General features: G+C 39.9%; 5 protein-coding genes and 1 long non-coding RNA gene across 8 annotated transcripts; 3 read left to right on the forward strand and 3 right to left on the reverse strand.

Moving 5' to 3' along the window:
• Nucleotides 1-1417: 1417 nt before the first annotated feature.
• On the reverse strand, nt 1418-30007 carry LOC137265678 (protein mono-ADP-ribosyltransferase PARP15-like). The gene is made up of 16 exons (XM_067801108.1): nt 29947-30007; nt 29022-29090; nt 24786-25010; nt 20783-21004; nt 19925-20039; nt 19321-19364; nt 18203-18439; nt 16849-17058; nt 15440-15518; nt 14440-14495; nt 12655-12888; nt 11495-11716; nt 8175-8235; nt 7232-7374; nt 5670-5844; nt 1418-4484 (listed from the first exon to the last, which is right to left on the reverse strand). The coding sequence occupies exons 2-16, from the start codon at nt 29061-29063 to the stop codon at nt 4198-4200; spliced, it is 2352 nt and encodes a 783-aa protein (XP_067657209.1). The 5' UTR covers nt 29064-29090; nt 29947-30007; the 3' UTR covers nt 1418-4197.
• A 6292-nt stretch (nt 30008-36299) lies between these two features.
• On the forward strand, nt 36300-46628 carry LOC137265679 (uncharacterized). The gene is made up of 3 exons (XM_067801109.1): nt 36300-36323; nt 39049-39533; nt 44371-46628. Exons 1-3 carry the CDS (start codon nt 36310-36312, stop codon nt 46590-46592), a joined length of 2721 nt encoding a protein of 906 aa, XP_067657210.1. The 5' UTR covers nt 36300-36309; the 3' UTR covers nt 46593-46628.
• On the reverse strand, nt 40664-42129 carry LOC137265433 (uncharacterized). The gene has a single exon (XM_067800831.1). It carries the CDS (start codon nt 42111-42113, stop codon nt 40911-40913), a length of 1203 nt encoding a protein of 400 aa, XP_067656932.1. The 5' UTR covers nt 42114-42129; the 3' UTR covers nt 40664-40910.
• Nucleotides 46629-52836: 6208 nt separating the features above from the next.
• Nucleotides 52837-89644, forward strand: LOC137265410 (adipose-secreted signaling protein-like). The gene is made up of 4 exons (XM_067800807.1): nt 52837-53208; nt 73345-73572; nt 86498-86626; nt 88130-89644. Exons 1-4 carry the CDS (start codon nt 53172-53174, stop codon nt 88222-88224), a joined length of 489 nt encoding a protein of 162 aa, XP_067656908.1. The 5' UTR covers nt 52837-53171; the 3' UTR covers nt 88225-89644.
• Nucleotides 89645-105845: 16201 nt separating this feature from the next.
• LOC137265411 (vitelline envelope sperm lysin receptor-like) lies at nt 105846-116243 on the forward strand. Its single transcript, XM_067800808.1, has 10 exons — nt 105846-106521; nt 107062-107105; nt 108583-108622; nt 110379-110560; nt 111410-111564; nt 112495-112643; nt 113553-113643; nt 114311-114464; nt 115033-115078; nt 115782-116243. Exons 2-10 carry the CDS (start codon nt 107064-107066, stop codon nt 116210-116212), a joined length of 1290 nt encoding a protein of 429 aa, XP_067656909.1. The 5' UTR covers nt 105846-106521; nt 107062-107063; the 3' UTR covers nt 116213-116243.
• Nucleotides 116244-127051: 10808 nt separating this feature from the next.
• On the reverse strand, nt 127052-136168 carry LOC137265865 (uncharacterized). 3 transcript variants are annotated; one of them, XR_010954947.1, is made up of 8 exons: nt 136004-136141; nt 132578-132617; nt 131708-131889; nt 130701-130845; nt 129937-130062; nt 129362-129452; nt 128221-128266; nt 127052-127517 (listed from the first exon to the last, which is right to left on the reverse strand). It is a non-coding gene; the product is annotated as an uncharacterized lncRNA (long non-coding RNA). The 3 variants fall into 3 exon arrangements; XR_010954948.1 differs by having other exon boundaries at nt 129937-130144; nt 136004-136086; XR_010954946.1 differs by lacking the exon at nt 129937-130062 and having other exon boundaries at nt 136004-136168.
• Nucleotides 136169-144179: the final 8011 nt, after the last annotated feature.

Genomic DNA, 144179 nt, shown 5'->3' on the forward strand with positions numbered 1-144179 from the left:
GACAGATGGATGATCTAATCTGCGCACGCTTGGATGGACTGCTGTTGTAGCCTCCACAATCGTTCTCGGTGCGTCACTTTCAATTCCACACGACAGTCGGGTATTTGCCTTTGATCAATGTCTTTGAAGTACTCTCGGAATTCCCCACATTTGAATACAGCTGGGGTCATTGATGCCACTAGTTTCAAATCCCATCAGAACATGTGACACTGGTAGAAAAGTCCGGTGAACATACGGAACCACTACTGTCATCATTGGTGGTAAAACGGTCTTGGGCAAATTTTGAATGTTCCATCCATTTGTAGAGTTGAGCTGACACACAGTATCTTGAGGATTTCTACAATTTCGAACACAACGGTGCAACAGGGGGCAAAATCGGTAGGCGAACAGAAGAGATTAACACGTACAATGCCATCAATGAATGAATTAACTGATTATAACCCGTTAGGTCCAGATTCATTGGGGCTCCTTTTCAATTTCAATGGAGCCACTGGTTTTGGAAAACGGAATTCGAACTCGCAATGATTTTTGCAAATTAGTGCACAAGGGAGACAACTCTGCACAGCCGTACGCCTGACATACCGTGATACACTGACGTGGTATATATGACATGTTCATGTTTCATCTTACAGAACATTAAAACAAATGAATACAAAGGTGAATCGGGTGATCCTCTGAAGGAGTGACAACACTACAGCCTTCTCTAATACCCATAATGTCATGAATGGCACGGTTGTGTCTTGTCAATCACACAAGTGTCAAAAGGGGCAAGTGAATGTATTGATAAAATTGCTTCCATGAGACTATGAAAAAAGGTCTGGTTTGTTGGCTTGAAGTGATTGAGTGAGTTTAGTACACTCCACTTTTAGCGATATTCCAGCAACATCAGGTAGGGGAGCACCAGAAATGGGCTTGCAGGGAATCCAACTGGAGTCTTCCGTGTGACAAGCAAAGGCTTTATCGACTAGGCTTCCCCATAAGCCTGTGTAAGCGTGGATATGCCCGAGGTTGTTACATACAGGCAGATTTCAAAGAATTTCACAAAGATTATATTGCATGATGTCCTATACACATTCTAGGTCGTACCACACTGGACATCTGAGTCCATCTCACGGGCATGGGGAAAGAGGTAAAAATAGCATCTTTAATACAAGTCTCGAACCACGACACCAGGTTGACAAAATTTCAGATGCAGTACATTCTTTGATATCTTTCTAAGTGCACACTTACGTATACATCAGACTGAACCCTACTCAAATCCAATCAAACATTGTTGGTTCCTATGATTACTGTACCCAATTCGTCCTTGTGAAATAGCGGTTAAACAGAATGTTTTGTTCAATATCCCATAGATGACATGAACATGTTTTTATGAGCTGAGCAATTGATGCAAGAAATGAGACAGGATTCCATAACCTTTAAAAATAACAATATTTATTATGACTTCTGTATCCAGGGAGGCATGTCTTTAACATTTACAGCACTAACAAGACCCACAAGGCATTCATAAGGCACCACTTGCTCCTCTGTAACCTGTGTAACCTGTTGGGCTTAATCATTCACACAAGGTAAATACTGAGAAGGAAAACAGAAAGATCATGTCGACATAGTGCTGATGCCTTGGTGGCCTTTCTTATGTTATAATTGAAAACTGTCATTGGTGTGTGTGCATGTGCCTGCCAAAGTGATAAACGTTTCCCATTTTGCTTAAACCCTTACGCTAACTTTCTAACTACGCTAACTTCTGGGCAATGTGGTGATTCAAATCTGTTACAGGTAAATGCTACATAGGAAAACACCTTGGACCTCATTTGTGTATTTGAAGGAATTACCTCATCTGTAAACGGAATGCGCTTTGATGGGCATAGCTTAACTTTTCAGGCACAATGGGAAGTTAGTGGAATAACATGTGATGAGTGCAGACAATCAGGTAGTGCAGACAATCAGGTAGTGCAGACAGTCAGAAAGTGCAGACAATCAGGAAGTGCAGACAATCAGAAAGTGCAGACAATCAGAAAGCGCAGACAATAAGGTAGTGCAGACAATCAGATAGTGCAGACAATCAGGTAGTGCAGACAATCAGATAGTGCAGACAATCAGAAAGCACAGACAATCAGAAAGCGCAGACAATCAGGTAGTGCAGACAATCAGGTAGTACAGACAATCAGGTAGTGCAGACAATCAGAAAGTGCACACAATCAGGAAGCTGGAATGTCCCAAACTAAAAGAAGTTGATATCCCAAAGAAATCTGTCAGTATTGCACTTGATAACTTAAAAAGTGTCACTCAAAGACACACACAATAATTATAAAAGGTTACAGCTATATCAAAGTATATTCAATCAACCAGGACTAAACAGTGTCTGTGTCACAAATATAGATGATTTTTCTAATAGAAAAGAACGGAAATATATTTTAAATGCTGGACCGCTTGCCTATCCTCCATGCTCCACGCACAAAATGCAAACATTATATAAACTAACTGTCTCCTACAGAAGGGTCTTGTTTCCAGTAACAGGTAGAGAAAAGCTACACATATTCCATTTCACAAGCAAAAAAGAGCAACCCCAAATTAATTTCAACAAACATTTTCTTTAAAAACCCAAAACGCTTCAATATATTAACAACTGTGTTTTCACACTGACAAAAGAAGAGAGCAAACTAGAATTATCTTCCCCTCATCATCAATTTAAGAGATGATACTGGCTCTGTGACACACTGCACACATATAACAGGGCAAGTATTTACACCATCAATACTCACCAAATATTGTATAATCAAACAGGAAAGTTTATATATAAGTAATAATATCAAATCTGTATGGTTTTTTTCTCACATCACCCTGAAGGCAGCCATGGTATCCGCAGTTATGATGTTCAGTGCATATGGCTCTGAGACTAGAGGACGATAACAGGAAATCTTGTTTCCAAAAATGCACAAGCAGGTAACATGTTATATTTGTGATTACACTTAGTAAAGTACTGATGCCAGTACTTTCATTGGGTCAAGTCCCATCCAGGATTCAAACCCACACCCCCCCGAGTCAGGCACCTAATTGCTAGCACACAAATTGAGCTACCTAACCTGTTCAGCCACCGTGACTTCCACAAGAATGAAAGTCGGACAACTAGTAGTCTAGACTGTGGATTATGTGTGTAAAAATGTTTAAAATTTTGCTTTCTTCCACATTGTTTTATTGAACAAGTTCACATCGCTTCTGATGAAGGTACCTAATAATCCAAAATCTTTATACAAACTCATAAACACAAAATCTGAAAGTGGTGATTTGGTAACATAAAAGTACCTTGTCTAAACCAAGATGTCTCCTTTTCTCTTTTTTGTGTCTAGTTTTCTAAAATTTAGATTTACTCATGTTACTTAAAAAAATATTTGGTATTTTTGATTATTTTGTTAATAAACATTCATCATGTTTTCCACTCGGGACAAACAAATCTGTTCTACAGTGGATGATGGGCCCATAATATGGAGACAGGAAAATAATAGGACTGTACACAAGTATGAATTTGTTCTTGTGCTATTTACAGTTTGAATAACGCCTGTGTGTTGTGCAACAAAAACATGCATATGCTTGTAGACTAGGATACCTGTGTTTTTCTATTCAATGGAATATAAGTATTCCATGATAGTTTAGGGTGGTTTCATGAACACAAATTATATAATCATTGTAATATATTGTGATTGTAAATTGGATGTCAACAATTTTTTAGCAAAGATGACCAAAAAACTGATACACATTGACCTGGTTAAATAATTGTTTATGAATGCATTGTATATTTATCGTTCACACTAAAAATATAAACTGAATAACATAAAATAAGTTGCATAATGAGATAAAATTGATACACATCTGTTATCTAAACACACTTACCTGGTTCCTGGTTGTTATTATTGTATATTTATAGTTTACACTGAAAATATAAACTGGATAATACAAAATTAGTTGTATGTTGAGTTACCATGGTGACCACTGCAAGCTGCTCTAAACTGGATAAAGTGATGAATATTGCACTTATTAAGGAATAATTGATGTACAGAGGTCCATAACCAGGTTGGAAAAAGAATAGAAAAAGGGCAACTGCTTACACCTTTTTTTCAAAAGCCATTGCCAATTTTTGTTCTTTTGTAAGACTTTGACAATTCAAACACAGGCCAATGACCGCCCTGCAAAAATCCCACCTCAGTTAGTAAATGTGACCAGGTACGCTGGATACGCTTGTGCATCATGGAATGTCACAAATATTTCTGGATTCTTGACATTGTCGACCAAACAGTCGAAGGTATCATGAGGAGTGCTGGGAACCCTTGGGGGAGGGTGCCTCATCCCTGACTTCCCTGTCGTGAACTCCCCCGTGAGCACCCGAGCCTGGTACATCCGCTTGTGTCCCTGCTGATCTTTCTTCGAGTAGTTGTCTTGGGCCGAGTAACTGGAGTTGAGAGCGAAGTATACACCCTCACCATACATCACTGCAGAAAGAACAAAGCAGACCGTAGCAAGGGCTTCATGTGTATAAGAATCCGAAAGACAAGTCTGACATCACATGTTAGTTCCATACAAGAGATATTTCAGGATTTGTGGATCCATTGCCAGCCTCACTGAAATAAATGGCCGACCTGTCACTGTAACTCAAAAATATACTTTATGACTGTTTTGGCAACATAGGATCTAGAAGTTGTGCAATGAATTATACATTAACACGACAAAGCTGACTTGATATGTTTTGATTAATATTCAAAATGGCATCCTAAATTGTATATGAAGGTCAAGTAAAAGCAAATGTCAAAACACATCAAAATGTAACAAATATTTATTTCATGATCTATTTAATGCTTATCAAATTTCAAAATGTTGAAATAAAGGCTGAAGAAGACAGATGACATTTGTAAATATGGATAACAAGGTAGCCATGCTTAAAATCAGGTCAAAGTGCTTAGAGTGAATTCCAATTAGGTGACTGCTTGCATTATTTCAGTGAGTGAGTGAGTGAGTTTTAGTTTAACGCCGCACTCAGCAATATTCCAGCTATATGGCGGCGGTCTGTAAATAATCGAGTCTGGACCAGACAATCCAGTGATCAACAACATGAGCATCGATCTGCGTAATTGGGAACCGATGACATGTGTCAACCAAGTCAGCGAGTCTGACCACCCGATCCCGTTAGTCGCCTCTTACGACAAGCTGAGTCGCCTGTTATGGCAAGCATGGGTTGCTGAAGGCCTATTCTACCCCGGGACCTTCACGGGTTGCATTATTTCAAAGCTTTTGATTTTCACTGTGGAGGAGAAAAATCAGTGCTGAGTAACTGGCATAAAAATACAGAAATATTTACAACTTGTGATGACTTGTCATGGCAGCTGAAAATTGGATGTTCGTAAGTTCCTTTTGAAGTTTTTTTGTCACAGGTCTTTTTGTTCATGGAGGAGAAGGCATAAATGTAGAATTTTTATGGCTATGTCAAAAATATGAATAAGTGAATTTTCAGTTAATGAAAACTAAAAAGACAACTGTGTGAACCATTTGTGGCTCCCGTGATAGTGTTGAGTGATTGGGTCATACTGATATTAGCATCGGTGTCAACATCACAGAATGGCTTGATCGTCATTGATCGTCACTGACAATGGCAGTCAAACTGACCAGGTGCCTAGACTTACCGTTCTTTTTGCAGAAATTGCGGTTGAATCCATGAATGTTGATGCTGATGGTGGCATCCTCACTGGTGCCATGCCACAATGTCCTTTCACTCTTCTGACCAGGTCTCCGTGCCTCCACGACCTGTTTCTGCAGCATGTACTGTTTGTGTAGCGCCTGGTTCTGGATTCGCTCAATCTGAAACACAACATAACCTGTTAAACTCATCTTCCACTTTGCTAAAATACCCTTTTCACATCTGCTGAAAAGATAACAAATCTAAAACAGTTTAGTTTAGGATTTGTTTATTTGAACGTTCTTAACCACAATACAAGGCAATGTTGTACCAGTCTGTGAAAATCTGGAGAATACAAGCCAGTTGGTTATATTCAGGGCAGAGCATTACACTGCCGAGGTATGATGAAGCTTGACTGTTATAATCAGAATAATTAGTGCGTTAACAAAGGCCTTTATTGTCATATACTTCCAATAAAAATTTTAGACTCCCCAAAAACATGTCACACACATGTGTGCATGTGAACGGCTGCCTTTTGAAGTAAAGTTTTGTAAAGAATTTGCCAATTTTCACTGATTATTATCATTTACTGGACTCATGACACTAATTTTTTCGTTACAATTTTTTTTTACAAAATATAACATCAGTTCATGTGTAAACAGTACCTTTAAACAGTATGGGATATTAAACAAAATCTAGTTTAGAATAGTTGACTGAAGTAAGTAACAATATTTACACAAGTGAGTCTAAATGTTTGATGGGCAGTATACATGACCTACAACTTCCAGACAAAAACTGGTAATCCAGTGATCAACTTCACATGTAGTCTCTCTCACAGTCCCTCAACCACATTATTTTCCCATCTTCCAAGCCCTCTCTGCAGTGCTAAGTTAAGCAAGTCTAGATTTCCTCAGGTTCTGTCTCCCTGGGGCTCCTTATCAATTAAAATGGGTTTGTTTGTTACTATCAGAATTATATATATTCAGAGACTAAGCCTTCGTCTACATCACATCTACACAGCTGGGATATGATAACACAGTCAACGAGTCTGACCACAGCGAACCTGGCCACTGCAATAATGATACTTGCCTTTTACAATACACAGGGATTCTTGAAGACCTGAATCTTCACGGGTAAGGGAAGGAAGTATACAGCCTGTATGAAGGTTGGTGGGTTGTCTTTAGTGATGAAAGCATCTGCTCTTTATGCTATAGGCCGACCCGGGAAGGTTCCGGGTAGAGCAGGCCTTCAGCAACCCATGCTTGCCTTAAAAGGCAACTATGCTTGTCGTAAGACTCGACTAGTGGGATCGGGTGGTCAGACTCACTGATTTGGCTGACACATGTCATCGGTTCCCAATTGTGCAGATCGATGCTCATGTTGTTGATCACTGGATTGTCTGGTCCAGACTTGATTATTTACAGACCGCTGCCATATGGCTGGAATATTGCTGAGTGCGGCGTAAAACTAAACTCACTCACTCATTCACTCATTCAATATTTGAAGTCTTTTATTGCAGTCCCTTGCCAAGATATGCTTCATAATTCACTTGCATTATTTTGTACTCACAGACACAATCGTATGCGACCCCATCGATTGACCGAAGTGAGTCGCCACATCGTCATATTCCTGGCTCCCTGGATTGACCGGGACCACTTCGCAGAAGCTGTCTGGTGCCATGGAAGTCCACTCAGGCGGGGGCAGCTGGTTATCTGAAGTCACACCTAACATGGGGCATTTCTTACATCATATCACAATATTTGTCTTTTTCAGAGGCTTCCAGATTTGACTTGTGTTCCATCGAGGCTGGACCAGACTGACTGATATGAGCATCAATCCTCACATGTGTAGCTACCAATTATCTTAAAAACCCTCGCTTACACATGATTGTTGCTAAAAAGGTTGGGCAAGCCCTACTATCTGAATATATAGCTTTGCAACCTATTGAGCATACACAAATAATTCTCTTGCTACAGGCCTGATCCTAGTCAACAGGTCACGATGTCCGCCATCCACAAAGTCACAAGTATGGCCACCAGAGTTTGCAAGGGACCAATTTCAAGTGAGTGAGGATGGAGGGATGGAGGGATGGAGGGACAAATTTTATTTTAATGAAATGCAATAATTAGACTTAACTTTCACAATGGCCAAAAACCTACACAGTACACCTGATATGACTGGATGGGTTTTCATTGAAAACCCACATGTTGAAAGGATTTTTTTTTCAAAATGAATAGTTCTCTCTCCATTGCATTTTGTCTCAGCATTTTATCTATACCATTAAAAATAAGTAGGGGATATTGGATTTACAATTACAAGATTTACAAGATTGATAAAGTGCAAATGATAAGGCCAAGGAGGAAACATGATGAAGAGAAAATGTGACAATTTATTCCATTCCTTTGGATATGTCTTATCTGTATGGATATGTATTATTGTTTCTCCTATGCACTGGCATTGGCGAGTGGTATGCTCAAATTGGAATATCCCCTACTTTTTGAATGTAACAAACCTGTAATTGAGGGTGTGGCTCTGACAGGCTGAGAAACAGCGCTGCTGGCTCTCTCCAGTGCCTGGAACATCGCAAGCACCATCTTACACATTATACACACATGCTGTCAAAGGCATCAGAACTCTTTTTTAAAGAATAAGCACCGACCATTTTTCAAGTGGGTATTTTATATATACTAAACCATGTTTATAACAAAACTGCTCATAAAACAAGAGTCATCAGAAGATGACATATCACCCCTGGCCCCCACACATGTGAAAGGACAAATCATCTGTAGGTTACTTGATACTTTTTCAGACTAAGTTTGAATTGTTTCCATGGAAATCATGAAAAACATAAATGCTATATATCTGTAAACAGCAAAAGGCACCACTTCAAGATCTGTTTCATATATCTACCAAGATCTGTTGAAAGATATCAAATGGTTTTCGAGTTGTGCTCGAAACGAAGCCCAACCCTCCCTTTTGAGACTAAGTCGGAATTGTTTCCATGGAAACCGGGAAAGATAGAAATGCCAAAACTTTGTAAAGAGCAAAAGGCACCACTTTGTAGTCTGCCTCACATATCCGCCAAGTTTTGTTGAAAGTTTTTGAGTTGTGCTCCAGAAACGAAGCCCATCCCTCCATTTTGAGATTAAGTCAGAATCACAAAAACCTGTAAATAGCAAAAGGCACCACTTTGGGGTCTGTCACACATATCTTCTAAGTTTTACTGACAGATATTAAGAAGTTTTTGAGTTCTTCTCCAGAAACGAAACACACCTTTCACTTTTGAGACTAAGACAAAAACATTTCCATGGAAACTGAGAAAAAAAATCATACAAACCTGTACATGGAAAAAGGCACCACTTCTGGTTCTGATTGATATATCTACCAAGTTTTGCAGAAAAATATTAACGTTTTTTTAGCTCTGCTCTGGAACGAAGCCCACCCCAGGGATGCCTTCTTTACAGTGGGTACCAATTGTATCTATTCTTCTTTGTAAATGATTGCCATATTTGGCCTGCGTAACAAATCATCAGAGGTAGTTGCCTTGCATTTTAGGTTGCTTAACAACAGCAGTGGGCAGTCATCATGTCACGTGGGTCTTTCAGCATTATACCCTCATATTCAACAAGCATACTAGTATTTGTGGCAAAAGTATTCGTCACTTCCGAGTTGATGTGTCAATTTGAATGATGGCTTCAATGAAAAGTGTTAACTACTACTTACACATCATCAGGTACTCATCTTTATCTTGGGTGGGGCAGTTAGTGTGATAGTTCCACCTAGTTGGCAATAGAATTGCTTTGATGTAATACACTATTTATAACACATCTGCTTCTAGTATTAAAAGATGTTAGTAATGCTAAAATAAATCTTCGTGTCACCTATGATCTTGTATTATATTTGTGATTTTAGTCGATCCCTTTCCTGATGTACTTCAAAACACATTTTGCAATTACAATACAGCGTATCCCACTTATAATCATAACTCAACATAGTGTAGCCCACCTGTAATTACAACCCAACATCGTGTAGCCCACCTGTAATCATAATTCAACATCGTGTAGCTCACCTTTAATTATAACTCAACATCATGCAACCCACCTTTAATTACAACTGAAACATTGTGTAGCCCACCTTTAATTACAACCCAACATCATGTAGCCCACCTGTAATCATAACTCAACATCATGTAGCCCACCTTTAATTACAACCCAACATCATGTAGCCCACCTGTAATCATAATTCAACATCGTGTAGCTCACCTTTAATTACAACCCAACATCGTGTAGCTCACCTGTAATCATAATTCAACATCGTGTAGCTCACCTTTAATTACAACCCAACATCGTGTAGCCCACCTGTAATCATAATTCAACATCGTGTAGCTCACCTTTAATTACAACCCAACATTGTGCAGCCCACCTGTAATCATAATTCAACATCGTGTAGCCCACCTTGAATTACAACCCAGCATCGTGTAGCCCACCTTTGATTATAACTCAACATCATGTAGCCCACCTGTGATTACAACCCAACATCGTGTAGCCCACCTGTAATCATAATTCAACATCGTGTAGCTCACCTTTAATTACAACCCAACATCGTGTAGCCCACCTGTAATCATAATTCAACATCGTGTAGCTCACCTTTAATTACAACCCAACATCGTGTAGCCCACCTGTAATCATAATTCAACATCGTGTAGCTCGCCTTTAATTACAACCCAGCATCGTGTAGCTCACCTTTGATTATAACTCAACATCATGTAGCCCACCTGTGATTACAACCCAACATCGTGTAGCTCACCTGTAATCATAATTCAACATCGTGTAGCTCACCTTTAATTACAACCCAACATCATGTAGCCCACCTGTAATCATAATTCAACATTGTGTAGCTCACCTTTAATTACAACCCAACATCGTGTAGCCCACCTGTAATCATAATTCAACATCGTGTAGCCCACCTTGAATTACAACCCAGCATCGTGTAGCCCACCTTTGATTATAACTCAACATCGTGTAGCCCACCTGTGATTACAACCCAACATCGTGTAGCCCACCTGTGATTACAACCCAACATCGTGTAGCCCACCTGTGATTACAACTCAACATCGTGTAGCCCACCTGTGATTACAACCCAACATCATGTAGCCCACCTGTGATTACAACCCAACATCGTGTAGCCCACCTGTGATTACAACTCAACATCGTGTAGCCCACCTGTGATTACAACCCAACATCATGTAGCCCACCTGTGATTACAACTCAACATCATGTAGCCCACCTGTGATTACAACCCAACATCGTGTAGCCCACCTGTGATTACAACTCAACATCGTGTAGCCCACCTGTGATTACAACCCAACATCGTGTAGCCCACCTGTGATTACAACCCAACATCGTGTAGCCCACCTGTGATTACAACTCAACATCGTGTAGCCCACCTGTGATTACAACTCAACATCGTGTAGCCCACCTGTGATTACAACTCAACATCGTGTAGCCCACCTGTGATTACAACCCAACATCGTGTAGCCCACCTGTGATTACAACTCAACATCGTGTAGCCCACCTGTGATTACAACTCAACATCGTGTAGTCCACCTGTGATTACAACCCAACATCGTGTAGCCCACCTGTGATTACAACTCAACATCGTGTAGCCCACCTGTGATTACAACCCAACATCGTGTAGCCCACCTGTGATTACAACCCAACATCGTGTAGCCCACCTGTGATTACAACTCAACATCGTGTAGCCCACCTGTGATTACAACCCAACATCGTGTAGCCACCTTTTATTATAACTCAACATAGTATAATGCCTTACCTGTATATTTTGCATATCTCTTGGATGGACAACAATCCTTGTTTCAGCCAATGAACATGCTGGGTTGCGGGTACCAAAGTTCCGTATAGTCTCAAAAACCCACTGTGTCACAGCTGCTGGGGGATATTTCAAACCTCCGGTGCCAAGGATCGGGATGGCAATACTTGAGTGAATTCCCTGACAGGCTGTCTTCAGACATAAGTGGATTACATTCCTGAATGCCTGAATCAGGGGAAAGATGAATTATAGTGTTGTTTTCAATCTTTCAACCTAATATCATAAGTATTACAGACTTCACCAGGTGTATTTCCCAACACAATTCATATTTCTTGCTTCACTTTTCTCTGCTCATTTACGAGCACTTCTTCTCTCACTCTGGTTGTAAATGGCTCACTCCCATTATGACTACTCCAGATTTACAAATATTGCCAATCAGCCTACAACCTGTATCCCTATAATATACAGTTCATTCTCACTGATCAGTGTAAGCAGCTATGGTGACGCTCTGCTTCTGGCTCATCAAAATGTAATTACCTTGTAACGTATAAACTTTTAGTGAGTGTGAGTGATGTTGGCTTTCTTTAATTTGCTCATAATAATCTATCTACTTTGTATAAAGTGCAATAATATGTATAATACTGCAAACAGCATATTTTATATATTTGCAAATTTGTGCCATGGTAAATTTCTGCAATTGTAAAATTTGCCACTTAATGTCTGAGTTTAGTTGTTTACACCCCTTGGCCATACATCATCTTCTACTAATGTCTGTATATTCAACAGCATCAACAGCTTTTGTATGTCTATGGCTCAGTCCACTGAAAAATGTAAATAGATATAAAACTTTAAGTAAAAGGGGGAACTCCCTGCTTAGACATTGGCTAAATAATGATATACACCCACAACATGTTCTGTCCAGTAAAAGAGAAGGTATCTACTTTAAGACAATATGTACAGGGACTGTTGTTTTCTAGAGATATCCTCACCTCTGCATTGACTACAAGTAGATAATAACCTCTGTTGCAGGAAAAATGGAATTTGAGAGCTGCAAAAGAATTCCATGTGCTTCACACATGGTGGTGACGTTGCAATGCTTGTATTGTGTAACCAAATGAGGCAATGATGTGCAGTTTTGAGAAACACACACTCAAACATCCTACCTTTTCAACTTCTGCATCATCAGGTTTCCAGGTGGTCAGGGTTATGTGAAAAATCTGCTTACAGGTCATCCTGCCTCCACTTGTCACGGCAACCTCTCCTGGTTTGATCCCGTTGGGATACTTTTGTTTGCACTCATCCTGGATTGTCTCCCCTGCTACCCTCAATATAGCCTTCGTCAGTGGGCCATTGGACAGGTTCAGCTGTGGAGTGCAGGAGTTCACAATCACATCTACCTGAAATTGGAGAACAAATATATGTGCATGTTCTTTATAAAAAGTATTGGTGTGAGTTATTTCCGTCTATTCCGTTATTTCCCTGTGATCGTTTCAAAAATGCCATATATATATATCACTGTCTCAGTGCACCATCAATGCAAGTAAATCTCATGGTTAAAATAAGCTGAAGGTTGAAATAGATTCCTGGTGCTTATCACCTTTCTTTTTTGTCAGAGGTACATTCATATTGTCATTTACATGTTGAGGTATGGAAGCAGCATACATGGCACATTGGTAGGTGAGTGAACGTGTTCGAATGCCACCATGAACAGCATTCTGGTTATAACACAACCTGTAAGCTGACTGGTGAACGGAAGCCTGAAGTCATGCAAACCTCTGAAATACTCATTCAGTCACTCAACCAGCCAGGGAGTGGTTCCCAACATGCTAATCCTATGTTCACTATCAGGATATTGGAGCAATTTTGCTAAAAGTCATCTCGCTCACTAACTCTTAGGTGAAAACAAGGTACTTGAAACAAACTGGACAGTAAAATGCACAGAAAGTTAAAAGTGGTCTTCAGACAACTGTGCTTATCAAAAGAAGAGATATAACAAACCAACTCATTGATGGATGTCATTGTATCCTAGTGCTTAGACTCTTTCTTATGAAGTCTGTCACTGGATTATCTGGTTCAAATGTAATATTTAAGTCATATTTACAGTATTCAGTCATATGGCACACATGAAAATTTTAGCACGTACACGAAGCAACACCATTTCTACTTCAACTGTACCTGTATATATCATATTGTCTAACCTTCCTGTGAAATACTTCAATTTTATTGGTCAATGACGCTTTAACAAGTTTCTGTGTCGCCCCTCCTAGAAGGATGACAACTCGGCAAAATATTACCTGCTGCCACGGTAACTACCAAACCCTCTGCTGAGAAGCTTTATCACTAACAATGGTATGACATCATGCAGTGTTTGAAAACCTTTCAATCAGTTTGTTTTTGAGATTGCTTTATACAGATTTATTTTACCAACTTTCACTGCTGTACTTAAACTATCTTATGCATTGACTTGTTTCCACACCTAATTAACCATTTTTACAGAAGTTTTAAGCTTCTCGGAATAGGTTTCCGTGATTTTATAATTCAAGTTGAGAGGCAGACGCCATTTTGTTTATATGTCATATAGTTGGCAATGATCTTTAACATAAAATAAAATGATATGTTGTACATTTAACAATGTGGTAACATAAACACGTTGTGTGCTTTTCCATCGGGCAATAAGGACTGATGTATACCCTTTTGTAGCAGTGGCGATAGGCCGGTAGGTGAGGGATGACATTATGCCAAAAAAGGTGCACATCACACTTTATTACCCTTGAGACAAGCATGTAACTTATCAGGTAACACAGACATGTCCATTTCAAGATACTGAGAATATGAATGACGAGAAGTCAACAAATGTGGTAATCATTTTTAAAATATGCTTGTGAGAAATATCTGCAAAATACCAAATAATTAACATGTGACAAGCAAGATGAGTTCACAGGACAAACCTTTTGATCAACAATGCTGCCTTTCACTAGAGTGATCTTCACAGATGAAACTTGCCCTGGGAAATAGACAAGTACAAACTGTATTCATAAATGTAGCACTATCACATTCTGTTTTCTTTCATGAAGATAAACACTGCATCCTTATACCTGCCTAAAGTTTCCTCCAACAAGGAAGATAAACACTGCTTCCCTTACACCTTCCTACAGTTTCCTCCAACATAGAAGATAAACACTGTTTCCCTTACACCTACCTACAGTTTCCTCCAACATAGAAGATAAACACTGTTTCCCTTAAACCTTCCTACAATATCTCCTCCAACATAGAAGATAAACACTGCTTCCCTTACACCTACCTACACCTTCCTCCAACACAGAAGATAAGCACTGCTTCCCTTAAACCTTCCTACAGTTTCCTCCAACATAGAAGATAAACACTGCTTCCCTTACACCTACCTACAGTTTCCTCCAACACAGAGGATAAACACTGCTTCCCTTAAACCTTCCTACAGTCTCCTCGAACATAGAAGATAAACACTGTTTCCCTTACACCTACCTACAGTTTTCTCAAACATAGAAGATAAACACTGTTTCCCTTACACCTACCTACAGTTTTCTCCAACATGGAAGATAAACGCTGCTTCCCTTACACCTACCTACAGTTTCCTGCAACAATGAAGATAACACTGCTTCCCTTACACCTACCTGCAGTTTCCTGCAACAATGAAGATAACACTGCTTCCCTTACACCTACCTGCAGTTCCCTGCAACAATGAAGATAACACTGCTTCCCTTACACCTACCTATGGTTTCCTCCAACAATGAAGAAAAACACTACTTCACTTACACTTACCAACCTACATTTTGCTACAGCAATGAAAATATACACTCCTTCATTCCTCCCACCTACGACATACATATTTTCTTGGAAACGGAACAAGAAATATACTGTGTCCCTCACATTTGCCTATTGTTGTGGCAACGCTACTATCCTGACACCTACCTACTGTCTTGGCTAGTGAAGGAGACATAGATGGTCTGGCTGACTTGGCATTTTTTTTTGCCAACTCATTTTCGAAAGCCTGGAAAATAGGACAAAACAAGATGTCTGATGGTAATAATATTATGGAATAATTTATATCAAAGGTTCAGGTTTCAACTTCAGATATGAAATCACTTTTGTGCTACTTTAACTTTTAATCATCAAAACTGAAATCCCCCCAAATGTAAGTAAGGACATGCATTCCACTGATTACACTCTACTGTCTTCAAAAAGTATTGATTCTAGAACTTTTGGGAGGTTGAGTCCCATTTGTGATTTGAAATCACACTGTCATAGTCTGGTTAGAGACCAATTTTACCTACTCTGCCTCTGTGACTTCCACAAATGGGATTTCCACTAAATGGAAAGCCACAGTGGAGCTCACACTGAAACTAAAACTGCCAATTTGTGATTAAATTTTGACTATTTTAACAAGATAATCTATTTTTATAGTTACCATTTTTGCAGTGATAAGCACTTTGCACCGCTATTCACTCACCAACTCAAAAACCAGTGTGGATGTCATCTTTGTACATACATACCATCACTGTACACAGGCCATTAACTTGCCTGTCAGTTGACCAAAATATTCTGGATGGCCGAAAGTAAAAAATACACAGTGTCTTTTAAAAGTAGTCAACCATACCACATGTTCTGTGTCTGAATCCTGATGAGACTTAAAGTATCACCATGAGTATGCTAGTGAACAAGTGTTTGATTTGACTGTTTCCAAGTTGATGGTGGTCTGTAAATATTTGTGTCTGGACCAGACAATCCAGTGGTTGGCAACATCATGCTCTTCAACTGGAATATGACCTGTGAAGGTCTGATGTCGAATAGGCCTTCAGCAAACGCATGCTTGCCACAAAAAGTGACTTATAATGCTTGTTGTAAGAGGCGACTAAACGGATCGGGTGGTTAAGCCCACTGACTTGGTTGATACATGTCATCAGTTCCCAATTACACCAATCGATACTCATGCTGTTGATCACTAGATTGTCTGGTCTAGACTTGATTATTTACAGAATGCCGGCATATAGCTGCAATATTGCTGAGTGTGGCATACAACAAAACTGACTCAGTCACTCAGCTGGAATACAATCACGTGCAGCAACCAAATCAGTAAGTCTTACCACCAAATCATTGTGCCCAGCTATTACAATCATGGGTTGCTGAAGACAATTTCTGACACAGATTATATAGACAGACTCATTGGTTCACTAATTGCTGGATTTTCTGGTCCTGACTCGGTTATTAACAGTCTGACGCCATATAACCAAAATACTGCTGCACTCCCTCACTCACTCAACTCATTCACTTATCTCACTCACTTACTCACAGATCACTAAGTGGACAATGTGTGATTGTACCTGCCTGACTCCAGGGGAACCAGCATGCATCACCAGGATGATCTTATTGAGTCTTTCGGACCTAAAGCTGTGGCAGACGCGGAACATCAGTTTGGCTACACGGGCTGGGTCATACTTCAGCGCCCCTGTTCCCAGGGCCGGAAAACTGAGACTGGTCAGTCCAGCATCGTCGGCCGTCTTCAGGCACTTCAATATTGTGGACTTTAGTAACTGGAACATGACCATGACATGAGACAGGTGTTCTGTGGTGCACACTGGGTGGTTGATAATGTACAGGGTGAGACTTAATAAGCCTGGGTTCCGTTTCACAAAACGATTGTAGCTTAAAGTCTACTTAAACATAGACTGACAACAGTCGTAGCACTACGATTGATTTGCAGAAAGGGGCCCTGGTCTTTGAGTTCACAATCATACATGATATATCTAATGGTATAATACTAATATGTATCCAATCTTTCCATTGCTATTGGAATGATAATTCAGCTCTACTAGGGACTGTGATTGCCATCATAAACACTGAGCCTGACCACCAGATACTGATAATTGCCTCTTATGACAAGCATGGTTTGCTGGGGTCTGTTTCTAAATTTCTAACCTTCACAGGTCTAAAACTTAAACAATCAAAAAGTTATTTCAATTCACATATACAGTGGAAGCCCTCTAAACCATCATTTGTTGGGGCCAGCTAAAAATGCTGGTATGGAGGACATGCTGGTTTAGAGAACTTTTCACTTTCAACCTGAGAATGATCTTCCATGTGCACTGAAATATGACTGAAGAAAGTGTTGATAGTCATATCTTTTTGAGTAGGCTGAGGAAATGCATCAAAATCTTTTATCAGCTGAATTTTCTGCTAAAGGATTATTCCAATCTAGCCTGCTTGACTGACCTAGCCATCTTGACATGGTGAGCGACTGAGAAATTGTGACATGACAACTGATTTATAATACCAGTGACACATGTCACTCACCAATTTGCCATATCCTTATCCATGCTCATTTTAACTAGTAACATCAATGAGCATAGTGCCAATGGTAATTGACTGTGTTGTGAATATATGTTTGGCCTAACAGCCAATCAACAGGAGAGCTGAGATACAGGATGCCGGTTTAAAGAGCACTGAGTACTGTACAGTCAGTTGGGCAGTCCTTGTTGTGTTGAAATATGGAACAGACTGATGTTAGATCAGCTGCCATGTAAATGCTAAAAATTAACGAGGTTCTGCCAGGACCAAATTCTAATGCTGATATTGAGAGCATGCCGGATTGGAGGACTGTCGCTTAAGAGGGCTTCCACTGTATTTTTAAAACAGGAACACTGCAGACATGCCATTGCTTCTGTAATAACCGCTTACCTCTTCAGTCCCTGGCTGATCACTTCTCCACTTATCTGTCAGTGTTATATGATACACCTGCTTGCAGGACAAATTACCTCCCCCTGTCACTGCTACTTCACCAGCCTTGATCCCAGAGGGATACTTTGTTTTACATTCATCCTGAAGGTCATCACCAGCTGCTTCCAGCATGACCTTGGACACGACTCCGTCTGCCAGTTTCAGAGCTGGGTTGGTTGTGTTGACAATCACGTCAGTCTGAACACATGAAATCATAAATACTATTTTAGTTTTCAATATATATATATTTACAAATATATTATTATGAATTTATTACTTTTCAATGTACAAAAATGTCATCAGCAACACCATACCATTTCCTCAACACTTCCTGTTTCACAAAGCTCTCGTAAGCTTAAGATCTCGTAAGTTTCCTCGGAGCATACCTAGCTCCTATACTGTAACATAGGAGGTACCAATGTTACGAGAAAATTTACAAGGTCTTAGGCTCACGAGAGCTTTGTGAAACAGGCCCCAGGAAAACATCTACCAATAAAGTTTTGAACTTGGAGCTACCATCATGACAAAGTAACTTCCAGACGAAGGAAGTCATTTCTGGTTTGGGGAAAACACAGGTATAAAGCAAGAAAACTGTAAGCCAAAACATGTAAGGCATCAAACTCCCCTTTATGAGTGAGTATGGTTTTACATTGCTCCATTTTTACATGCTCCAGCAATATCCTGGCTCGGGACACCAGAAATGGGCTTTCACATTGCACCCATGAGGGGAATCAAAAGTGGATTTCATGACAAGCAGTGTAATGAGTGAATGCTTTAACCACTAGGCCACCCAAACTGTCCCATGCTTCCTCCTAAGTGACATCCCTTTGGCTGCAGCCTAGAATTTGCACCTACAAATCTCAACAACAAATGAACCTTAAAGTTCAATCCTTTAGTTCAATCCTTTCATACATCACAATCTCTGACAACAGGTATCAAAAGATTGTCATCACTTGTCATAGACTGACTTAGAGTAGAAACCTGACTGGTCTACAGGCAGTACTACAGTCAGTCTGAGACTCTATATCGGTGTAGGCTCTCTCATTCAGTGAAATGGCACTGGAGAGAAAACATCTTACTGTTTGCTTTGCAATGTCCCCAGTCAGCAGAGAAACGGCCACCACTGAAAAGACACCAACAAAGTCAACAATTACCAGGTGCACATTTTACTGCAAAGATCATCCTCACTTATCCAGGGTCTAATTTAGGGGCCAGGCATCTTAATCTCCATTCTGTTTTGTGAACCTTTTCACCAATACATCCAAAAGATGTTACTTTGTCCCATTCTTTTCTACTACATGTATATCAAACTCCCAGACCATCTATTTTAAAGTGATTCTCTCTCAGGACTTTTCATATGTGTTTCACAAATCAACATTCCGAATCACTGTCTTATCCAAACCATCAATATATTAAAAAGAATCAGAACACTGTTTTAAAAAACAAACAAAAATGGTTTGAAAAGATGTCTTATGCTGTATGTATGTGAAGTAAACAAAGAGTATTGGTGATGACAGCAATCATGAAAGAACAGTTTAGTTTGATGGTCTAGTTTGAGTGTCAAGTCATGTAATCAGGCACGATACATGATATCTAGGAGGCTGTGGACAACCCAAATCAAACTACACTGTCCTCAACACATCAGTATTCTAACAGCCTGGGTTGATGTTACATGAAACTCACCTTCACTGGTGGCTTCAGGTTGTTTTTGTGGTTTAACTTGAAGTGCTGGAACTTTGTCAAGAGAGCTGGCAATGGTAAGTTCCTGAGCAAAGTCAGTCTTCACTGTGTCAAATGCCTTCATTATCAACAAAGAAATGAATATGTAAAGTCTTGTTAATACAAAGAGAAGTGGAAGAACCAGCCATAGTGCTTGAATTCATGTGTTTGTTTGTTTCATTAACACGATGCAATGACGTAGGTATTGTCATCTGCGGGTGATATCAGTTAAATACCCCTAATTTCCTCTAATAAGCGCAGTAGCAGCATAAGCAGGCACAGGGCCTCTATCTAGAACTGAGTCACTAATTGATAAGCACTGAGTACGTTTTTATAAACATATTCCAGCATCAATATTTAGTTTTTCAAGAAACCATAAGTATATCAGAATTCATTTTCAATCAAGTAAAATTTACTGCTAATAATGAAATCATACATGTATTGATACAATTGTATACTGCTCGCAGTCACTGACTTTAAAGTAACTCTCACTAGCAATTAATTACTCTCAGTAAAGCCCAAAAAGCGCTAGTTCTGCAATAAGCATTGGACCTCTAACAAGTGCTGGGTCTGGAAATCTGTTGAAAAAGCATGTGCCCAGGCACTTATTAGAGGAAACATGGTATTTAAGATGCAATAACATAAGTATTTTTATCTCCAGTTCATATCAGATGAATATAAGATGCAATGAATTAAGTGAGACCCCGGATATCCTGGACCCAGATATAAAATATCTCGCTTTCCAGTCAATTTTCATAAAACCCCAACATCTATGAAATAAAAATGACTGACTATAACAGATATGCATTTTTGCAGACTCACCTGTATAACCGAATCATTCGAGGGGTGAATGACTACTATGACTAGAGTCAGGCTAACATTCGATGTGTCATTGACAAACGCAAGAATCGTCTCAAGAAATGCCTTTGCGACCGTCTGTGGGGGGTACTTCAAATTGCCTGTTCCAACTGCAGGGAAGGCTATACTGGCATAGTCACAACTATCTGCTTGTATGAGACATGTCATAATGAGATTCTTCAGAATCTGTGAAGACAATTATTTATCGACATTACAACTCATTCTGACTATTATTTGTTCAGCATTCATGTAACTCCTGCTTTAAATGAAACTATATTCATCACAATTTCTTTAATTTCTTCGGTACTTATCCAACATATGCTTCAACAGTATTATCCGGCACTTATCCCTAATCAGTTTAAACATCTACCAAAACTCCCCTTTATCAACATCCCCTTGCACTTATCCCTAATCAGTTTAAACATCTACCAAAACTCCCCTTTATCAACATCCCCTTGCACTTATCCCTAATCAGTTTAAACATTTACCAAAACTCCCCTTTATCAACATCTCCTTGCACTTATCCCTAATCAGTTTAAACATCTACCAAAACTCCCCTTTATCAACATCCCCTTGCACTTATCCCTAATCAGTTTAAACATCTACCAAACTCCCCTTTATCAACATCCCCTTGCACTTATCCCTAATCAGTTTAAACATCTACAAAACTCCCCTTTATCAACATCCCCTTGCACTTATCCCTAATCAGTTTAAACATCTACCAAAACTCCCCTTTATCAACATCCCCTTGCACTTATCCCTAATCAGTTTAAACATCTACCAAAACTCCCCTTTATCAACATCCCCTTGCACTTATCCCTAATCAGTTTAAACATCTACCAAAACTCCCCTTTATCAACATCCCCTTGCACTTATCCCTAATCAGTTTAAACATCTACCAAAACTCCCCTTTATCAACATCCCCTTGCACTTATCCCTAATCAGTTTAAACATCTACCAAAACTCCCCTTTATCAACATCCCCTTGCACTTATCCCTAATCAGTTTAAACATCTACCAAAACTCCCCTTTATCAACATCCCCTTGCACTTATCCCTAATCAGTTTAAACATCTACCAAACTCCCCTTTATCAACATCCCCTTGCACTTATCCCTAATCAGTTTAAACATCTACCAAAACTCCCCTTTATCAACATCCCTTTGCACTTATCCCTTATCAGTTTAAACATTTACCAAAACTCCCCTTTATCAACATCCCCTTGCACTTATCCCTAATCAGTTTAAACATCTACCAAAACTCCCCTTTATCAACATCCCCTTGCACTTATCCCTAATCAGTTTAAACATCTACCAAAACTCCCCTTTATCAACATCCCCTTGCACTTATCCCTAATCAGTTTAAACATCTACCAAACTCCCCTTTATCAACATCCCCTTGCACTTATCCCTAATCAGTTTAAACATCTACCAAAACTCCCCTTTATCAACATCCCCTTGCACTTATCCCTAATCAGTTTAAACATCTACCAAAACTCCCCTTTATCAACATCCCCTTGCACTTATCCCTAATCAGTTTAAACATCTACCAAAACTTCAGTTTAAACATCTACCAGAACTCCCCTTTATCAACATCCCCTTGCACTTATCCCTAATCAGTTTAAACATCTACCAAAACTCCCCTTTATCAACATCCCCTTGCACTTATCCCTAATCAGTTTAAACATCTACCAAACTCCCCTTTATCAACATCCCCTTGCACTTATCCCTAATCAGTTTAAACATCTACCAAAACTCCCCTTTATCAACATCCCCTTGCACTTATCCCTAATCAGTTTAAACATCTACCAAAACTCCCCTTTATCAACATCCCCTTGCACTTATCCCTAATCAGTTTAAACATCTACCAAAACTCCCCTTTATCAACATCCCCTTGCACTTATCCCTAATCAGTTTAAACATCTACCAAAACTCCCCTTTATCAACATCCCCTTGCACTTATCCCTAATCAGTTTAAACATCTACCAAAACTCCCCTTTATCAACATCCCTTTGCACTTATCCCTAATCAGTTTAAACATCTACCAAACTCCCCTTTATCAACATCCCCTTGCACTTATCCCCCTCTACCCTCAACAATAACCTAAATCAATCAGTCAGCACTAATCTCCCAATTGTCTCAGTAAATATCAATATTCCTATTCACTTATTCAAAACTACCCTCAACAACAATCAAATTAATCAGCACTTATCTCCACTTGCTTCATGAAATACACTGGCCCAAAAAAGAAACGCATAGGTGAAAATCCAATGTTATGAGAGATGATATATTAACTTCAATTGCACAAAAAGTAATGGAACTTGAGCAATGATAATTCACACGGGTATTAACAAATGTGTGTCAAGACATATACAATCATTCAGAGTGGTATTAAGCGTCTCTATTTTCCATGGCATAGTGAGAAAGTCAGTATCTGGTGTGACCACCACGGGCATCAATCACTGCTCTGCATCGCCTGGGCATTGACTGTATAAGACGTCGTATCCGCCTTTGTGGGATTCTTCTCCACTCATCTCGCAACGCATTCACCAACTGTAGACGTGTCTGTGGCTGCGGCTGTCGACGTCGTAACCGTTTACCCAATTGGTCCCATAAATGTTCAATTGGGTTCAAATCCGGCGATTTTGAGGGCCATGGAAGAACTGTAATGTTGTTGTTGGCAAGGAAATCCGTGGTAATGCGTGCTGTGTGCGGTCTTGCATTGTCGTGCTGGAAAATTTCCCTTCTAGCGTCAATTGTAGGAACAACATGACGGTTCAGAATTTCATCCCGGTAGCGTACAGCATTGAGATTCCCTTGCACATGCACCAACTGTGTCCTGTCGTTCATAGATATGCCTCCCCACATCATTACACCCCCACCACCGTGTCTGTTGACCTCACGAACGCACTGTCGAGCATATCTCTCATTTTGACGTCAGTAAACACGCATCCTTCCATCATGTCTGTACAGCAGAAAACGTGACTCATCGCTGAACCAGATCCTCCTCCAATTCAAGAGGTTCCATGCCCGAACGTTCCTGCACCACTGAAGACGTGCACGACGGTGATGGGGATGCAGAACAGGTCCTGCATGAGGTCGCATAGGTCGAATTCCATGCTCTCTTAGGCGATTCCTGATGGTTTGTGGAGAGACTCTACGCAGCCCAGGAACGTGATCAGCGGTATACGTAGCAGTGACGGCCCGATTGCGCAGATGAAGCACCCGGATGTAGCGGTCTTGTGCTGGAGTTGTCACCCTTGGTCTCCCACTCCTTGGACGGTCTCTGGTCGAGTTGTGTTGCGTGTATCGTTGCCAGAGACGGGAAATCGTGCTCTGCCTCACATTCAGACGTCTGGCAACTGATGACTGACTTTCCCCAGCTTCCAGATGTCCAATGGCTCTATTTCTGTTTTCTTCATTTAACCTTGGCATTTTTCGCGTCGCATAGAAAGAAATTCGAAGAATGAATCGCAACAGGACCTGTCCCCTTTTATAGCCATCATAATCAAGATTGAGATCCTGCATTTGCACGTGCATAATGCTTTCAGATTTTCCCACGTACAGATTATACAAAGCGTTTTCAAGGTGCTGTGGTGTGGCGAATAATCACCAGAGGTTGTGTTTGTTTGTCTGTTTTGGTTGTATTGACTATAAAAAACACTTAATATTTACATTAATTGTCATTCCATTCCATATTTTCCGAAAAAATCTACTTTAAAAATGAGATTTCAGCTATGCGTTTCTTTTTTGGGTCAGTGTACCAATATCACCTTGCACTTATCCTACTCTACCCCATCAACAATCAAATTCTCAAATACTTATCCCCCACTTGCTTCCACACTTCAGGTTCTGAATCTCCCATCTAATTGGGACTCCTTTTCAGTTTTAATGGAGTTTCTAAGTTCTGTAAGTGATATATTTTTTGAGATAAAGCATGCTGGTTCCACATCCTCATGCCCATGTATTACCTGCTCAGCATCAGCGCCCCAATTAGGCATACAGGTGTGGTAGATCTGCTTGCAGGTGAGACTGCCACTATCTGTCTCACAGATCTCCCCGAAGCTAATTCCCTGAGGGCAGTTAACTCGACACTGCTGCTGGATGCCTTGCCCTGCCCTGTTTAGGATCGCCTTTGACACTGGCCCTGATGACAGGTTCAGGTCCTTTGTTGTAGTGTTCACCAGGACATCGACCTTTGTTGAAGGAAAGATGTGACAGTCTTAAGTGAGTGAGTGAGTGAGTTTAGGTTTACGCCGTACTCAGCAATATTCCAGATATATGGCGGCAGTCTGTAAATAATCAAGTCTGGACCAGACAATCCGGTGATCAGCAGCATGAGCACTGATCTGCGCAATTGTGAAACCGATGACACATGTCAACCATGTCAGAAAGCCTGACAATCTGATCCCGTCTCCTGATATTCGTCTCTTACAACAAGCATAGTTGCCTGTTATGGCAAGCATGGGTTGCTGAAGGCGTATTCTACACCAAACCTTCACAGTCTTAAGACCAGATGTAACTGTCATAAGGGTATATGTAACAGTCTTAAAGGCAGATATAACAGTCATAAAGGTAGATGTAACAATCATATGGGTAAATGTAACAGCCATAAGGGTCGATGTAACAGTTTTAAGGAATGATGTAACAGTCATAAGGGTAGATGCAGATGTAACAGTCATAAAGGTAGATGTAACAATCATATGGGTAGATGTAACATTCATAAGGGTAGATGTAACAGTTTTAAGGAATGATGTAACAGTCATGAGGGTAGATGTAGATGTAACAGTCATATGGGTAGATGTAACATTCATAGGGGTAGATGTAACAGTTTTAACGAATGATGTAACAGTCATGAGGGTAGATGTAGATGTAACAGTCACATGGGTAGATGTAACATTCATAAGGGTAGATGTAACAGTTCTAAGGAATGATGTAACAGTCATGAGGGTAGATGTAGATGTAACAGTCATATGGGTAGATGTAACATTCATAACGGTAGATGTAACAGTTTTAAGGAATGATGTAACAGTCATGAGGGTAGATGTAGATGTAACAGTCATATGGGTAGATGTAACATTCATAACGGTAGATGTAACAGTTTTAAGGAATGATGTAACAGTCATGAGGGTAGATGTAGATGTAACAGTCATATGGGTAGATGTAACATTCATAAGGGTAGATGTAACAGTTTTAAGGAATGATGTAACATTCACAAGGGTAGATGTAACAGTTTTAAGGAATGATGTAACATTCATAAGGGTAGATGTAACAGTTTTAAGGAATGATGTAATAGTCATGAGGGTAGATGTAGATGTAACAGTCATATGGGTAGATGTAACATTCATAAGGGTAGATGTAACAGTTTTAAGGAATGATGTAACAGTCTTAAGTGAGTGAGTGAGTGAGTTTAGGTTTACGCCGTACTCAGCAATATTCCAGATATATGGCGGCAGTCTGTAAATAATCAAGTCTGGACCAGACAATCCGGTGATCAGCAGCATGAGCACTGATCTGCGCAATTGTGAAACCGATGACACATGTCAACCATGTCAGAGAGCCTGACAATCTGATCCCGTCTCCTGATATTCGTCTCTTACAACAAGCATAGTTGCCTGTTATGGCAAGCATGGGTTGCTGAAGGCGTATTCTACACCAAACCTTCACAGTCTTAAGACCAGATGTAACTGTCATAAGGGTATATGTAACAGTCTTAAAGGCAGATATAACAGTCATAAAGGTAGATGTAACAATCATATGGGTAAATGTAACAGCCATAAGGGTCGATGTAACAGTTTTAAGGAATGATGTAACAGTCATAAGGGTAGATGCAGATGTAACAGTCATAAAGGTAGATGTAACAATCATATGGGTAGATGTAACATTCATAAGGGTAGATGTAACAGTTTTAAGGAATGATGTAACAGTCATGAGGGTAGATGTAGATGTAACAGTCATATGGGTAGATGTAACATTCATAACGGTAGATGTAACAGTTTTAAGGAATGATGTAACAGTCATGAGGGTAGATGTAGATGTAACAGTCATATGGGTAGATGTAACATTCATAACGGTAGATGTAACAGTTTTAAGGAATGATGTAACAGTCATGAGGGTAGATGTAGATGTAACAGTCATATGGGTAGATGTAACATTCATAACGGTAGATGTAACAGTTTTAAGGAATGATGTAACAGTCATGAGGGTAGATGTAGATGTAACAGTCATATGGGTAGATGTAACATTCATAACGGTAGATGTAACAGTTTTAAGGAATGATGTAACAGTCATGAGGGTAGATGTAGATGTAACAGTCATATGGGTAGATGTAACATTCATAAAGGTAGATGTAACAGTTTTAAGGAATGATGTAATAGTCATAAGGGTAGATGTAGATGTAACAGTCATATGGGTAGATGTAACATTCATAAGGGTAGATGTAACAGTTTTAAGGAATGATGTAACAGTCATGAGGGTAGATGTAGATGTAACAGTCATATGGGTAGATGTAACATTCATAAGGGTAGATGTAACAGTCATGAGGGTAGATGTAACAGTAGTAAGGGTAGATGTAACAGTCCAAAGGAGTGATGTAACAGTCTGAAGGGTAGATGTAACAGTCCAAAGGAGTGATGTAACAGTCTTAAGGGTAGATGTAACAGTCATAAAGGTAGATGTAACAGTCTCAAGGGTAGATGTAACAGTCTCAAGGGTAGATGCCATTGTGTCCTAATGGTAGACGTAACAGTCATGATGGTAGGACAACTGTGTATTTAGGGTAGATGTAACAATCATAAGGGTAGACGTAACAGTGTCTTAGGGAAGATGTAACTGTCTCAAGGGTAGATGTAACATTGTCACAGGGAAGATGTAACACATCTTAATGGTAGATGTAATTGTTTCTTAGGAAAGATTAACTGTCTCAAGGGTAGATGTAACAGTGTCTTAGGGAAGATGTACTTGTCTCAAGGGTAGATGTAACTGTGTCAGAGGGAAGATGTAACTGTCTCAAGGGTAGATGTAACTGTGTCAGAGGGAAGAGGTAACTGTCTCAAGGGTAGATGTAACTGTGTCCCTCTCAAGGGTAGATGTAACATTGTGTCAGAGGGAAGATGTAACAAGTCTTAATTGTAGATGTAATTGTGTCTTAGGAAAGATGTAACTGTCTCAAGGGTAGATGTAATTGTGTCTGAGGGAAGATGTACCTGTCTCAAGGGTAGATGTAACTGTGTCCCTCTCAAAGGTAGATGTAGCATTATGTCAGAGGGAAGATGTAAGAAGTCTTAATGGTAGATGTAATTGTGTCTTAGGAAAGATGTAACTGTCTCAAGGGTAGATGTAACTGTGTCAGAGGGAAGATGTAACTGTCTCAAGGGTAGATGTAACTATGTCAGAGGGGAGAGGTAACTGTCTCAAGGGTAGATGTAATTGTGTCTGAGGGAAGATGTAACTGTCTCAAGGGTAGATGTAACTGTGTCCCTCTCAAAGGTAGATGTAACATTGTGCCAGAGGGAAGATGTAACAAGTCTTAATGGTAGATGTAATTGTGTCTTAGGAAAGATGTAACTGTCTCAAGGGTAGATGTAACAGCGTCTGAGGGAAGATGTAACTGTCTCAAGGGTAGATGTAACTGTGTCAGAGGGAAAATGTAACTGTCTCAAGGGTAGATGTAATTGTGTCCGAGGGAAGATGTAACGGTCTCAAGGGTAGATGTAACAGTGTCCCTCTCAAGGGTAGATGTAACACTGTGTCAGAGGAAAGATGTAACAAGTCTTAATGGTAGATGTAATTGTGTCTTAGGAAAGATGTAACTGTCTGTCTCAAGGGTAGATGTAACAGTGTCTTAGGGAAGATGTAACTGTCTCAAGGGTAGATGTAACAGTGCCAGAGGGCAGATGAAACGGTCTCAAGGGTAGATGTTACTGTGTCTGAGGGAGAGAGAGAGAGTGTGTGTGTGTGTGTGTGTGTGCGTATGTGTGTGTCTATGTGTGTGTGTGAAGCTTAGATGTGTCTGTATATGAAGATACTTGTAAATGTGTGCTATGGGTGTGTGCATTATTTTTATTCCCTGTAGATATAAATAGGTCTGGGGAGAAAACACAACTGTGCCATAAGGGAAGATGTAAGTAGATTGTAAGGGAAGAGTGAGTGAGTGAGTGAGTGAGTGATGTTAAACTATGTGTACATATGAAGAATAATATGCTTACCTTCTGGTCAGCAATACTACCTGTCACCAGTTCCACCTTCATGGCTGCCCAATTACCTTGTCACATGAACTGAAATATATAGGACAGCCAACTGGAGGCTTCTTCTACACAGTACCTCATTCTTCAAAGTGATATCCATTAATATTGGTGGAACAATGAAGGCTCTACAGCACTGACACATTCAGATTTGGTTCAGGCTGGGACTAAGGAGAAGTCAGTATTAAGGGGAGGGCGGGGTGGGTAGGGTAGAGGTAGAGACCGAAAATGGACAGGAGCATGAGGTATTTGAGCAGGGCAGGGATACCTTTTCTTGGGGTGGGGCTGAGGATGGGGGAAGTATTATTGGGGGAAGATGAGGAAATATATTCGCGTGCTGATGTCTGCATTCTAAATATGGATATTGAGACCTTCTTCCTTGTGGTTGTTGTTTGAGCTAGAGGAGGAAATAAACAAACTGTATTTTTCTTCCCACGCCCTACTGTGTTTTATGACTGCTAAGCCCGTGACAAACCATGACTTCGTTAATCAATCATTATTCAGTTATTGTTTCAGTTATGTAAAAAAAAATCACCAGACGATGTCCAATGTTTCTTTTCTTTTCCTTTTTTATATGAAATCGTACAAGGCCCACCCTTGACCGAATGGTTAACGACCATGCTGAGTTCAAACATAATCGCTGAAGCCTTATTCAACCCCACATTTGTGACCGCCTAACCACAGAAGCAAATTTCTATTTCATCAGAAGCTTCCGGGTAGGCGCTGTCGCTGACTTGGCTGTGATACCATGTATACATGTAATGAGCCTACCTATTCAACATAAAGACACACATATATTGGAAATTATGACTTTCGTAATAGCATTCAAGAAATATTTGAAACGGAGAGTTTGCTGACAGTCTCAACACAAGAGAAAATTAATACGTACGCGTCTTGTCATTTGTCACGGCGTAGTTCCCTTGTATGCCGTCAGCTACTTTCGGTTTGGGAGCGACCTTGTCACGTGGACATAAAAGGATATCACTGATAAAATTAAACGTAGGGTACATCCCACTCTCTGATGTTTTTATTGTTGTTCTTTTAAATGTGGGTATTCCATTTTAGATACGAGGGGGTGTCAAAAAGTAGCAAGCCTAACAATATTCCCGATGTCCAATGTATGTAAAGTTTCCATTTTATTTCGAAGGAATCATTAGCAAAACCATTTCACAGATGTGGGTAAGGTGGGTCCCGAAATATGAGTCATCACAACACACTGGGGTATAATATTTGTTTACCAATTGCAGAAAATGAAAACGATATCTCATTTGGTACCTCATGGATAATGGCATGTCCTCAGATAATATCATATAAAATATGTCCAGAACTGTATTGAACTGTATCCCGTCAGCATTAACAGCCAAAGATTTGGATTGCTTGTTTAAGACAGGGACTGTTTTTCACAACCCCATTTTGATCTTTCAAAAATATTGTGTCCAGATATTTAAGCTGGCACAGTTTACAATATATCAGGAGTTGACTAGTGTGGCCATGCATTATCTAGTTTGAACTCGGCAGCATGTATAGATACTGAAAACATTAGGATCAGTTCTGTCCTCGTGATTGCGTCATCCTGAAAGGGGTGGAAGTGTCTCTAAAACTAGCTCTTTCAGTAAACATGAAGAGGGGAATCACTTTAACAAGAGACTGTAGTTTCAAATGCACTTTAATATCTAGGTTTATGCACTTTAATATCTACTTTGGTTCTAGCGGACTTCTGCCTATCTCAAATTCTCAAATACACAAAATGTCTTGCCTATTTCCACCAAAGACAATACAATTATATTGTCTGTTTCCATGTAGTCAAGCTCTAACTGCCCCACCCCCACCCCTCGCTAGCCCTCGAACATGTAGTCAAGCTATAGGCAACTTGAACCGTCGCTACCCCTCGACCTCGTAGTCAGTCTCTAAGCACTTGAACCCTCCCTACCCCCTCAGTCATGAAGACACTCTCTAACCACTTGACCCTCGCTACCCCTCCGTCATGTAGACACTCTCTAACCACGTGACCCTCGCTACCCCTCAGTCATGTAGACACTCTCTAACCACTTGAACACCTCGCTACCCTCCGGTCATATAGACAATCTCTAACCACTTGACCCTCGCTACCCCTCCGTCATGAAGACAATCTCTAACCACTTGAAGACCTCCCTACCCCTCAGTCATGTAGACACTCTCTAACCACTTGACCCTCGCTACCCCTCCTTCATGTAGACAATCTCTAACCACCTGACCACCTCGCTACCCTCCGGTCATGTAGACAATCTCTAACCACTTGACCCTCGCTACCCCTCCGTCATGTAGACACTCTCTAACCACTTGACCCTCCCTACCCCTCCGTCATGTAGACAATCTCTAACCACTTGACCCTCGCTACCTCACGGCCATGTAGACAATCTCTCAACACTTGAACACCTCGCTACCCCTCGGCCATGTAAACAGTCTCTAACTACTTGAACCCTCGCTACCGTCAGCCATGTAGACAATCTGTAACCAATTACTAATAATCGAGTCACGACCAGAGAATCCAATGGCGGACCCGGCGATCAGTCACATGAGCATGTATGATTGCCACTGGGATACGGTGACTTGTCAACAAAGTAAACGAGCCTGACCTCCCGATACCGTTAGTTACCTCTTACTACAAGCATGGGTTGCTGAAGGCCAGTTCTAACCGGATCTTCATGGATCCCTTTTGACTAACTTCCAGTCCCAGAAATGAACATATTTTACAGAAACGGTTAGAGTATTTTAATAAATTATTGTGAAAAGAGGTCAAGGGACTTTCTGGGTTTTTTTCAGAGGTAGGTGAGCCTTCCCCTACACAAATACTACACACTTGTGATTAATTGATAATTACAAGGTATATCCTCGCTTGTGAATACAGCAGATTTCTTCAGACCCAGACACTGTTGTAATCCAGACATGCCGCATATCATACTCTACAAGTCTGTTTGGATCAAACTGATACTGATGAATCACTATCCAGCTCCAAATCGGTTCATGATCAAACATTCATTTCAAGGCTGAATGTATTGAGAACATCAGATCAACTCTAAAAAAGTAAAGTTACTTAACCAAACTGTCATCATATTGTTTGATTTTCCGTTTGAAGCTTACGAGGATAAACCAACAGAAGCACTGTTGCGGGCACAGACGGAAAAAGCACGTGCAATTTTGACGTCACATGAGGCATAGTCAGTCGATATACATTCAGGCCACATGAGAAACTGAAACTCACCTATAACACCAAGTCCATTATTTTCAAAGTTTATGATCTTTTAAACGTGAACGTGAAAGGGGTCGCCTTAAATACCCGTATGCATTTGACTAAATTTGTTAAACGCGCCGAATGTGCAGTTAGTTTGTCTAATTGACAACTGAAAAATATTTTTGGAGACGTGCAACTGAGTGAGGCCAACTGAGGGGTGTGTGTTAAAACCTCGACTACAGAAGATGACAAACTTGACTGTTTTCAGAAAGCGTTAGTAAGAAATGCTATTGGAGGATTCTGTAGTAAAACTAAATTACTTCCTTTTTGCAAAACTTACGAAGACAGAACATTCGATGACTTATACAAATAACAGTTATGGAAGCGTTTGCATAAAATCGGATTTCGTTTAACAAAGTGTTAGCATGCCAAACTTTATCAAATTTTGCATGCTAACAAAAGGTAAGTGAGTAAAACAGATTGGTGCTAAATGAAAGAACTGACATCGTGCAATTACCCAACACATACTTACACACAGTCAGACAAAAACGTCAAGAAGGATTCGAGAATGTGTTTGGATGAAACATGGATGAACGCCAGCCACGCCTCAAGTTGGCTAGACAGCTCCTCTACAGAACCACGTAACAAGAACAAAGATAAGCGACTTATTCTGTGTTATCACGCAGGTGGTAAAAGTGTCGGCATTTCTGCCTGATCGTTAACTCATGGTCAAGTGAAATCCAAAGACAACAGAGATTACCACACTCAAACGAATGTGGTAATTTCCTAAATTGAGTGAAAAAAACCCAACTGGTACAGGGACTCCTCGAGAAGGTTTAATTGTTCTGGACACCGGACCATATCATGTCGTGCCGGATCCAGATGCAGAAGATCCAACATCCGTCAGCAGGAAAAGTGATAACACATTCAAACTTTCGGACGTTTATAACGAACAATACTCGTGAACTTGTTTGAGAGGCATATTTTAGAAGTTGGAAGTAAATAGAATAAGTGTATATGGATGACAACTTCTTTAATACTGGAACACGACGTTTCGATACAGGTTCTTGTATCGTTTTCAAAGTGTAAATGATACAGGGAGAGAACAGGCGATATATGTACACAAACTAATTAACAAGTGATGATAAACTGATAACGTGATGATATACTGATAACGTGATGATAAACTGATAACGAGATGATAAACTGATAAAGTGATGATAAACTGATAACGTGATGATAAACTGATAAAGTGATGATATACTGATAACGTGATGATAAACTGATAAAGTGATGATAAACTGATAACGTGATGATAAACTGATAAAGTGATGATAAACTGATAACGTGATGATAAACTGATAAAGTGATGATAAACTGATAACGTGATGATAAACTGATAAAGTGATGATATACTGATAACATGATGATAAACTGATAAAGTGATGATATACTGATAACGTGATGATAAAGTGATGATATACTGATAACGTGATGATATACTCGTGAGGATTGGGTTGGTGTTGACCTACAGAACGCATGCTTGTCATAAGAGGTAGTAACGTTATTTGTGCATCCGGTCTCTCGTCTTGTTTGTTGGATAATGCCGCTTGCCTTGATCCATTCTTCTACATGACATTTTATGACGTAAATGAGTGAGTTCATTTCTATAGTCACATGGGCAATATCTGAGCCATATCGTCACGAGAAGAGTTCATCATCATATTAAGGATCAATAAAGTGAGAAATTAAAAGCCTTTGGACGATGAACAGTAAAACGATTATTTCATGATAGATATCAAAGTAAAACTAGTATCCTAAAACACGTACATTACTTTTGCTACCTGCGTGGACCCTAGCTGAGTTTACACCATCTCTTCAGTTATTGGCGATTGTACTCCAGTTTGGCCAAAGATGTTTTTAAAAACAACAACACATATTCTACGATTAAAACACGTACTATGAAAAACATGAACAAAATTGGACTACATACCTTCTCAGGGGGGCAATATTTCCGCTTCTTCGACCCCCTTTGAAAGTATTGCCTGTAACCCTCAAGGTTATTTAATCATTCTAACCAAATAAAATGCATTTGTTACTTACAATACACAATAACAATTTATCGCATAAAACGATGGTATCAACTGTTATACACCGCACATGCAGCATTTGCTCAGGTCAAACGTGTTGCTCAGCATTTTTCCAGACTATTCAGTGATCGACAGCATGAGCACTGATCTACACAGTAGGACTACAACGATGTGTTAAACAAGTCAGTGAGCCAGTGACCACCGACTCCGTTAGTCGTATCGTACGACAAGTATGGTTTAATTGAATTACTGAAGATCTGTTGTAACCCGGATGTTCATGGATTTCTTCGGAGAGTGCCAGTCTCGATTACCATCAGATTCCACTTTTTCGGGAGTAAAAGGCAAAATAATGAAGAAGATAATGCGGATAGTTGAAAATAATTGACGACATGTCACATTCGCATCCTTGGCAACATGTAACAATTATACTGGACAAAAATAGTTAGGGACATGTGCAAATTCTGAAATTTTGAATAATGATCTATTTATTCATTGACACACTGACAAAATGTCAGTCATAAAGATACCAATATTCCTATCTTATTTTGAACAATATATTAAAACAAGACTTACACCTCACCTATATTCATTTCAAGATGGGTACAATGTGTGAAGCCCATTTTCTGGTGTCCCCTGCCGCAATATTGCTGGAATATTGCTAAAAGCGGCGGAAAACTAAACTCACTCACTAACTTATTTCAAGGAATGGTTATTGAACATTTTTTCCCAGAAAAGAGTGCTGCTAGTAAGTTTACGTTTATGCCATAATTAACCAGGGATAATCCACAACAGGGATAACTGGGATAATCCACAACAGGGATAATCCACAACAGGGATAATCCACAACAGGGATAATCTACAACAGGGATAATCTACAACAGGGATAATCCACAACAGGGATAATCTACAACAGGGATAATCTACAACAGGAATACTCTAACTAACAGTGCTTTATGGTTCAACTTCTTTATTATACAAGGTCACAACGTTTCAAGACAGATTCTAGTCTCTTCTTCTAGTCTCTTCTTCACCTCACCTGAAGAAGAGACTAGAATCTGTCTTGAAACGTTGTGACCTTGTATAATAAAGAAGTTGAACCATAAAGCACTGTTAGTTTGATTCCCCCAACTTCTAAATGCCTTTGAAACAACTTAAGGAATACTTAAGAAACACTTAAGAAAACTTAAGAACACTCAGTTTATATGTTATGCATATATACATGGTTGCATCGAAGACCGATTTCTCCACTAACTTGAGCGAACGAACTGCACACTTTATGTAGATGAATTGCACGAGGATCACGTATCAAACTGCTGAAAAACATAAGCATACATATGCATCATTGATATGAACAATTGCGCTTTGGAGTAAAGTTTGTGAAGAATTCGCCAATTTTACTGATTTGAATCAATATTAAACTCATGACAACAAACATTTCAACGTGACGATTTTGTTGTACATCACATTAATTCATGTGTAAACAGTGCCTTTAAACAGAATGGAATATTTTGCAAAATCTAGTTTAGAATAGTTGGGTACATAAATTTACACTAGTCAGCTTAAAAGTTTGAGAGGAAGTATATAAACATTTTTAAACTGTACTGTTGTAATTTTGACTGGATAACACGATCTAATTCAGTTTAAAGCAGCATGGACAACCTTTACATAATTTTCTTTGAACTTACCAGCTGATGTTAAAAAATATGAGAACTCGGTCAGTACATAATTTCGAAATATTTCAGTATTGAATATCAAGGTCTTTATAGTAGAAAACAAAATGTTTAACATAGTCAAAGATTAATCCATTGAGTAGAGGAGGTAGATTCGAACCATATACTCGAAGAACATAAACATGTGTCTTGGTAAAATTGTTAAAAACCACGAAGCGTTTTTATGAGTCGGTATTGAAACTAGGCCACACCAAAGTGCCCGCTCGTAGCGCCCTCTCACAATGGCTTCAAATAGGTGAGTTGGAACCGCCAAACTCCAAGAAATGCCGTTAATTGCCGTTCTTTCCTTCTTCATACTTCTTTGTTTATGAATCTGACATTTGTAATGTAAGTCGTGTCCGATCTTTGACGCATATGGAAGGTGTGTTTGGTAGATTATTATGAAAAGCGACTATGTGTGTTTGCGTGGCCTAGCAAAATCATCCTTCATACTGTTTGGAGTATTGTGTTGTTGTAAACAAATTACTCGTCAGTATGACGCACGTGTCTGCAAGACTGATGTGTCAGATACATGTCAGCTTTCAGATCTGTACACAGGTTCCACTAAAAGCCCCGAACAGTCTGTCGCCCCCCCGACAAAACATCGCCTTTGTTAGTTAAAGGGAGGTAACTTTTGACAACCCTTACTCAGTGACACGGAAATGTGTATTTGCAACGAAATGTAGCACAGCTGAAATAAATTGAATATGTATTTAATCGCGTTTCAGGTGACATATATATCAATGAAGATAAATAATAATATAGTGTATTAGTGTATGAATATTGGTTGGAAGTGTAATTAGAAGATAATAACAATAAACCAGCCTTGCCTTTGGGAACAAGTCTGCTCACAACAACATAAATTATTTTTCCTTATTGTGACATATAATTATTTCTTGAGATAATAATCATGTGTAGATATAGCATTGACCCAGAAGTATTGTCACAATTACAACTGTTATTTTGTAACTAAGTAATGTTTGTTTTTTAAGATGTCATCCACATGAGATAAATTATATACGTTTCGATGTCAGTTGGACGGTCCAGTCTTTTTTTTATTCAATAACATGAACTAGAATATAGTTTACATGAAAGACTTGCAGATGATTCTAATTGTCCCAGTGAGTGCTTGTTATTGATGTCACCATTAGTTACATTATAATGATAATAATAATAATAATAAATGCACATTTATATATGCCTATTCAACATGAGCATGCTCATAATAATGCTCTACAGAATATTTACACTGTAATATTTACAGCTGAAATTATAAGTTATGTACTAGGAAAAGGTGGGTTTTATGTCTGGACTGAAAATGTCAATTGTGTCAGAGCTTTTAATGGCACAAGGGAGAGAGTTCCAAAGCACAGGTGCTGGGTGAGCGGATGATTGGTATCCAAAGGAATTCAGTTTGTAGGATGGGATGACCAGTAGTTTTGGGAGTTCAAGAGCAAGCTGCGAGTGGGGACATAAGGATCTATGAGTTGACACAAGTAGGAGGGAGCCAAACCATGGAGGCACCTATTTGTGAGACAGAGGATCTTAAAGTAGATTCTGGCCATAACTGGTAGCCCATGCATATGGTATATGATTCTAGCTTAATGTTGGAGCAAAGTCTAAATAATACAGGTCTTAACATAAAACTTGTTACTCAAATAATTAGATACATGAAGTGTGTACAAATATTTCACAATCTTACCAACCACGCAGGACTTTAACCTCAAATATTACTGGCTAACATGTAACATGTTGGAAATTTATGTTTCACTGATATATAACACTAATGGTAATAATGGCGAAGATCTGAAGATCAACCCATGCTGTTCAGGCTTAATCATTGTATTGTCTGGCCCAGACTTGACTGGCATATGGCTTGAATGTTGCTGAGTGCAGTGTAGAACAGCAAACAAACAAAACAAATTTCATGTATTCTAACAAAGATTATTCTTATTGCTAGTTGATAAAACATGTTCAAAAGACAGACAAGAAGCTAGTTTTCAAAGTGTTCCAGTGTAGTTATTATAAAAACTATTTATTTAATCTTAGTTTGTTACCAAAATGTTGGGCTAAAATTCAATGTTGGTGGACAAATGAAAGAGATATTTTGTAACTTCTAGATTATTACTGCTACTAATGAAAGGAAGTCACTTGCATTACAGAAGAACAAAACTGAGAGATAACTGATTTTGTTTCTGTGAGAGTAGAGATTAGTATACATGTATTACTCACCATTAGATATCAATAAGTAGAGAGAGAGAGAGAGAGAGAGAGAGAGAGAGAGAGAGAGAGAGAGAGAGAGAGAGAGAGAGAGAGAGAGAGAGAGAGAGAGAGAGAGAGAGAGAGAGAGAGAGAGAGAGAGAGAGAGAGAGAGAGAGAGAGAGAGAGAGAGAGAGAGAGAGAGGTCATCGGGTCTGTACCCATTTATAAGGGGAAGAAGGGGCCAGCAAATTTGTAAATTGTATTATGAAACGAATCATGCTTCAAAATATGGGAAAGGGGAAGTGGGTAATTGATTTTGTACATGATTTGCAGGGGGGCGGTTACTTTGATTCAGTCACCTTGTACATGCTTCTCCATAAAAATCATCATCACCCCCTGTAGCCATAAATTATGAATGGTCACTAATGGTGATAAAATCTTTTTTCATTGCTCTCAATTCACAACAGAGCTGTCCTAAGTTATAGGTATAAAAACTGTTAATATTTTCATGAGGTCTGTTTGTCAGTTGGCTTTGTACACCAGCTAAAAATGTAAGACTGAATAAAATAATGAGGGACATAAGTGTAATGATCGTTATAAATCTATAATTTATAAACTATTTGGGCCAGACCAATTTTATTTTTTGTTTTACTGTTCCGCCTGCCATATGTTTTCAAGAATAAGACAAAAATCCATAAAACAAGAAATAAAACTGGTCTGGCCTTATATATATTTAAGAACTACTGCAAGTAAGCCAACCTTCTCTACATACATTTTAGGCCACCACCAGATGTTTCAACATATTCCCCAGTACCGGCCAGTACTTACAGTCTGAAGGAAAAGATCAAACTAATATTCTTGGAAGAGGCACAGTATCTGTACCAAACATTTCTCACGGTCAACTCTGTGTCCCTCAATGGCACCCTGTCCATCAGTATTAATGGAAACGAAGAAATAGGTGTAATTGAAGTCTCTGAGACAACAGAAAGAAATTCCTTTGGAGAGGCATACCCTGATCAACAATATGGAAGCAGCACTGCGACATCTTATTCCAGCCATAGTGTTCCAATACAGAAAGACGGCAGCCAGGTCAGTGGTATGTCAAAGTTGGCAAAACCTTTCTCTGCGCTGCCCACGAAGCAGAAGGCTTTTGACAAAAACTGGTTTGATAAAGTTACCTCCCTTGGGAGACTGGAACTGATGAGGAAGTATGACAGCGCAGATGAGCATGCCCTCCCCTCTGAACCAAAGAATCAGACAGTTGGTAGGTACATTGGGTCTGAAGATGGATGTGCAGTGTGCAGTCATTCAAACATTTGTGAAATATATTCATCTTTTAAATACTCAGAAATTGTATATTGAATGTGAATGCAATTCATACTTCTTCAGTAGGCAATTTTGAAGATTTTGTTCAAAACTACATGATTACTAACTTCACATAATTGCCAGATCACAAAATGCAAGTCTGTAGATTCATCTGTATGTTTGTTTATGTTTGAAACTGGGATGGTGCTCTGTTTAGCTGGTAAAATTCTTGACAGTTTATCAGGAACTCAAGGAAAACCGATAAAACCGTCTGTAGAAAAATGTCAGTTGCTTGCGGAATGAACCCACTAAACAGTCGAGTCACAAACAATCACATGATCCTCAGATTTTCCAGTAAGATTTGGAATCTTATGATTTGTTTGATGTCCCCATGCAAAATAGGTCTTTTGAGATTCCTTGGAAAATTTGGAAAAAGAAATATGTGTCAATAAATTACTAGCTAGGCACTGAGAATTCAAATGATATGACCTTTTGCTTTTTTCAGCGCCATGCATGGTGAAGTTTGTGTTATCATCATGATCATGGCCATTTTGCAGTTGACTCTGGTCATGCATGTTCAGTAGAAAATCACCACAGGTGACTGAAACAAAGGTTTCATGGAGATAATCTGTTTTCCTGATTTTTTTTTCAATGTGTTCAACCTTAAGATTTGAAATCTTAATTTTCAAATTAATACTAAAGAGTTTCAATATTAGGATTATAAATAAATGTTTCATCCTCCATAGTAATCTCCAATAAGGCAGGCTGTCATACCAAAGGTTTCTTGTGAGATTACAAGCAGTGTGTGTAAACAGAAGCATTCATTTATCCTTATGAACATGTATCTGAACATTGCTTCAGTATAAGTGGGTGAACTTAGTTTTACACCAACTTTAGCACTATTTCAGCAATGTCATGGTGCAGGACATAAGAAATGAGCTTTACTCATAGTAACAATGTGGGGACTGAAAGACGTGTGTTTTGGTGTATCAAACGAACACATTCATCAGAAGGCTACCCAACCACCTGTTCAGGGAGAGGCCATACTGTGAACATACATAATTGATAAATAATAACAAAAACAAATGTGCATATGCATTTATTTCATATTTCCTCTTAAGTTGTATCATCAACATTATTAGTACTATTTTAACACTGATAGTAATTCTTGATGCATTTACCAAAGACATTGATTCTTCTCAATATGAGTACATAGTAATGTGCACAACAGTATTTGCACAAAGGAATGCCCCTGTAGTAATTTGTATGTGTCTTAGTGTCAACGTTAGTGACAACCTGTCCATCACATTTAACTTATGTTCTAACTTTACTTGAACTATTTCTGTGGAGAGGCAATAATCTGTGTGATCTCGATTCTCCTAACAATCCCCTCCTCCCTGTGAGTGTTCAGCTCAGCATCATGAACAGCACTCTCTTCTTCATTTGATTCAGTATCTTTGAACAACTCAACGTCACCTTTCTCATGGCAATAATTATGAAGGGCACAGCAGACTAAAATCACTTTCACTATGTCTTCCATGTCCATCATGTCTATGTAATATAGTCTGGGAAACCTTGCCTTCAAATGTGCAAATGCCCTCTGTATCACTTCCCCAGTCTCTTTGTGGGTTTGATTGAATTTCACTTGGGATTCATTTAAATTTTCACTTTCATCAAATGGAGTCAGCAGCCAGTCTTGAAGAGGATAAGCTGAATCTGCAACCAGGTAGTGCCCAGGTGGAAAGAATTTTGACTGGTTGTTCATGACATCCATATATAAATCAGAATCATGGAACACACTTGCATCATCCACAGATCCAGGCCAACCCGTGCAGCAGTGTAGAAACTTCATCTTATGATCACAGACTGCCTGGAGTATGATTGAAAGTTTCCCTCTCAGATTTGTGTAGTAGTCTTTTTGGGCAACAGGTGCCCTTACATGAATATGTGACACATCTATGACGCCAACCACTCGGGGCATTCCTGTTAGATGGTTGAAGCTTTCAGCTATGTTTGCCAGTCTTGAAGGTTCAGGCCACTTTATAAACGTTTGCATAATTTGATAGATTGTAGAAACAACTCTCCTCACAGAGATCAAAATTGAACTTTCACTAACCTGGTAAATCTTTGCCAGCTGTCTCATACTTTTTCGACTACCCAAGTAATTCAAGGTGATGTACAGTCTCATTTCTGTTGATAATTCTGGCCGCCCGCCCGCATGTGCTGACTGCTGATTTGTCTGACTCTCAAGTGTTTTAAGTAACTCTTCAAACATCACCTTGCTCATTCTAAAGTGCTTTCTGTAGGCTTCTTCGCTGCAGATTCTGAAGATTGGCTCTACTCTCGCCTGTCTGTTTGTCTTGGTATAAAGCTGTGTTCCATTTTCTGACTCTCTCCGATTCATTGCATGAATAATTACAGCCGTTATGTCATCATCATAGGAACTGTCACTCAAAATGCCTGATTGTAGGATGTCTGTATTGTCAATGTCAAGAAAATCGAGGACAAATGGAACAGCCTTCAGCAGCATGTCAGCCATCTTGCTTTTCTAGAGTTCTCTCCCCTAACGCATCAAGGGAGACAATTGGAAAATTTTCACTGTTTCTTGTCTGTTTATCATCTGAGAATGGTCGTTTGTAATTTGGCATGATTCTTCAAGTTTCTTTTTTTGTCACTGCTAATTTTATGTTTTAGTTCTAGAATATAATATATTTCATGTTCTAAATACTTTGTGTACTCTCAACATTGTTGCTAATTTAATACACTTAAGTATATAAAATTGTGAATTTCGAAATATAATTTTGAAAATTGTAGCTTGCTGAAAGGTATTATGTAAGAGGAGAAATTCTGTAAATATTATAGTTAAAATGTTAGCAAAGTATAGAAATATATCACCAAGAATAAAGCTTGTTAACTGATCCTTCGATAAGCACAATGTTTTTTTTATTTATTTTTGTGTGAATGGTTTTACTCTTTTGAGTTAGAACAGAGATCTCGGACCCATAGAAATAGCCTTGTGACAGTATTCCATCTAGATAAATAGTTAACTGATACATATAACAAGATTTTTGGTATCCAGCTGGGATCAGCTTCTACCTGCTCAAATCCGGGTGCCAGTCAAATCGCCCCAGCGACGAAACGCCCCAGCAAATTTGGTCAAATCGCCCCAGATATTTGGTCAAATCGCCCCAGGTTTGGTCAAATCGCCCCAGGGGGGTAGTCAAAACGCCCCAGTTTATTCAAAATGGTCTGATATATGCCACAAATGCTTGGTTTTGTCAACTTCCATACTATATTCTTCACATAATATTATGTGTTATATTATTAGTAATATCCCATGCCTAGGTAACACCGTAATACCAGTTATTTGGTAAAGAATTACAATCTGTATAAAACTTCCATGTTACAGCCTTCACATAATACTATGTAGTAATGTTTCTGATAAATATTTAACTAGTAAACTGAGAAGAGCAAAAGTAATATTCATGTATAGACAACACTTATAACACCAATTATTTGCATGTTGTCTATGCTTTTTTAAATTACAAGAAGTAAATGAAAGGCTTGTATAAAATGTTCTTTGGCTGTAAATGCACAGTTTTTGTCAGCAAGTATGGGACTTAATACATATCAAAAGCAATCTACAACTGCTGTTGTCAAAAAGTTCGGTCGTAAATGCATAGGTTTCCTTAACAAGTATAGTATAATACTTATGAAAACAATTTGATGGGGTTTTTTAATTACACTTGTCAAAAAGTGAGGCCATAAATGCATTGGTTTTCTTAACAAGTATAGTATAATACTTATGAAGACAATTTGCTGGGTTTTTTTTAATTACTCTTGTCAAAAAGTGAGGCCATAAATTCATAGGTTTGGTCAACAAGTATGGTATGATACTTATCAAAATAATTTAGAGCTTTTGTAAATAAGTCTTGTCAAATAGTGTGGATATAAACAGGCTATCAAAACATGTTAACTAAGTGATGCAAGATCACCGGATATGAACCCCATTGAACACCTCTGGGATTACCTCGATGGTCGGATCCAGTTACGTCAGCAACAGCCACATACACGTCAAGAACTTAGTGCTGCTCTGATGGATGAATGGAGACAGATTCCAGCTGCTTTCATCCGACGTTTGACATATTCTGTGAGACGGCGAGTTCAGGCATGTTTGAATGCCAATGGAGGACACACCAGATACTAATCTAAGATAATTTCATTAAATTTGGCCTTTTTCAATGTCTCTTTTGTTTTCTGTGATTGATTGCAAACTGAACGATTGATACCACTCTTAAACACATGGGTTTAACACTGTCCACGAGCGTCATACAAAAAACAGTATTACTTACTCTTCTTCTGAAATGAACAGTCTATATAGCACACACAAATCGGTTCTTCAACTTGACATGGTAGGGACATTATTTACATATGAAGAGATGTAACATTTCTTTTGGCTTTCTGTTTAGTATGGAAGTTGATAAAACCATGCATTTATAGCATATATCAGACCATTTGAATAAACTGGGGCGCTTTGACTACCCCCCTGGGGCGATTTGACCAAATATCTGGGGCGATTTGACTAAATTTGCTGGGGCGTTTCGTCGCTGGGGCGATTTGACTGGCACCCCTCAAATCCTAGGGCTGATATTTTTGTAATGGTCATGTTTTGGAGTCTAAACAGTCACATTACTAAATGGACTTTAGTGATGGATATATATTCATTAGTACAGAATGAGTGTGAACGGTTTATTTCATGTTCAAAATGTTCAAGACTATATTTTGTATGATTTCAGGCAGTCCAACCATAGATGCAGGATGGACAGGATCTGTCACCAGTGGGTCTGCAGGCACAAACCAAGATCATCCAATCCGACTGAACACAGAGACACCCATAAATGACCGAACAGTATCAGAGGACATGAAACTGGAACATGAACCAGATCCAGATGAGGACTGGATGATGGATGAGGACAATGCTGAGGAGGACAATGAAGACAAGAAGGACAAAGACTACCTGCCAGAAATAGGAGATGAGTCTGCAGTAGCTGATGATGCCGAAGAGGAAGATGGCAATGATGAAGAGGCTGACAATGATGAAGAGGCTGACAATGATGAAGAGGCAGATAATGATGAGGACTGGTTGGAGTCCAAACGGAGAAGTAAGAGGAAGCCTGCTGTCAAGAGGAAGGTGCCAACAAGAGCTGTTGTTCCCAAGAAGAGAGGAAGAAAAACTGCTGCCAAACTATCACTGAAAATTAAGTTGAAACAGCTGACATCTGTGAAGCCCAAGACGAAAGTGAAGAAAGATTCTAAAAAGGAGCCACAACAACCAATACCTGCTGACCTTACATGCACTCTGTGCCAAAAGAAGTTTGATACTAAACGAGCATACAAGAGACACTCCGATCGGCACTGGAAAAGCTTTCAGTGTGATGAGTGTGGCAAACCATTCTCCTCCATGGATTCATTGACACATCATAAACGAGGCCTCCATAGCTCCACCAAGCCATATTCTTGTGAAGAGTGTGGAACTACATTTAACTTCCACCACAGCTACAAGCTCCACATGAGGAAGCATCGTGGCGAACGTCCTTACCAGTGTGACCAGTGTCAAAAGTCGTACCTGACTGCAACACACTTGAAGGCACACAAGGAGGCCATCCATGAAACAGGGACTATGAGTCAGTTTGTGTGTGATACCTGTGGGAAGACCTTCACTTACAGGAACAGTCTCAAGACGCACCAGATGATCCATACAGGCGATCGGCCATACAAGTGCAGCATCTGTGAGAAAGGTTTTGTTACAAGGCAAGCTCTAAAGACTCATGAAGAGTCGTACCATGTTCAAGAGAGAAACTTCCAGTGTGATATTTGCTTGAAATTTTATAAGTCTGAGCATCTGCGAAACGTCCACCGGAGACGTCACACAAGTGATGTGAACAGGTTCATGTGTGACATCTGTGGCCGTCAGTTCATGTTCAAGAGTAACCTAGAAGCTCACTCATTTGTTCATCAGGATGAGCGTCCATTTGTTTGTAATATCTGTCAAAAGTCATTCAAGTGCATGTCCTCCCTCTATACCCACCAGTACACCCACAAGACAACCACACCATTCAAATGTAGCATTTGTACAAAGACTTTTAAGACCAAGAACTGCTGCAAGGCTCATGAGAAACGCCACAATGCCAAGAAGAACTTTATGTGTTCAACTTGTGGGGCTTGCTTCCCGGATAAGGGTGGACTCACCAAACACATCAGGACCATCCACTCTCCCCAGAAGCAGTTTATTTGTAAACTTTGTCGGAAGGTCGGAACTAGAGCAGACAACATGAGGACCCACATAAAGAGTCATGGCAAAGAACTTGGTGGATTGGATGCATCCGAATTCATTATAGAAGTCCATACATCCGGTGATAATCAAGATATTCAGGAAATAGCTGAGAAGTCATTAGAGTTGTCTCGACAGATGCTGTCCAAAGCTGAGACTGATGTTCAGCTTCAGAAGTCATCAACACAGACTCAGGATGCATCACTGTACCCACAGACAAGTCACAATCCAGCCTCAATCCACCACAATCCTCGGGGCGTTAACATGCAGCTGCCAATCAACTTCCACCCACCTCCTGTCTCCCCACCCCTCCCTGTGTACCAAGCGCCCGTGTCTCCCAGCACCCAGGTGTACCAGGCACCCATGTCACCATCAGCAGGGATGTATCAGCCTCCCCTCTCACCCAGGAACTACCCCTGCCCACCCTCACCCCACAGGGAGAGCCCCTCCCACCACATGGTGGTGAACCCAGGACACCCACATCAGCCTGACCCGGTGCACACAGCTCTAGGTCAGCCCCACTCCTTGCAGTCGCTGGGGACAGTCTCGTCTCAACTACATCAACTCCATCCTCCCAATCCCATGCCTGCTCATCTTCGCAATCATGACCATGGTCCACCGGTGTTCCCACCTCAGCACCCACATGGACAACTTGGGGGTGAAGGTCACCACTCAGCAGACATGTAAATGTCAAGGTCATTGAGTAGATGATTTGGGAAACAAGTTGAAACCATGATGTGAAACGGAGTAGTAGACTTGTGAAACAAGTTGAAATTAGATTGATGTGAAACAGACTTTTAAGTGTAGCATGATGTCCATAGGCGGATCCAGAGGAGGGGGTGATGCGGTGTGCACAAAACGTTTGTCCTGAAGTTTGGTTATATGACCATTGAAACTGGAGTGAAAATGAGGTGTGCACCCGCCCCCACCTTTCTCTTTATCTGCCCCTGATATGTAGTAGACTTGTGAAACAAGGTCAAGGTTCATGTGTAGCAAACTTGTAAAACAAGGACAAGGTTGACATGAAGCAGACATGTAAAACAAGGTCAGTCAGCTGTACACTAGTAAATCAGATGCGGGTTGATATGAAGCGAACATGAAAAAACTAGGTAATGGTGTAGCAGACGTTTTGAAAGGTCAAGGCTCAAGTTAACCTAATTCATATTCAAGAAACAAACTTCTCACATTGTACCAATGTTGGGAACTGAACCCAGACTTTTGGTGAGACAAACTAATACTTTAACCACAAGGCTACAGATTGCCCCCTGAATCAAAAGAAATGTTTAAGACATAAAGCTAAATGTGACAGAAGAATATCCTTGCAATCAAACCTTCTGCTCTTTGCAGGTATTTACACCACTTCCAGAGGACACCTTACAAAGGTGTCACTCAACTCTGAGGCTTCTAAGTAAGTGTGAACAAAATATCAAGAACAGTGTATTTCCGTTGATCAAAAACAAATTTTAAGTCCCCATTTCCGTTTGTCTCCAGGCCCTGATTTCTCGAAACAAACTTAAGTCTGAGTTTTAACTTAAGTCTGAGATTTTACTCAAAATTGAGAAAATGCATTTCTCAGAATGAACTGAAATTGTCACAAAACTCAAACTATAGGAAACAGTTTGAGTTTCGTCAATAGATTACTTAATTTGTTTGGGTTTTCTATGTCAAAAATGCAGTTGAGTTAAAAATTCAGCTGTTTCAAATTGTGAAACTTGAGTTTAAGATTTGAGTAAAAACTTAAATTTGTTTCGCAAAATTGGGACGTGATCTTATTGTCTCAAGAACCCTTCATTTTGATTGGGTGATCAATGGGTCAGCCATACAGGGTTAACCCTCCACCCATATATTGAGATGTTTTGAGATCTTTATACTGATATATGAGATAAATTATGTGATTTGTATGAGGTATCTGGTTTGGGCAAACAAAAATGAGTACAGACGGAATGTGACATCAGTTTTAATTCATAAGGTCAAGGTCGTGAGGACATTCTACCCCTCAGAATAAATACATTGTTTTAATGCTGATGATCAAATCCATTGTCAAGGTGTGCTTCTTGGTACCTGGCATTTTGTGCCAGGAGTGTGAGGAAAAGGCGGTTTAATTTATTTCAGTTTATTGAAATTTAATTTAATATATTTCAGACAAAGACTGATCACTGTGTTTTAAACTTACAGTTCAATGTTTTTATTATGAAATGTTTCCTTGAAAAATAATTCTGCATGTTTTCTGATACCACCTGTCACTGTTCCTTTGGATTACAGTATTTCCTGAACATTACGCATATTTGATGCTAGAAAATAGTGTGTGTGTGCTCGTTTTAGGTGAAGGGGGTTGGATGTTTATACAAGTCATACACAGTGAGTTAAAAGTGTTTCAGGGCTTGAGCAGAGGCAAAATAAAAGATTAATTCAATCTTACACCGTTACTTGGCACAAACTTCTGTGTAACTTTTTAAAAAAAAATAAATTGTAAAGTACACAAGACAATGTTTAATATCGTATGAACATTCCATATTTTTACTCATGCAAACGAACAAGGGAACACATGAAAGTACAAGTGTTCCTGTATTCTTTTCCAGGTTTCTTCACAAGATTTGTGTTGGATAAGATAAATATACTCTTGCACTTTCATGTGTTCCCTTTGTCATTTCCATGAGTATACATAAGTATACATACAATTGGGGAATATATATACTTACTCTCTGATCTAAAAGTTAAACCGTGGTGCTTATTAGTGAATAACATGGAGAATATGGTATATGCTCATGTTATTCCATGAGAAATGTGTTACTTATTATGTTTGTTTATCCATGTTTGTGATTAACAATGAAAATGTGCAGCACCACATACTGCTGTCTGCCTGCAGTCATTAGCATTCTCCCAATATGCTTTTATAAATTTGACTTTTGTGAATTTCTTAAAGAAATTCATAAATCATCAATACAAATGATGTAAAATGTGTTTTTTTTTAATTAATGCTTATGTATTGTCTGCTAAGCAGCATGTTATGGTGTTATGATGTTGAACCTGTTATATGTTTATGTATATTTTATAATTAACAGGGCAGTTTTGTTTTGTACAGCCGCCATGTAGCTGGAATGTTGCCGAGAGCTGCGTTAAAGTAAACTCACTATGTTATTTTGTACAAACATTAAATTATTTGATTTGGATTGGAAATGAACTGGTTACAGTGAAATCTGTATAAAGATTCCTGTTGTGATTGTATTTTTGAGGTATATTGTAAACAGAATTATTCTGCTAAACATACAATGTTTGTCAATGAAGAACGAAGACATCTCAACCAACCTTAAACCACTTAGGAATACATTATAATTCTACCAGAACCTAACCCTAACTTTCTTCTTTCATGAAAGTATGCTGAATTTATTAGAGATTTTCAATACACTACTTAAGCATGTTGACAAAATCAAAGCTTTAATCTGTAGATACAGAATATTGTCACACATACTGACTGTTGTCGCCATACATATGTTCTGACATGCACATGACTGATATGGCCTCCTTGTTTTTCCTGGGTACCGTTATCTATATACTTATGCTGCAGAGATAATCAGTGATATCTAGTGAATCATTTTCCTCAGGAAACTGTTGTTAGTTTCAGAGATATTTCAGTTCAACATCTCACAGTCCATTATGCAAGTTCTGAAGGTAGGTAACTCTTCTCACCTTGCCATAGTATGCATCAAGAGATATTACAGGTAGACTGGGGTATGACATATTGCTCACATGAAAATGTTTACAAACTGCTGTCAAAAGTAAAGTTAAAATTTGTTATTCCACATCTACAAACAGGAAGTAAAACTGTAACACTATGAATCATTTGTTCTTGTTGGTTAAAGTGATAGTCATAGTGTATTGAAAGATTTGCCTAACAAGATGTTATTGCCATATGTATATCAGAAGTCTATGTAAGTTCGGGTGTTACAACACATAAAGTGAAAAAAAGTATATGTCATATCTGATTTATCCATCCTAGTCAGGAGTTGGATTAACTGTCTTAGATAGTGTAGTAATGTACTGAAAGTGAGTGAGTGAGTGAGTTTAGTTTTATGTCTCTTTTGTAACTAATAAGTAATATCATAGTTGGGGATACCAGAAATGAGCTTCACATATTGTACTCATGTGGGGAGTTGATACTAGGCCTTCAGTGTGACGAGTGAATGAGGCTGCCTCATTGCTCCAATGTACTGAAGGACAAGTGACTGCACTTGTCTGAGAGGGAGGGAGGAAAATGAAATAGACATAGAGGTGAAATAGACATAAAGGCGAAATAGACATAAAGGTGAAATAGACATAGAGGTGAAATAGACATAGAGGTGAAATAGACATAGAGGTGAAATAGACATGCAGGTGAAATAGATATACAGGTGAAATAGACATACAGGTGAAATAGACATAAAGGCGAAATAGATGTAAAGGTGAAATAGACATACAGGTGAAATAGACATAGAGGTGAAATAGACATGCAGGTGAAATAGATATACAGGTGAAACAGACATACAGGTGAAATAGACACAGAGGTGAAATAGACATACAGGTGAAATAGACATGCAGACGAAATAGACATAAAGGTGAAGTAGACATACAGGTGAAATAGATATACAGGTGAAACAGACATACAGGTGAAATCGACATAAAGGTGAAATAGACATGCAGGTGAAAAAAAATGTAAAGGTGAAATAGACAGAGCTGAAACAGACATAAAGGTGAAATAGACATAAAGGTGAAATAGACATGAAGGTGAAATAGACATACAGGTGAAATAGACATACAGGTGAAGTAGACATACAGGTGAAATAGACATACAGCTGAAATAAACATAAAGGTGAAATAGACGTAAAGGTGAAATAGACATAAAGGTGCAACAGACATGAACATTCAATTATAAATATACCCAATATAGTAGGTATGTTACTGGATTAATTTTACAGCAGTACTTTTCATGCAATCTGTTATTAGTTTGTTTGCTCTGCTATTAAGTATATTTTTTCGGAAATGATTTAAATAATGCATTAACATAAATTGCATGTTGAAGTGGTATTCCTTACAATCTGCGCTTTTTGTCGTTCCTGTAAATGCCATAATATAAATCTGTTCAAGGTGTGACTTCACAACATTACATAGGTGACACTGAAGTTGGAAATGAAAGATTCATGTCTTAAATTAGCCTTCCTGTGACCCTTATTTCGTTTGCAGACTAAACTCAGACATGTGAAAACTACAACATGCACAGCTATGCATTTCCACTATTCATGGAAGAACATGGTTTGTACAGTCCTGGAAGTTTAAACAATGACGTGGCTGGTTTTTGTTTCTCAAAATGAGCAAATAGAGTTAATCAAAGTTCTAACTCTCTGTTATGTCCCAGTTTAATTGTGACACAACAGTGACCAGTTGAACCTCTATATCAGAGCATCTGTGTGTCTGTAAACCAGGTTACATGTCGTTCATACCCTGGATTGCATGGCCATGGAAACAATTACACAGATTTCTCTGAGACCACATCATTCATAATATTTCAGTGTACATTAAAATTCTTCAGCCACAATTTCTGGAAGGTAGGCGGCAACCATATTTTAAAGAAACGGTGGTGATAACTGTTTGTAGGGTTTTATGATTGTTTAATTTGTAAATCAGTGGCTGCATGAAACAACATATACTTGCTTTGTTTAAAGACTTCCAGTATTTAAAAATTAACACGATCAAATCAGGACATATTTGGGATAACACTTTCTCAGAACAGACTCTAGTACTTTTGTTGGGTTGTCTTATCCAGGTTTCGAACCCAAACCCACAGAATCGGGCATCTAATTGCCAGCACACAAAGTCAGACTTCTAATTAAGTAAGTCTGCTACCATGGCTTCCACAAAAATAGAAGTCTGACAACTTCCAGTTGTACAGGGAAAGGGTATTCCCATATGTAGCCTGTTAATTTGTCCGCTTTCCAGATGACATTGTGTGATCAGATAAGCCGTAGTGCTGATAATATTGAAGGTCAAGGACACTCTGAAAGTCAAAGCAGAAACTTGTGTTTAAAGTGTTCAGTGTTAACAACTTGATCTTCAGCAAAAATATCTCATGACTACAAATTTTTGTGAATAACTATTGTCTCTTTTTTACTGTGATAATCATTCAGTAACTGCATTTGTTTTTTATGTTGGTGTGATGTCATTTCTACTTGTGAATCAGTTCAAAATATGTCTCAAAATGAGTTTTGATGTGCTTTCATTCTACAAAACAGAAAACAAACTTAGACAATGTGTGACTGCTTTGTATGCAAGAACACACACTGCTTGTCTTGCCTTATACACCCACAGAGCTTTGCTTTTGTCAATAGCAACAATAAATAATCATAAACTCTCTTCATTTTGTTCTTTCCAATAATTCAAGATGTGCCTCTGGTCAAATCATAATAGACAGAAACAAAAAACTAACTTTCACCAAATGAGTGAACTGGAGGAGTGGCTTGTTTCAGTCAAAGGGTCAAAGGTGCTGTAATTTGGTTGTGCAAAGTTATTTCCCCTAGCAGTGCAAGGATCTGCTGATGGGTGAATGTGTAAGTAAGTAAGTTATACTTATAGCAACTGTTAGCAATTTTCCAGCAATATCTCTGTGAGGGACACGAGAAATGGGCCCTTATCCATAACCCAAGCCTTTGGCGTGACAAGCGAACACTTTGCTACTATCCCACCACCCCTGGAGGAGCAGAAGTTAAAAAACAAAGAATGTAATCATGCATTGTTTTGCTTGAGCAAAATTCTTTTTTTGATCAGGCCTTAACAGATACCACAAAGACCAATTTGTTGAGTTGAGGAGTTCTGATAATAAAAATACTTTGTTTCCAATCATAAGGTTAGAACCCACATTTACGGAATTTCCTACCGAAGCGAATGCCCCATCAGTAATGTCGGCAAGAGTTGCTTCCCCTGACATCTATACTGGCAGACAGCTTGTAATACTAGGAACCTATCCGTTTGGGATGGATGAACAGTGAGGTTCGGCGTTGCGTTTCCTAGTCGCTGTTGTCACGGCCAAAGTTAGGCATTGGCCTCACGTCTGCAGGAAATGTTGGTAGAAATAGCGCAAAGGAGACGCTAAATCGTGGACTGTCACAGAAAGATACGGAAACTTGGATTTTGTTGAACAGGTGGTGTAGCCAGGGAAAGATTGAGTGTAAACAACTTGTGGTTGTAAGTTGATATTCTCAGATCGGCGGGAACATTACAAGAGGGTCCACCAGTGAAATGGCTGACCAGGTAACAGCGGGACATCACCATGCAGGTAAGACACCAAAAATAATCTTGCTGGTGTTGTCTTGAACTATTCGTTAGCTTGTTCCAACGAATCCTAGTCTAAGCCCGCTCGAAACTGCGATCACAAGAGTTGATCACAACTCAATTTGTGAATGGTTTGCTGCTATCGGTTATACGTGAGTGCCATTTAGTTGAATAAATATTTTTGTCTATCTTTCTTCACGTTGCTGACAATCCCAGATGCAATACAATTTGAAATTTCCAGATACTCTTTGAAAATTCATTACAGTCACTTTATTAGACCATGAAATGATAGCAATCATCATTAATATTAAAAATGATTTTTCCATACTTTCTGCAGAAAAATTCATTCTGTGTTGAAAATATATGACTTTCTGATGAAATTTAAATATGTAATATATATAGATCTGACAATCTCCTCTCCAAAAAAGGTCACATCTGTAACTTTCTAATCAGTAAGGATCAGTGTTGAGGTTTCTCGAGTCTGAAGCATCCGACTTCTTGAGCATGAAAGTTCAGAGTGGAAATTGTAGTTTTCAAAATAACACCCTGTTATATTTCTGTGAAGCCAGTACATCATTGATCTACACCCTGAAGAATTCTTTGTTATGTGTTCACTTGCGTTTGTTCAGACTGAAATTTCATGAAAAAAGTATAGGGAATCTGATTTTGACAAAAGACTGTCCATGGTATTAAGAATATTTAGAGAATTAGTGAGGTAGAAGTAGGGCTACAAAACATACATTTTATTTTGATTTGTCAATGAATATTGCATCTTGTGGAAGGTTTGGAAGATCTTCACACTGATTGACATTCTGTCTGAATGTCTGTTAAGGTCTGATTTTTTCCAAATTGAGACTGTATTATTTTGAATCCACTAATTATGTTGGTATTTATTGTTTGTGCCACATGCAGCAATAGTTTTTTATTGTTTAAGAAAAAAAAGTTTTCTGTAGGCTATGGCAATCTGCAATAATCAAATCTGGAACACGCTGTGTACAAATTAGTTAATGTGTACCATAATTATCCTGCAGGGTGTGACAGCCAGATGTAGATTGAAAATAGAAACTTGTTATTATCAATTGTTTAACTCTTTGCTCAGATATTCTGAGACACATGCCTTAAGTCATCCTCTAACCTGATACTGTCACACCAGCAAAGTGTCCGGTATCTCTGATGTTTCTCAAATTGCTTAAGCATCATTAACAAATCTGAATTGAAAACTGGATGCATCGTAGAAAGGGTTTTGGAGCTTTGAGGAAGAAACTTTCTGTTGATGCTTATTTCTGGCCAATGCTTCCATCAACTGTCAAAGTACCAGACTATATTGATGTAGGGGTCCCCCCAAAATGTAAAACTTAATTAATGGAGTGGCACTCAAAACACAGACATGCAAAGGATGCATTTCACCAGAACTTTCCTTAAATTAAGTAATGTGTTACATGTGAAGACCTAGGTAAGAATTGTCTCCATTGTCCATGATTGAAGAAAGATTCACCACTGATCGTCAATCATTTGATCGTCTGGTCCAGACTTAAGTAAGTCCACACTCCTGTTATATGTCAGGAATGTTATTGACTGCACCTTTGAAAAACAAAAGAGAACAAAACACAAAGTTGTGTACTATTGTTACAATGTGACTGTTGTTAATTATCTAAAAATGTTATCATATTTATCATATTCCTAAGCCTTGTGTAATTGATAGCAAGATATCTACAGATGGTCGCTGTGCCCCCTTGAAATACCTTGTTTATATCTTGTCATGGAATGGGGGCAGGGTGTGTGACAGTGGAAGACAAAGAACTTGCTTGTGTGTGAACCTGTTTGGACTATATTGCCACTGAAGCAATCTACCACTGCAAGGTAGATTAACACAATATCTCTGAAAGTACATGCTGGCAATTCTGGTACAACCATGCTTATACTTTAAAATTGACAAGGAGTCCCAGTGAGATGAAAGATTGAGAGATTTAAAACATCTGTAATGGGGCCTACACGGATCATAGTCAATTAGAAATCATGCTTTACTTTCATCAGATAAAGGTTTTCAACCCATGAATATTTATTGTCTCTCATTCCAAGCTCTGCCTTCTCTGCAAATAGTGCAATGGGCCTAACGTGAGTCTTAAATCTAGACTTGCTTCATCAGGGCAGAGGCAATTAGGTGGCCTAGTGGGGAAAGTGTGGTTACACTGAAAACCCGAGTTTGATTCCCCACATGGGTACAAAGTGTGGACCCCATTTCTGGTGTCCACACCATCATAGTGCTGGAATATTGCTAAAAGCAGCATAAAACTAAATTCACTCACTCATTTAGTGCCAAAGCATTAAACGATTTTTACAGTAAGGGCTAGACAGACGAGGAAATGATTTGATTCAGGGATTGCAACATGGACCATGATACATAAGGCTCTGATGCATAGTGTCAAAAGAAAATTTCCTGTTTATGTGACTTAAGCTGAGCGCATATAGAGGGCACCTGTTAACATCCTCTTAGTGTAAACAAGTCATAGATAAATTGGTTGATTAAAAATAGTACTATACCACATGGCTGACCCATCTTATCATGAGTGATGGAGGCCATTGGAGGGACATAGTGAATGCTAGTCTGGATGGAGTTAGTGATGATTGATCATCTTCTGACGATCTGGTTTCAGTCAAGTAGTACTGCTTGCAGTGCTTGGTCGATGTCTGTTTGATGATCACCTGGTTAATTCAGGTTCACCTTTTGAACATGTTGATGGTTGTTTAATGCCTCCCTCAGCTGCAGAGCAGCTAGTCTATGGCAGTCCCTGAACCACATTATTTTCCAGTTTGCTCAGCTTTTTCTGTAGTGCTAAAGTTTTGATGAAGTAAGTTTACATTTCTTTATGCTTTGAATGTCGCATCTCACTTGTGCTTCTTGTCAATATAACTGGAATATTTGTCAGTATCCAAATTAAGTATCAGAGTTATGTGACCATGTAGAGACTGAACTTTATTCTATAGACCGGCTTCATTAGTCTCACAGTCCCCAAACCAAATTTCTTTTCTATTCTGCCCTACCCATTCTGCAGTGTTGAAGTCAACACAGTGCCGGTCTAGATTTACTTCAGGCTCTCATGAAGGCTCTTTTTGATTTTAACCCAAATAATTTGGTGTTATGAAAACTATGTCTTTTCAGAGGCTAAGAAAATACATTTTGAATAAATGTACTTGAACTGATTAGTGAACACAACTACAGCCAAGGATTTGGTAATTGGTTCCTGGATGGAATATATTGCATGGTTTAGAAGCAAGGTTTTTACTAAATTTTAGTAATGTTACTGTTACGTGTAATTTTACTTCCATGCTTGTCATGTTTATTGTATTTATAGTGATATATAGACCGAGAGTAATCTGGGTGGAGTGGAGTTGTACTGTCATATCAGGTGCTGTAATAGATACTGACAATAAAACCCCTGAACAGTGTCACTCCCGGTCATTCCAGGTCACTGTCAGTTTGCATCAAGTCATCTGTCAAATGAATTTATACTGTTTCCATGGCAACTAAGAATATTTAAGCTCAGATGAGATACTAGAGATTTGAAATAATTGGATGCTTGGTATACGTTTCTGGTAAGTTGTTAAATTATGGTGAAGGCTTTTCTTGTTATTAGTGGCAATGGTTTTAGCAATATTTGGTTATTATCTGTCCATCTTGTTATATGCCTGATATATTAATTGAGCTCGATGCTCCAGAAGAAGTAGGACGGTGACTCCTTCAAGGACGCAGTAGATGATATAGATGCCCAGCTAAGTAATGTTGCCCACTGATAATGACGGATAATTGGTCCAAGCCGCTGGCACGAGTCTGCAGTATGCTAAAAGTATCTCTAGGGCTTAGAGACATTTGTGTGTGTGTTTACGTTGTGTAAGGTCTCTTTCTTCAGTAATGAAGCCATATGTGCCGCTTGTATATCCTGGCATCTTGACCAGACAATCCACCGATTGATATCATGAGTATCGAGCCAGTTCCAAATGGCATGGGGACTAAAAGTTCAGGCTGCTTTTCATTCTGACACTATACAGGATGGACACTGATACAGACTGAGTTATTGTGATGGTAACGACAGCTGAAGGGCATTGTGCAGTGAGTGGACATGAGGGCTGGGATGAGTAACCTTGTATCTCTTTGTCTGAATAGGACCACCCATGACTCGTTGTGTTTTTCTTCTTGACAATAACAAGAAATCTTTATGGTTTCCCTACAGATTGCTGATCAGCACCATTTTTCTAACATTCATGTGTCAGATTTAGTATAAACTCATTCATAAATAGTATGACAACTTACAAGAATGTTTGACCCGTGAAGGTCCCAGGGTAGAATAGGCCTTCAGCAACCCATGCTTGCCATAAAAGGCGACTCAGCTTGTCGTAAGAGGTGACTAACGGGATCGGGTGGTCAGGCTTGCTGACTTGGTTGACGCGTGTCATCGGTTCCCAATTGCGCAGATCGATGCTCATGTTGTTGATCACTGGATTATCTGGTCCAGACTCGATTATTTACAGACCGCCGCCATATAGCTGTAATATTGCTGAGTGCGGCGTAAAACTAAACTCACTCACTCACTCACTACAAGAATGTTTGGCATTTGCTTCTAGCTAGTTTTAGCTGCGGCCTGATTAAACAATTTCAGATGGATATTGTGTCCAACTTGAAACCTACAGCATGTTCTCTAGAGGGTCAGAAAGAAGGGGTTTGTAGTCCTGTTCATGAATTTTACTATCTCAGGCCTTGTTACAGTGTTTGAGAAGAAATACTGAAGATAAAGATGTCATTTAAAAATGAAAAATAAGAGTCGGGTTACCACAGTTACCTGGTTACCTATTTTTGCAGAATATCCCGTATTACCATTCCTTTAGACAAAGGACTTGAAATGCTAAAGAGCAGTTTCTTTTAAGATGTTCCTAATTTTGGGATGCTCCTTGATAATGTTGTTTTCTGATATAAGTGAAGTATGAATGTTGGTGGATCTGTCTTTAAAATTCACAGGTGGTTTATTGCAACAATGCCTAGAATCTTAGTGGCACCGATTCCACAGTCAAAGACCAAGAGAGAAGCTGACAAAGTTTTAATGCATTGTTTCACTGAATTCAGTGTTAAGTGTCTTCTTACTAACAAACTTACTTGTGAAAATCCTATTTTTTCTAACAAAATGACAGTTTTGTCCAGTTCACCACCCTTACAGTTTTGGAATTCAAGAGAAACCCCTGAAATATATGCTGTGTGTCTCTGTATGATGATGTGATGCTACGACAGCTTAAATGGATTTGTGTGCTCCTTTTGTCAGTGAATCTCCAGGCGTACAGTGCTTACAGCAACTGGCTGTATTACCAACACTGAGTGATGGAGGTATTGGCTGACTACTGGTGCTAGACCTGATTGCCTTCTGTAGATGTTGTTAGTAAACCATATTAGACCTGACTGCCTTCTGTAGATGTTGTCAGTTAACTATGTCTGTCATCTGCAGGAGGTGAAGACATTCCTGGCGTTCACAACTGAGCTGTGCAATGCTGGGGTTTAAGAGAGTGTTATTTATGGGTGCTGGGTGTCTAAATGGATGGTCAGCATTGAACTGTGCAATACCAGAGTAAAACTGAGTGTTATTTGTGGATACTGGAAGTTACAATGGAAATAACTGCCTTGCTCACACTGACACAGTGCATTTGTGAATATAACAATGTCACAAGTGGTTACCGCATGCTGAGCTTCTTCGATACAGCAGCAGCAATTCTCACCCACATTTGTCATAAGTTGTGATCGATCTGTGGAGATCCGGGTTAGAATATTGATCTTCAGTAACCCATGCTTGTCATGAGAGGCGACTAACAGGATTGGAGGGTCAGGCCTGCTGACTTGGTTAGCATGTCACCTGTTCCCAATTGCACTGATCAGTGCTTATGCTGTTGACAACTGGTTTGTCTGGTTCAGACTCGATTATCTACAGACCGCCGCCATATAGCTGGAATATTACCAAGTGTGGCATAAAATTAAACTTACTCAAGTTAGAAGGAGTGAGTGAGTTTAGTTTTATGCAGCACTCTGTCTATGGTTAGGTATGGGAGTTACAGTCACCGTGGCAGGTAGATCACTTTGTACAATGGCACCCTGATGGATTTGGTTGTTGGAGTCTGTAACATGACTGATTGTTATTTCCCAATTGAAGTGATCGTTTTCCACAATCACTGAATTGACTGAAGCTGCATATTGATTGGATTATTTCCAGGCAGCTATCCTATAGCTGCTGTCATGGTGAATGATGTGTAAACAAAAATCACGAAAATACTTGAAAGTTCAAATACACAACCAAGTATCACTGTTTCATACTTTTTGTCATCAAATTAAAACCCAGTGAAATAACATGCTTTGATCTGCTGATGTTTTACCCTGGCAGTCATGTTACCTGATAGTGTAAGTGATGTTTACGTCAGAATTCTCTCCGAACTTGTATTAGCTCTTATGATTCTACTTTGTTATGAGAAAAACATGAAGGCCGAAATATGTTCCTTGTTTAAAAAATATAACTTGAGGTCTGCTTGAGCAAATAGCAAGCATTTTAAATTGAATTCCTATGTTTAAGGTATTATATTGTCAAGTGGAAATTGTCAAGTGGAAATTAACTCTAAAACTTCTTTTTTTACCAGTTTGCCTGTTTTATGTTATTGGTTGTGAGAACAGTCTTGTGTTGATAGTGTTTTTGTGAGAACAGGCTTGTGTTGATAGTGTGGTTGTGAGAACAGGCTTGTGTTGATAGTGTGGTTGTGAGAACAGGCTTGTGGTGATAGTGTGGTTGTGAGAACAGGCTTGTGTTGATAGTGTGGTTGTGAGAACAGGCTTGTGGTGATAGTGTGGTTGTGAGAACAAGCTTGTGGTGATAGTGTGGTTGTGAGAACACTCTTGTGGTGATAGTGTGGTTGTGAGAACAGGCTTGTGGTGATAGTGTGGTTGTGAGAACAGGCTTGTGTTGATAGTGTGGTTGTGCGAACAGGCTTGTGGTGATAGTGTGGTTGTGAGATCAGGCTTGTGTTGATAGTGTGGTTGTGAGAACAGGCTTGTGGTGATAGTGTGGTTGTGAGAACAGGCTTGTTTTGATAGTGTGGTTGTGAGAACAGGCTTGTGGCGATATTGTGGTTGTGAGAACAGGCTTGTGTTGATAGTGTGGTTGTGAGAACAGGCTTGTCGTTATAGTGTTGTTGTGAGAACGGGCTTGTGTTGATAGTGTGGTTGTGAGAACAGGCTTGTGGTGATAGTGTGGTTGTGAGAACAGGCTTGTGGTGATAGTGTGGTTGTGAGAACAGGCTTGTGTTGATAGTGTGGTTGTGAGAACAGGCTTGTGGTGATAGTGTGGTTGTCAGAACAGGCTTGTGAACATAACAATGTTCCAAGTGGTCACCACATGCCAAGTTAGCGGAGTTGTTAGAAAAGACTTGTGAACATAACAATGTTCCAAGTGGTCACCACATGCCGAGTTAGTGCATTTGTTAGAGAAGACTTGTGAAAATAGCAATGTTCCAAGTGGTCACCACATGCCAAGTTAGCGCAGTTGTTAGAGAAGACTTGTGAACATAACGATGTTCCAAGTGGTCACCACATGCCAAGTTTCTTCTTTTCAGCAGCAGTGATTTCCATCCCCCATTTTGTCACAAGTTGTGATCAACCGATAAATGTCCAGGTTAGAATATAAATCTCCAGTAACCCATGTGAGAACAGGCTTGTTGTGATTGTGAGAACAGGCTTGTTGTAACGTGTGATTGTGAGAACAGGGTTATTGTGATAGTGTGATTGTCAGAACATGCGTGTTGTGATAGTGTGGTTGTGGGTATAGGTTTGTCATCAATGTGTGGTTGTGGGGACAGGCTTGTCATGATTGTGTGACTGAAGGAGGATGCAGCAAGTGATGTCCCGATTGACTGATCAGTCATTTTCACCAAGCACCAAGTGTCTCTCTATCTCTAGTAACAAGCACACTCAATCACATTAACCTGTCTGTCGTTTCTGTCTGTCATTGCTGGCCAGCCATGGCAGCATGTAGCATCAGACCACAGCATGCTGGAATTCTGAGAGAGAGAAGGAGACACTTGTTTCATTTCAGAAAACACACTTTGTAACAACAATTATTTAAAAAAAACACAGTTTAAATATATACATATAGGAGTTTTTTTTGTAGACATTTATACAAACTGGGTATGCATGTTATTAATTTGAGTTCCATTGGTTATCATCCTGACTGTCAAGTCAAAACATATGTCAGTGGTGCCGAGATACACTAAAAATTTGATAAATGTTTCAACAACAATGTAATGGGCAAGACAAACATGGAAATTTGGGACCATGTGAAGGTCCTTAATGCACAGTATGGTTCTCAGAATTGATGTCAGTTTGTGTGTGCTTTCATTTTATGGCATAATTTGTTCAAGAATGTAAACTTCAGTATGGTTCTCAGAATTGATGTCAGTTAGTGTGTGCTTTCATTTTATGGCATAATTTGTTCAAGAATGTAAACTTCAGTATGGTTTTCAGAATTGATGTCAGTTAGTGTGTGCTTTCATTTTATGGCATAATTTGTTCAAGAATGTAAACTTCAGTATGGTTCTCAGAATTGATGTCAGTTAGTGTGTGCTTTCATTTTATGGCATAATTTGTTCAAGAATGTAAACTTCAGTATGGTTCTCAGAATTGATGTCAGTTAGTGTGTGCTTTCATTTTATGGCATAATTTGTTCAAGAATGTAAACTTCAGTATGGTTCTCAGAATTGATGTCAGTTAGTGTGTGCTTTCATTTTATGGCATAATTTGTTCAAGAATGTAAACTTCAGTATGGTTCTCAGAATTGATGTCAGTTAGTGTGTGCTTTCATTTTATGGCATAATTTGTTCAAGAATGTAAACTTCAGTATGGTTCTCAGAATTGATGTCAGTTAGTGTGTGCTTTCATTTTATGGCATAATTTGTTCAAGAATGTAAACTTCAGTATGGTTCTCAGAATTGATGTCAGTTAGTGTGTGCTTTCATTTTATGGCATAATTTGTTCAAGAATGTAAACTTCAGTATGGTTTTCAGAATTGATGTCAGTTAGTGTGTGCTTTCATTTTATGGCATAATTTGTTCAAGAATGTAAACTTCAGTATGGTTCTCAGAATTGATGTCAGTTAGTGTGTGCTTTCATTTTATGGCATAATTTGTTCAAGAATGTAAACTTCAGTATGGTTTTCAGAATTGATGTCAGTTAGTGTGTGCTTTCATTTTATGGCATAATTTGTTCAAGAATGTAAACTTCAGTATGGTTCTCAGAATTGATGTCAGTTAGTGTGTGCTTTCATTTTATGGCATAATTTGTTCAAGAATGTAAACTTCAGTATGGTTCTCAGAATTGATGTCAGTTAGTGTGTGCTTTCATTTTATGGCATAATTTGTTCAAGAATGTAAACTTCAGTATGGTTCTCAGAATTGATGTCAGTTAGTGTGTGCTTTCATTTTATGGCATAATTTGTTCAAGAATGTAAACTTCAGTATGGTTCTCAGAATTGATGTCAGTTAGTGTGTGCTTTCATTTTATGGCATAATTTGTTCAAGAATGTAAACTTCAGTATGGTTCTCAGAATTGATGTCAGTTAGTGTGTGCTTTCATTTTATGGCATAATTTGTTCAAGAATGTAAACTTCAGTATGGTTCTCAGAATTGATGTCAGTTAGTGTGTGCTTTCATTTTATGGCATAATTTGTTCAAGAATGTAAACTTCAGTATGGTTCTCAGAATTGATGTCAGTTAGTGTGTGCTTTCATTTTATGGCATAATTTGTTCAAGAATGTAAACTTCAGTATGGTTCTCAGAATTGATGTCAGTTAGTGTGTGCTTTCATTTTATGGCATAATTTGTTCAAGAATGTAAACTTCAGTATGGTTTTCAGAATTGATGTCAGTTAGTGTGTGCTTTCATTTTATGGCATAATTTGTTCAAGAATGTAAACTTCAGTATGGTTCTCAGAATTGATGTCAGTTAGTGTGTGCTTTCATTTTATGGCATAATTTGTTCAAGAATGTAAACTTCAGTATGGTTCTCAGAATTGATGTCAGTTAGTGTGTGCTTTCATTTTATGGCATAATTTGTTCAAGAATGTAAACTTCAGTATGGTTCTCAGAATTGATGTCAGTTAGTGTGTGCTTTCATTTTATGGCATAATTTGTTCAAGAATGTAAACTTCAGTATGGTTTTCAGAATTGATGTCAGTTAGTGTGTGCTTTCATTTTATGGCATAATTTGTTCAAGAATGTAAACTTCAGTATGGTTCTCAGAATTGATGTCAGTTAGTGTGTGCTTTCATTTTATGGCATAATTTGTTCAAGAATGTAAACTTCAGTATGGTTCTCAGAATTGATGTCAGTTAGTGTGTGCTTTCATTTTATGGCATAATTTGTTCAAGAATGTAAACTTCAGTATGGTTCTCAGAATTGATGTCAGTTAGTGTGTGCTTTCATTTTATGGCATAATTTGTTCAAGAATGTAAACTTCAGTATGGTTTTCAGAATTGATGTCAGTTAGTGTGTGCTTTCATTTTATGGCATAATTTGTTCAAGAATGTAAACTTCAGTATGGTTCTCAGAATTGATGTCAGTTAGTGTGTGCTTTCATTTTATGGCATAATTTGTTCAAGAATGTAAACTTCAGTATGGTTCTCAGAATTGATGTCAGTTAGTGTGTGCTTTCATTTTATGGCATAATTTGTTCAAGAATGTAAACTTCAGTATGGTTTTCAGAATTGATGTCAGTTAGTGTGTGCTTTCATTTTATGGCATAATTTGTTCAAGAATGTAAACTTCAGTATGGTTTTCAGAATTGATGTCAGTTAGTGTGTGCTTTCATTTTATGGCATAATTTGTTCAAGAATGTAAACTTCAGTATGGTTCTCAGAATTGATGTCAGTTAGTGTGTGCTTTCATTTTATGGCATAATTTGTTCAAGAATGTAAACTTCAGTATGGTTCTCAGAATTGATGTCAGTTAGTGTGTGCTTTCATTTTATGGCATAATTTGTTCAAGAATGTAAACTTCAGTATGGTTCTCAGAATTGATGTCAGTTAGTGTGTGCTTTCATTTTATGGCATAATTTGTTCAAGAATGTAAACTTCAGTATGGTTCTCAGAATTGATGTCAGTTAGTGTGTGCTTTCATTTTATGGCATAATTTGTTCAAGAATGTAAACTTCAGTATGGTTCTCAGAATTGATGTCAGTTAGTGTGTGCTTTCATTTTATGGCATAATTTGTTCAAGAATGTAAACTTCAGTATGGTTCTCAGAATTGATGTCAGTTAGTGTGTGCTTTCATTTTATGGCATAATTTGTTCAAGAATGTAAACTTCAGTATGGTTCTCAGAATTGATGTCAGTTAGTGTGTGCTTTCATTTTATGGCATAATTTGTTCAAGAATGTAAACTTCAGTATGGTTCTCAGAATTGATGTCAGTTAGTGTGTGCTTTCATTTTATGGCATAATTTGTTCAAGAATGTAAACTTCAGTATGGTTCTCAGAATTGATGTCAGTTAGTGTGTGCTTTCATTTTATGGCATAATTTGTTCAAGAATGTAAACTTCAGTATGGTTCTCAGAATTGATGTCAGTTAGTGTGTGCTTTCATTTTATGGCATAATTTGTTCAAGAATGTAAACTTCAGTATGGTTCTCAGAATTGATGTCAGTTAGTGTGTGCTTTCATTTTATGGCATAATTTGTTCAAGAATGTAAACTTCAGTATGGTGAATATTTATGGAAGATTATGTGGCATTACAAATTATCTTCTTCAAACAACATTCATGATGCTCAGAATGGAAAACTTGTTTAGAGTAAAATTATCTGCATTGCAGCAGTGTTCTACAGTCATGAGAATTGTACTTTGAGTTTAGTACATCATAGGATCCTGTTGTGCGTTTTCAGTATTATCCAGGAAATATTTGAATGGTTCGTTGGTTGGTTATTGTGCAGTGCCACACTCCGCAATACGTTCCAATAAATCTTCACTATACCTTGCATGCATACGTACGTGTTTGCTTGATAATTTTATTACCTCCCTTTGCTGGCTCCTCATTCTCACAGTCATTGACTATAGCCAATCAGCTAAGTTGTCGTTACAACCATGCATGCCAGCATCAACAAATATATTGGTCGCAGCTGCAAAGGTTTGTTAACAATGCGACTCAGATTTTAAGGAAATCATATAGACAAATTGACAGGTCTGAAGCTTTAGCAAAAATATATGCAAGAACTCCTACCTTGTTCAGAGTACCTCTGAATCATTTGTGGTGCCAAGTTTAATCAGTTAGATAATTAAAAAGTGAAAGTGAGTTGTGATTGGTATGCTCAACTTCCCAGCATAGACACTTGATTGGATAAAAAGCCAACCAAGGGAGGTAATAAATTCGTCGGGTTGAGCCGTAGATGCATTCAGGGTATAGTGGAGACTTACCGGAATGTATGTCCAGTGGCAGTCTGTAAATAGCTAAATCTGGACTAGACAATCAAGGGTTCAACAGCATGAGCATCAATCTACTCAATATGGACATGATGACATGTGTCAACCAAGTCACCAAGCAAGACCACCTGATCCCATAAGTCGACTCTTTACGACATGCATGGGTTTTCTGAGAACCCAGTTCTAACCCAGATCTTCACAGGGTATATCGGAATAGTTCTTGAAGGGAACTGCTTTGATGTGGCTGTCTCTGTTGACATTTTAAACTATCAACTCCATACTGCGATGAGCTACAGTGTCTGAGTACTGGTTTCCTGTGTTGATATGAATCTTTGATGGTCTACTTTAAGATACTAGATGGAATGTCATTAAACCTGAAAGTGCATATTTAATGTCTTTCTTCCGAAGATAGCAAGGTAAGAGAGTTTCTTATGAAAAGTGTCTTGCAGTAAACATGATTTTTTCACAAACTGGCAGTGATGCTGTAAAAGAGCAAATGCTTGAAAGTTTCTCGTGAAGATTGGGGTTTCTGATTTGAAGCTCTCAGTTTGTGTTTACTGAGAGAGTCAGTGATGTTCTTGGACAAACCCATTCTATGAACATATTGCATTATAGTTTCTTAGAGATATTCTCAAAACTCTCAGAGCATTTAGGTTATTAAACTCATTATCGTAGCTTGAAGTAAGGCATTTAAGTCTGGTTTTAACTTAACAAGACTTTTTTCAATAATTTTTTTCATCCCTCTCGTTCATGATGCTTGGGTCACAGTAATGACAGCAGAGCAAGTTACATTTCTCAAGATTGTCACTGTGAGCGTATCAGTTTTCACATTTATGCTTTCATAAATGTGAAGTATATTCAAGTCAGTTCTTAAATATTTTGCGGTCTATGATCGATGATGTCTGTGAATGTGGGCTCACATGGGTCAGCCTGTCAAATCAATATGCCGATCAGTTGATCAACCACTGAACATATAGTACAATATATGGAAATCGAGAAGTCATTAAGACATGCAGACCCAAGTGAGTCGTGCTTTAGATTTCATATTTGCGTATGGTCCGACTCAGCCTCTGTTCTTCCAGTAAAGTATTGTCGCAGAGAGCAGACGGTCAATAGCTCAGTCTTTGGCCATGTCCTACCAGGGTGTTATAAGCTGATACTTGTTATTTCCCTGCCTTCTCAGTTTTAAGGGGATAAACTGGGACATCTTTGGATGTATTTCCAAAATGTATGGTAGTTTGTACATTGGTGGTGAATGTATGTGAGTAATGATTTGCTGGTCAAAGGACAATTTATCATTTTCATAAAGAACGTTTTTCTTTGTGATCAGTTTTTGGTATCAGTGAGTGATCGTTTTATTTGAATTAAGCAGCCAATCAATCATCAATTATAATCAGTCTTCAGATAGTGTTCACTTTACATGAGTAGATAAATGTCTGACACTTCTAAATTTGGAGCTGGAATCTCGCTATGTGCATGTGCCAGAGACACATTTGTCCAGAACTGTCTGCCACATTCTGAAGGCTGTCTTGTCTGTTATATCAGACAGTGATATCTTGCTCAACAGGCATGTATAGGTGTATCTAGCATATAGCTGAGGGGATGTTGGTGTGAGGGGTGGGGTTGGGGGGTTGTAGAGATGAGATTGTTTGGAATATGATGCATGTTGAGGGGTGTGGTGTGGGTGTGAATGTGTGTGTTTTTAGAGCGTGTAGGTCTGTATGTAGGGGGTGCACGTCACGTGTGTGTGCATGTGCGTGTGTGCCACGAACATGTTCATGCATGTTTTTTATGGATGATATAACATTAACAGCAATGACTTTTCTGACAGTTTGTTGGGAAGAGCTCTTCTTGTGATGATAACCACGTATCCAATATTTATGGTATGTAATATCCAAACAGGCAAAAATAACTGACTACAGCATGCAACATATGTACTGTAGTACACAGGTGCATCTGTGTCTGTACATGTATGTCACTGGCAGTGTTTGCAATGCTTAAATTTGCCAGTTGGCCATCAGAGCCTCCTGCAACCTGCAGGCTTTAAAATCTACAGGCCCTAAATGAAATCTGGAAGCCCATTTTGCTAAAGACAAAAAATAAAAACAAAATGGACCATGGGCGGATCCAGGAATTTTGAAAGCAGAGCCCCGAGTGATTTCCTGACCCTGATGGTTTTACACTGTGTACCAAAGTGAGGAGAATTGTTTTCTAGGGATTCCCAGTTGTGGTTCGGGAAGGTCACAGGATGGCCTTCAGGAATAATGGATGAGAATGTCCTCATAATGGTTGATCAGACCATCAGCGAGTGAGTGAATATTGCTTAGTGTTACATCAGCAATATTCCAGCTTCTCTTGGCAGCGATCAGACCATGGGAGCCGCAGGTTACTCTTACTTCAAACAGTATATGAGTGTTTTGTTGCATCAACAGGTTGTTATTATCTGGTTGATTTAAACTTCATTTGACTCTCAAACATTTAAATAATGTCAAGGCACTGTGCCATGTTGAAAATGGATATTTTGTTTCAGACAGACTGATCTTTAAACATACATTGTTTTAACCTTCTGACTTTTCATTTTCTGTGCATCACATAGATATTTTATATCAAGAATGGTTTCATAATCTATGGTAGACAAAATATTAAACATGGCAGGATGCTTGCTTGCACTAAGGGTAGACCAAATGACTCACTCTTTGTAGTCCTTATTGGGTTCATTGTTGGAAAGTTCTGCAAGTACACATTGCCTGTTATAATGAGAACTAAGCAAATTGAGTACTGAGAGGTCACTATGGTACCAAAGTCACCTAGCTGGGTTTGAGAACCATTGTAATTAGGGCTGGGATGGGTCCATATTTTCTGTGCGCATACCCCATTACCTTATCCTACGTGGATACCTTGTCATGTTAATTCCTGATATCATTTATGTTAAAAATGTCAATATACATACATTCTTCGGCTCGGAGGCTAAAAGTTCGAGTTTTTCAGTATCTTTACCATGTATTATATTCAGTAGAGCTGACTGTTATTGTGTCTAAATCTTCAAAGACAATACAGCCTTTTAATCATGAAAGAATAATACACTACACTATTTAATCTAATAGTCACATGATCATAACAGGTCCGGATACTGAGATGGGTACTTGGGTCCAACTCAGTACCCGCCCATCCCCAGTATCTGGTCTGCAGACCTAAAAGTAGATGATCGACATGGTGTATGCCAATAGTTTTTGTTTTCTTGGAAAATAGATGTTGTTCTGTCAAACTGGCTCCCAGTATCACTCTCATGACTTAGAAAGATCTCAATATTCATTATGCAGGATGCTGACTGCTTTTATGAGAATGAAAGGTATTGGGCTCTATTAATACTTTTATTGGTCATACAGTTGTCATGACAACGCTCATTCCATATACTAATTAGAGGTCCATATGGCTCCAGTTTTGAAGGCCTGTAATGGTCAAGACAAGGTATATACATAGAGTTCAAGAATAGTGTCTGGCCCTCTGACAAATCTGGCAGATCGGTAACAGTCAGATAGAAGTCACCAAATGAAGATTTCACAATGACTTTGTCTGAAGTTGTTATTAGTGGCATGTTGTTTGTGGCATATTGTTTGCTGTTTATAAAACTTTTGTTTCTTAATAATTTCAGTGCCAGTTATAAGAAATGTTAAAATTGAATTATGTGTATAATTTTTATTCTATGGGTCCTGTAAATCTCAAGTGGGTCAGACAAGACATCTGAAACTTCTACAACCATGTGTTTTGTTACTCTGAATCACCATTTGTGAACACTGGATACAAGTAGTGACTGAACCCACTAGACCGTTCTACAGGTTTTAAAGACCATGATAGTCTTGACATGAAGGATGAAAGTAGTGACCTGCATTACTGGATTGGTTATCAGTCTCCATGGCTTCATGGAGACTGGCTGTAGTAGCAACTAGTCGCTCCATCAATCCATCCAGGTTGTCCTGTTCTGATTACAGGAAGCTTGGCTGTCCGGAAGGACACAGATAAGTGAGTACTTGAGGCAGGAATGTGGCTATCTTAACACTCAGTGTAATGGTGCCACATGTAGACATATCCCACATCCATATGCCAGACTCCTGCTTCTCAAACACCATCTGTCAGTACAACCATCTTAAAGTCCTTCTCAGATCCAAACACAGTACTTTACTACTTAATGGCTGATACAGTAATCTTAAATACAACATTAAACACAGTTGTAGCTGACCTCAACACTTACTTTCAGTGTCTCCCACTGAAGAAGCATATTACCTGGGAAAACAGTCAGCCTGTTCTCAGTAGCTTCCTGTATCCGGGAGTAGTTTATCACCAGTTTGATAAGATTGTTACTCTTGACCTGTTAGTGACAGTGACATTTTGGAAATAACATTCACACCTCCATCTCTGCTATCAGCGCCTGACTGAAAATTATGCTCAGCAGCTCAACAGCCAATGAAAAGATGTCACAGCAAGAGCATAGGCCTACATTAAAAACTGCTATTGTATACAAGCAAATCCATGATATGTTGGATCATATTTGAAGACTTTTATTCTATATTGTTTTCTTATAAGGACTAACATTAAAGACCCTTTGGTGCCAAGAGATACCAGTTTGTGTGAAAAACAGCAAGGACTAATGGTATTAATTAAACATGTTATTCTGGGTATTACACCTTTTTCGTGAAGTAAGACTTGTACTACTTTTCTGATGAAACCAGGACACAAAGAATTTAAAAACTCTGATGATTTTGCTGCTTACATCAACAATACATTTTAACTGAATTGCTACTTTAGAATCATTTGATTTGAGTCAGACTGAAAATGAAGCTTGAATGAAACTGAACTGAACAGATTCAGTTTCTAACTAACCCCTGGGCACCAGACTGGTGTGTGGGTGATAAACAATCAATATCAGTCCATGTTATGTTGTTGTGATAAATCAATATTAAAATAACCATGGTTTTATTCACTTATTTAGATGGAGAAAAGGCCATATGTCTTATTAGTGAGTCCAGTCTGGAGACTTGCCAAAAACTGATTCCTCTTCCAGGGCAGCTAAGTAGCATTGCTTACAATTTTGTGTGCTGGATCCCTTGCAAAGTGTTCATAGCAGTACGACATTGGTGAGCCTATGACAAACTATAGAACTGGTTGTAATTTTATTATTTTTTTGTGGTTTAGAACCCTGGTAAGTGTTTGAGGTTAAAGTAATGATCAGACGAATGTTAATAGCCTCAGACTTGAAATGTGGCAACATTTGATCAAATTCAGAAAACCCTTGTTTTAAGTGTATTTGTTGATGTTCTTCTTAACCTTGACTTGGGTGTAATAAACAACACTGGCTGCTCTATTACCCCTGGAATGAGAAGCAGTGTGATGTAGCACATGCTGAGAATCTCACAGACTATCAAGTATCATGAACCCGTGAAGGTCCGGGGTAGAATAGGCCTTCAGCAACCCAAGCTTGCCATAAAAGGTGACTATGCTTGTTGTAAGAGGCGACTAATGGGATTGGGTGGTCAGACTTGCTGACTTGCGCAGGTTGATGCTCATGCTGTTGATCACTGGATTGTCTTGTCCAGACTCGATTATTTTCAGACCACTGCCATATAGCTGGAGTATTGCTGAGTGCAGCATAGAACTAAACTCACTCACTCACTCTAGCCTTGTATCTTAAACCCCACCTGTAAGCAACGGTCCCTTATATTCATGTGTCCCGAAACAAACAATTACTGCTTCTCTCATATTACTGACAAAACATATCATTTATTTCATTTCTATGTGAAAAATGCATGTTATTTACATATTCCTGACATGAGGCGCTTCAATGTATTAATAATATGTGAAACAGCATGTTTCTTGTTTGTTTGTTTGTTTATTTTGAGTTGTTTAAAAGCCTCAGTCAGCAATAATCTAGATAGATAATAGTGTTCTATAAATAACTGAGTTAGCCAATTCAGTGATTGATATCATGAGCACCAGTTAAGACAATTCAGACACAATCAATTCAGGATCAACAAAAACACAGTCTGCCCCCAAGTACTGCAGGCATATCAGACAAATTGATGAGGAATGTCACACATGCATCACTAACACCCATTTATCTCCAAAGAGATTGTATGTCTGCTCCAGAGACAGAAGTGGCCTCATGATGAAGGTTTTGTGCCATCCTGTGGGGAACATCTACCTAAAGATGTGCAGGCATGGGTTATCTTCCTGAGTGTCTCTTGTTGTGTATAAGATACACTACAATTGCCAGCCTGCATCTGCCTGGGACATAAACACAGTGCAGGTGGTTGCAGGAATGTTGTTGTCAGCGATGTTGTTGGCATAGTACCAGGGGAAAACATTTACTTCAGAATTATATCATGTCCGTTAAATTTATGTTGTACAGCATGTTTGTGAGACAAGAATATAATGAAGAAGAGAGGCATTAAATACAGCTTATGGCTTGTCAGCTCATATTTTTTTGTGTTTATGCTGGGAATATGTTGGAGTTGTTTGGAATTCATATTTCACAATTTGATGTGTTTCCAGTCTATGACGAATGCCATCTGCTGTTTCTGACAGTTTTGTCGTCTCAAGCTAGTGAACTAGCTTGAAATTTGTATAATTTTCCTTAGAACTTGCTGTGTGTAGAGATGTGATGAAAAGTTTGTCAATTCTAATTTCATTTATGACCAAAAGAGATGTTTGATAAAGGTTCAAGCTCCTGTAAAGGTTTTGAATGCAAGATCAGTTACAAACACTGCTAACAGAATGGAAAAAACCCCATCAGCATTAAATTTCTATTCATGTTGAGAACTCGGCTGAAAAAGCAAATGGATTTTCAAGGTAATGGATGTGTTGCAACCTGATCTTGCTCAGTGGGGAAAGTTGATGTCAGAAATAATTCGCAACTATACTACTCAATTGTTCATAGAGATGGGAAGTCAGTGTCTGAATATAACTAGTTTCTCGGGTATGTTGTCATACGTATAGTATTTAAATTTGCCAGGGATAAGCCTGTGGAGATTCACTGAAAGTTAATTAAACATAAAATCAGTTTGTAAGTAGTTGTGTCTTGTAACAATAAGAGATATGTTTGTATTCTTGTCTGACATTGAGTGATATATTTGATGAATGGTAGTAATGATGAATAGTGAGTGAGGGTAGCTCACGTCAGTAATTACAAATAAAACCTAAAGTATTGTTCCATTTAACCAAATTACAGGAATAATGTCAAAGGGAAGGAAATGGATTGGATTAATTGTCATACTATAGAGGGTTTTTGAAGTTGATGACATGTACTCAAGGCCCTGATACCAGCTCTCCAATGGCCCATTATCCATGATTATTTGTGTGGGTGATACTACGATACTGGACGGGTCAGGTGATAGATGTCATTGCTGTGGGCAGTAATGTTCTTATGGCTGGAAGAGACAATGACACATGTGACCTTGTCCTTTAGGACGTCATTACTTCTCTTTCACAAGCCTCACAGCTCGTTACTTGTCTATACTGTTCCCGTGGTGATGTTCATTTCCTTATCGTTGCCAATTTATCCTCCACGGATAATGTCGCGTTAAGGTATATTACCTGATAATCTCCCAAGCTGCTGCGATTGATGATTGATTTTCTCCAAAGCTGATCAAAGGTGATTCTTTATTACAGAGAGGAACGGCCATGTCCACTTTCCGGCTGAACAAGTTGTCACCCACGACAGTGAAATTCAGATCATCCGTCAAGGAGACAAGTATGACGTGCACCTCGGTTTCCTCCAGTTCCGACACTTGTACCAGGTGACGTTCTGTGTGAAAGACAGTCTTGGGGAGGACATTGAAGCTGATCCTTTACAGAATCTGCATGTCAGGATGGACAAGTATCAGCCAACCGAGGATGGTGAGCAGTGTGTATGAGAGAGTTGACTTTAGCGCCTCTCTGACCGGTATCTCGTGATATAGTCCTAGGCCAAATCCTATCTTTATCTCAGCAGCAGTACGTGTTACCCAGTAATTAGTATGACACCAACTGGTAAAGCTAAACTAGGTTTACTCAACCGCTTGACCAACACAGCCCTCTCACAATATTGAACAAACTATTGAATGCAAGCTAGACAAATGCTTTGCCTCTGAATATTTATAATTTTCATAGCAACAAACATTTAAATAGAAAAGGAACCCCAGGTAGACCAATGATCCTGAGCCCAAGGTAATCTAGACTAGCTTCATTTAGAGCTTTTCCATTGCAGAGAAGACAAGGCAGTAGAGAAAATAATATGGTTCAGGGCCTGGGAGTCACACTGCCCCTCTGTACATCAATGATAACACTATGTCTGCCCTCTCTATAGCGATGATAACACTATGTCTTCCCCTTCCTGTACATCGATGATAACTCCATATGTGCCGCTCTGTAAGGCAATAATAGCTCTATGTCTGCCTCCTCTGTCAAAGGCAATGATAACACTATGTCTGTCCATCTCATCTTGTCTGTACAGCAATGATAACACTATATCTGCCTCCTCTGAACATCAATGAAAACTCAATGTATGCCTCTTCTGTAAGGCAATGATAACACTATGTCTCCCTCTGTACGGCAGTGATAACAGTCCAAGAAGTAGGTGCACAGAAACTGATTGTTGTGCTGAGATGAGGCCACCAATCATTCCTGCGTGTATGCACACATGTATGAACAAGTTCAGCCAACTGAAATAGCAGTCTTTCTTATAACATTAAGTAGCTTGAAAATGTATCACATTTATCCTGCAAGAATGCCTGTGTATGAGATGGATGAAGCATGTAGCAAGATCAATGTGTTTGTACTAATCCTGACTGATATTCATACCGCCTATCGCTTGTAAACAGACTTTATCTAACGGTTATACCAGAGGTCACTTTCAGTTCCTACTTGCTCATCAAGATGTTCTTCTGAAAGGTGAATACTGTAAATCATTAAATTTTTCCGAGCATGATATTTCTGTGAAAATTGCGAATGACTTGAGCTCGCAAAAATATAGTAGAATGCAATGAATAGTCAGTTAACAACCTGTCCTATCTTCGCTTTCACCAGTTATTATTCACCAGTTTATATAATTAACAATAGATCTAGACAATACATATATTAGGCAATGTCAACAACATGATTAATGACTAATTACTAGCATTACTGAACAAAAGTCACTCAATCAATACATCTGCCAACCATGCAACACACATTTCTTAGAGACTGTTTGAAAGGCCAAGACCATCCAGCGGGCGTGGATAGGTTTCATGACACTTATGTGGAGATCAACAGCTTCGCCGACACTGACTAAACTGGTCCTTCATCAGTGCCAATTTTTTAGAGTCATTCCATTTAATTTAATCCCTTTGAACTGTTTTAAGCTTATCTGGCCTATGCAGCAAGTGTTGTTTTTAGGAAAACATCACTGATTGCATACATGCGGAAGTACTCCACTGAATGGTGTTCAAGTTGCAAACTTTAATATGTGATTGGATTTACTTCAGCTAAAACTTTCAGATGCAAGTAAGCTTTGAAACTGTCAAACTAAACTATGTTTTGAGAATTAGGCAAGTCGTAAAAATATTGTGACGTAAAAACGTCTGTTGGTCGCCACTTACAAAAATATGACGCAAAAACTTTGTGATTTACAGTATATGAGGGATCACTCAGGGTTTGCCTTTTGTTGGAGCAGCTGGTTCAACATGTGATGCTGTTGTTTTTAAGAAATGAGTCTTGGTACATTGTCTAGTGTACAGGTAGAGATAACCAAAGTTGAGATGGAAGTCCGCAAATGCTGACTGTATTACTGCTTGGCTGTTGTGAATGTATAGGGCTTCATTCCTGCCTCTAACCACCAACATGTAGCAGTGTGTCCTCAAGGGCAGTGGTTTTATTTGAAATGTGTATCTTGTCACCAGCAGTGACAGGGTAACAGGTAGGATGAGATGTGACGGTCATGTTTTCAGCACCCACGGCAGTTAGTCAAATACTCTCCAGAGAGTTAAAAATAGCATGTGGTGGACTTGATCCACTGACTGGGATATATGTTGTATGTGCTTAGATCATATATGAGAATGGAGTTATAGTCATGTAAGACAGGTTGTTGTTGCACATAACATCCTTCCTGCTTGCTTATGCCCCAGCTTTGTCAAGTCATTGCACACTGTATGACATAAGGCCCGTCTGCCTGCCCAAGACAATCTAGATTTCTGACAGTCTTAATCTACAGCTAGCCAGTCTGGTTGTCTGGTTAAACTTTTACATGTTCCATTCATCAGGGTAAATTGACCATATCTGGTCTGGTTATCTCATGCTGCATTTCAGCCAGTTTGGTCTGTTCATCCATGTAATTACCATAATCCATGTCTGGTGTCAACTTCTGCATTGTTTTAACAGTGATGAAAATGGTTTCAGTCGTCTGCTAAATCACTGACATACCTTCGTTTTGTGGAATAAGGTCAAGGTTTATGATTCACAGACAGGTTGTCAGTCATAAAACATGATAGCTACCAATGCTAATTTGTTATTTTGATTATAGAAGGCAAAATCAAAGGTTTCACACAGTCAGCGATATGTTTAATGTTGTTTTGTTGTTGGAGTAGCAGGTATAACTGAGACAGTATAAAAGAAATAAAGGAAAATAAACAGAATCACCGTGAGGGACATCAGAAATATGCTTCACAAATTGTATACATGTTGGGAATCAAACCCAGGTCTTTGGTGTGATGAGCGAACACTAGCCACAAGGCTAAATGTGATTTCCATACCTGTTCCATACCCCTTTCACTGATAACTTTGGTTTATTTTAACAATCAGTATGAATTCCAGTTATTCAGAAAGTAACAAAATGCCTTTAGCAAAACAAAGTCACAGCATATATAGTCATTTTTATTTCAGTTTACTTGCTGTTTTAGATGCATTAGCAAGAATTTATACCTCCAGTGACTAATGTGCCTTGAAGTTGGTTAATGAAAGTGTTAGTTTTCACCATCCATACAGAAATAAGCCATTAGCGTGATGAAGGTTTGGTAACCAGAAACTCATCCATAAAGCAATGTGCTCAACATAGGCCAATATACAAAAAAGGACGAGTCGGACGACAGTCAACTTTGTTTTAAGGCCTTAGCTCAACAAATGACTGACAGTTATGCATTTGGCAATTATAACTTGCCAAACTTTTAAGTTGGTAGTACAGCTTTTCCATTCTTCTCTAACTAACATGGTACAGATGACAGATATGAACAAGTACCAACTGTTCTGAGGAGGACAAAAGCAACAGGAAACATTTACGTTCATTGTTGCTGTGTTCATTGTGGCAAGTACCTGTTTGTGTCATGGGTAACATAAGCCACTTCTTTTACTCACTGACCCCTGTTGGCTGAACTGATCACTGCTTGCATGGCTCAATAAAACTTGTCTTTGCCATAATGGAAGCATATTCTATGCCTACAATATTACAAATATTTGTGTGGATTGTTTGGTCTTTTTGATATTTATTTTCATGTCAACGAGGTTGTTGTACATGGAGGTGAGTTAATGGCCATGTATTTTACAATGAATGGGGGTTTACATTTGTGTAACCTTCCAACAAAGGACATTTCAGTTCATTGCTCAGTATTGTGTATATAAAGAATAGATAAAGGGTTTGAGGAATATTTTGTTGGCGGGCAAATAGTACAGACAAATTCAGCCCGAGTACATGCATGGCGGACTTAGACCGTCATTACACAAATCATGTTTCTTCCTCGTATTGCAGATTGCTGGCCTGATGTAGGATTTAACTGAGCTATAATTATGTTGCCTGTAGTCTGTAATTTCCATTCAGTTGTGATTGGATTGATTTTGTTATCCTTGTCCAGTAGTAGGGCACTTATTGACCGATGGATGGACAATGCCATCTGATTTCATAGGATTTACATTGTTCATTCACATAATCATAGATCTGGGTAGTTCCAAGCAGAGAGCAGTGTGTGATTTGTCTAGAATATGGGAATGTTAAGACTTCACAGCTTACAAAACAAGTCCTTGGTGAAGACCCTTGAAGATCTGGGTTAGAATTGGTCTTCAGCAACCCATGCTTGTTGTAAGAGGTGACTAGCAGAATGAAGTGGTCAGGCTTGCTGACTTGGCTAACACATGTCTTCTTATCCCGGGTAGATCAATACTCATGCTGTTGATCACTGGATTGTCTGGTACAGACTCTATAATTTAGACCACTGCCATATAGCTGGAATATTGGAGTGTGGCATTAAACAATAACGACAAGAAGTCCCTCTGATTGGCTCCCAGCAGTATACACATGAAACAGAAATAGACCTCAAGACCTCAGCAGCCTTGATGGAAATTCCTGATGAGAACAAGCCATGGAAGCCTGTATGGGGTTTCTGTTTGGAATATGTACACTAGTATAAAATCCTGTACTGGTTATAGGAGGTGCCAGAATTGACTGCATTACAGAAACAATTGTTAAGGGTGAAGTGTACATGAAAAAAATAAAATAAATATGTGAACCAAAATGGCATTTTTAGTTTACTTAATATTAGTGTTTGAAAATACACATTTATTTTTCTTACAATTAATGTAATACCTGCAGTACATCTGCAGAAATGTAATGCCATTATGAGGCGTTTGTTTGCTGAGCTAAACAGGTCTGAGTCACTGCCCTTAGATTATGAGTGGGTGAGTGAATTTCTTAGTTTTATGCCGCACTCAGCAGTATTCCAGTTATATGGCGGCGGTTTGTAAATAATCGAATCTTGACCAGATAATCCAGTTCAACAGCATGATCATCGATCTGCACAACTGGGAACCGATGACATGTGTCGACCAAGTCAACAATGTTGTTATAACACCTGATAACACCTGATAAGTTTTGCTTTTCTTTTAAACATATTTATTCCAGAGAATGGATTGGGTACAAGTTATCCCAACTTAGTGAAACCCTCTCCTATATACATTTTACAATGCTTACATGCATGAAGTGAAACAAACTATGTACAGGAACAGAAAGATATATACAAAAGGAGAATAAGCTATATAAAACAAATAATTACGGGGAATTCATCATTTCCTTACATGAGTAACATTATATCCAATCACTGAACCTTTTAGATTTTAATATATATTTTTGAACTTCTTTAAAAATCTGGATATTATCATGGTACGGAAGATCTGCACTGCCATTTAATAATAAGTGTAGGTTTGCTGGTACTTCAGCTGGTAAGTTTTGCTAGATTTCATTGAGACTTCATTGGTTTTGAAGACAAGGACCATTTGGCATTCTATTTTCAGTAATTCAAGGATTCATGTAAAGAAGATGGTATTGAATTATGGCTGTGATGTAACGGGCAAAACATAACTGACGTGTGATGTGATTTTATAAAATATACTGGCTTAAAGTTCACATCAATATTCGTGTTTTGTCCCAAATATTTTCAGCTATTCTCGGTTAATCCACAATGTTTCAGAATAGGATTAGTGATTCGACCAAACAAAACAAATACTGGTGATACATTTGTTTGTTTGTTTTGTTTTTGTTGGAGTGTTTTTTTTTAAATTCAGTTCTCCCAGTGAAATTTGACATTTAAATGAAGACAAACTATAACTTGTGATTAATGGTGATTTTGTGTCAAGACTGATTAGATGTAAGATCCATGTAATTTTCACTAAATTTTCCCTGTAATGAGTGGAGGATATATTATAGAAAACCAAATTTCAGACAAAACTGACTTCAAAACTGCGAATAGTATTTTTGATATGGATTTAGATATGGTTTCGACATCAAAGTGAAGGTTGAGGACGAGGGACATATATTGTAACAGGTATGTAGGACTGTACCAAAGGTAGGATGACTTCACATTCACCGATGGCAAGCTGGAAGTAGTACATATACATCTGAGGTTTGGTGAAAGAAGCTACTGTTGGTTGAAAGAGACCCACTCAGAATGAATGTTCTACAATTTGGTTACATGGTAACACTTGTACGATTTAACAGTGAGGAACTGACAACATAGCCAGCTGATGGCCAGGCAACAAGTGGATTAAAACACTAGCCTGCACACCAACAACCACACCTATACCTGCACCAGGTCAGATGGTTCTAATGAGGTCTAACAGGGTCATTTGTTTATTATATCTGGGCTCCAATGACATCATTTCCAAGGGAAATATGCCATTTTGTGTTCATTGTGCCAAGAGAATTGTCGGTTAATGTAGAAACTTTGAATCAATATAAGGCCAGACCAATTTTATTTCTTTTTTTATGGATTTTTTTTCATGGAATATTAATTTATTTTTTTTCTTATTCTTGAAAAAATACGGCAAGTGGATCCGTAAAACAAGAAATAAAATTGGTCTGGCCTAATGCAAAGAATAAATCAGTTACTTCTGATATCTGTATTGTTTCGCCTATGAAACCACGTTTGTTATGATGGAAAAGTGGAAGATAAAAGGTTAACTTTCGTGTAAGCTTGCCCTTTGAGCACCTTGCTCCAGAAAGTGCCCTCTGACTATCTCCATGATGAGTCGGTCATCTTCCAAAGGCTCCTGATGTAGTATTAAGTTTGGGTATCAGACTATCTATTAACTATTGTCAAGGAAATGAGTTTGTATGAAATAAGTTTTCAGTACCACAGCCTCTGAACATAGTATTAGTTTGATAGCTGTGATTGTTTTAAATGTCCAGTTTTGACAATTTTGTAAGCCCCCTGTACAGCCAGTGAAAGCTGTCAACATGAATTGGTAATTCATGCAAATTGATTCAGTGTCGTGACTTGAGGGAACTCATCAGTTCAGTTGAGGTTTGTGTGTCAGCGTTCTGGAGATGGTGTCAGCCCTCCATGTAATTATGTTCATGGCAATCACCAAGGAGGTATTTCAGCGCCAGACTCCTCCAGGCTCGTGACAAGACAATGAGGTTCTGTCATAATTTCCCACCCTAATCCATGACCTACATTCATTAGGTAAGGACTGACCCGACAGAACCAACAGGCAGGGGGCATGCTCTGTTTTGTGTGAAGGTCAGCCATTTTGTAAGACTCAGCATTCAGACTGTGTCATTGGAACGACATAGAAACTGTAAAACCATGGAGTTCTGATTCAAAATGTGTCGTCCTGTCAAATGCATACAATAGCTCAGTAGGAGGACTCTCAGAATATGAAGCTGATTTCATGTTCACTCTGTCATCCATTGGTTTACTATCACCAACCATGTGTTTAGCGCAAAGTGGGGAATATAGTATTAAACTCTGTCTGTCCATACATAAGTACATACAAATGTACAAATTGGAACATCTAAAGAACTGGATTCTTGATGACCTTCATTTTCATTACTTTTTATGTTTGATTTAATATTTTGCCACGGGGATTATGCCACCTTAGTAACAACTGCTTGTTTTACGCTGGTTTCATATTGCAAGGTAAATTCTTTGGTGCACACTGTGTCAGAGTGATGATTTAATCAGAAATTAGTGTGTCCAGGTATTTCATGATGTCTCAGCAGATGGTGATGGCCATGTAACCTAGCTGGTTATGATGTTTGTGCAAATGTAGTATTGTTCCTTCTCTCATGATTGGTGTTATTTGTCAAACCCTAACTCACCAATATTCCAGCGTTTTGTAAATAATATGTCTGAGCCAGACAAAATGAGTATCAATCCATGTGAGCAAGTCACTGAATCTCACCATGCTTGGATTCAAACCCAGAATCCATCTCTGAAGGGTCCACTTGTAAGCATGCAAGTGGAGCCAGATCAGTGTAGAATTTCAAGTGTTCCTAAGAGATGACATATCAGGGCTGCTTTGATTATACAGGACCCGCGAAGGTCCCGGGATAGAATAGGCCTTCAACAACCCATGCTTGCCATAAAAGGCGACTGTTGCTTGTCGTAAGAGGTGACTAACAGCATCGACTGGTCAGGCTTGCTGACTTGGTTGACACGTGTCATCGGTTCCCAGTTGCATAGATCGATGCTCATGTTGTTGATCACTGGATTGTCTGGTCCAGACTCGATTATTTACAGACCGCTGCCATATAGCTGGAATATTGCTGAGTGCAGCGTAAAACTAAACTCACTCACTCATTGATTACAGAGATGTGCTGGTGAAATATTACATTCCTGTAACCATGTAATGGTTGTTAATGGCTGACATCACACATCAGCATTCAGATACGACATGAACCAGATTCCCTGTCTGTTTTCATAGCCGATAAACTCACAGCAAGGACCTCTGTGTCCACCAAGGTTGAGCTGTTTAATGGGAAGAATCAGTTTGTCCCTGAATGTTCATCGTATAGTTTATAGGAAACCTGGCATTTATTACCCAAGTGGGACAGAGTTTGATGGATTGCTTGGGATCACGATTGCTCAGTGAATATTACTGCTTTCAAACAAAGTTGAATGGCTGTTGTAGAACTCTGGCTTCAGATTGCCTTAATACTCTTTTCATTAGTTTAGGGTTTCATTATTGTGGTTTATGTACAAGCTGTCATATTATGGAAGGAGTAGTGCTATGCTGTGCACACTCGGGCAACAGGCACTTAGTACAACACGGTGATAGCAAGTGTTACCGATGGCCACAGCATTCTTACACTCTTTGCAAATAACTGATGTCATTGTTGACCTTCACTGATCCTTCAATAAAAGATTCACTGCCATTTTGCTTTTTTAGGCCATTGGAATATGTTTCAGCAGATAGCAGAGACTGGTTAGTTTTTGGCTTTGAAGGTTTATGTTTGGTTGTAACAGGTCAACGGTCAGTAGGATACCCTAGTGGTTAAATCATTCCTTCCTGCATGCCGAAGACATGGTTTTGATTCCACAAACGGGCACAATGTGTGAAACCCATTTCTGGAGTACCCCACTGTGATATTGTTGAAATATTGATAAATAGTGGCATAAAACTAAACTCACTTACTAGCAACGTGATCCCTATCCAGATATGGCGTAGGTCTGTTGCAATTTGTTGCAATCTGTTTGATTAAGTTGATGGAGCCAGTTCAGGAAGACAGGGCTTTTATATGTGCTTTGCAGAGGATTACAGCATACAATGGGGTCTTACAGGACTAGAAATATACTTTTGTTTTCAGCAAACATGAATTACTCCACACCTACCATCTAGTGGTGGTGAATCAGGTTTACAAGGGCCTGTCAGTTGTCTGTCCTGAATTTTGCTGATGCTCAAATATACAAATGTGTTAATTTTGAACCCTCAGCTATTATTTTATTCACAGCTTGAAATTTTTATAACATTTGTGTAAGTCTTTTGTCTGGAATTCAATGCCTTCAAAGGATAGTAAGCAAGTTGTAGCACCAAGAATTATGGTATATTGTATAGAAGAGAGAGTAGGTGCCATTATAAAGTTGTATGTTATCTCGACATACATTGAATATGAAAAGGCTAAATCAGATGAGAGAGAAAGGTCCACCAACGCGATGGTAGTGTTACAAGGGTTGTGTGATTCTATGGGGAGCAGGACAATTCCCACCTGTATGATTGCCACCTGGACAAATGCCACCCAGACAATTCCCACCGAGGACAATTCCTACCCAGTTTGTTTCACTATAACGATGACAACCATTCACATGCAGGCTTAGAAATATTGACATAATTGACTTTGGTATAATATGATGATTCTTTGAACTTTTAGTAACAGTATTTATCACAGCTGTTACACTGTAGTGTGTGTAGGAAGAGTGGATGAAGACTTTGATGGATTGACAACTTCTCTCTTGCAGTGGATGCGACATTTTGATGTAGGTTCTATTTTCTAATGTCGTTATCACGCATATGATGTTACTTTATTGATGTCAGTAAGGCTCAATTTTCATGTCAGTTTCCTGGATAACAAAAGATGTTGCAAGACTGAAAGGTTGAATCTTTTGAACCTTTAATTTTAAGATTTTGGTTTTCAGCCAAACATTTAATAAAAAATTGCATAGCTTGGTACTGATTGGAATTTAACGGTAACGGTTTGGAAAGCGGAGTGCCAGATTTTTTATTTGGCAGAGATATGGTTGTCAGCTGTTGTCAAAAGGTATTGGTGATAATGTATGTGTAGCACATGGTCTGATCATGCCCTTTTGTTACTGTTTTGGCAGTGTGCCAATATATAAAATATTCATCCGAGTAAATAAGCTGTATTGCACAATTTATGCTGTAGGCTAACATCATGCAGTTATGCTGATCAGTATGTGCATGGGTTGTCTGACCAGGTGACCACTGACTGACCACTGACTGGTCATGTGACGTTACTGTGATTGTCATGGTAATCTAGCCATTGAGGTGAGTTAACTGGTAGACCCAGGAACTTGGTGCACAAGCTGGTTGTTTGCATCCCTGATGTTTTAATGTTTTATGGTTCAAAGTTCTTGTGACAGTTCAGCTGAAGTTAAGGTTTAGTTTCCTGTCTGGCACATCGCTCCATATAATTCCAGACCCTATCAAGTCTGAACAGTATGATCTAGTGGTTGATAAAGTGAGCATCAAACAAAAACATGTCACATTCTCATCAAAATCAGCAGACCTGATCACACGATCAATTTGGTCTCTTATGAACACCAAAGGTTATTGTGGAGCTATTCTTTCTGACAATCTCCAAGTGGAACTGATAAAATGGGTTGTTGTCGCAAGTGACTGAGTTAGGTTTCAGAATCAGGACCCGATTGAGGCTGTGGTCTTATTGGAGTTTATGTTGATCTTCATCTTGGTGATAAGACAACGCTGTATTCCAAACTGAACTCCTAAATTACTGTCACAAGTCTAACTACTCAGAACCTACAACTTTTATGTCTTTCTGTACAGTTGTTACACCTTTAAGGCCAGTAAATTGCAAGTAAACATACTGTATGAAACAGAGAATCACAGTAAATCGAGATTGCAGTGTTTGTTGCCCAAGAGCTATTCATTTATATATAGAGCATGTATCATGCTCTTTTTAAGAAGAACTGATTACATGGGAAACAATATAGAAACTGTTTTAGAAATATTTTACATAGACAGTATTTTAAATTCCACCTTCATTCTATCTGTTTTGAGAAGTCATTGACATTCATGTATCTGTCAAGAAATATGCTCACGTCCTCAAGTGTGAAAAATAGTGAACTCTGAACTTCTGTTGGAAACATTTCTAATTATTTCCAAAGACATTAATTGTCTGTGACTTCAGCCAGTGTGCCAGTACCCAGGTCTTGATGTTTTGTTGTGGTCGATGTTTTGTTGTGGTTGATGTTTTGTTGTGTTCGTCTTAGCCAAGAAAAGTGTTTGTGCTAACAGTGATTGAGCAAGACAGAATGACAAGTGACAAGTTGGTACAAGCAGAACATATTTGAGTGACATTTAGAAGTTATTGTGATGAACATGGGGGGTAGTTTATTTAGATGTGCAACTTCTTTATTGCAATGTATGCAGTGTGTCAGTGTAGATGACATGTTAAAATGAAATTACTTCCTCAAAAAATAATATATACAAAACATTTACATCAGTCACAATCAGTTATGATTTAATAAGGAAAGAAGAATGTTTTAAGGACAACATTATCTTGGAACCATTTTGTGATGCAATGATGTATGGAACTGCATCAAAACATACCACTCAATGTTTGACAGGGATAGTGTCATTCTATCTAAATATGTGTTTGACACATATCAGGAGTGTCAGGATATTTGTGTATCAGAGAGAGAGACATCTCCAGTAAAGGGTTGATTCAGGGTCACAGTTTAAGTAAACGTTTCCTGGAAATGCATATTGTATCATGACTTAAGTGAGTTGAGAGTTTGTAATATGCTGTACTTGCCTAAAGCTTGTAGAAGATTCCATAATACAATTCATGAGAAAGTCAGTATATGTTTACATTAGGTCATGTGAGAAGTATTACTTTGATGACAACTAATTATTGTTGAAAGATCATGTTAGCAGCTTCTACTGGAATGTAGCACGATAGTGACACTTAATTACACTTTCATAACCCAGACCTGTACAGCTTCATACTATACTATGTGAGTTGTACCTATAGTATAGTCTGACCATTTTTGCCCTTCGATCAGTTTTTCAAGTAGTGCCAATACCTATGCACGAAACAGGTCCCAGTTTTCCTCCGGTTCTGAATCTCACTCCCTTTCAATTTTACTGTTGTTTGATTCTATACATTTTCAGAGACAAAGCTTTAGTCTAGGCTGTAGTGTTACAGTGTAACATCCACAAGCCTACTGGTATAGGAATCACCTACGTGTGCTGGTGTTCCCATATAATTAGTGTTTAGTGTGAAACCTGAAACCCAGGTGACCTTGAAGTGAACATAACAAACTGCATCAGGGTGAGCCACTGTGTATTAATCACACTTAATTATTGTCAGGCTCAGAAACTTAGTTGATGAAGGATGGTTCTCAACCAATGCACAAAAATACAGACTCACATACAGAATAGTTTCATGACTCACTTCCTGGTAAAAAAATTTGATTATGGATTCTGTAAATTGAACAAACAGCTGACAGCTATAAGAACATTAAAAGTTCACAAGACACAAATAAGAAAACACAGCCAATCTTCCTAATATCACAGTGTCCATTTTTACTCTCCTGCACAAGTTCATGAATACCTATTAGCTTACACAGATGCACCTGAGGCTTTTTATTACCCAAATTCTGATAGGATGGTAACTGTGGCTACCAGACAGCTTGCAGCAGCCTCTGTCTTGTGATATCAAAGGCTGTCACTGTTTACTGGCTGCCATAATATTTTTCTTAACCCGCTAGGTGTATAACTCAATTATGCTCATGTTTGCAAAAATAGATTGTAGTGAAAACCACGATGGCTGTGTTTGTTTCAGGCGAGGGGCATCAAGTGGTTGTTATATTCAACGCTCATCGAGAAAAGGTGTTAGAAGAAAGTCTCAAGATTACTGACTCCAAGGACAAAACTAAATCCATTACACTGTCCTTCCATGCACGTGTCCTAGGTGAGAAGAACACAACATTATGGGCAGTCTGTCAACGCTTGACATTTTAGATTTGTTTGTAGAATATTTTTGTTATATTCATGACAGAATCATTGTTCTTACTTAGAAGCACTTAAGTTAGTTTATAATTCAACCAATCATTGTTTGAACAACAAACACTCTATAGTTACTCTATTGTTTTTTTTTCTTTCTGTAAATAAGTACTGCATGTAAGCAAAGTGGAAGTTGAAAACTTTATTGGCAGTAAAAACCTGAATTCCACAAGTTTTCCACAAGTAGACATACCAGAACCTTCCTTAGTTCAGTTTTCCCATTGTGAATGGAGGACATGGGGAAAGTACTTTTGAAGCGTCTGCAACTGAAGTTGCCATTTTGAAACTAGTGTCATAAAAACTTGAGAAAGATGTATTTTGATAGGTTAATGCATCGTTTCAACAGTCAGTCAAAACTGCCATAGACATAGCAGTAGCGGGTACTACATTTCAATGTGATTCTAGAAAGCTTTTCATCCATTACCCTTCATGGTTATGCATATATACAACTAGTGCCTGAAACGACGTCTGCCCAGTGGCCCGCTGCCTGCAAGTTACTTGGTGGGCTTACCACATTGCATAGCCAGCATAGCCAGTATATATTTGGCCATGTCACTGTCTATGGGTGTTATTTTGAAAATTGTTTACAATTGTGGTAGCTAGAAGACGTCTGTGTGTGTAGGTCATGATCAATCAAACCATACCCTCACAGATCAGCCTACCCTTTTATCTAACACTAAACGTGATCGGTCTATAGAATGCTTTCAGCGAACAAGTCATTTTTGCTGAACTTGCTGACCATTCTGACTTTGCCTGTTTGCCTCATTCAGCTGGCAGTGACAATAAATGAATCAACAGGCACCACCAAGATATGCTTTGTAAAATTTGCTTTTGTATATGTTAAGGTTTACCTAAATATAAGTATTTCTTTGATAACAGTATTTTAACACCTTACCTCAGTTTCCTGGTCTTTTTTAGGAGTTTCATGCACTGATATATATATTGTGAAAATGTCGAAATCATCTTAAACATGGCTCCAAACCATTATGCACAGGCATATATTGTATCCAGACATACCACAACAGAAAGTGACAGCACTTTCACCAATGCATGGAAAGTTTTTACTCTGGCACAATCTTTTTTATTGAAAATATTTTGAATAAGTTGATTTTGGCAGAAGGAAAACACACAGACTGGTCACCATTGCGTCCTCCAAATTTGCGAGTCTGTTAGAACCCCCATCTGCAAACCCCAAACAACATATGTGTAGCTATGTGTTTGTGCCCAGATGTTGGTTTGCGAAGGTATATCAGTACAGGGGCCTGTTTCATGAAGTGATCGTAGCTCTTAGACTGTTGTAAGTCTATGTTATAGTATTGGAGTTACAATCACCTTTGCACTACAGTCGCTTTGTGAAATAGAGTTCCCATACCCAACATATAGAGGATTCCAGCCACTTTTATCATTGCAGGCAAGGGTCAAGGAACACCTGCTCTACGTAGTGGTATCCACTGCCTCAGCGTCGACTGGGACGAAGACTCCAGTGACTGGCAGGGATTCGACTAAACCCCTGGAGAAGATCATTGTTGACTTATCATCAGTACTGCATGAGCTTGTATACAATATGTTCCTGAATTATATCAGAATGAGGGGTGCGCTTCAGTGCGTGTAGGTGAAAATGTTCACTCACCACACTGAAGGCCTCGGTTCAATTACCAGATACAGTGTGTGAAGCCATCTCTTGTGCCCCCCAATTTGATATTTCTGGAATATTGTTTGAAGAGATTTCACCCTTTCTCTACAACATTGTATAGCAGTCAGAGATGATGGTGGAATGTAGACTGTACAAGCCGTGAAGTATTGATGATTTTCTGATAGGATACCGACTTCAATGGCATCAAGATGAGACTGTCAAACTCTTGACGTATACAGAAGTCTTGATATTCCTAATGTGGAGTTGTGGCCTCGAAACATGTAAAAAATTAACATCATGTACATATGAAATTTGAATGGTATCAGTCATGGACTGTTTTGGTTGGACTTCATTGAATCTAAATTGATTTGTTTCCATGGTTACAGTGGATGATTTTAAGATAAGTTGTATTGTAAATTTTCCTGGTCTGTGTTTTTATGGTATAAACTACAAAAATACTTTGTAACTCAGGATCGTGATAGAAAAGTTAAAGAATTGTTTCAGTAGCATGATAATCCTATCATATCCACGTCAGTTACCATAGCAACACAATTGAGAAAAAAACAAAACAAAAACAAGCTGAAGTTCCCAGAAACTTTGTTTTACTCTCTCCACAAGCTAGTTTTTAATTACAAAAAATAATTACCTTGTATGTTGTTTGACAGCAATGACTGATTTATTTGGACCATTGGGAAAAAAAGACTTTTATACGTTTTTCCCCCACGACATGATGAACTGAAGTGATCTTTGATCAGCAAGCAGAGTATAAGGTCAAAGGTTTGTTACCAGCATGAGGCTGAATATACTCATGAAAGTAGCCTGATACATCTTTGAAAGTTCAAAGGATGTTGTTACAGTGTCATGTCTGTGCAAAAGGGGCTTGACTTCAGGAATATTTCAAACCATCTTGCCTTACAGGTATGAGGGTAACCTGGTGTAGTATTTGTAGAAGAAAGAATGAAGTTTTAGAGTAGGATAATAGAATAGACAATAATAGTACATTCTGCCAAAAGAAATAGATTGTGTTTATTAATAATGGATTTGGTTTCATGCAGTTCAGAAGTATGTTCTTCTCAGGAGGTCTTCTTTTAATATTACTTTTTTCAGTATTTCTGCCCCAAAACAATGCCTTAATGAGTGTTTTATAAAGGGCACTCTCAAAGCACTACATATTTGTAACCCAGAAGTTTAAATATGAAAAGATTTATTATATTAAGATTGTTGTAACTAATGTCACATGTTTGTAGACTTACATTCACTGGTAGCAGGACCAATAAAGACCACGTGACTGTATTCTTTTGGTTTTACTTCATTATTTGTATTACTGAATTTTGTGGTAAAATCTTAGTGCCACAGAACATAAGGCTCCAGAACCCCCCCCCAAAAATCACAATCCTGAGAAAACTGTTTCGTGGTTTCCAATTTGCTGGCCAAGTTCACATAGTTTAAACAAACATAAATCCCTGAGGTATGTAAAATGAAACTTGCTTATTTTGGACTGTGCAGCTCCCAGGTTCACAGAGAATATGTTGGTTGTCATACATCCCCATTTATCAACAATTTCCTGGAACCACAGGGTTCCACTATATATAGTGCTAGTTATCAAGGAAATAAGCAAGACAAGAAGATTTCTTTTTAGGACAATGTTTGTTCTAGTAGGTAACCAGTATGGTATTGGATAAGACTGACTATTGTCTGTTGTACAGAGCCTGATATGGTACTTGTTATTGCCCTGCCTTGTGCTGGTAAAGTGTGTCTGATTGGGGTAACTGTGTGTAAATGTGGCCTGGTATTTCAGTGCACTAGCAATAAAAGAATCCCAACACATTTTGAGATTAGTTAAGTGAGTTAGTTTAGTTTTACTTAACACTTAGCAAATATTCCAGCTGTGTGGCCTTGGCCCGTAAATAATTGAGTTTGGGCCAGGCAGTCCAGTGATCAATAGCATGAACATCAATCTCTGCAAATGGAAGCAGGCCAGACCACTTGATTCCATTTGTCACCTCTTACGACAAGCATTGGCATGCATTGGAATTTACTAACCAGGATCTTCATGGGCTTCACAACGAGAACAAGCACTACAAATATGCACATGGCATAGAAATGCAATTCTCTAAAACCAAATATTGTCTTCAAAACATAAGTTCACAGCTTCATAGAGTGGTAATGATGAAATAAATTATGACAGTTGATGGATTGTTACAGTAATTGTGTCCCAGTTTACGGAGTGACACATGGGACATGTCTCCGACTGAATGTAGTGGAGGTGGGATGCAGTCTTGATGAAGTTTTGACGGATGGACCCACAACACAGCAGTACTGAGTCAACAAGATCCTTATGTTCATGTAAGCAAACAGTGCATCTATACAGGCCTTGTTATTGATGCACAAGGGGAAATAAGTGCAAAGTCCTGCTGTGGAATGACCCTGCATACATACACAGATTCAATGATGTTGTGAAATGTCAGATACTTAGATGGCAGAAGTGTCATGGCGTTATGTTTAAAGAAACACTTGTAAAATGTCTTTGACAAGAAATGCATCAGTTGTCTGGAAGAATGAAACAAAATTAGTGTATAGAAGATGTGGTGTCGCTGACAAGGTGGAGTCTATCTGGCTGGTGACACACAGGATGACACTGTAGTGGGGTGTGCCTCCGGTATGTTGACAACTGATGGGAAGGAATCTGACTTGGATGTGTGTTGGAGCTGAGTTATGCATCCATGAAAGTTAAATTACCAAGTCGCTTCCCTTGCAACTGGGACAGGTGCTTGACAAAACACTGTGGATGTTGCTTATTGTATGACAGTTAACTTCAACATGATAACATATGTTTTTGGTTCTCAGAATTCGACTTATCTATGATACTATACAGTATGTGTCATTCCTATTGGAAGTTTTGTGGGGTGACCTCAAGAGGTTATGTTTGACATAAAGCATATGCTACAGTGGTGGTACTGTAGTTTTGTGTTGCAGGATAGGAGCGCTATTATAGCTTTGTGAAACGGGGCCGTAAGTCTTGCAGTGTCTGGGAGGTTTGAGCTGATCATCTGACTAAAGGCCTCTGTATTGCTTGCTGTGATGACCGTTGACAAACAAGAGACACCCTTTGGCCGGCAGCGTGTGACGATTACCTTGGGCAGTTTGAATCACAAGTATGGCCATGTTGGAATTGTCACATGATGACACTGAGGGCATAAATCCTTTTCATGTGGATTGTTTCTATGTTTGTCGTCAAAGAAACCAATCCTTGTGGCTTTCGTCAAACTTATAAATATCTGATACATCGGTTATTTTCTCTTCAGCACACATTTACCACCCCATCCCCACAAAGCTGGAACTGTGAAAATCCTGGTTTAGAGTTGATCTTCAGTAACCAACCCTTGCGTCTAAGAGGCAACAAATTGGTTCGGGTGATCAGGCTCTCTGACTTGGTTGATGTATGTCGTATTTCCATTGTGTAGATAGATGCTCATGCTGTTGATCTCTGGATTGCCTGGTCCAGACTCAATAAACTACAGACCGCCGCCATATAGCTGGAATATTACTGAATGCGACACCAAACAAGAAACCTACCAACCAGCCGCGAGTCTCACACGCCACCACAGTAAAATGCCAAGCTCACTCAGATATGTCTTCACTTCATATATTAAACACAAGAGAGTGACCGTGCCACTTGCTGAATATAAAGATTGGAATTATTCCATTGTTTCTTAGATCATGTCATACTTTTACAATCTTCATACTGACAACCCCCTGCTAGAACAACCATTACTCATATTTGAAGCCCCTGGGGACACGTATTCCCAGACTCTCGGGGAGTGAGTGAGGGGAAGGGATGATTGAGGTGATGCCCCAGGCTATTCATCATGTTGATAATGTTTGGCAACACAAACTAGGATGGTGCATCATGGTGTAACGATATCAACTGACATTGCTGTGACAAAATGTAGCTGTCAACAGCACTTGTGGATCAATATAGACTGACGCCGTTTGGACGACACTGACCTGGCTCAAATGAATTCATTAGTGGACAAAACGGGGTTTTTTTTATTGATGGATAGATCGGTTGGTGAAGCAAGTTCATAGATACGTACTTCCGTAACAATATCGTAATGGCTGAGTGCGTAGCTTTTATTCGTTTCGGGGTGTGTCTACATTCTAAAGACCGTATTTGCCTGCAAGGGAAATTTTGATCGGTTCTTCTATCAATCCATATTTTACTCAATCGACAAAATAGTTGATACTTAAAAATATCGGGATCTGTCAAAATATATAAATAAAAAATATATTATTCTCTAATATTCGGCTGAAAATGAAATCTAGGGTATCTTAAATTGGCCAGTGAAACTTTGACCAATCATTCTTTGGAACTACCTTCTTTATCCAATCAACTTGTAGCTAATTTTATTCTTCCATTTTACTACAGACCCCATGGAAAACAAGAAAACACTGTAGAACAATGGGTGGTTGATTAACGCCACACTCAGCAATATTCCAGCTATATGGCAGCGGTCTGTAAATAATCGTGTCTGGTCCAGTCAATCCAGTGATTAACAGCATGAGCATCGATCGACGCAACTAGTATACGATGACATGTGTTAACCAGGTCAACTAGCTTGACCACCAGATCCCGTTAATCGCCTCTTACGACAAGCACGGGTTACTGAAGATTAATTCTAACCTGATCTTCACGAGTCCTATATATCAATAACTTACAAAGATCACTGCCCAAGAACACCGTCATTCTAGTTCTCCCTGTAGTCGGAGACAGCAGTTTCTATGTGGGGATCTACTTCCTGTGTAATCTCCTACGCGTGGCGGATAACGCCAGAAGTGGAGATGTTCATCCGCAAACAGAAATGAGATGACTTTTTGTTCATTAATTTCCGGAAGTTAACCCTAAAGGCAATATTTTTTTATTGTTTCCAGTTTTCAAAATGCGATTACTGTTTCAGGGCATTGCCTTCCACACAAGAAAGATATTTGTGTTGTCAGGATTGTTTTATCTCGAGTTGTTTGACATCACTATTTCATCCAGAGAAGGCCTTACACGATGATGAAGTTTTGTGCCCTGTTGACTGCTGTTTGTGTTTTGCACTGACGTGAGTGCATGCATCCATTCATATCATTATACTTTTTTGAAATCACTCGTCTTTTTCATTTACTTCAAATGAAATACTTAGATATTTTCAGTAGAACTAGTCGTTAGGGTGGGTATTAGGCCTTAAATTTTATGTTAGATATAGGACATTGGCGGCATAACAGTTCGTGTACAAGCGCAAGGTTATACTGCTGTAGTCAAGAGAGAGTTTCACTTCTTGTCTGCTGAACATGGGTCGGCCTAATGATCCTCTCGAATCCCCGATTACTGCAAATATCGCAAAACTATTTCAGTAAACAATCTATAAAAGCGACCCATCCACAACTCTGTGCTATATGGACTTGGAAATATATATTCCGAGCCTCGTTTATGAATTACAATAAAATAGTGATGATACGGGGCGTTCGAGCGGAAATGAGCGTGTCATACAAATCAAAACACGGAAATGCACCGGGTATAATATTTGTCACTGCTGCATATATTAAGATGTCTTCAATTTGTTGTTTTGAAAGTTTGACATACGTCAGGGACTGGCGCTGCTGCAGCCACATGGCATGACGTAAAGGCAGAGTCATCCTGTTTCACTGAAACCTGTAAAGGTAGAGTGAAGTCATCCTGTTTCCTACAAACCTGTAAAGGCAGAGTGAAGTCATCCTGTTTCATACACACCTGTAAAGGTAGAGTGAAGTCATTCTGTTTCATAGAAACCTGTAAAGGCAGAGTGAAGACATGCTGTTTCCTACAAACCTGGGCCGGTGGGTTAGCCTGGTGGTCGCGCGTCAAGCCGAAGATCCGGGTTCGTTTCCCTACATAGGTATAATGTGTGACGCCTATTTCTGGTGTCCCCCCGCCGTGATATCGCTCGAATATTGCTAAAAGCGGCGTTAGACCCCAACTCACTCACGCTTGCAAAGTTATGTGCGTTTTGAATCTTTTATCGAACAAGGTAACAGAACAGATTTTGTTTACTTTTAGATCTGGTGGGTAAATCTGTGGAAGGTATGCGTAATTGGCTATTTGACAATATCTAAACTACATCAGATCATTTATATGTGACTCAAAATTAACTGCTTTGCCTGACCCCTTGTTTAGATTTTGAATACAGATACATGAACCACTTCAATATGGCTGTTGTAGCAACACGGCAGTGGGGGTGGGGGTGGAGTGGGGGTGGCGTGGGCGTGGGCGTGGGCGTGGGCGTGGGCGTGCGCTACCTGTTAGTCACGTTGGTGGTCGCCGATCTACCGTGGCCTATGACAGATGGCCTTGAAACCAGCATTCTGATGCCGTAGAAACATTGATTGGTTCGCAAATCTAACAGGACCCAAGCTCCACGCGTTGCTTTAATGGCAGGAAATTGCAGGTCATGCACTGTGTCGGTTCATTTGAGCCCTATTAGATGTCCTTACCACGTGCATTAGATTACTAAAATAAATAGAGAAACGTGTGCAAGGTCGATGGTGGAAAATGTCTGGGTACATGAAGCTGAAACATTGCCGTTTGTTTGTTTTAAACAACAAACAAACAGGTTAAACACTATCGGGGACCAAAAAGGAAGCCACTGAAACCTCATGGATGACCCTCGTCTGTCTCTCACATTTAAGAGAAGAAACGAAAATAAGTCTCCAACAAATCAGTTTGATAAATCAAATGATGTTCTATGGTTGTTCACAGCTGTAGTAGCAATCTTCCAGCAGTATCATGGCGGAGTCTCCAGTCGCGGGCTTCACACAGTGTACCCAAGAGGGGATTCGAACCCAGGTCTTCGGCTTGACGAGCGGACACTTTAGCCACACGGCTATATCACAGCCCCTTGGTTTCTATGACTTTACTCTTCCTTTACGTCCTGCACCCTTCCAGGAGCTAAAGCCTCTGACAAACTTTCGAAACGTTATGTAGCAGGCATGTCTCCCAACGGGCGAAATGTCCTGAAGGCAAACTGATATGCAGTGATTTTGTATTGGTTTACAGTGACTCACAGGCTAAACGCAAACTTCTCTCGCATACAGACTGGTCATTTTATCTCTGTTGCGCATTCCAGTTTGTGCTACAGTTTGCCTGTTATTGACTGCGGTGTGTTTTATGTCAAAGACAATCCACCATTATCAGGACCAAGAACCGTACGCAACACAACTAATTTCATTCGTGAAAAAGTTGCGAGACATTAGTTGCCAGCTGCCCAAGCAATATATGAGAAGAACTTGTCAATGATTTTTCAGCTCACAAAAAGAAGTTAAAGTGAAACATTCTCAGCGAATTAGACACCGCTAAGTGAGGTAACAGGTTGAACCGTGGAAATCAATTCTTGTTTGATATTAAGATGGAAGATAAAAAATTGGGAAATTGGAGAGATGCATCGATTAAGTTGCTTTTATTAAATACATTCTGTAATGGAAATGGGCGCTGCAGGAATGGGAGAGTTCCTGCAATTATTGCTCTAAGGTGATTTGTGATGCTGGAGATTTGAACAAACACCTCCGGGGAGTATTTCATGAAGAAAATCAATACAAAGCTGCATGTTTTGTCTGTTTGGCTTTAACTGACATTGTCACAGTCGCATTAAGCGCAAACATTCAATCAAGTTGAAACTCAGTATGACGTTTCCGTGTTTTTCCACGATATTGAAATAGAAGTAACTGAAACCTGTTCACAGCCACAAGAAATATGTGCTAAAACAAACTTGATCGAATGATTCTGTACGCTGAACGTGTATCACTCGCTGAAGAATCACTCTAAAATGTTGATGACACCGGGTGGTTGCAAGGGCGACCTGGAAATCGTTATCAAGTTTTCGCTTTTTATCACGATATTGAAGTGGAAGCGACTAAAGAAACCCAAAATAAATCTGTTCTGAAAGCAGACTTGACCGTAGGGTTCTACGTGTATCGCGGGTTTATCAATCACTCTCAGTTATTGGTGACACGATGTGTTTGCAAAGAAGGGAGTTGATCTCTCATGACCTATGTGGAGCATCACAAACACATGCAAAGGCAATGCCAAACCGGGAAATAACGCCACAAGTCAAACAAGGTGATAGTGTCAAATATAATTTGTGTCACTGGAGCATCCAGATTGGAATTGTCATCCACTTGGCTTCCACGGGATTTGCACATGCAAGGGCAATGTCAAACCGGGAAACAACGCCACAAGTCAAACAAGGTGATAGTGTCAAATATAATTTGTGTCACTGGTGCATCCAGATTGGAATTGTCATCCACTTGGCTTCCACGGGACTTGTAACCTGATCAAACAACGTGTAAGCAATAGACTCACGTGGGGCTGTTTGAAATTTCCAACATTTGTACAAAGTGTGAAGCCCATTTCTGGTGTCCTCCGCCGTGATATTGATGGATTATTGCTAAAAGCGGCGTACACTCAGTCACACTTTGGAATCTTTGTAGCAGCTCGATAGTACCTTATAATTTGTGAAATTTACACACCGAGATCTGTGGCAGCTGAAATATTGCTCGACATGAAAGGGAAGTTGACTACTGGGAAGTTATTGTCCTTAGTTCTACCATGTGTGTTTGTCGTCTAACAATCTAAACAGTTATGTCCCAAAGGCATCAAATTCAGGTGTTTCTCTCAGTGGAATTAGCTGTTTGTGCAATGGATCAAAAATAGAATGTTAACTCCAGATGATAATCAATTTAATATCCCCCGAACGTAACCTTGTTTGCTTGTGTTTTGATTGAACTGGTCAGTTTTGCTCGAAATTCGCCTCCTCAGAACTCTCGTACATTAGTTGAGGTGCGAACACTTTAGCCACTCGGCTACTTCTGTGGGTCTTGAGATCGGGTTCGAGTTCATGTACATCATGAAAGCCATTCTCTGTTGTACCAACAAAAATTATAAACACTGGGGCAGCATTAAAAAAACATCAGAAAAAGCTGGAACTGTTACGTGTTTAGAAAGGATGTGAATGTGCAATTTGTCAACTCCTTCATAAAGTCGTAGTGTGGTTATACACGGTGCAGTTAAAGGCACGGGAGGGCTTTGATTCACAGAATGTTATCATCAGGATTCCTAAACTAAAAAAAAACCCAAAGAGGAGCGTTCGTCAAAATAATACTTATTCGTTTGTATTGGTATTTGTATTTCAGAGTGGGCAATATGGTAAACCTTGTTCAAGGGCTTGGCCACGTTTCAAATGCACGCATGTAGTGCCTGACTCCGGATAGACTTATTAGCACATCGTGTCAGGTAACCGAAATTGATGACATAGTCATTTAAGTGTTCCGTCGCATTAGAGAGATACACACTCTCGTGTCTGACAAAGGAAACACATGTGAACAGCGTTCCACGGCAGTAATGTTCAAGTCCTTTCTGACCTGTAACCTTCATTAATGGCACGGACATTTCAGCGCTATAATGTATATTTTGTCTTAATTTCAAGTTGGTTTCACAATGTCAGTAAACTATGTGTTCGTGGTTTATTCATCTGTTAGACAGATGCATTGTCCGAAATGGCACAAACCGACACCCACATATACTACAAACACACTCACACTCACACATACCATCACACGCACTGACATCACTAACATACTAATATCAATATATCCATGCACACATAATCACACGCACTGACATCACTAACATACTAATATCAATATATCAATGCACACATAATCACACGAACTGACATCACTAACATACTAATATCAATACATCAATGCACACATAATCACACGCACTGACATCACTAACATACTGATATCAATATATCAATGCACACATAATCACACACACTGACATCACTAACATACTGATATCAGTATATCCATGCACACATAATCACACACACTGACATCACTAACATACTGATATCAGTATATCCATGCACACATAATCACACGCACTGACATCACTAACATACTGATATCAATATATCCATGCACACATAATCACACGCACTGACATCACTAACATACTAATATCAATATATCCATGCACACATAATCACACGCACTGACATCACTAACATACTGATATCAATATATCAATGCACACATAATCACACGCACTGACATCACTAACATACTGATATCAATATATCAATGCACACATAATCACACGCACTGACATCACTAACATACTGATATCAATATATCAATGCACACGTAATCACACGCACGCAGAGAGAGAGAGAGAGAGAGAGAGAGAGAGAGAGAGAGAGAGAGAGAGAGAGAGAGAAAGAGATAGGGGTGGGGGGAGGCACACATTCCTCTATTCTCCCCATCGTGGTTGCACTGCCGACTTGTAAACACCACTTACGTGAACTTGGAACGGGTTTCTCAAACTGATCATAGTGGTAAGTCTCAGTGTGGAGGAACTTAGACCCGTTTGTGAAACAGGGTCCCGATGGTTTCAATGTATGACATCACAGCTGGACGGGTCATCGTTCCACGGCGTCCTGGGTCGATTCTAAAACCCTGTCCTTATAGTTTACCTGGTCCAAGATCGTTACAGTACCAATTCTTCTGATGCTGGCAGACTTATAAGTTATCTTTCCGGACGCTGAAGAACATCTGTTCTTTCCTCGATCATCGTTTGATCAGATATAAAACACGTTACTATCGATTTACAAACAGCTTTATCATAAACTACAGGTTTGTTGAGCAATATTGCAAAGCTAGCACCAAAAACAACAGCTGTCACGACTGAACCACCCGTTTCGTGTCCTCAAAGCAGAAAACGTATCAGATCCCATTTATGACAGCTCACGTACTGAGAAAGCCCATATGATGTTGATTGGATGAACGAGTTCGTGGCTGAGGACGGATATTCAGACTGGACTTCGTCTACCTCGCTAAACACGATAATTCCAGACTGGGGTTTCACTATATGCAACGATAACAGAATGACAGATCGTCTTTGACAGTGCCTGCAGACAAGGCGGAACCTAGATGTAACCAGTCCTGCCAATGTTATCAACGAGTATTGATGTTGCGCGTGACGCGCAAACGCTTTTACCCGTTACATTTTACACGACACAGATGATGAATAAACCCATTTAGTTTTTCTAAAGTATAAATAGTTTGGGAACTGGAATCACGAACTGGTCTGTAGTGGGGGACGTTTGAGTCGATGCTTTCTGAGTGTATGCATTGGTGACATGGACGCTCATTAAATCTTGTTTGGTGAGGGACCAGGGGCCTGTGAATAATTCAAGCAGTAGAATGGGGGTATTTGAATTAATTATTTGAGACGAAAAGTTTTTGAGACAGACATTTGGTAATCTGACGGGGACGTAACACAGTTCATTTTTACACAAAACACAATGTTATTTCAGTATACTTAGGGAACGATCTATTTTGCTCAAAAACAAAACAAACACACAACAACAAAACAAAACAAAAACAAGTGTTATAGCATCGGCTGCGACAGTTAATCCCGAATTAACTTTCATATACCTGCCGTTTAAAAAAAGAACAACAAAACAGAAATATCACACACACACACACACACACACACACACACACACACACACACACACACACACACACACACACACACACACACACACACACACACACACACACTCACACTACTGCAAAGAAGACCCCTATCCCCCCTCCCCGACCAGCACACCCAAAATGAAATTATAAATAATAATAATTACAACAAACATCAAAACTCGAACAACAATATACATTCTGATTTAAAAAATCAAAGGAAACAAAAACAAACCAAGCAAAATCACAAAAACAACAATTAAAAAAATAAGCCCCGAATATCAAAATGATCATCTAAAACCCAGGAACGAACATTTGCTTTCCTAAGTAAGACTGTGAATCGCCAAATAGTCTCTAACAGTCGTAATTTTGTGTCTGCTTTGTGTTGATACAGAACGGATGCGCCAATAACTCACAATTACAGTCAGTTGCAATATCCGCGCTGAGCTATATGCGGCAGCTCGGGAGAGCCGTCACCTTCACCTTCCCCGACACACCATCCACCAGGGGGCGCTGGGGGCGCTGCACCGATGGAACACAATCATTTGGAATTCAGAAGTGTTTGGCACCTGGTGAAACAGCTACAACAGACTTTAACAGGGAATAATCACCCGCTGAAAATCACGGTCATTGATAATATGCGGAAATGATGTTACGAAATACTTTCTTCATTTTCATGTCTTGATGAAGACTTGCCACACATTCTAGACTTGCATGTGGTATGTTTGTTTGAGAGTCTGTCTGGCAGTCAGATCAAACATTTAATGGATGACACATTTGCTGGTGCTTATTTGACACCCTAAATGTTTGCCACATTTCTTTCACTATGTTGTAATGGAAATGGAAGGTTTTAACAGCCATCGAAGGAATATATTCACACATGATCATGTGGGGAATCGAAACACAGTCTATGGCGCAACGAACCAACGCCATGTCTACTGGGCTACTCCACCTACCATTCACAGGCGACTGATTCTCAACAGCTACAATAACTGAGGTCGGGTTTTACGCCGTTTTCAGCTATGTAAAAGCAATATTTTAAGGACACCAGGCTTTGCTTCACACATAGCACCCATTTGGGGGATCGAACCCGGACCAATGACCGTTTTTTCCAACTATTCTACCCCACCGCGACACTGCAACGGAGATCGATACAGGCTGATTATATGATTTCCCGAATAGTCTAGTATGTTTTTTTCGCTTAGGTTTTTTTTGTTTAGGACCCGAAGTCGTAGCCAAGCAGAACTGATCGCCTGCCTTTCAAATCAGTGTCCAGACGTTTTGGAAAGTAGCGTGTTTATCTTCAGATAAGAGTACCACGACTGAAAAGGAATTACAGAAATGGCAAATAATTAATAGTCAATAAAACAATTCATCGAAAGTAACATTTAAAATAGATGATTCCGCGAAAGCGTCAAAATCAAATTGGAATTCAAAACCATGTTTTTTCTCTTTTGTTAATCATCACAACAAGACGAACGCTAAATTCCATTTAAGTCTCATTTGGTGCTGATTAGAATGACGATTCCCCAGAGGCCCAAGCTAACGCAGACTCACTGCAGCATGTTCCGGGACATACTGTCGACCCGGCTACATACAGTCATCGTATGACCACATTCGGCGTCCCATTTCTCCTTGCTGTGCCCTTTAAACAAACCGCCATTAGTAGGATGAAGGCGTGCTATTGGTATTCTCGTGAGACGAGATTTGACGGGAACATGCATCATTATGGAAATATGTGTCTGCACTTCAAGGGATGAGCTGCTACTACCTAAGTCGTGTAATAAGCGCAGGTGGTGGCATGCGTTAATTGAATTTACAGTGCAGTTTAGCTTCAAATGGAACTAGTTTGGCTTCTCTTCAGAAGCGTATACTTTGCTATAAATATCTTTTACAGAGTTTAAGAAAAGCATGCTAAAATGGTAGGCGATCGGAATTCTAGCGAAAAGAACGTTTTTATTCTCACTATTCAAAATAACAATCAAACTTTCCACTTCAATGCAGTATTTTTGACCAGATTGTGGATCCGTTGTGTACAGAATCAAGGTTTCGTTAGGTATGGATGTTGTTTTACGTCGCAATCGGTGTTATTCCAACTATATGACTGCAGTCAGTGAATAATGGAATCGAAACCAGACAAGCCAGTGATCAACAGCATGAGCAGCGTTCTACACTATTAGGATACGATGACATGTGCCAACCAATTCAGCAAACCTGCCCACCCGATCAGCTTAGTCGCTTCTTACGACAAACATGGGTTACTGAAGATCAATAATTCTATCCAGGACTTTCACTTGTTCACGAGTCAGAGACCTACTTGCATCTTTCACCCTAGCATGGCTCAGCGAGAGGTCTGTATGTTCTTCGACACTGCTCATAATAATATCTCATCTAAATCACGGTTAGGTGTAAGTAACCTACTTAGGACCAGACAATTCCGTGAGTGGCGTCAAAAGCATCAGTTGTGATACAGTGACCTGTAGCCTGACCATCCTATTCCGTCTAGCAACAAGTGTTTGTTGCTGAAGACCATCACGGATCAAAGATCTTCACGGGTCCAGCGAGAGGTTGCCAATATGTCATCAGCAGAGTTTGGAAAACGTTTTCTGTAGACCAAGTCAACAACACAAACCCAGGATCAAACCAGGCTTTTTGACATAGATTCCAACTGCCAATCAAGTCTCTGTTCATTTGCCATCTAGAGTTCATGTTACCACTGACAATCATCTTCGTATAACTGATATGTATCATATGCTACCAAGTGTAGTTCCGGGTTTCGCAATGGACTAATTCCAGGCAGACCTAGTTGTGCTTAGAGAGTAGAGACTGGGGAAATCACCGATGGTTGAGTGTAACGTTGTCTGGTGGTATCCTGACGAACGTCATAAGAGCTTAAACGTTAAGAAACATAAACATGCACGCACGCACGAACGCACACGCACACACACGATGTGTGGTTTCGATTTGCTTCACTGGAAGGGATCTCATTGCAGGAACGATGTCAACAATATCAGCAAGTACTGGACAACGCGGTCGTTCATCATTTTTATGACCATCCCCTCATATATCATGCCCCGCCATTGTCCATTTGTAGAACAACGTCATTGAAACATAACCATTGCCCTCGAGGAGCCCTTATATACCCCATCGAAGATCATTGGGATAACCTTTGCCGGTACAGCTCCTCTCCTATTCAAAAGCAAAGGATCCCGAGACTGTGAATTTGACATTTGAGTACCAGCATGAGAAGGAGACTCAGGTGCGAGGGCTGTCTGCGCCAGGTACTGTTCCCCTCAACGTTTAAGCAAATTGTTGCCAAATTTCAATTTCATATTTTTTCGTTTTTAGGTTAATAAGAGTATGTTACACACACCATTTTAATCGTGGAATGTATATTTTCAAGCATATACTAGGGCGGTGGGGTAACCTAGTGGCTATACCTTTCGCTCGTCTCGCCGACCAAACTCACTCCAAGCGGCATAACACCAAACTCACTCCAAGCGGCACAACACCAAACTCACTCCAAGCGGCATAACACCAAACTCACTCACTCAAAGCACATACGGCAACATGTTTTTGCACGCATAAATCGAGTTGCTGATCATGACCTGTTTAATCCTCACGTGTATAGTTCCAGGTCCAGACATATTGCAATGCCGATCAGATTTAGATATACAATCGAAGTCAACAGGTGAACGTCGTTACCTGTATTTACCTGTCCTTGATCAACAGGTGTGACATGACACGTGCTTCATACACAACCGCGTTGTACATGTATCTGGTCAGCTGGTCGTCATCAGTGCCAGTGACCACTCACTGATGTGTGTCGCAGGTATTGTCGGTCACTTGTCATAACATGTCAGTTTGTCTAGCGGCTTGTCGTGCCTTCATTGATAATTCATAACAATAGGAATTTTTGTCAACCTGTTTGTGTCATGTTGAATTATGCCCTTACAAATCACATTCATAATAGATGAGTATTATAATTGTCTGTAACCTTTTAAATGACTGAGCAATATACACACATGAATAAATTTTCAACATACATCCTCAAAACGGTTTGCTTGTTTGATCTTGTTTATCGAACGCCTCGCCTCGATTTCTGAGTGTAACCAATATGTCCGGATAAACGGGATTTAACTGTATGTCCATGATTTTGTTGTATTTTATATAATGGTTGATTGTGTCCAGCGAACTGTGGGTAGTATCTCTCCGGCATGCATAAATTTTGAATATATTTACATGTACATAAAATACTAGTCTGCCTCACAGTCCCCGAACCGCACTCTTTTCACTACAGCCAAGTCCTCTCTGCAATACTAAAGCTCTAAATGTAGTAATTCTAGATTTACTCAGGTTCTCAATCACTGGTCTCCCTGGGTATCCTTTTCAATTTGTATGGGTTAGTTTGTTACTAGACTAAGCATGAGTCTAGCAAAAACATTTGTGACGCATTTATTTCATGATATACAGGACCGTCTCTCTTCGGTTCCACGACCCCGTGACGTCTGGGTACACCTGCACTGAGTGTTATAATATGCATGGTAATATGTAATCGGTACTGAAGTAGTTCCTCAGACTTCCAGTTCGAGGCGAAATCTGCGTAATTTGGCAAATTACGAACAATTCATCACATGGGAGTTACACAATATATTTTATAAGATACCAAGTCAAGGTGGGAACTCATTCTGTAACACATGATGTAAGAAGAAGGCTAGTTAGTGCTGTCACAAGGCCCTTGCATGACACTAATGAAACCAATCTAACGGCATTAAGATAAGATGAAGTCTCCTGCTCGTTTCTTACTTTAGAAAAATAAGGAAAGTAGGCATAAAATGTCATTCACCCTCGACAACAACGTCGGAAAGGCATAGCTTTATGGATTCATCAGTATCTCCATGTATTGATTTTTTTGTAATTAAATGATGTTACGAAACTTCCTGTACAGAAGGTTTGATAAATATCACCCTGGAATCCAACAATGAAATGACAAACAAAATTTAGTCACTTCGCTGTAAGAGTAGTTTTAAAAAATAGTGTCCAGGGTCAGAATGGTACGTCTTGCCGGTGTCCTAGCAACGGGAGGTGTAATGTGAGATTAGAGGCCGTAGTTAAATTAAGTTCCCTACCACTCTTGGATGCTGAGGTGTTGACAGGTATACACGTGCTATTCGTGCATAAAAATCAAAGTTTTTTGTAGCCTGTTGCACGTCAAAATTTTCAGAGTCATATAGTGTGTGTCGAGTATGATAAGTCAGAACATGCCCCCTGTAACAGTTCTTTCGCCATTCACCGGAAGTACTATAATCTCGAAAAGTCCCGTTACCTACTTCCGCTTCCTATATAGTGGAAACGTCCACGGGGTTGTACACAGTAGTACATTCCAGAACTCTGTCTAAATATAGCACAAGTCTAAATATAGCACACCCCAACACTATAACTGAACATGTACACTGTACACTTGGAACATTGCCAAGCGCTAGAAATAACACAAGCAACAGTTAATATATATAATCAACGTGGTCAGTTGTGTTTTATAGAACTAGACAGAATCTGATTCTATCAGACTGGCTAATGTTTCTATTATATTGATTGTTTATTTGTCCGTGAACAAACTCCCGTCGGCGGCTATTTGCAGATTACACATGCAATCCATTAATGTATGCATATCCTGTTGTCTGATGGATAACTGCGATGGCAGACCGGTGCACTGATAAATGGAAATAAGTGCAAAAAAGACGAAACGATTTACTTAATGCTAGCTGACACAAGTGACCAGCTTCAGACTATTGGGGAATCACTCTCGCTGGGGAGACGCCAAATTAGAAATCATCATCATTCATAAGAAAAAAAAAGAGACCCCCCCCCCCCCCAAAATCCAAAATCGATTGTACAACTTTGCCCATATGATGACTACATGTATTTGTTTCAGATGTGTTATAACTGTTCCACGGTGTATGTGAACAAATCCAGTCTGTACAAGTGTGTCTGTTTGGAACTTCCTGCACATGTTCCATTTGAAATGGCGATGGGGTACCCTAGTGGTTAAAGCGTTCGCTCTTTACGCCTCAGACCCAACTTCGATTTCCCACATGGGGAACATGTGTGATGTCCTGGTGTCCTCCGCCGTGATATTGCTGGCATACTGCTCGAAACTAAACTCAGTCTGTAACTATTCGCTTTTATATTTAAAAAGAGGTAAATAGTGCGAGGGATCATATCTTGTTCTGGACATATCTGATCGCATTAAAAAAATGTGATACTATTCTCATACAAACTTATGAATTTGGATTCACTGAGCAAGTCTAAGTATGAACACCAAAATTCATTTGACGACAATCCGATCTAACACGACTACTGGTGCACGTGTAACGCAAAGTTTACATTTTTCACGTGCAAATATCGCCCGCATATGCGGTCAGCTTTCTATATCGTGACTGATGATATAGGGTTGCCGTATCTAGGCCTGCACACAACGTTTTGGTGGAATGACTGAAGAAGTGTGTCACACGAACACAGACCAGTCACTATGACTTGGTCTGAAACTTGGATGTTCCCGACACAAGTGACCGGCTTCAGCCCCTTCGGTTGGGGATTCTAGCTTGCAGGTGAGACGTCAAACTTATAATAATTACATGTTTTACATACATGTAACATGTTAACAGTTAGCTGTAATAGTGGCATATAGCGACATGTATTATATTAAATATGTTGACAACCCGAATGAGGAATCCCAGACCATCCTACCGTTGGTTTTGGAGTGCCCGTAACTCCTTTTCCTCGAAGGCTGCTGAAAATTCATACTTTCGGGCTCCTTTAATTTATTTCATGATAAATTAAATGTGCAACAGACCAACGGCCTACATATAATCCCACTTTGCAAGGCACTTTCTTTTGGTATTGGTATGACATCCTCAGCTAGAACAAGCTATCTTGCAGGATTTGTTTGTTAACGTAACACTACTGTAGCTTCACCGACTTCCATCTGTAGATTATCTACTCTTGATTAGACCATCCAGTGATTGTCCTATAACCACTGTAGGTGGAACACGATGTCATGCGTTATCCAAGATGGTGAACCTGACCACTCGATCGTCGTGGGCAGGACATGAAATGGATGTGTATTCATGGATCCGTTTGTTTTTCAGTCATGTCGCTAGTTCCAGTTCTGTTGGTGATCGCCTGTGTGACGGTAAGTCTAATAATTTTAGTATTTCATTCTCTATGACGTGATACAACAGGGGTTCCAGACCAAACTAATTTGGTGATAAACAGGTAATGACTTTCTGGCCTCACAGTAATGACGTCAATAAAACCACCACGAGGTGTATGTGAACGGGAAATATCGAGATAAATGTATTCAGAGATTTTATTAAAATAACTTCGAGGCAGTCGGGTAACCAAGTGGTTAAAACTATGGCTCGTCAGAACCGGGTTCGAATCCCTACATGATTTAAATGTGGGAAGCCAATTCCTGGTGTCCCCCGTCGTGATATTGCTGGAATATTTCTAAAAACAGCGTAAAAATATATTCGCTCAGATCTTTACATTTCAAATGAAAAACAATTACGTCATCACAAAACTACAGCATACTGCTGCTTCACTTGAACCCACACGTACGCAAACACGCGCGAGCAGATATGTAAATATGATCAAGAATGAAATTGCTTGGACCAGTGATTGACATGAGCAGTTCCATTTGACACGCATCTAGTTCGCTGTCGGTTCTGAGGTAGAATGATCGATCACATCTAGCCTCAAAATATTTAGACTGATAATTGTCATAAACATAATTGTTTGAATCGGAAGTTATAGGACAGGCCAAAAAAATTTATGTATTTAGTTTCTACTTTATCAAGTTTAGTGAGAAACTCATTTCTCAAAAGGAATTGGTTTTTCAGTCGATCTTGAACTGTAGATACCTACATACTTTTTTCTGCACAAAGTTTGAAGTTTGAAACGTTATGTTCGTAACTTGAATACCTGTACGAATGTTTTCAAGATAGGTGTTTTAAATGGGATAAGTCTGTTTTCAGTGTTTTTCCCAGTAGTTCGTTGATGACTGGTTTTGTTTTATATGTGGATCGATGGAGAATACCGCTGGGCGTTTTATAAACAGATCAGTGCGTCATTAGACAGCGTAGGAAATTCCCGTTTTGGAGGGGTCGCCTGTGTCAAAGCGTGACGTGATAGACGGAAAATGGATGTCGGCCACTGTATTGTGACTGACTCACATTAGCGTCATGGCGCCGACGGGAAGAATCATTACTCGGCTTGAAAAAAACTATTGAAACAAGGTTTACATTTAATGTAGCTCACAAAATCGCCGATTAAACGTAATTTACGGATTTAATACTTGTAGGTTAAGTCCATTTCTATGAGAACAATAATTTCTGGTAACTAAATTGCTTTGATACAACTATTCAATTCTGAACTCCCGTACTGGGAAAATACAGCACATTGGAATGTACAACTAACGCCAAAACACCACGCAGCACGTGCAACATTCAATATTGGGGACGTAAAATTTTGGGGACGTGGCACATTGTTTTTTCTGCTACGTAACTGTTCTGTCAAGTCATGTTACACTTGAAACAAGCGTTGTCGCCTCAAACGCCTGTCTGTATGGAAATGTTTAGCTGTAGCCGACTATATCTTCGTTTTTGCAGAGTGTCTGGGCTGCTATACCCCCCGGCTACATTTTGAGATGTAAGTATTCTGCCCAACGTACTGGAAGTGCGGAGTTGAACATGCACACGCACTCGTCAAGCTAATGTCTGGGTTCCACATGGGCACATTAAACCCAATCAGTCAGTTTTACACTATTTCAATTAATGAATTTTCCACTTAAAAATATTAATATATGGACACATTGATAACGTAACCCACTTAAAGGTCACATGCAACAAAAAAATCAAACATAATTAACACATTTATCACTTATTCATGACATATAATATACATTGCGGCTTTTAAAAAAACAAATAAACAAAATTATAAGCGTACAATCGCGATTCAAAAGTGCAATATTTTGTACTTGGGCTTACTTCCCTCGAAACGAAGCCCTCGGGAGACCGAACCCAGTCGTAGCGGGTGGATATGCATTCAAGTGTAACGACGGTTTCCGATTGGCTGTTTCATTTGCTGATATGCTGAGGGTTCACTGTGTGTACAGAAAGATGATCTGTTTGATGGGCATTTTAGAAGTGCAGCCAGTCACAAGAAAGTAAGATTCTGTATGGATAACAACTTCTTTTTGTGTACTTGATGCGTCGTTTCAGTATGGATTCATATACTGCTGTCTAACCAAAATCATATACACTAAAAGAAGTCGTTATCCATGAAGAATGTAAATAGAGATGTTGGGTTTGGAAAATACATGTTCTCTGAATTTGCGCTCGATCCAATCAAAAATCATGTCAGTAAAGATGGTAAACTACTGCGTGGCTGGAAACTGTCATTCGTCCAAGTACAAAGCAGGACTTGAAACTGACAAGAGTTTGCGCCAATTTCCGTCAGATCCAGCCATCCGAAAAAAATGAATGTAGTATGTTTGCAACCCAGACATAAAAACATGTCATGTGTATGCCTAATTACATAATGTGTCATAAATCAACTTATTTTCTTTGTTGTATAGTCTGATAGGTGTTAAGTGGTCAGTGATCGAAGCTGTGTATTGCATGTTGTCTTTAGCAGACAGGCAGGCAGACATATAGGTGTGAATAAACCAGACACTGAGCTTTCTCTGTGACAGACTGCTTACCACAATCAACAAGTTTTTTTTACGTAACGAGTAGATTATTTATTTGTTTGTGTACACAACCAAGATTAGACTACTGCGCATGCGTTATGGACGCAGCGCAACACAGCATTTGAATTGGCATTTTTTATGATTTGTTTCGGTAAATGCATACCGAAAGGTACCAGAATCTGCAAAGTTGTGTTTTACGTTGCATGTGACCTTTAACTCGGCAAAGAAACCATTTTACCTGTGAAAAATTACTCGTATGCGACAGTCGTTAAGACATGAATTTGATGCTACCAGTTTGATACTGATAAAATGGTATGAACAGTGTATGAACATTTGAGCTGAACTTGTAACCAGTGATAATTGCTTTTCCTCCAGACGTTTCCTTAACAATCCACTGACAAGTGTATTTTCTGCAATGGAGAAAATGAGTTAGGTGCATTTATAGTAATTGTCCTCAGTGGCGTTTAATTGTCCCCTTTTTTTCTTCTGACCGGCTGTGTTTTGGGGGGTTGACTAGTGGTCAATGTGCTTGATCGTCAGGCCAAAAACAGTTTCAGTATTTATCGCCGAGTGCAGAACATTCCGTTTCTCCACCCAGCATGCCTGACATTGCTTTGGCTCTTGGAGCTTACAGCCAACGTTCAGTGTAAAATGAGCTTCGTGTTAGCGCAATGTTCATGTCTTTTTTGTGAGTTTGAAATGTCTTTTGCCCAGTGACTTCCAACTGCGGAAAGGAAAATGTCAAAGGTGCCGAAATCGCCATAGTAACAGATTTAGACTTAGCGGCCAATGCAGCCTGTGCCAAGTCTCGCGAGAACTTCACCTCGACTGACGGAGTTAACTACAAGCTGACAGTCGGATACCCTGGTCACGGCGCTCATCCCTGCATGTTCCAGGTACTGGGAGACCTTGAGAAACAGTTTCACAGACATGAAAAACTCAGTTTATGATATCAAGAAAGGAAGTTTCAATATGTGTAAACATCACCTATTTAAAACGCCGTGATTACTTACAAGGGTCTAGTGGTTCAGGCGTCTGCTCGTCACACTAGGACCCGAATCGATTCCCTATATGGACACAACGTGTGAAGGACATTTTTCCCCTCCACGATATTGCTGCAATAGTGCTAGAGTGGCGCAAAACATAAATAACTAGCTCTTTTCTTGCCTCACCTCTTGATTCATGAAAGTAAGCTCATGAATACTAAGGCTGCATAAATGTTTCTCGGGTACATTTTTTGTCAAAAGTGACGAGGGCGGTAGGACTTTTGAAAAAGCTCTGGTAGAAAAGTGGCGATGGAGGAAGACGTGTTTCCTTTTTCTCTCAGAAATACAGCTTGTAAAGTTTAGCACTTCTTCATGAGTTGTAGATTCAGTCACACTTTCCTACACTCATTCTTATAGTGGACAAATATTTGATCGGGACGCGACAAAGTCAGAATTATTTTTAAAAAATGGCAGTAAAAAATAGTTACGCGCACAATAAGTGACGCGCCTATGCCCGAGAAACATTTCTTATTTTTATTTAGCCTAACCAACCATGTGGTTAACTATGTAAGGACATGAATGTATTTGGCATCCCTGAATCGTTTCTATGTCAATACACTCGCTTACTTTAATACAGGGCACTGATTTGTTTCCACAGCCAATTAATGTTATATCAGGTATTGGCCAGTATTAATATACTTTTGTGGAGTTGTGGTATTATGTCTAATGTCGCATGTTAACATTTTACTCTTTCCTTAGAAACGGAAAGGTGCCCGTGTGTACGTCTTGAAGGTGTACGTGTCTTACGGACCTCCGGGTACTGCCGTACACCACAGTCAAGAAGAGTACACCGTCACGTGCACGTTCGATCCAAAGAATAAGCAGCTCACCAAACAGCTGAAGATCGGAGCTAGGTAGTTACCGGTGATTGGTCAATTTTTTGTTTTTGAAAACATGAGAAGTGAATCGGGAAAGCGAATGGTGCCAATGGGACGTGGCATAATGGTTACACTGGTCCCAGATTTTCCACCAGTGTGCACGTACATGTATCAGGCTTAACGCCATGTGACGGTTATTAGGTCGCAGCCAATAGCTGGAACATTTCTTGCCTAAGGCAATATTCATTAAGTTGTATTATGGGCGTCAGAATAACTGGACAGCATTGACGATCAGGATTAAAATGGTTGTTCAGTAACCCTCATTCTTGTAAGAAACAACTAACAGGCTCGTGGTTTCAGTCTCGCTGACACATGTCATCGGTTCCCAATTGCGTTGAGCGATGCTTATGCTGTTCACTGGATTGTCTAGTCCAAACTCGATTATTTACAGACCGCCGTTGGATAGCTGGAATATTGCTGAGTGCGGCATTAAACAACAAACACTTGGACTTTAGGTACATGCGCATTTCATATTAAAGTTCTCGTATTGTCCCATTAATTCAATGACTGTACTAAAGCCAGTTTTATGATATTTGCAGACTTGACTTCTTACGGAACGCCATTCTCTAAGCCCAAATCAGTCGGAAGTTAGAGAAAGGAACATTCCATATTTCATGTTAAAGATTACGTAGGTCAGATTCAGTTGTATGCCGCCTTTCTTTAGGCTCTGTTACCCGTCCTTGCGGTGGTATGGCCTAGTGGTGAAAGCGTTCGCTCGTCAAAGCGAAGACTCGGGTTCGATTCCCCACATGGGTACAATGTGAAACCAATTTCTGGTGTCACCTGACGTGATATTGCTGGAATATTGCTGAATGCGGCGTAGACCTAACCTCACTTGGTAAAAGACACCCGTCATCTGATGGGATTGACAATCTCACGAAAGTAGTTTCAATCTGATATTTTCAGCCGGATGGCACCAAAGGATGTGCAGTCATGGAAGGGGAAGAACACAAAGGCCTACATTCGCCTGCTGCTGGTTGACGTCTTGGGGCGAGACATGCATGGTCAACGGCTGGCGGTAGGACGCAAGGTGCGGCTGAAGGCCTCGGCTACAGGTGAGTTGTCCCCCCCTCTGATACTGATTAATATTGATATATCCAGCTGAATGATTTGTTCTAAAAGAAATGGACGGGTTGTTGTACTAAGTAGCGCAATAGGTTTGAACCCAGTCTGTTTTTCTTTTCTGTTTTGGGCGTGTTTGATAGAAAACGAATCGTTAGACTTCAAAATTCATTTCCTGAAACCACAATATATCAAACTAAAGCATATACAGATTGTAAAAACGTTAAGCATCCAGGTATGTACATGATTTCTTCGTAGGTAGTTAGATTTGTACATGTAAAGATACACGAAAACGTCACTCGAACACTGAACAGATTGAGACCAGATATCATGCTGCACGTAGATAGTGAAATCCGCAAAGGTACACGAGACTTGCACAATTCAAGTTTGATGGCACGTCATTACACGGCAAACATGTTCCCCACGTGGATACAATGTGTGAAGCCCATTTTCTGGTGTCCCCCGCCGTGATATTGCTGGAATATTGCTAAAAGCGGCGTAAAACTAAACTCACTCACTGCAAACATGCACTGTCTTGTCGAAAGAGGCAACTAACCGATCGGATGGTCAAGTTCGATTCCCAATCGCGCAGATCGATGCTCATACTGTTGATCACGGGACTGTCTGGTCCAGACTCGATTATTTAAACAGCTGACATTATAGCTGGAACATTGCTGAGTGCGGCGTAAAACTAAACTCTTGTAATGAGGGGGAAATTACCTTTAATCTCGTGTCACGTGCTCTTCTTTCACTGTGCATCGAAGAAATGGAGTTGCTTTTAGGGCAACCCAATATTTCGTGTGGACAGCGCTTCACCTCTGTCTTTGTCGTTGTCAGCTCATTGTAACCGCTAATGTTAATTCGAACCTACTTGATCACTCATGTTTTTCACGACATTGCAGGTACTGCTCCCAACGAACGCGGTCTGCGACCTGTATCATGCGACGCTATCGGGATAAACACAGGAGCTAGGTTACCCCTGATCAGGTCGGGGTAAGTGCACGGGTGGTTGGGATAATCAGATCAGGGGTAGCTGATTTGGGGAGAATTGTATAGATTCAAAACACGGAAGGAAAGTTTTCGTGATCGATCTGCCTTTTGCTGGTTGTCGCTTCCAAATTCTTACAAAACTGACTGGCGGCATGTGTAAGTGATTTTGGAAACAGATAACGTGAAAATATAACCTGGAAGCCCACATTTTGTATTGACTGGAACGGCTGGAGTTTTCTGAATGTTGTGCCTGACGTGTGAGGTATTGGTTGGTTGTTTAACGCCGCACTGGGCAATATTCCACCCCTTTTGGCGAAGGTCTGTAACATATAGTCTGATCCAGTCATAAACAGCATCCGCATTGATTGGGATACGAGGACATGCCAACCAAGCCAACAAACCTGACCACCTGACCGTCGGTCGTCTCTTACCGGAAACGTGGGTTACGCAAGACAGTCTAACGCTGATCTTCATTGGTCGTCCCTTGTGTTAACCATGACATGTGACCAAGTGATGACCATGTCTGCCAGGGTCTGTAGAGACATTTGTTACTGTGTGCGTCGTCTTGAATTCATGGACACGGCTAAGATTGACATGCATTTTCATTTGTTCTTACATATCAGTTCTTTTTACCCTTACCCTACTCTTCACTTGTCAACTTAACCTCCAGGTGCGGTGACGGATGGTTCATTAAAAAGAACAAGGGTTTCACCACCAAAGGCCTGTCCTGCTACAGCCCTTTCTTCAACGCTTTCACCTTCCCCAACAAGGAACCTATTCGGTTTCAGTGCAACTTCACTCTCTGTGACAGAAACTGTAACGGGGTGAGTCTCAATCTTACGGTATTATTTCAATGTTCTTGTTGGCGCCTTTGCGAAAAGGTGGGTTGGTACAGGTGTGCTAGTTTAGGTGAAGACATGGTTTGATTCCTGTTATCGAGATGGAGGTTCTTGTCCTGTCATCTTGGCGGTGATGTAAGCCTGCGAGTGAAGCCTTCGGTTGTCATTTAAGGTCCGGTTCGATTTCCTAGGTCAAATGCCTCGCCTAGATACAAATATTAAGTTCGATTTACTTTGCCTTTGAAAATACTGTCATGTTTCGTGGTACCTACGACTGCAAGGCAACGTTTGGTGTGCCAGAAATCATGCAGGCAGATCAAATTCATTTTATTTAATGCGATAATCTGACTTCCGACAGTTCAGATAATAGATTGCAACAAGTAATTGTCATATTTTGAGCAACCTTTTGTGGTAAGAAATTTAAACATAACATTTTTTTCACTGCTGTGAACCTGACTATATTTGTTGCCTTTGCGTCCTGAATAATGTAACAGAAGCATTGTCAACATTAGAGGTGCTGGATCTTACCAAATCATTCCTTACCATTTACCAGGACTCTTGCGCTGTAGCCAATGGAAGAAGACGGAAATCCACATCCGGTAGGTTAGGTTCTTCCTGTCTGGGTCGGTGGGGTAGCCCAGTTGTTAAAGCGTTCGCTCGTAATGCGGAAGTCCGAATTCTATTCCCCACATGAGTACAATGTGTGAAGCCTGTATCTGGATTGCCTCGTGATATTCCGTGAATATTTCAAAAGGCGCGTAAAATAATGCTCGTTGTTTATCCTTTGCACGATTATTAATAAGAGGCAGGGACCCGTGGGTGGAAATCAATAAAGAAAACAAAAGATTGCTGTTACGGCACTTACTATGAACGCCGCACGTGACTCTCTTTTATCCAGTGTAGTTAGATTAAAAAATTGACTCCATTGTGTTTGTAACAATGCAGTGTGGACGCGACAATCCAGTGAGGGACACACTTGAGATCTGTCTGCAGTTAAGATACGATCGCACTCCTGAATCTTGAATGCACGCAAGTCTTTAAGACGGACGTTAGTCTGACTGATACAGACTGAGCAACCCTTTCACCTATTCGCGGAAATGGGCCTACGTTTTGACAGTTGACATGGAATCGCCAAATATCAAAAGTTGGCCACAAATAAGGAGAAAAATCTCAAGTATTGGTTACCCTTGATTGTACCCAGTTCAGTTTCCTGATTCGAATTCATAGCGAGAACTCGCACGGTTACCTTCTTGATTAAGCTTTCTGAACAGGTGTTTATACACTCTTATTCTATATTTCCAGACGAGAGATTCATTCCGGCTTGTTCTGGTTTATATTCTGAAGAAATAATCGACAACCGGAAACATGATCAGCTTCTGTGGAGACAGGCGTCCGTTCATGCTTGGGTAGCCAGGGTGTACATTTGGACGCCAGTAGTGATGATGATGGCATTGACTGTTCTTACAGCACTCGTAGGAGTTATATGCGCGTGCGAAAGGCGGACGAGAGGGTACAAGTTGGCACCGAAGGTCAATGTATTGGCCAGGAGGCCTTGCGGTTGCACTTGGAATGGCCAGCCAGATTTCAGATGTTGCGATGAGGGATGTATATGCTCTTGCCATTCTCAGAACAACACAAACAGCTTTGCACATCTGGACACGGAGAAACCATGCACAGTCAAATTCCCCAGGGGAGGTAAAATACCTTCTTACACCAGCCACAGTGAAGTGTGATTGTTGAAATAAAGTTTGGGTTTCAGATAAAGTGTTCCTTGTTTATTTACCATCGTTAAACCAACACACAAAAAATGGCCGTTGGTTATTGTCCTAGTTCTGAACGAAATCGGCAGAAATGTTAGGCATTGCAATTGCCACCAAGGTTTCAGGTGCGGCGTTCAGCATTTCTCACCCGTCAGAAATGAAAACGACAATTTCGAGGGACCTTGGAAGCATACATGTGATGGCGAAAACCTATTTGTAGAGGTCATTAAGTTTTTATGAGGACATTCTTCACACGGACGACCCAGGTTCGATTCCCCATATGGGAACAATGTATGAAGTCTGTTTCTGGTGTCCCCTCTGTCATGCTGCTGCACAATACAAAAGCGGCATAAAACTGTTCACTTGATTGCAGAAATTACCTCCTGCATCTCGGTACAGTTGCAAGTTGAACTGTTTGGACATCTCTATACAGTATTGTCAGTTGGTAGAGCAATTGTAAAGCGCCTAATGTCCACCTTACAGATGCTCATTGGCACTAATCCAGTGATAATATTGGAGCATATATACATAAAACAGTATCTGCTGACACGTTAATCCTGCTATTGTCTGGGATCCGGTGTTCTGGACAAGCTGGTTCTGGACAGCATCTTCACAGAAAAGTTAGTGGTTCGAACGCCAGGGTCTTGTTAAAACACAAGATGTTACTTGTAATTACCCTGCCCGATGCTCTGCAGTTAGAAAATAGAGCAAGGGCAGCTCGCCTTCAAGTCCAGCTGTCTGAGCATCACTCGTCAGTGCCCCATAGTATCGCACAGTTTTGAGTGTTTACAACAATCGTTCACGGGAGGTTAGACCCCATTTCATCTGACCATCCTCGAGCAGCATTTATCGCTGGTGAGACCGTGGCCAAACTCCACTGTATATAAGAAAAATAGTTCTTATACATCGGTGTTAAAGTGAACTTAAAGCTGACAATACTTATACGTAGATTGATTTGTCAGTACAAGGGAAGATGGGATATTCACACTTACAAATGAATCTCAAGATTGATCTTTCAAAATAGCCATGGTTCAAATATCTCGGGGGTGGGTACCAACGCGTGGCCGCAATAGCCGTTTCATGACTGTCACTGCCATTGTCTTTCAATTGCTTTGGTAGTGAAGTTGCGACAGATTGAATAGGGTTTGAGATATGGCACGTTAACTGTTTTAACAGTTTTAGTGTATACTATTTCAGACGCAAACTATTATTTCCCGTACATGATGAATTAATCGACGAAATGGTTCAACGCCATGACCATCATAGGCCTGCTGTCGGCAACGGAGAACGCCAGCTTAACACTAGTTTTCCAAATCTACATGTCCATAAGAATTATACACTGCGATGTTGGGTCGGCGATGGGATTGCCATTGTAAGTTATCACATCGTGTCTCGGGAAATACGGGGTTTTATCAGTCCCTCGTAAGGTGGTATTCCCCTCGCCGGAATACGACCTTACGAGGGACTGATAAAACCCCGTATTTCCCGAGACACGATGTGATAACGCATGTATCTAGCTGAATGTTTTCACTAAATCAAAACGAAACAACACGCATCGGATCGACTTACTGCCATTTTGACACCAGCTGATCGTTTGACCTCAATGCACCGCACGTCACTAAAGGCTTGTCGATGCACGCTTTTCTCACTTCTCGCGTCGTCACCGAGGCGTAGCGGGATATGACTTTCGCAGCGGGAGTATAAAAGTCGTATACTCCCGCTGGCGGATCGTGATGGATGTACATGGTATTTTATCAGAGTCGCGTGGACCAATCAACACTCGACATTCTTACATGAGGCTAGATAATAAGCGTTGAATTGGTCATTTAGAGTTTGGAAATAATTGTAGAGAGTCATGCCCATGAGTCATTTCTCAAAGTCGCAGAAATTGAGCAGGAGAGTTTATTGGCATGTGGAAGAACTGCCTGCTTTTCGTGGATAGTTTGATAACGTAGTCTTTAATTAAAGTCTATGGTTACCTTCCTGATCGGATCAAATTAACGATACATCTTAATGTCTGTCGCTCCCGCAGAGAATGGTTTAGCAACATCAGCTCAGATCGCCGATGAATAACATGTCACGGCTTGCTATTACGTGCTGTCCGTCGTTAGACCATACTCACTCCTCAATATCGGTTAAAGATCGAACATTTGTTTCAACGCAAAATGTCTAAACATTTGACCAGCTCTAGAAAGAAATTCACAACGTTTGTCTCTAATGTAAAGGTACCTTGTACGCTATTTTGCTTTGACTTTCCGTGTGAGTTTTACGAGGCTAAAGTAACCGTTAAGGATGTTAGCGTTTAGGGATTGTATCCAATAAACGAGTGGAATCTATCCCTTTTCTTGTTACAATGGTTCTGTAGTGGAGGTGTCCAGTGTGTGCATGCAGTATGGCTGAAGTTCACCCACGTTTCATTCAAACACTATCTCGAATCCTCGACCACAGGCAAACTGTAGCGCAAATGTGGTTGCGCAGCGTAGAGAATATGACCAGTCTTCATATATGCGAGCGAAGCGAGCAAAGGTTGGCAACACACTTCCCTCGCTTCGGTTCAAAAAGTATTTTTCGTGTCAAAATAAAATATCGCCACCATCAAAGGTACACTCCCATTTCCTCACTAGGTTGTGCTCCCCGATTTCCAACCCCATATTTAATAATTACTCGCGTGAGATATGTTTTATTCAACATTTTAAGCGCCACTCGGGGTATTCAGTTTGTTCTTCGCCTCCATTACCCCTGCCAGCTTCCGGTTCAAAGCAGTGAAGGTCCAATATATTATTCCGTATGGAATACGTAAAGCGTTACCTCCCATGCTTCTTACGCCCACTACGCCAGAAGTGTGTTTATTGTAGAATGAATGTTACAAAATATCTAACAACAACGCAGACACTTAGACAAATACATTCCAACAGAATCATGACAAAATGAGGCAATATGGTATATCTTTATAATGTCTGCTTATTCTTGTTCCTTCACTCCGCTGAGCCGGAAGCTGGCAGGGGTAATGGAGGCGAAGAACAAACTGAATACCCCGAGTGGCGCTTAAAATGTTGAATAAAACATTTCACGCGAGTAATTATTAAATATAGGGTTGGAAATCGGGGAGCACAACCTAGTGAGGAAATGGGAGTGTACCTTTGATGGTGGCGATATTTTATTTTGACACGAAAAATACTTTTTGAACCGAAGCGAGGGAAGTGTGTTGCCAACCTTTGCTCGCTTCGCTCGCATATATGAAGACTGGTCACATCCTCTACGCTGCGCAACCACATTTGCGCTACAGTTTGCCTGTGCCTCGACATCTCTGTTAGTGCGTATGTGTAAATCGCAATCAGCTCTTTCACACAGAACCAGACTGTTTACCCCACTTACCTTTGTGTAAGGAAATCTTAACTTGTGCGAACGTTTCCACGTATGTTCTTTATTCGTGCACAGGAGGGTTACAACAAGAGAAAAATGTGTTCATAGTTATTTTCTAGTTAAGATGGGGATGTACGTTTAGTGTTAATGATGAAGACAGTTGGGTCTTCTGGACGACTGAGTTCAGGTTTGGATTGACAGTCTGGGCATAGAGGTGGACATCACGTGATTCTGGGGTCACAGGAATAAAAGGTGACTATGTTTGTAAAAGGCGACTAACGGGATCACGTGGTCAGGCTTGCTGACTTGGTTGACACATGTCATCGGTTCCCCATACCGATGCTCATGCTGTTGATCAGTGGATTGTCTGGTCCAGACTGGATTATTTACACACCGCCGCCATATAGCTGGAATATTGCTGAGTGTAGCGTAAAACTAAACTCACTCACTGGGGTGATCTGCAGGAAAACAACGTGCCACCAGCTCTGCCTGGTTTGGCATGTAGTGCTACACTTACTTGTGGCGGGTCGGCATCAATGAGGGAAGCACAGATTGCCTCTGACGTTGGTAGCTGGGGCAATGACAGATCACGAGTCAAGAGAGCATTATATTGCTGTCAGTTTGAACAATCTCTTTTCCCCCTTTCTCCTCTCTCATCCCCCAGCTCTGGACGCCAAATCTAATACATGTTGATAAACAAGTTTGCAGAAGGTTTCATCCGTTGGTCACCACTTGCCATGCACTGTGGGTGGAGATCTGTTTTTATCCACGTAAAATGGTGAAGGTCAGAATCAGAGGCGATTGGATCGCATGATAGCTTTTCTTACTAATTGGGACTATAATTGGGATGTTGGCGTGCATGTTCCAACAGTGTATCACCAACATGGAACTGGCAAATGTATCTAGGTATAGTTTACATTGCGTTTTGCAATTTCACGGTAGAGGACTGAAGTGAGTTTCACACATTATACATATGTGGGAAATCTATCCCGGACCTTCGGCGTGAGCCGTGAATGATTAAACCACTTGACTTCACCATCACGAGCAATGTCGGACCTGTGGGGATATTCAGTTGAGTATTTCGACGATTGGCTTTGATTTGCTGAATGAAATTACCGTTAGTTGTTTCCGTGAACTTTCAAACAGTGATGGGTGGTGGGATGATCTTGTTAAAACGTTCGCTCATCTCGCCTGAGACCGTGGTTCGATTCTCCACGTGGGTTTATTTCGAAAATATTTTGAAGGGAAGAAATGACAATTTTACCCTGAAAGGGAGCCGCATTAAACTGGGAGAGGAACCTCTTGAAAATTTATTTGCTTCATGTGATTTTTCTTTTTCATTTCACGTGGCACCTGTCGAAACGGGAAAAAATAAAGGTGAGAGAAAAGGTGTGGGTAAAACATCAAATCGGAACAGTTCAAGTAGGACATGAAACTCGTATCTGGATTATAATTCTTAGTATAGATTTCACTGTATTGATGCGTCATTTTTTTGTATAGGTGGTCAGTGATTAATTTCACACTACACTCGTCCACGCTAGTCCAGCTGTATTACCGCGGTCTGTAAATAATTGTGTCAGCACCAAACAATCGGAAGACTGATGTCATGAGCGTCGATCTACGCAGCTGGGATTAGATAAAAGTAACAACCATGACTGACTGAGAGCCGCCTTCAGTATAAAGCATGATCGTTGTTGTCAAGCATTGGTTGCTGATAATGTGAAGTACAAAAATATCACCTTTGTAGTCGCAAGATTCAAACTTGCCTCTCATCATTCGTATCCACTTGTTCCTTTCCTAACCTGACACCTGACCCGGAATAACGATTTGGTCATGATTGACCTGTACATCAATATTCGTCACCTTCGCCTGTTTCCTGCACACGTGTCTCTAATGGCCCCTGTTTCTACTTCCGTTGTGTGAATTCGGAATGCGAAGAGGATACCACCAACTCCCCAAGCGCGCTCGCTCGCACACTCTTGAAACGAATGATCCCAAAAGAGTGAGTTTAGTTTAGCGACGCTCTCAGCAATACTCCAGTTGAATGGCATGATCCCAAATGCCTGGGTCGTGTCGAGTTTCTGATCAAGGAGCAGAGATTGTGATGTTATATACAATTCGACTTCTAACAAGGGTGTGTATGTGCAGAAGGCTAACTGAACAAGTATGCTGAGGTCCCAGGAACCAGTACCACTTAATACCATGTGGGGAATCGAACCCGGATCTTACGAGTGACGAGCGAACGCTGCAACCAGTGGGCTACCCCGCCGCTCCCATGTGTTTAAGAGCTGTTGAGTAGATGAAACAGACATTAAATGTTGGCAAGAATTAGTTCATTGGAACGAGTTCGTCTTTTCATAGCACTTAAAAATCCTTGACACTGTTTCCGTCAAATTCGTTACACTCGCTTATTTTGTTGAGTATCCCGCAGAATAAGCCCACTGATTTACACGACTTGCATTCACTTCCGGGTCGCATTCCCGAGGTATTTCATTCAAGTAAAGATCAAATAAATTGTTCGATGTGATAGTGGTTGTGATCCCAGGTTAAAACAGACCGCCGTACAGCCGCGAGGGCTTAATTACAGGGATTTACCTCGAGTCCTATATTTGAGGGTCCCTGGGACTCGTATTCTTAAATTTCAGGGGTCCTGGACACCAGATGGGGTCCAAGACACTAAAATATTATTATTAATACAGTTATTGTGTTATGTATCATGATCATAAATTATTACCGTAATAAAATTGAAAGTAATATCATAACTCCGTGATAACTCATTGTTACTTGGGTGAAATCTTTACATAAAGTATTTAGACTTGTTCTGCATCCCTGAGGATGCGCAATAAATTTTCTAGCGTCCATTGCCAATTTTCACGTGTATAAGATGCAGGAATTCGCGTCCAGTAAGTCCCTGTTAATGACGCCCTGTCTTTTCACCGATGGTAATCAGGACCAATAATTTACTTAACGGCGTTTTCGAAAGTCTTGGCAGACGTACTGCAGAGTGAGTGAGTGAAAACACACCAGGAATTGGCTTCATTGTACCCACTTGGAGACTCAAACCTGGGAAAGAGCGCTCGCTTTCACCACCAGGCTACCCCGCCATCCAAAAATGCACGTGCTGCTTGCACACCTACAGTCTGTTTGCAGTGAAAACGTACCGATAAATTTCACTTTAAGGAAAAAATATATCGAATAAAGAGAAATTAAGATTGCGAATCCTCTTAATATTACCTTGCCCAATTGAACTCACTCTTTTGGGATAATTCGTTTCAAGAGTGTGCGAGCAAGCGCGCTTGGGGAGTTGGTGGTATCCTCTTCGCATTCCGAATTCACACAACGGAAGTAGAAACAGGTGCCATTAAAGACACGTGTGCAGGAAACAGGCGAAGGTGACGAATATTGATGTACAGGTCAATCATGACCAAATCGTTATTCCGGGTCAGGTGTCAGGTTAGGAAAGGAACAAGTGGATACGAATGATGAGAGGCAAGTTTGAATCTTGCGACTACAAAAGTGATATTTTTGTACTTCACATCGTTATCCGCAACCAATGCTTGACAACAACGATCATGCTTTATACTGAAGGCGGCTCTCAGTCAGTCATGGTTGTTACTTTTATCTAATCCCAGCTGCGTAGATCGACGCTCATGACATCAGTCTTCCGATTGTTTGGTGCTGACACAATTATTTACAGACCGCGGTAATACAGCTGGACTAGCGTGGACGAGTGTAGTGTGAAATTAATCACTGACCACCTATACAAAAAAAAATGACGCATCAGTACAGTGAAATCTATACTAAGAATTATAATCCAGATACGAGTTTCATGTCCTACTTGAAATGTTCCGATTTGATGTTTTACCCACACCTTTCTCTCAATCTCTGAACTTTATTTTTTCCCGTTTCGATAGGTGCCACATGAAATGAAAAAGAAAAATCACATGAAGCAAATAAATTTTCAAGAGGTTCCTCTCCCAGTTTAATGCGGCTCCCTTTCAGGGTAAAATTGTCATTTCTTCCCTTCAAAATACTTTCGAAATAAACCCACGTGGAGAATCGAACCACGGTCTCAGGCGAGATGAGCGAACGTTTTAACAAGATCATCCCACCACCCATCACTGTTTGAAAGTTCACGGAAACAACCAAAGGTAATTTCATTCAGCAAATCAAAGCCAATCGTCGAAATACTCAACTGAATATCCCCACAGGTCCGACATTGCTCGTGATGGTGAAGTCAAGTGGTTAAATCATTCACGGCTCACGCCGAAGGTCCGGGATAGTTTTCCCACATATGTATAATGTGTGAAACTCACTTCAGTCCTCCACCGTGAAATTGCAAAACGCAATGTAAAATATACCTAGATACATTTGCCAGTTCCATGTTGGTGATACACGGTTGGAACATGCACGCCAACATCCCAATTATAGCCCCAATTAGTAAGAAAAGACATAATGTGATCCAATCGCCTCTGACTCTGACCTTCACCATTTTACGTGGATAAAGACTGAGATCTCCACCCACAGTGCATGGCAAGTGGTGACCAACGGATGAAACCTTCTGCAAACTTGTTTATCAACATGTATTAGATTTGGCGTCCAGAGCTGGGGGATGAGAGAGGAGAAAGGGGGAAAAGAGATTGTTCAAACTGACAGCAATATAATGCTCTCTTGACTCGTGATCTGTCATTGCCCCAGCTACCAAAGACAGAGGCAATCTGTGCTCCCTCATTGATGCCGACCCGCCACAAGTAAGTGTAGCACTACACGCCAAACCAGGCAGAGCTGGTGGCACGTTGTTTTCCTGCAGATCACCCCAGTGAGTGAGTTTAGTTTTACGCTACACTCAGCAATATTCCAGCTATATGGCGGCGGTGTGTAAATAATCCAGTCTGGACCAGACAATCCACTGATCAACAGCATGAGCATCGGAATGGGGAACCGATGACATGTGTCAACCAAGTCAGCAAGCCTGACCACCTGATCCCGTTAGTCGCCTCTTACAAACATAGTCACCTTATATTCCTGTGACCCCAGAAACACGTGATGTCCACCTCTATGCCCAGACTGTCAATCCAAACCTGAACTCAGTCGTCCAGAAAACCCAACTGTCTTCATCATTACCACTAAACGTGCATCCTTATCTTAACTAGAAAATCACTATGAACACATTTTTCTCTTGTTGTAACCCTCCTGTGCACGAATAAAGAACATACGTGGAAACGTTCGCACAAGTTAAGATTTCCTTACACAAAGGTAAGTGGGGTAAACAGTCTGGTTCTGTGTGAAAGAGCTGATTGCGATTTACACACACACACTAACAGAGACGTCGAGGATTCGAGATAGTGTTTGAATGAAACGTGGGTGAACTTCAGCCATACTGCAAGCACACACTGGACAGACATCTCCACTACAGAACCATTGTTACAAGAAAAGGGATAGATTCCACTCGTTTATTGGATACAATCCCTAAACGCTGACATCCTTAACGGTTACTTTAGCCTCGTAAAACTCACACGGAAAGTCAAAGCAAAATGGCGTTCAAGGTACCTTTACATTAGAGACAAACGTTGTGAATTTCTTTCTAGAGCTGGTCAAATGTTTAGACATTTTGCGTTGAAACAAATGTTCGATCTTTAACCGATTTTGAGGAGTGAGTATGGTCTAACGCCGCCGTCAGCGGAGACACCAGAAAACGGGTTCCGCGCATTGTGTCCAGTTGGGGAATCGAACCCGGACCATAGCCGTGACGAGCCAACGCTTAAACCTCTGGGCTACCCCACCGCCCCGAACCGATTGGAGTTAGGGGAAAGAAATGATACGACGAATTACATTCCAACACACTATATATACAATCAACTAGGTTTCCTGGACAGCACGTAATAGCAAGCCGTGACATGTTATCCATGGGCTATCTGAGCTGATGTTACTAAACCATTCTCTGCGGGAGCGACAGACATTAAGATGTATCGTTAATTTGATCCGATCAGGAATGTAACCATAGACTTTAATTAAAGTCTACGTTATCAAAGTATCCACGAAAAGCAGGCAATTCTTCCACATGCCAGTAAACTCTCCTGCTCAATTTCGGCGACATTGAGAAATGACTCACTGCAATTATTTCCAAACTCTAAATGACCAGTTCAACGCTTATTACCTAGCCTCCCCTCTCCGGCGAGGGGAATACAACCTTATGAGGGACTGATAAAACCTCGTATTTCCCGAGACACGATGTGATAACTTACAATGGCAATCCCATCGCCGACCCAACATCGCAGTGTATAATTCTTATGGACATATAGACTTGCAACACTAGTGTTCAGCTGGCGTTCTCCGTTGCCGACAGCAGGCCTAGGATGTTCATGGCGGTGAACCATTTCGTCGATAAATTCATCATGTATGGGAAATAATAGTTTGCGTCTGAAATAGTATACACTGAAATTGTTAACGTGCCATATCTCAAACCCTATTCAATCTGTCGCATCTTCACTACCAAAGCAATTGAAAGACAATGGCAATTGAATGACAGTGACAGTCATGAAACGGCTATTGTGGCCACGCGTTGGTACCCACCCCCGAGATATTTTAACCATGGCTATTTTGAAAGATCAATCTTGAGATTCATTTGTAAGTGTGAATATCCCATCTTCCCTTGCACTGACAAATCAATCTACGCATAAGTATTGTCAATTTTAAGTTCACTTTAACACCGATGTATAAGAACTGGACTTGAAGGCGAGCTGCCCTTGCTCTATTTTCTAACTGCAGAGCATCGGACAGGGTAATTACAAGTAACATCTTGTGTTTTGACAAGACCCTGGCGTTCGAACCACTAACTTTTCTGTGAAGATGCTGTCCAGAACCAGCTTGTCCAGAACACCGGATCCCAGACCATAGCAGGGTTAACGTATCAGCAGATACTGTTTTATGTATATATGTTCCAGTATTATCACTGGATTAGTGCCAAAGAGCATCTGCAAGGTGGACATTAGGCGCTTTACAATTGCTCTACCAACTGACAATACTGTATAGAGATGTCCAAACAGTTCAACTTGCAACTGTACCGAGATGCAGGAGGTAATTTCTGCAATCAAGTGAACAGTTTTATGCCGCTTTTGTACTGTTCCAGCAGCATGACAGAGGGGACACCAGAAACAGACTTCATACATTGTTCCCATATGGGGAATCGAACCTGGGTCGTCCGTGTGAAGAATGTCTTCATAAAAACTTAATGACCTCTACAAATAGGTTTTCGCCATCACATGTATGCTTCCAAGGTCTCTCGAAATTGTCCTTTTCATTTCTGACGGGTCAGATGCTGAACGCTGCACCTGAAACCTTGGTGGCAATTGCAATACCTAACATTTCTGCCGATTTCGTTCAGAACTAGGACAATAACCAACTGCCATTTTTGTGTTGGTTTAACGATGGTAAATAAACAAGGAACACTTTATCTGAAACCCAAACTTTATTTCAACAATCACACTTCACTATGGCTGCTGTAAGAAGGTATTCTACCTCCCCTGGGGGACTTGACTGTGCATGGTTTCTCCGTGTCCAGATGTGCAAAGCTGTTTGTGTTGTTCTGAGAATGGCAAGAGCATATACATCCCTCATCGCAACATCTGAAATCTGGCTGGCCATTCCAAGTGCAACCGCAAGGCCTCCTGGCCAATACATTGACCTTCGGTGCCAACTTGAACCATCTCGAAATATTCCGCCTTTCGCACGCGCATATAACTCCTACGAGTGCTGTAAGAACAGTCAATGCCATCATCATCACTACTGGCGTCCAAATGTACACCCTGGCTACCCAAGCATGAACGGACGCCTGTCTCCACAGAAGCTGATCATGTTTCCGGTTGTCGATTATTCCTTCGGAATGTAAACCAGAACAAGCCGGAATGAATCTCATCTGGAAATACAGAATAAGAGTGTATAAACACCTGTTCAGAAAGCTTAATCAAGACAGTAACAGTATCAGTTCTCGCTATGAATTCGAATCAGGAAACTGAACTGGGTACAATCAAGGGTAACCAATACTCGAGATTTTTCTCCTTATTTGTGGCCAACTTGTGATATTTGGCGATTCCATGTCAACTGTCAAAACGTAGGCCCATTTCCGCGAATACGTGAAAGGGTTGCTCAGTCTGTATCAGTCAGACTAACGTCCGTCTTAAAGACTTGCGTGCATTCAAGATTCAGGAGTGCGATCGTATCTCAACTGCAGACAGACCTCAAGTGTGTCCCTCACTGGATTGTCGCGTCCACACTGCATTGTTACAAACACAATGGAGTCAGTTTTTTTACTCTAACTACACTGGATAAACGAGAGTCACGTGCGGCGTTCATAGTAAGTGCCGTAACAGCAATCTTTTGTTTTCTTGATTGATTTCCACACACGGGTCCCTGCCTTATTAATAATCGTGCAAAGGATAAACAACGAGCATTATTTTACGCCGCTTTTTGAAATATTCATGGAATATCACGAGGGAATCCAGATACAGGCTTCACACATTGTACTCATGTGGGGAATAGAATTCGAACTTCCGCATTACGAGCGAATGCTTTAACTCGGGGGCTACCCCACCGCCCCAGACAGGAAGACCCTAACCTACCGGATGTGGATTTCCGTCTTCTTCCATTGGCTACAGCGCAAGAGTCCTGGTAAATGGTAGGGAATGATTTAGTAAGATCCAGCACCTCTAATGTTGACAATGCTTCTGTTACATTATTCAGGACGCAAAGGCAGCAAATGTAGTCAGGTTCACAGCAGTGAAATTTTATGTTTTAATTTCTTACCACAAAAGGTTGCTCAAAATATGACAATTACTTGTTGCAATCTATTATCTGAACTGTCGGAAGTCAGATTATCGCATTAAATAAAATGAATGAATTTGATCTGCCTGCGTGATTTCTGGCACACCAAACGTTGACATGAGGTCATAGGTACCACGAAACATGACAGTATTTTCAAAGACAAAGTAAATCGAACTTAATATTTGTATCTAGGCGAGGCATATGGAGGGAGGAAAGAAAAAGGGCTTCACACATTGTGCCCATGTGGGAAATCGAACCCGGGACTTCGGCGTGACGAGCGAACGCTTTATCCACTAGGCTACCCCACCGCCCAAGGCTAAGAAGACCTGATATATAAGAACAAATGAAAATGCATGTCAATCTTAGCTCTGTTCATTAATTCAAGACAACGCACACATTCGTTACTGTCTCGGGAGACCAGACAGACATGGTTATCACTAGGTCACATGTCATGGTTAAGACAAGGGACGACGACCTATGAAGATCAGCGTTAGACTGTCTTGCGTAACCCACGTTTCCGGTAAGAGACGACCGAAGGTCAGGTGGTCAGGTTTTCTGGCATGTCCTCGTATCCCAACCAATGTGGATGCTGTTTATGACTGGATCAGACTATATGTTACAGACCTACGCCAAAAGGGGTGGAATATTGCCCAGTGCGGCGTTAAACAACCAACCAATACCTCACACGTCAGGCACAACATTCAGAAAACTCCAGCCGTTCCAGTCAATACAAAATGTGGGCTTCCAGGTTATATTTTCACGTTATCTGTTTCCAAAATCACTTACACATGCCGCCAGTCAGTTTTGTAAGAATTTGGAAGCGACAACCAGCAAAAGGCAGATCGATCACGAAAACTTTCCTTCCGTGTTTTGAATCTATACAATTCTCCCCAAATCAGCTACCCCTGATCTGATTATCCCAACCAACCATGCACTTACCCCGACCTGATCAAGGGTAACCTAGCTCCTGTGTTTATCCCGATAGCGTCGCAGGATACAGGTCGCAGACCGCGTTCGTTGGGAGCAGTACCTGCAATGTCGTGAGAAACATGAATGATCAAGTAGGTTCGAATTAACGGTTACAATGAGCTGAAAACAAGGACACGGGGGTGAAGCGCTGTCCACACGAAATACTGAGTTGCCCTGAAAGCAACTCCATTTCTTCGATGTACACTGAAATAAGAGCACGTGACACCAGAGTAAAGGTAATTTCTCCTCTCTGCTAACTACCTACTAAGAAATCATGTACATACCTGGATGTTTAACTTTTTTACAATCTATATATGCTTTAGTTTGATATGTTGTGGTTTCAGGAAATGAATTTTGAAGTCTAACGAGTCGTATATATCCTTCAATACCAGTCGTTTGTTATCAAACCCGCCCCAAACAGAAAAGAACAGACTGGGTTCCACCCTATTGAGCTACTTAGTACAACAACCCGTCCATTTCTTTTAGAACAAATCATTCAACTGGATATATAAATATTAATCAGTATCAGAGGGGGGACAACTCGCCTTGAGCCGCACCTTGCGTCCTACCGCCAGCCGTTGACCATGCATGTCTCGCCCCAAGACGTCAACCAGCAGCAGGCGAATGTAGGCCTTTGTACGCAACAACGCAAACTGCCTGACCTACGTAATCTTTAACATGAAATATGAAATTTCCTTTCTGTACCTTCGACTGATTTGGGATTAAAGAATGGCATTCCGTAAGAAGTCAAGTCTGCAAATATCATAAAACTGGAGTTAGTAGTCATTAAATTAATGGGACAATACGAAAACTATAATATGAAATGCACATGTACCTAAAGTCCAAGTGTTTGTTGTTCAATGCCGCACTCGGCAGTATTCCAGCTATCTGGCGGCGGTCTGTAAATAATTGAGTTTGGACCAGACAATCCAGCGAACAGCATAAGCATCGCTCAACGCAATTGGGAACCGATGACATGTGTCAGCGAGACTGAAAACACGAGCCTATTAGTTGCTTCTTACAAGAATGAGGGTTACTGAACAAGCATTTAATCCTGATCGTCAATGCTGCCCAGTTATTCTGACGCCCATAATACAACTTAATGAATATTGCATTGGGCAACTAACGTTCCAGCTATTGGCTGCGACCTAATAACCGTCACATGGCGTTACGCCTGATTCATGTACGTGCACACTGGTGGGAAATCTGACCAATGTGACCATTGTGCCACGTCTGATTAGCACTATTCACTTTCCCGATTCACTTCTCATGTTTTCAAAAAGAAAATTGACCTATCACCGGTAACTACCTAGCTCCGATCTTCAGCTGTTTGGTGAGCTGCTTATTCTTTGGGTCGAACGTGCACGTGACGGTGTACTCCTCTTGACTATGGTGTACGGCAGTACCCGGAGGTCCGTAAGACACGTACACCTTCAAGACGTACACACGGGCACCTTTCCGTTTCCAAGAAAAGAGTAAAATGTTAACATGCAACATTAGACATACAATACCACAACTCCACAAAAGTATATTAATACTGGCCAATACCTGATATAACATTAGTTGGCTGTGGAAACAAATCAGTGCCCTGTATTAAAGTAAGCGAGTGTATTGACATAGAATCGATTCAGGGATGCCAAATACATTCATGTCCTTACATATAGTTAACCACATGGTTGGTTAGGCTAAATAAAACAAATGTTTCTCGGGCATAGGCGCGTCACTTATTGTGCGCGTAACTATTTTTTACTGCCATTTTTTAAAAATAATTCTGACTTTGCCGCGTCCCGATCATATATTTGTCCACTGTAAGAATGAGTGTAGGAAAGTGTGACTGAATCTACAACTCATTATGAAGTGCTAAACTTTACAAGCTGTATTTCTGAGAGAAAAAGGAAACACGTCCTCCTCCGTCGCCACTTTTCTACCAGAGCTTTTTTAAAGTCCTACCGCCCTCGTCACTTTTGACAAAAAATGTACCCGAGAAACATTTATGCAGCCTTAGTATTCATGAGCTTACTTTCATGAATCAAGAGGTGAGGCAAGAAAAGAGCTAGTTATTTATGTTTTGCGCCACTCTAGCACTATTGCAGCAATATCGTGGAGGGGGACTAAAAATGTCCTTCACACGTTGTGTCCATATAGGGAATCGATTCGGGTCCTAGTGTGACGAGCAAACGCCTGAACCACTAGACCCCTGTAAGTAATCACGGCGTTTTAAATAGGTGATGTTTACACATATTGAAACTTCCTTTCTTGATATCATAAACTGAGTTTTTCATGTCTGTGAAACTGTTTCTCAAGGTCTCCCAGTACCTGGAACATGCAGGGATGAGCGCCGTGACCAGGGTATCCGACTGTCAGCTTGTAGTTAACTCCGTCAGTCGAGGTGAAGTTCTCGCGAGACTTGGCACATGCTGCATTGGCCGCTAAGTCTAAATCTGTTACTATGGCGATTTCGGCACCTTTGACATTTTCCTTTCCGCAGTTGGAAGTCACTGGGCAAAAGACATTTCAAACTCACAAAAGACATGAACATTGCACTAACACGAAGCTCATTTTACACTGAACGTTGGCTGTAAGCTCCAAGAGCCAAAGCAATGTCGGGCATGGTGGGTGGAGAAACGGAATGTTCTGCACTCGGCGATAAATACTGAAACTGTTTTTGGCCTGACGATCAAGCACATTGACCACTAGTCAACCCCCCAAAACACAGCCGGTCAGAAGAAAAAAAAGAGGACAATTAAACGCCACTGAGAACAATTACTATAAATACACCTATAACTATTTTTTGGTCCATTGCAGAAAATACTCTTGTCAGTGGATTGTTAAGGAAACGTCTGGAGGAAAAGCAAATATCACTGGTTACAAGTTCAGCTCAAATGCTCATACACTGTTCATACCATTTTATCAGTATCAAATTGGTAGTATTAAATTCATGTCTTTTAACGACTGTCGCATACGAGTAATTTTTCACAGGTAAAATGGTTTCTTAGCCGAGTTAAGTGGGTTAGTTATCAATGTGTCCATATATTAATATTTTTAAGTGGAATATTCATTAATTGAAATAGTGTAAAACTGACTGATTGGGTTTAATGTGCCCATATCTGGAACCCAGACATTAGCTTGACGAGTACGTGTGCATGTTCAACTCCGCACTTCCAGTTCGTTGGGCTGAATACTTACATCTCAAAATGTAGCCGGGGGGTATAGCAGCCCAGACACTCTGCAAAAACGAAGATATAGTCGGCTACAGCTAAACATTTCCATACAGACGGGCGTTTGAGGCGACAACGCTTGTTTTAAGTGTAACATGACTGGACAGAACAGTTACGTAGCAGAAAAAAAACAATGTGCCAAACGCATTTCACGTCCCACACACGTGCTACATGGTGTTTTGGCGTTAGTTGTACATTCCAATGTGCTGTATTTTCCCAGTCCGGGAGTTCAGAATTGAATAGTTGTATCAAAGCAATTTAGTTACCTGAAATTATTGTTCTCATAAAAGTGGACTCAACCTACAAGTATTAAATCCGTAAATTACGTTTAATCAGTGACCATATAATATATTATCTGGTCTCTGGTTTTGTGAGCTACATTAAATGTAAACCTTGTTTCAGTAGTTTTTTTCAAGCCGAGTAATGATTCTTCCCGTCGGCGCCATGACGCTAATGTGAGTCAGTCACAATACAGCGGCCGATATCCATTTGCCGTCTATCACGTCACGCTTTGACACAGGTGACCCCTCCAAAACGGGAATTTCCTACGGAGTCTAATGACGCACTGATCTGTTTATAAAACGCCCTGCGGTATTTTCCATCGATCCACACTATGAAACAAAACCAGTCATCAGCGAACTACTGGGACAAACACTGAAAACAGACTTATCCCATTTAAAACACCTGTCTATCTTGAAAACATTCGTACATTTATTGAAGTTACGTACATAATGTTTCAAACTTAAAGGTCACATGCAACATAAAACACAACTTTGCAGATTATGGTACCTTTCGGTGTGCACTTACCGAAACAAATCATAAAAAATGCCAATTCAACCTATAAAGTTGAAAAAAACGCGATGAAAAAAAAGCCCGCGAAATCGGAGTTCAAACGTTTCACTAAATTCCCCCAGCGCTGGGGGGAAAACTGGTTTCAACAGCTGCGTTACGCTGCGTCCATAACGCATGCGCAGTGAATAGGTTCGCGGAGCTTGAAACAATATGCATGCCCAGCGTCTGAGGTCGTGAGCAGTAGTCTAGTCTTGGTTGTGTACACAAACAAGTAAATAATCTACTTGTTACGTAAAAAATTGTTGATTGTAGTAAGCAGTCTCTGTCACAGAGAAAGCTCAGTGTCTGGTTTATTCACACCTGCCTGTCTGCTAAAGACAACATGCAATACACAGCTTCAATCACTGACTACGTGCAATTTGAACTTAACACCTATCAGACTATACGACATAAAGAAAATATGTTGATTTATGACTCGTGCACCCGAGTCCCGTGTCTGCCACATTATGTAATTAGGCACGTGTGATACACATGACATGTTTTTATGTCTGTGGGTTGCAAACATACTACATTCATTTTTTTTCGGATGACTGGATCTGACGGAAATTGGTGCAAACTCTTGTCACTTTCAAGTCATGCTTTGTACTTGGACGAATGACAGATTCCAGCCACCCAGTAGTTTACCATCTTTACTGACATGATTTTTGATTGGATCGAGTGCAAATTCAGAGAACAGATATTTTCCAAACTCAACATCTCTATATACATTCTTCATGGATAACGACTTCTTTTAGTGTATATGATTTTATTTGACAACAGTATATGAATCCATATTGAAACGACGCATCAAGTACGCAAAAAGAAGTTGTTATCCATACAGAATCTTACTTTCTTGTGACTGGCTATACTTCTAAAATGCCCATCAAACAGATCATCTTTCTGTACACACAATGAACCCTCGGCATATCAGCAAATGAAACAGCCAATCGGAAGCCGTCGTTTCTCTTGAGTGCATATCCACCCGCTATGACTGGGTTCGGTCTCCCGAGGGCTTCGTTTCGTGTGAAGTAAGCCCAAGTACAAAATATTGCACTTTTGAATCGCGATTGTACGCTTATAATTGTGTTTATTTGTTTTTTTAAAAGCCGCAATGTATGTTATATGTCATGAATAAGTGATAAATGTGTTTTAATTATGTTTGATTTTTGGGTTGCATGTGACCTTTAACTTTATGCCTAAAAAAGTATGTAGGTATCTACAGTTCAAGATCGACTGAAAAGCCAATTCATTTTGGGAAATGGGTTTCTCACTAAACTTGATAAAGTAGAAATTAAAAACGTATTTTTTTGCCTGTCCTATAACTTCCCATTCAAACAATTATGTTTATGACAATTATCAATCTAAATATTTTGAGGCTAAATGTGATCATCCTACCTCAGAATTTGTCTTCAGAAACGACGGCGATCTAGATGCGTTGCTATCATTTGCTTGGATGGTTAAATGCATGTTACTGTATCCCATTGGAATTGCTCATGTCAATCACTGGTCCAAGCAATTTCATTCTTGATCATATTTACATATCTGCTCGCGCGTGTTTGCGTGCGTGTGGGTTCAAGTGAAGCAACAGTATGCTGTAGTTTCGTGATGACGTAATTGTTTTTCACTTGAAATGTAAAGATCTGAGCGAATATATGTTTACGCCGTTTTTAGAAACATTCCAGCAATATCACGACGGGGGACACCAGGAATTGGCTTCCCACATTTTATTCATGTAGGGATTCGAACCCGGTTCTGACGAGCCAAAGTTTTAACCACTTGGCTACCCGACTGTCTCGAAGTTATTTTAATAAAATCTCTGAATACTTTTATCTCGATATTTCCCGTTCACATACACCTCGTGGTGGTCTTAATGACGTCATTACTGTGAGGCCAGAAAGTCATTACCTGTTTATCACCAAATTAGTTTTGTCTGGAACCCCTGTTGTATCACGTCATAGAGAATGAAATACCAAAATTATAGACTTGGCGATCACCAACAGAACTGGAACTAGCGACATGACTGAAAAACATCAAACGGATCCATGAATACACTTCCATTTCATGTCCTGCCCACGACGATCGAGTGGTCAGGTTCACCATCTTGGATAACGCATGACATCGTATTCCACCTACAGTGGTTATAGGACAATCACTGGATGGTCTAATCAAGAGTAGATAATCTACAGATGGAAGTCGGTGAAGCTACAGTAGTGTTACGTTAACAAACTAATCCTGCAAGATAGCTTGTTCTAGCTGAGGATGTCATACCAATACCAAAAGAAAGTGCCTTGCAAAGTGGGATTATATGTAGGCCGTTGGTCTGTTGCACATTTAATTTATCATGAAATAAAATAAAGGAGCCCGAAAGAATGAATTTTCAGCAGCCTTCGAGGAAAAGGAGTTACGGGCACTCCAAAACCAAAGGTAGGATGGTCTGGGATTCGTCATTCGGGTTGTCAACATATTTAATATAATACATGTCGCTATATGCCACTATCACAGCTAACTGTTAACATGTTACATGCATATAAAACATGTAATTATTATAAGTTTGACGTCTCACCTGCAAGCTAGAATCCCCAACCGAAGGGGCTGAAGCCGGTCACTTGTGTCGGGAACATCCAAGTTTCAGACCAAGTCATAGTGACTGGTCTGTGTTCGTGTGACACACTTCTTCAGTCACTCCACCAAAACGTTGTGTGCAGGCCTAGATACGGCAACCCTATATCATCAGTCACGATATAGAAAGCTGACCGCATATGCGGGCGATATTTGCACGTGAATGATGTAAACTTTGCGTTACACGTGCACCAGTAGTCGTGTTAGATCGGACTGTCGTCAAATGAATTTTGGTGTTCATACTTAGACTGGCTCAGTGAATCCAAATTCATAAGTTTGTATGAGAATAAGTATCACAATTTTTTAATGCGATCAGATATTTCCAGAACAAGATATGATCCCTCGCACTATTTACCTCTTTTTAAATATAAAAACGAATAGTTACAGACTGAGTTTAGTTTCGAGCAGTATGCCAGCAATATCACGGCGGAGGACACCAGGACATCACACATGTTCCCCATGTGGGAAATCGAAGTTGGGTCTTAGGCGTGAAGAGCGAACGCTTTAACCACTAGGCTACCCCATCGCCATTTCAAATGGAACATGTGCAGGAAGTTCCAAACAGACACACTTGTACAGACAGGATTTGTTCACATACACCATGGAACAGTTATAACACATCTGAACCAAATACATGTAGTCATCATATGGTCAAAGTTGTAGAATCGAGTTTGGATTTGGGGTGGGTGGGTGGTGGTGGTGGTGGTGGGGGGGGGGGGGGGGGGGGGGGGTCTCTTTTTTTTCTTATGAATGATGATGATTTCTAATTTGGCGTCTCCCCAACGAGAGTGATTCCCCAATAGTCTGAAGCTGGTCACTTGTGTCAGCAAGCATTAAGTAAATCGTTTCCAAAGTAATCGTTTCGCCTTTTTTGCACTTATTTCCATTTATCAGTGCACCGGTCTGCCATCGCAGTTATCCATCAGACAACAGGATATGCATACATTAATGGATTGCATGTGTAATCTGCAAATAGCCGCCGACGGGAGTTTGTTCACGGACAAATAAACAATCAATATAATAGAAACATTAGCCAGTCTGATGGAATCAGATTCTGTCTAGTTCTATAAAACACAACTGACCACGTTGATTATATAAACTGGCGGGCAAAAGAAAGTATAGGAACACTTTCACAACCCATAAAACAAAGACAAACGAAAATAGTTCAGTTTATATTATTTTATCGGATTCAGTGATGTTTAATGATATTCTCAACATAAAACAGAAAACTTTTATGTTTGCATTTATGCCATAATGGCCCAGTAAACACACAAGGGTTGAATTAGCACATTTTGTTAAAATCTCTCGTTACACCAAATGTCAGTAGCACACTACAATGAAGCATGGTCACTGTCAGTAATGTGTATGACCTCCTGCCACGTCAATCGTCTGATGACGTCATTAGGTATCCGTTGCCATTCTTCTGTAAGTGCGCGTTGCAACTCTTGACGATCATGTGGAACAGGTCTCCGAAGTCTAATTTGTCTGTCCAAGTGGTCCCATAAGTGTTCAATAGGATTCATATCCGGTGAGCAGGCAGGCAAGGGTAAAACATGAACGTTGTTTTGCTGCAGAAAGTTGAGCGTTACTCTTGCAGTGTGAGGTCTCGCATTATCATGTTGGAAAATAATGCCCTGTGGTTGAGTTTGTAAAAATGGCAGTACAACGGGCTGAAGAACTTCTTGAATATACCGATGAGCATTCAGGTTTCCATTTATTATGACCAAAGGTGTTTTGATCTCCCCACAAATGTCACCCCATACCATGACACCACCACCACCACCGTAAGGATGAACTTCCCGGATGCATGGACGTGCTAGCTGCTCACCACGACGTCTGTATACACGTTCTCTACCATCATTGCGATACAAGCTGAAACGACTTTCATCTGTGAACAGAACCCTTCTCCAGTTACGGACTTGACATCTGTATACTCGTCGTGCCCACTGAAGTCTGTTACGCCACGGAAGGGCCGGTAAGCACGAATTCCTGCTGCACGCAATCTCCTTGACACTGTGCGTCGACTAATGCGGTGACCAAGTGCTGTTTCTGCTGTTGCTGTTGCTGTCACAAATCTGTTTCTGAGATGAATTGTCCGAATATAGCGATCTTCTTGGGGCGTTGTTATACGTGGTCTGCCACCACGGGGCCTGTCTCGAGTTGTACCAGTCTGCCGGTGACGTTGTAGAAGTCTGGACACTGTCAGGGGTGAGCGATGGAAAGAACTCGCAATTTGCACATGAGTTGCTCCCATCTGTGCCATTCCAACAGCTCGCTCTCTTTCTTCCTGGGTCAAACGTGGCATCCTTTTTGTGTGTTTTCAGTTGCTGTGATATTGCAGCATCGGAGAAGTCAATTTATACTGAACTCCTGCACGAGCATTTCATGAAATTGGACTTCTGTACATGTTTTACCATTTTCTTGAATTTTTCCAGAATAACGACCATAAGTTGCGTTTTGGCAATAGAAACCATAAATGGGAACTTAGGCAGTCATTATTATACAAACTGTCATCACATTTTGTCACAAATGTACAAAATCTAATATTATTAAAAACCTATATTTTCTTTTGCCCGCCAGTTTATATTAACTGTTGCCTGTGTTATTTTCAGCGCTTGGCAATTTTCCAAGTGTACAGTGTACATGTTCAGTTATAGTGCTGGGGTGTGCTATATTTAGACTTGTGCTATATTTAGACAGAGTTCTGGAAGGTACTACTGTGTACAACCCCGTGGACGTTTCCACTATATAGGAAGCGGAAGTAGGTAACGGGACTTTTCGAGACTATAGTACTTCCGGTGACGAATGACAGCAATGGCGTAAGAACTGTTACAGGGGGCATGTTCTGACTAATCATACTCGACACACACTATATGACTCTGAAAATAATGACGTGCAACAGGCTACAAAAAAGTTTGATTTTTATGCATGAATAGCACGTGTATATCTGTCAACACCTCAGCATCCAAGAGTGGTAGGGAACTTAATTTAACTACGGCCTCTAATCTCACATTACACCTCACGTTGCTAGAACACCAGCAAGACGTACCATTCTGACCCTGGACACTATTTTTTAAAACTACTCTTACAGCGAAGTGACTAAATTTTGTTTGTCATTTCATTGTTTGATTCCAGGGTGATATTTATCAAACCTTCTGTACAGGAAGTTTCGTAACATCATTTAATTACATTGAATGACATTTTATGCCTACTTTCCTTATTTTTCTAAAGTAAGAAACGAGCAGGAGACTTCATCTTATCCTAATGCCGTTAGATTGGTTTCATTAGTGCCATGCAAGGGCCTTGTGACAGCACTAACTAGCCTTCTTCTTACATCATGTGTTACAGAATGAGTTACCACCTTGACTTGGTATCTTATAAAATATATTGTGTAACTCCCATGTGATAAATTGTTCGTAATTTGCCAAATTACGCAGATTTCGCCTCGAACTGGAAGTCTGAGTAACTACTTCAGTACCGATTACATATTACCATGCATATTATAACACTCAATGCCGGTGTACCCTGACGTCACGGGGTCGTGGAACCGAAGAGAGACGGTCCTGTAAATCATGAAATAGATGCGTCACAAATGTTTTTGCTAGACTCATGCTTAGTCTAGTAACAAACTAACCCATACAAATTGAAAAGGAGACCCAGGGAGACCAGAGATTGAGAACCTGAGTAAATCTAGAATTGCTACATTTAGACGTCATCATTACTTGCAAAATGGCAACCGGCGAGTTCCTTTTTCATTTTGGGGGACAGGTGGAAGTCAGAAGGAGCCAAATCAGGTGAATAAGGAGGATGGTCAATGAGTTCAAAGCCACAATCGCGGATTGTTGACATGGCCACCACCGAATCCCGGTCAGGAAGAAATCTTCTTCAGCTACCCTAAAAAAAATCAGTTACAGCGGAAATGACGTCACCATTACTTGCAAAATGGCGACCGGCGAGTTCCTTTTTCATTTTGGGGAACAGGTGGAAGTCAGGAGCCAAATCAGGTGAATAAGGAGGATGGTCAATGAGTTCAAAGCCACAATCGCGGATTGTTGACATGGCCACCACCGATTTGTGAACAGGCGCATTGTCTTGGTGGAAGAGGACACCTTTAGCGATCATCCCTCGTCGTTTGGCTTTGATTGCTTCTCGCAACTGGCTCAGTAGATCAGCATAGTATCTGCCGTTGATAGTTTGACCTTTTTCAAGATAATCAATGAGCAGAATACCCCTGGAATCCCAAAAGACTGATGCCATCACCTTTCCAGCTGAAGGAACAGACTTGGCTTTCTTCGGAGCTGGTGAATCAGGATTCTTCCACTGTTTTGACTGTAGTTTTGTTTCTGGTTGAAAGTGATGTATCCAGGTTTCATCCATGATTACAAATCGTGCCACAATCATCGGGATCTACTTCAAAACGACGCAAATTGTCAAGGGACGTCTGGAACCTGACACGTTTCTGTTCTGCTGTCAAGAGCTTTGGCACCCATCTTGCAGAAACTTTAGTCATTCCTAATTCGTTGGTGATAATATGCTCAACCCTCTCATGAGAGATGCCCACTACACTAGCAATATGTCGAGTAGTCAATCGTCGATCATCCATCAACATATCGAGCACTCGCGTGATGTTTTCTGGAGTGGTTGCTGTTGAAGGCCTTCCTAAGCGTGGGTCATCATCAAGGCTTTGTCTGCCACGCTTAAATTCTGCAGCCCACTTCTTTACTGTGGAAAATGAAGGAGCATCATCCCCTAGAGTGGAGACCATGTCAGCATGTATCTGTGTTGGGGACATCCCTTTCTTTTGCAAGTACTTGATGACTGCCCTGTATTCAGTTTTGTCCATTTCTGATGATTTCAGAGGGTAGGTTTACCAAAAGAGCTGTAGCTGAGATAAAACTATTAGTACGTTTGTAGTTCTTGTGTCTATGATTCACTAAATGATTGTCCTCATTGGTGGCAAACACCTGTCTCTACCTGGTGGGGAAAAACCACTCAGGCTGAGAACTTTTCAGCCAACCCTCGTACATAAGTGCCCCTTGGACATCGTACTATCAAAAACAACTTCAGTTGCTGTTAATCATTTAGTTTATTTAACAAACAAGTCAACATTACTGGAGATTCTCACATTCATACAGTGATTGCACACACACACACTTATAGCTTACATGCCTCTTTAGGTAACACTCATCTCAACGCTCTGGGGAGGTTTCAAAAGTTACAGCAATACTTGTTTCCATGAATCAAGTATGCCGGTTTGCAGTAGTTTTGGGAAGGAATGGGTCCAAAATTAACTGATTCCTTATGTTGGTGGTAGAACAACCAAAAACTCTCAAATACAATCGCATGGTATAAAGTAATGATATTTTTTTACTCATTTGAAACAATGTAAAAGTAGCCAGTCCCTATGTACAACCTGAATCTTTTAAAAGTCCAACAATCAATACACAATAAATTCAAACTGACATCCATTCATCCATCTCTGTCCCCATGAGACCCTCACAATTTTCCATCAAACATTTGCTCTAACTGAGACCAGGCTGTAATGACTCATTTTGAGAGAGAACAGAATCTGGTCTCCTTCAATTTTGTTTTTCCCTTTAAAAAAAATATTCGTTTTCTTTCATTTTATATTAATGGTGTACTGCCTAGATACAGTGTCATAAACATGGATACACTTTTGGACAAGAAATCAATTTCTCTACACAATTCATATTTACATAGTCATAGGACCATAACAAAATCAGACTGAATGTGACTATTGCATGTGGTCAGACTTAAAAATGGCTTTCAGTTGGCCATCTTAGATTTTATACCCGAAGCTTTGCTGTGTATTTCCTATTTCGGTACTGCCTAAACAACATCTTCACAACCAATATATTGTTCAATGTAAATGTACATACATACATAAATATGTACTGTTAAAAATATTCTTGATTTCTTCTATTCTAGTGTGTCCATATTTGCTACAGTGGAGTACAAAATAAAGTTCTGAGTGCTGGTCTAACCTCAACCAATAATCTACAATGGGAATGTCCTTGAACAGTTCTCACATTGCTCTGTTTCAGTCCCATCTATCTTGCTGTAACCAACATACTACATCACATGAAGCAACGATTAAACTAAATTCCCACATTCAATAAACATTACCTGTACATGGCCTGGCATATCCATTCACAGCAGACTGGATAAAGGAGTGGGTAGGATTTTACTTCAAACATAATTTCTGTCATGTAAAGGATGGTTGGTGCCAGAAGATTAGAATTTGTATTTTACTACCTGGTAAAATCCAGGGGCAGGTGACTGACGGGCCATACATCATGGTGCAACCAAGGGCCGCAACTCTAGACAATGGATTGTGAAACCTAAGAGGCTGGACCAGCCATATCTCTAGGAAAGCAGGTTACACATAAACCGTCATCAACATATATACTGAACAGCAAAAGAAACACAATTCTCACACAAAAAAAAATGATATCTCATTCATGTTTATGTCGTCTACTTAAAAACTTAAACACCCCCACCCAGGGCTGCATTCCTTTTAATGTTCAGCATATTTACACCCAGCACTGCCCCACCACCTCCAGGATGGGCAATGTCTACTGTAACATATCAAACTAGTGGCTTCTATCCTTCATGTAGATCACTGACAACACAATACAATACTAAACTGACTCGTAAAAATAACATACAATTTTTTTTTGTTTTGACTGATGCGAGTGACAGTATGCAAAACTTGCACAGCAAGTAGATAGGAAAAGTGCCAAATAGGGGTGCCCCTGACAAACAACTCCTAAATGACAGAAATGGTTGTCTTCAGGGGTCAGTCACACAGGATGCTTCTGATGAACAGATTCTGAAGCAGGTTTGAGCAATTTATGCTTCAAAGGTCTTTTGCATCACTTTCAGTGAAGGGATGTTACCATATACTGGCATATACAGACATGATCACAACCACAAAGTAATTATGGGAACCTCGTCTGGAATGGCATCATTGTGTGAAGTCAGGAGGAATTGTCTCAGTACCAGTAATGGCTTCTATTGCCAACTGTTCAAGGAAGAAACGTCTTCAACAGGTGTTTTCAATATTACAATTGAGTTGTGTACAGCTGATCCACAGCTCCTAATATATAGAGTACACTGTCTGGATATGTACTTACACACATTTCTGCAGGAAAATACACTCAAACAATTTCAGAAGAAAAAGGTTTCTTTAAAAAATAGATTAAGGATTTCTATTCAAAATCTCTTTGTAGTTTCACTTAATCTTCGAGGGTGATGTGGTAGGGACTAAAATCGATCAGAATGTTTACCACAAATGAGAAATTTGCAATAATAATGTTTTGAAGCCAGAATGTAAGGAGAGTAAACTCAGCACACAAAGTATGGACACACAATGTTACATTAGAGGAAATTTAAGTTGTGATTACAAAGTAACTATGAAGAAAACAAGGACTCCTATAGCATTTTCCTACAAGGCATAACAGGAAGAACATACCTGGTAGAACATTAAGTTAACTTTACAGGAGCAAAACATGGGAGTATCACTGTAATATTATACTGCATTACCTTAACAACTGTCACAATTGTCAACAGGAGATATCACGTTACAAGTTACCAGGAATTCTAAATTCTCAGATCTCATTGGTTGCAAGGGTATATTTCAGTTCAGCATGACGGTTTGTAACAAACACAATTCAAAACAGTTACAATGTTCTACAAAAATACATATTTGTATTGCAGTTGAAATTTACAAGCTCTGATTATCAGTTTAACCTCCATGATATGGAACATGGAGGACTGTTTGACTCATGTTCGACTCTAATCATGGAGCATCATGGGAAAATGTTTTGTTTCCAAAAATGAAACAAACTGAAGCTTACACATCAATAATTGACAAACTGATAAATATTCATGCTGTTCCATATTGTTTCACAGTGTATAAGCTGAAACATGCTGATTACCATGGTAACATAATATATCCACAGACACTGATTTCCAAAAGATTCAAAGAATGAGATACTTGCAGTATTAGGAATCCAATATTATCACAGGTACTAAAAGAGTGACAATCTTCACTAAGAATACCAACAAAGCACTGAATAATTACTTAACACATTTTG

This window comes from Haliotis asinina, chromosome 15, assembly GCF_037392515.1.
Source record: "Haliotis asinina isolate JCU_RB_2024 chromosome 15, JCU_Hal_asi_v2, whole genome shotgun sequence".
Classification (NCBI taxonomy): domain Eukaryota; kingdom Metazoa; phylum Mollusca; class Gastropoda; order Lepetellida; family Haliotidae; genus Haliotis; species Haliotis asinina.

Coding starts and splice junctions, on each gene's coding strand:
- LOC137265410 (XM_067800807.1), top strand. CDS start 53,172: ATGGCTGACCAGGTAACAGCGGGACATCACCATGCAG. Junction 73,573..86,497: donor GTATCAGCCAACCGAGGATG/GTGAGCAGTGTG, acceptor TGTTTGTTTCAG/GCGAGGGGCATCAAGTGGTT. Junction 86,627..88,129: donor CTTCCATGCACGTGTCCTAG/GTGAGAAGAACA, acceptor TTATCATTGCAG/GCAAGGGTCAAGGAACACCT.
- LOC137265679 (XM_067801109.1), top strand. Junction 39,534..44,370: donor ACCAAAGAATCAGACAGTTG/GTAGGTACATTG, acceptor GTATGATTTCAG/GCAGTCCAACCATAGATGCA.
- LOC137265678 (XM_067801108.1), bottom strand. CDS start 29,063: ATGAAGGTGGAACTGGTGACAGGTAGTATTGCTGACCAGAAG. Junction 19,365..19,924: donor ACCTGAAGCCACCAGTGAAG/GTGAGTTTCATG, acceptor GTGTCTTTTCAG/TGGTGGCCGTTTCTCTGCTG. Junction 18,440..19,320: donor GGGACATTGCAAAGCAAACA/GTAAGATGTTTT, acceptor TCATGTGTTCAG/ACTGACGTGATTGTCAACAC.
- LOC137265411 (XM_067800808.1), top strand. CDS start 107,064: ATGTCGCTAGTTCCAGTTCTGTTGGTGATCGCCTGTGTGACG. Junction 111,565..112,494: donor CAGCTGAAGATCGGAGCTAG/GTAGTTACCGGT, acceptor TGATATTTTCAG/CCGGATGGCACCAAAGGATG. Junction 114,465..115,032: donor GTGACAGAAACTGTAACGGG/GTGAGTCTCAAT, acceptor ACCATTTACCAG/GACTCTTGCGCTGTAGCCAA.
- LOC137265433 (XM_067800831.1), bottom strand. CDS start 42,113: ATGGCTGACATGCTGCTGAAGGCTGTTCCATTTGTCCTCGATTTTCTT.